The sequence below is a fragment of the Leptosomus discolor genome, chromosome 3, assembly GCF_034619465.1.
Source record: "Leptosomus discolor isolate bLepDis1 chromosome 3, bLepDis1.hap2, whole genome shotgun sequence".
NCBI classification, from domain to species: domain Eukaryota; kingdom Metazoa; phylum Chordata; class Aves; order Leptosomiformes; family Leptosomidae; genus Leptosomus; species Leptosomus discolor.
Window position 1 is genome coordinate 25,481,902 of NC_141393.1, and position 137,697 is coordinate 25,619,598.

The following is a 137,697-nucleotide window of genomic DNA, read 5'->3' on the forward strand; positions in this document are numbered from 1 at the left end:
TTATGATAGTTCATGGACTACACTACTGAGGATGTTAAGTCAGGGGAATGCTCTTGAGGTAAAGGACTCCTGCTTGTGCAGGATTGTTCTGAAGCCATTAGGCTGTTTTGCTCCACATGCCAGAGTAATGCCTGGAACCCTTTAGATGCAAGTCTCTAAGTCTGATTTTTTTCTCAAAGACTCAAGAAAGAGACTCATAGTCAGATGCTGAAGAAAGCCGTTATTTGTTAAATTATTAGCAAGCTGCTCCAGACTGTTATTGCCCATAAATGTTTCCATTGTTTTCTCTTCCCAGAGCCTTCTCCTGGTTTGACCTGACAGATGCATAAGTGTGAAAGTCTCCCTTTAGCCAGCTGCTAGAAAACAGTGAGCTTGTCCGGTGCCATCTTGCTATACTACACCAGGAATCCTTTGGAGACTGGCCTACAAAGCAACGTGGGCTGATCAGTACCAAGACATCTCTACTTCAACTGTAGTGGAGCCTCGTGTGATGTTGGATGACAAGCCTCTGTCGCTGCTTCCGACATTTTCTCAGAAATTCCAGAGGAAACTGCTGACTCTGATTCTAAATCCTCATAAACTATAACGAAGCCCATGGCAGAATGCTTTGCTGAGATCTCATCTCAGCCCCCTCACCAGACTGAGGGGTGCAAGAACCAGCGCTGTTCACTCTTGGACTCTTTAAAATATTCCAGCCAATAACTCTATGTATACATTTGCTTCAACAAGTTTCACCCTCCAGACTGCTCAGCAAACTTGCTTTTCCCTGTCTGCTTGAGTCTTGCTTTATTTTGGTCTGAAATTTCTCATTACATAGTCACCTTGATCTACAAACTGCTTCGGTTTCACTGGGTTTCTGTTGCAGTTTCAATAGAAAACTGAATTACCAAATTACAGTTATTTTGTAGTGGCTACAGCTTTGGTGTAAATAGCAAAACAGGATTGTGCCCAGGTTTTGTTTGGGTTTTTTTATTGGGTTTGCTTTTATTTTTTATTTTTTTTTAATATTTCTATGGGGGATCTCAAGGAAGCTGTTGATGCCAGCCAAAATAGTAATGATTTAGTCAGGAGCACTCCTGTTGAGCCAGGCTTTAATCAGCACTTATTCATACTTTCTTGCTGGTGATAATGTACCCCACCACCACCACCACCACTGACTACATGATGCTTCTTTCAACGAAAAAGGAGGTAACTGGATATTTTGTCCAAATCCACCCAGAACAAAGCATTTTTTATTCCCTAAATTCTCTAGTTCAGCTTACAGTATTCTCTTACACTTCCTGCCATCATCTATCATGTCCTTCAGAACTGTTTACTATGATAAACCACTGCCTGGTTTTGCCTCACAGGAAATCGTTTCTGTGGTGAGGCCAGGGATTAGTTGTGCATGGTGTAACTAGGCCCCTAGCTTAATTACAATCGCCGACAGCAGCTGGCACTGCACCTGTACACCAGTTATTGTATATGTCATTTATCGTACGTCTGGGCTTCACAATGAGCCCCGTCTACAGACACTAAAGCCTAGGAGAAATCTATTCACTTGAGCTCCAGGGAAGTTGTTATCAATCACTGGTAATTAAAATGTGTCTATGATTGGGTTTTTTGTCTTTTTAATCAACTGTGAAGCAGAAGTGAAAGGCAGACAGTGGTACAGTCTAATTTATAGCTTCTGCTTTCCTGGAAACAAATGAAGGATTGCAGAAAAGAGCAAATGTGGGTATGTGTTTGCTGTCATCAAATGGTAAAGAGCTGCAATGGCCTTTTTATGATCGGGAGAAGGTGCAACTGTGCCTCCTTGGACAAACTGCAAGGTAATAAGGGTATATTCTGCTGTCCCTGCTGGACTTCTTATAAAGGTGGAAGTGGAGTGTGAGTCTCTAATCCTGCCCCTAGGTGCCCTGCAATGCAAGGAGAGCCCCAGTCTGGGCTCGTGGCAAAGGAGGAACTGTAGGGTAGGGCTCCAGTCCTGCTTCTTGGATAAACTGTGAGAAAGTGAGGGCATCTGCTTTCTGCCCTGATCGGGACTTTCGCTCCAGGAAGAGACCCATGTTGTCTCTGTATGGGAGGGCAATGGATCTGTTGAAGAGAGGCTCCTCAATCCCCAGCAACTCTCGCACGTGTCGTGAAATCTCCTGAAATACAAGACAAAACACCAGAAATTCTCATTTCACAGGGCAACAGCTAATACCATTCCCTCTGTGTCAGAGCAGCAGCAAAAATAATAACTTTCTAAATTCTAGAACAGTTTCACACTTCATGTTGCAACTTGAGAGGGATCTGTACCCATGAACTCCGTGTGACACTGTAAAAGCAGAGCAGACCGCACGTTCTCCAGGTTTACTGTGGGGGATGGCATCACATCTGCTTTCTTAGTGGCACAAATAGCTCTGATTTCCTCTTTGCACTTGCAGGACAAACAAGTTATGGGTGAATGACCTGGGTCCATTCTGCCTAATGCAAAAGCCATTGCTGTCTGCTAAGTTACATTGTCAACAATGGAGTTTATACACAGAAGAGGTGTAAAAACTAATTAAACCAATAAGCCATGTTGCTCATTAAGAAAATGATGGGTGACTGGCAGTCTGAGCCAGCTGGGCCTGGAACTGTCAGTGAACAGAGCCTTGCCATTATTTTTTTGAAGTCACTTCTGGGAATGTAACCTCTGATTCGACTGAAGCCTCGAAATATAATTCACCAGGTTTTACTGATCTTTCACAGCATTTGCTCAAAACCTTCCCTGAACTTTGGCTTGACTCTGAAGAGCAGTACTGTACTTCGTGTGATATGAACACCAGACTGGTGGTTTTGGTAAAATACCAGCACAGTGGAATTAAAACCAGTAATAACTTCACTTGTCCATGCTGCATATCTTCCACATAATTCACTGTGTGGTTCTCCATCTAACTGCCATTTCCCCTAAATTGCAAAAAGTTTCTGTCTCACTGACCTGATGCTATCATGTTTATTTCTATGGTAACTATCTTGGGTTTGACTGTTCACTGCCTTTCCTTGATATTTCTTGTTGAGAAGCTGATGTGCCCAGAATTATGGCCTTTAACTTCGCACCTGCTCTAGTACATAGCTCCTGAAACACCCAAAAGGCCACATCCTGCTCAGAGCTCTGCACGTTTGGATTCTGTCAGAGTAAAGTTCTCTAAAACACCAGTAACTAGCAGGGTAGGGCATGATCTCCAAGAACATCTAGGTTCCACTGAAGTCTGAGAGATGTTCCCAACTCACTTGCAAGCTTTGGAAAACATTAGAGAGACATTTCCAAGCTTGCTGCAGGATGCTGCCTATGGCTTATGCTAGCCCTGAGGAGTTTCAGTTTCTACAGGAGGGAGAAAGGGTTTCAGCTGCTATCTCTAACCCATGGCTTACTGTTTCTCAGCAGTTAAACTACCACCATACATAATCCCTACATCCCAATGTGAGGGTGAGGCTTACAAAGCCTATAAAATTCTTGCCATCTTTGGTAAGTGCAGATGACTATAAAGGCTGTATCTGCTCGTACTAGAAATACTCTTGAAGGGCTGCTGTCTGAAAAACCAAGCGTTTTAATTTGATGCCTTCTCCTCCAACCAACAGGCAAAGTTGTGGCACCAGTCAGTGTTTTTCGTGGCACATTTAATTTCAACAGTTAAGATTGTGCAAACAGAACTGTGGTGAAATTGCTTTTTGGTGCTCTAGAATAAAACAAACAGTGTTCATGCTGTTGGAGCATAAAGATTTTTCTCTCTTCCTGGTTATTTGAATTTCTACCTTGCAACTTTGAATCATGATGCAAAACAAACAATTTGACTCTGTAAATGCAGCCCTGAGTCCCTCTGTGGTTTCAATTAGGGAGGGGAAGAAGGGAAATGCAAGTCAACTTGCCTATTTTCTGAACCTTCAGGAAGCTTTGGAAGGCCAGGCTTCAGCCCCAAACTTCAGCTTAAGCATCAGTGTTTGTTAGAAAAAAGATGTAGGTTTGAAAGGAAAATGACCATAAAATTACATGTTTATAAAATGAGGAAGAGACAGAGATGCTGTTTGTGCTCAGCAAAGTGAAAAACAAGGAAGTAATAATGAGTTGCCCTTCTGTTGCTTGAGATCAGTGGCCCGATTGCTGCAGGTTAAGTCTGACTAGATTTTTAGAAGTTCTTCAAATCAGCAAGTGGAAAATTACTGAAATGAAATTCTGAGAGGTATTTAAGAAAGGCACATGCATCTTGCTAAGCAATGTCATGGGGCAAGAGGAGCAACGTAGGCTTAAAGAAAGCCTAAGCACTTCTGATGTAGTTATGGTGTCCCAGAGAGGAAGCCTGCGATCTCCAGTTGGCTAAGGATTTATACCTGAAAAAAAATCAAGGAATACAACTATTTGGCTGAACAGATTTGGTTGTCCAGCTCCAGGCTCACTCTTTGAATAAGCAACCTGTCTGGGCGGACGGGCTATAGCCTAGCTTGCAAGCAGAAAGGGTCAGAGCTGGGCTCCGAGGGGCTGCGGAGGGAGCTCCGGGACCCGCAGCCGGCCGCACCTGCATGTGGCCGAAGTCCGTGACGCCCATGGTGGGCAGGCTGGAGCAGTTGGCGTGGATGAGGCGGCGGCCAGTGATGCCGTTGGCCCTGAAGCACTCCTGGGCAGGGAAGCGGAGAGAAAGGCGGTGGGCCCGGGCAGCGGGTCGCCCTCGGCCACTACCGCCCCCGCCGCTCGCACACACTCCCATACGCGCACACGCTCACACACGCAGAGAGCTCAGGGCCACCGACTGCGGCGGGGGCTTCCCGCCCGGGGCGGCAGCCCGCACCTCGTACTGGGGGAAGCCGCGCTGCACCACCCACTCAGCCACCTCCGCTGCGCTCCAGGACAGGAAAGGGCAGGCGGGCCGCGGTCCCCCCGCGCCCTCGGGCTCGGGCTCCGGCCCCTCGGCCGCCCCCGGCCCCGCGGGCCCCGGGTTCGGCTCCATGGGCGCCGTCCCCAGACCGCCGCGGTGCCGCGTCCTGCCGGGCCCCGTTCCCACGGCAACCACCGCTTCCCGGAGGTCCGCCACCCCCTCCACGCTGTCAGCCCGCAAAGCCGCCCGCGCCGGCTGGCTCTGCGGAACTCGCTTTTCATTGGCCGCGTTGTCGAGGGGGGAGGCTGAGGGATGAGCACCGAGGCACCACCCTCTCCCGCCCGCCTGGCTTGCACGCACCCGCTCGGCTCTCGCTGCCCCCCACTCGGGTGTTTCCGCCGGCGGCGGCCGCAGCGCTTCGGCCCCGCTCGGCTCTTTCCGCCGCGGCGGGCTGCCGCCTTCGGCTCCGCGCGCGCCGGCCGCCCGCTCAGCCCTGCCCATGTCGGACGTGCTGGCCGCCGCCGCCGGCTCCCGCTTCGAGCCCCCGGCCGCAGGGGCGCCGGGCGGCCGCGGCGGCTCCGCGCCCCGGGTCCCCTCAGGTACGGGCTCAGCAGGGGAGGGGGCAGCCGGGCTGGCCGCGGCGGGTAGCGGGAGCGCCTCCCGCCTGCGCGCTTCCCTCCCGAGTGCTTGCAGCCCGGCCGGGGTCCCTGGGGCGGAGCCCCCCGGGCGGCGGGGCGGGCTGCCGGGCAGTGCCGGAGGGACTACCGGGGCTGCGTATTTTAGCGTTGACCTTACGGCCAGGGAGACTGCCGTGAGTTTCCTTTCCGTGGCGGGTTTCCTCGTTTCTCCCGGAGAAGCCGTGTTTCCACGGTGGCAGTTTGCTTCGGTGAAAATACGGTATCCCTTGGGAAGACCAGCATCGGGAATTAGTCCTCGGCGAGCATTTGCTGCGCCGGGCGGGGGGGCTGTGGGGCCCAGGCGCACCCTCTGCAGCGGCACCCGCGCGTGGGGACACACACACACACACGACGGACGGACGCGACGACCCCACCACCGCCGCGCCCGGGGTGCTCGGCTCACCTGCCGCGCCAGCGCCTGGAGCTGCGGTAGCAGTTCCCGGCGTTTCTTCCGCGCAGTGGAAAGAGCGAAGGCTGATGGAGGTTTACTAGAGACAGGGCGCTTTCGCCGGTGAAAGAGGCCCCGTCTAGCCGGCAGCTGGGGTGCCCCCGCCCTGCGGTGTCTGCCGTGGGCTGGGGGCCTGGTGCTGCTGGCTGGAGGTGCCTCCCTGCTCCGAAGCGACTCCGCGAACGGCCAGCGGCTGCACGGTGTTATCATCGGAGAGCTGCAAAAGCTGGGACTTGCCCATGACCAGTTCACTGCCTTAATGCGATCAGACAGCAGGGCTGTGGAGCGCGCACCGCAGTGGTATGGGGACAGAGCTTTCCCAGAGTTCAGGAGACTCTGGGGACAGCAGGAGCCATCTTTGCAGACAGCACTTTTAGCAGCGAGCTAGGAATTTCCATCTCGTCAGTGCCCTGTGGGAACTGCTGCTTGATTGCTTTTTCCAGGGCTGTGTCAGCCTAGTTTTACATAATGAAATTCGGCCTTGTTCTGTCCTTCTGAAGCTAGGATTGGTGGTTCCTGAATGAACCCTGCTTCTGAGAGTCGTTCAGCACCAAAAACATGCATGGGTTTTTGATCTCCCTTTCCTGGGGTTGAGACAATTAAAAATCTTTGTTCTGCAAGGTGCTAGATACAGCTCATAACACGAAAAACTGGTTGGCACAGCTCTTCATTCCATGGCCATGTGATCTTGTCAGCATTTGAGTGCTGGTTGTAGTTTTTCCTCCTGTCTGTGTATTCTGAAGACTGAAATTTATTTCACCTTCTCTCCGTGTATTCTGTTTGGTTTTAGAAAATGAAGACTCAGCCCAAAAGACAGAGCCTGCAGATCAGCTGGTTGATTCTTTGGAGTCCAGTACTTTGCAGAGCGGGTAGGAAAACCTTTTTGTGTATTGTGGCCCACATGCATGACAGGCTGTTTCATCCCTGTGACATCTGCCATGTGGCAGTTGATTCTGTGCAGGTAAAGAGAAGGGACTGGAGACTGAATTGTCTGCTTTGGGACAGCATATACTGTAGTCGGTACAGGAGGGGCTGTTCTTACAGGCTTAAGATTGTTTTAAAGCTTATGAAATTAAGTTCATGGCTCAGCTGTTCAAATCACAGAATCATTGAGCTTGGAAGGAACCCTGCAAAGTTTTGTAGTCCATTGTAAGAGCTAATAAACTTTCTCTGTCCTGTCTGTAGGATGCTTTAGTAATTAAGGATTCGCACTATATATATTTCTGGTGGAAGCTGAGCAAGAAAGCACCTTTTATTGTTTTCTCAACAACATTTTAGGCTTTTTTGTTCACCCTTTGTTTTCTGTGTTACTCCTTCATTAGTGCTGGTGATTGACCTTGTTATCAGATGTTTGGCTTGTTATCGTCTGTTGGGCACGTGGTGTTTGTGGCCAAGTCATTGCATTGGTTACAAGCACCAATACCGGATGTGGTGGAGTTTCATTTGACATCATACATTTATTGCACATGATACGATTTCAGAAATGTGTGAGTTAATTACATAAGACAATAGATGAACCCGAACCTCATTGAAAAAAGAGGGGGGGGGTGGGAAATCCAGTAAAAAACCCCAACAAACCATCCTAAGTACTGAAACAGCAGTTTGGTGCTGTCTTGTCTAGATGCTAATGACATCTGTGTTGGCCTTCTTGACACCAAATATGTGTTCTTCTATCTCTTTATTATGTCCTCTTATTCTTTTCAAAGAGATTAATAAAGACTCTGAGCAAATTGGCCAAAGTAGATTCTGAATATTTGTGACTGTTACCTGATACATTTGTCTGAGTTAAATCTCCTTTGAAAGGGACAGGGGTGGTCCAAAAGGGTTATGTGAGGAGGAATCAGCTGAACCCTGTCTTTTTAAATATGCTTATAAAGCTTGTATAGCTCTCCCTAATCTTGGGCTTCAGTGTTGTCTGGAGAAAAAAATTCCCAAGCTGTTATCTCCTATGTTGATGGAGAGCCCTTTGAGTAGGTGTGTGACCAAATAGCCCTTCTAGGTGTGATCAGGCAACTACTAAGCAAAAAGCAAATGGGATGGAAAATAATGGTCCAAATTTGTCCTGGGCTGCTGGAGAAATCGTTGGGGATCCCTGTGAGAGTTCTTCCTTTAAAAATTTGTACCCTCCAAGTGTCCCTTCTTTTCTTGTATTGTCCATCTGCTGCCATTTTGTGTGTCCTGGTATTCAGCTCATTTGAGTTGTTCTTACAGACCTTCTGGTCTATCATGCCATATCTAGGAAAGGAAATCACACTATTGAGAGAATTTAAGTAAATTGTAGAATCTGTACCGCCATAGAATTAAAGATTTGGAAACAAAAGCCACATTTGCCTATTCTAGTCTTCTCTATGGATGCAGCAAGGAAAGTGTCCGAGTTGAGCTGTGTATGGGATTTTTTAGATTTTTTTTTTTTAAATATTCCACACTATATTGATAGTCTGCTACCTTGCTAATGAGAATATTTCTCATCTCTGAAAGGAGACATTTGAGGAAAAGTATGTATTTTCCATTACTGCTGTGTTCTTATGTTTCTGATCCTTTAGACCAAGGCAGTTGACATTGGTTTTATAGTGCCGTGAGAGGGCTTTGCTTTTCAAAAGGGCAAGTGTTTCCATTCTAATTAAAGACTGGGTTGCTTCTCATGGAAGTGTCACATAGTATTGGAGAGTATGACAGAGGGGACACTTCTGGCATCCATCTGAGTTCAGTTGGGATGATAACCGTTTCCAGCTATAGACAATAGGCAGTGTTTTTTAATATAATTTAGAGGAAAACCCTCAACAGAGAATGAATGCCAAAGACGTTTCCTTTCTTGCCCATTCTTTTCCTGCTACATACCTTTCTTTTTGTTCTAACATGTCCATCTCCTCTTGTCACAGTGCAGTACTTGGACTTCTTTGCTATTATTTTGCTGCCGTTGTATGTTTTATGACTTGCTTGTCTGTGCAGCATATGGCAGAGACACACCTGGGTGCTCCCTCTATCTCTTGGGATTGCGAATAGAAAGGCATAATGGGCCACTTAAATAGAGGGCGTCAAAGCATGGTGTCCAAACTGTTTTGAATCCTTTCACTGATCCTGTTGACCTCTGATGGAATATGCAGATGTCATGTAGTAGCTGGCATAAAAGAAGTTGTCCTTTCTTGAGTAGAGAAGTTGCTACTGACCTCTGCACTTAGTACAGTGTTGGTGAGTTAGCATGCTGTGGGGCGAGTGCAGGGATGGCTGCCATAGAAAGGACAGTAAATACGGAGTATCTCACTGAAGTTGCTCCCTCTGACCCTTGTGGAAGATAGTCATGTGGAGATGAGGGCAGGACTGGGGTGCAGAGGGCTCTTTGTGCAGTTGGCAGGTGCTGACCTCAGAAGCTTGTTCCCTTCAGTCCATTTAAATTCGAGTTCCAGAGCAGAGTGATTCCTCTACTGGCTGTGCTCTGGGTGCAAGTGCTGAACTGTAGTGCTCTCTTCCTCCGAAAGGTCGCAGATTGGGTTGCTTGTGAGTGCGGGCATGACAGAGGATTTGAAGCAAGAAGCTGGCACTTTGGAGGACCAGGAATTGGCTGAACTAGAAGAGAAGCTGCCTGACCAAATCCAGTCCCTCAAAGAGGTAGGTGGGTGTTTCTTATGTTTGAAAGCAAAGGACAGAGCTGCAGCAATACTTCTTCCACCCTACTGCTGTGCTTATGGCTGTGGGACTGAGGCTTTAAGGGTTGTGTTAAAACAAAAGTAGTATTAACATAGATCCAGTTATATTTTTTTCTATACATTAGCAGGAGGTAAATGTTATCAGTCTGATTTTCCCTCTTGTGTCTTCAGCTAGTCCTCACTTCCTTGCAGTTTTTGGTTTGTTGAAGCTTCAAGGTTATTCTCACCTTCTGCTTCTTGTCTGGGGCTTCTGGGAATTCCCTTGCAGATTTATGGAGGAGGGAGCTGAAAGGGACTCTGCTGCCTTTTGTTTCTTTTGGTGAGCAGCCAATTTGTTTGCATTACAGACACAGTCAGGAAAACCCAGTGGCACCCAGCTCAGGAGCTGTGAGTTTGCATGTATGAGGAGAGAGGGTTGGCCCTAGTGAACCAGATGGACTTTTAACTAGGATGTAGCAAATGAGAGTTTGATTGTGGCTGTAGTCTAGACGCACACAGAGCTGAAAGCTCTCCCTAGAGAGATTGTCTCTTGGGAATTATCTCCAAGAGTAGCCAGCTAAATCTGTAAGGCTGTTGCTTTGTTGAGAGGTGACAATTAACTATGAGGCAGATGCAAAGATGTGTTTGCCCAGGGACTCCCAGCGAGGCCAAGGGGTGTGTAATTTGTGAGACAATGCAGCATTTGACTTGGAGAGTTCATGGCTTTGGTACTGTGAGGGAAATAATGCAGTGAGGTGTCTCGGAGCCAGCCAGTTCTTTTTAACTAATAGAAGCTTCTGCAGGTCTGACTTGGCTTCAGAAAGATGTGTGAATTACTAATGAACTGTTTTAAATCCAGCTGGGGACTTTCTTACCACAGTGGTCTTTGTGACAGTGTTTCTTATGTGCTTTGTGCAGGAAGGTGCTGTTCAGATAACCAACTACCATGTACCTCAAGGAGCAGGGGATATAGTCATGATTCAGTCAGATCACACCGGTGCTGTGGATATCCTTTCAGCTGAGCTGGAGACTGCAGACCTCCTTGGGGAGCAGAGGAAAGGTGAGTCCTGAAAGGAAAACACTTGTTTGGGCCACTTTTTAAGTGTCTGCCCTGGCTAGAGAAGAGCAAAGGCTGTCATAGAGACACTGCTAATTCCTGTTGGAAATTTGAGCTCCTGGCAAGCGAGTGGGAAAACTTCACATCCAAGGCTTGTGGAAGCAGGATCCAGAATGCAAAAGCCTTATCAGAAATCGCTTCATTGTTTTCAGGTAACACTTTGTCAGTAGTGAAAAGCCAGGTGAGCCTACAATCTTTTCTGTTGTCTTAGCTCAGCCTCCCCCTCTGGCTCCACCCACCATGTGGACCACTGAGAAGATGAAGGAATTCAAAGCCAAGATGGGAAAAGAGAAGAATGGCCAGATGGTGGTGAAGCGAGGAGAGGTGGTGACGGTCCGTGTGCCAACCCATCCTGATGGGAAATGCATTTGCTGGGAGTTTGCTACAGATGACTACGACATTGGGTTTGGAGTCTATTTTGACTGGACCACGGTTACTAGCACTGCCATTACTGTTCAGGTCAGTGAATCCAGTGATGAGGAGGATGAAGAGGAGGAGGAAGAAATTGAAGGTTAGTGCAGAGCTTATAAGGGTTAATTTGTGGTGCTTGTTGCCATGCTGCTGAGAGTGTCTGTCAGATGCTGTAATTTCTGTCTACTTTGTTTACTCAGCCCACTTGTTATCTCTGCAGCCTTTTGGGTTCTTGGTTAGGCTGTGATGAGTAAGCATTTAGCCCTTCCTGCTTCCGCGTATGTCAATGGCTGTCCTTCTCCAAGAGCATTCTTAAAATTGAACACATTGAAAAATAAAATCAGAATTCACTTGTTCAACTTCTAGCTCATAAAAGATTAGGGTGTGAAATATTAACTTGACTGTTTTTCTTAGCCTCTCAGACTGAGAAATTTCTGGTGATGAGTAGGAGCAAAAAGGTTTTGTTTCTGGGGTTGGGTGGTGTTTTTTGGTGTGGTCCCCCGCCCCAGTGGCTCCTCCTGACTGCATTTGAGAGGATCGCTACCTGTGACTTTGGACTTGTGAAAGACACAGCCATGTTGCCTATTCTGTGGCTTCAGTGTATGTGTGAGCAGTGTAGCTGAGGGGCTGGTGTCTGGAATTTGTAGGCTCTCCAAAGAAGGGTGGGTTCCTGTATGAGGAGTCCTCTTCGAGAAGTGAATTGCGGACATGAACACAGTGAGGTTATAGCTAAGAGCTTTCCCACCTTTCTTTTGCTTCAGGTCTATATCAGTGCACCACTGTTGTGTGTATAAAAGCAGTGAGGTGTCTAAAAAGTAAGTCCAGGTAGAGGAGACCAGGCTGGCAGGCAAGTGGATACTGTCCCATCAGTATTCCCAGGAGAATTGGTTCTCGGCATGTCCTTTGTTACAATAAGAAGAGCTGGGCTTTGTGGGTATTATTTGCAGAAAGGTCAGAGCAGACACTATGGGTAATGCTATCATAGTTAGCCTTCCATATATCTGCACAACTCTGCTGCATTCTGGTTGTCTTCACCTTTTTTCTGGACTACCTAGTGGGTTAACTGGCTCAAATGGCTCTGGACTACTTACTTGTCTCCTCTCTCCCATCCAGGACTTGCCCCTGTTGGTGACGTGGAAAGAGGTTCCAAAAGCTATCTGCGGAACCGCTACGGAGAGATCATGCCCGTATATCGGAGGAACAGCCATCGAGAGGTGCAGGCAGGCAGCCATGAGTATCCAGGCGAGGGCATCTACCTGCTGAAATTTGATAACTCGTACTCTCTCCTCCGCAATAAGACTCTGTTCTTTCATGTCTATTACACCAGCTGAAGCAATGGGAAGGGGCAGGGACGGCAGACGGGTAACGGTGAGTGTAGCAGGCTGCCACCCAGCCCTAGTACTGCCTGATGGGCACTTCTGTGTAACAGAACCAAGGCACAATTCTGCCAGCTCCTCTTCAGACACTACCTGGTTTCTCTTCATACCCTCCTTCCCTGCTGTACCAGTGCAGAAAGGTAGTTGTGACTGCCTGGTTGTCCACAGTCAGCTGCTCCTTCTGTAAAGCTTCTGGAGGTCTGCTCTGTGCAGGCATCGGGCTGGGTCTTCATGTCACAGCTGGTAAATGCCCAGAGGCCAAGTTCAGGTGGTCATGGTTTTGATCTGTCGTGCCGGTACGAAATGAAGTGAAAATACATCTGTTACTATTTTGTGAATAACTTTTCCGACTCTCTTGCTGCGTCTGTATCACTAGAGGGCGGTTGTCAGCTGCAATGAGCCAAAAGCACAGCTGGCTTGTCACCTAGCCACTGATAATGTCATCACCTACCACCACTACATGTCACCAGCAGCCGGTGCTTCCTTCACTGTGGTGGGTGGGTGTGCGGCAGGCCGTGCTGCAGGCCGTACCACCCCAAAGGGCAATCACTGCTTCTGTTTGAACAGGGGGTGAGGGAAGATGCACACCAAGAAATCCATAAGAAGGTTTTCCTACAGATTAAGAATTGGATGTTATACCTTCTGCTTGTAGGGATGTGTAGATGATTAAAACTTCAGTAACCACCAAAAGTTTTCTGTCTGTAATCCAGATGTGAAGCAGAAGAAATTACTGCTGTGCTGAATAAATACAAAAAGGTTGGAGTACAACCAATAAATACACAGGAAATGTTTCTTAGTAGCAGCATGTTGATTCACTGGTGTTGCTGCCAGCTGCCATATGTAGCAAGGAAAAGGCTCTCCAGAGAAGTGTAGCTTGTCAGCTGCTGTTGCTGTTGCAAAGGTATTGTTAGACAAGAACATCTCTGCTCAGAACTTGTAAGGTGTGGGATTTAACCAATCCTTTCTGTAAAGCAGAATCAGCAGGGCCATGGCTAACCCTGACCACATGGTAAAGGATGGAGGTCCTTGGCATGTTTTGGTGGCTAGCGATGGCAATAGTGATCACCTTCTGCTCGAGTACTGGCAGAGTTGAACAAGGATTAAGTTAATCCTTCAGAGATTAATTTTAAATAATGTTTATCTGTAACTGTAGTTTAATACTTTTAACTTGAAATCATTCTCTTTTCTAAGAATACTCCTGTATTTACATTTTGATACCTCTTTGCAGAGACACAAAATGGCTGTTTGCATGGTAATTGTAGTAGAGTTCTGAGTTTTATTTTTAAGTCCTCCAGGTAAAGCACCTCTACTTGGTCCGTTCTTTCTGTTGAGAGGGAATGATGGACAAAATGATTTTGGGGTAGTTAAAGCCAAAGATTTCACTCTCGTAGGAGGGCCACATATTTCCTATTAAGGCTATATTGTAGTGCTGTGCAATTTGCTCCATATTCAACCTCTTCTTTTAACTATTTCTGCTTACTTATTCACTGCCCCAGACCCCTTAGTAGGTCAAAACAGTAAGAGAGAGAGCAGTCAGTCTACAGTAAAGCAGCCCAAGCTGGGAGCAGGAGGAGTGGAAATGCAAAGAACACTGGAAGAAAACTGATTGGAGCACAGTGGCTTTCTGGGTGAGCAGGCAGGTAGCAGAGTAGTTGCTGCTTTCAGCCCCAAGATGGGGAAAATCAGCCACTTTTCTCAAAAGAGAGTGTGCACCTGGGTGGGGAACCCTGTGCAGGTATCGGGCTGGGCCTGATGAGGGAGGAACTGCAAAGCTGCCTTACTCAAGCAGGGGCAACCACAGGACAACCTTTCAGGGAGTCAGAACAGAAGGGCTTGGTATCTGTCAGAGTAAGATGCTCTTTCATTTACCAGCTTGGGGAGGACTATTCCTTTACCCTCTTGTGGGGAAGATGAAGGACCACCCTGTGGCCTTTGTATAGCACTTGAATCAGGCCTCAGCAACTTGAGTAAGGCGCTCTCCTTTTTTTTCATCCTTTGTCTATCAAATTCCTAGACACTAAACAGAAAAAGATAGAAAAGACCCTTCAGTCTGACCACAATATCAGCACTGCTTTGCTGCAAGAGCCACAGAACCCTGGGTGCACTTGCTGGTTAATGTATGATGCACTGTCTGGCACCTACTCCTCTTTCTGATTAGGATTTTTTTATGATGAAGGGAACTCTGACCTGTACATACATTAGATGTTCCAGAATTATTGATCCCCAGTTGCATGGCTTATTGCAGGCTAGTGTGTTATCTCCACCAAAAAACTGTTTCCCTTATAGTGTGGCCTTCTTGTTCCTGTTGCTGACTCAAAGCTGCTTCTCCCTCCTGTGTGTCTGTTGCTCATCTTAAGGTTTGAAATTCATTTTGTCAAGTTGTATGAAGTTCATAAGGAAGGCCTGCCCCGCAGCCAATTTTGATCACTCACTGACACGTAAATAGTACGTGCCAGTTCTCAAGCCATTAGTTAGTGGGTTTAGTTAAGATAAGTTGCACTGTAGATGGAACTGGTATTACTCAGTTCTAGCTTTCTGAAGTGTGGACCAGCCTGAGCAAGGCTCAGGTCACTTGCTTGGAGCTGTGCCCATTTCCTAGTCTCATTGACTTAAGCCCAACAGCAGTGTTGAATATGGCGTGGCATCCAAATCAGCATGTGCCTGGTCTGCAAATGCGGTGTGCAGACAGGCCTGCTGCAGTAGAACTGAAAGCGTTTGGTGTGTGTTATTTCACTGCTCAAGTTCCCCAGGAGTATCTGGTATCTCTTATGAACACAAGATAGTTTCAGGCACAGAATATTTCCTCTGTGGGGAACAGAAGCTTCACAGTTGTACAGGATAATTCCTCTTTTTATTTATTTTTTTATTTCCACATTACATGAGTATGTTGTTTCTCAGGTATTCAGATAGCATTCGTTATCCAAGTGACAACTTCTCTTTGGAAGTATATATAGTCTTCATTCATTTTCTGATAAACCCATAGCTTGGCTGTGTGACTAGTGAGTAACAGCAGCCATTCCCATTCAAAATGGAACCAATAGTTGGTTTAAAGAAGTAATCTTATTTCTCATACGTCCTTTTTTTCAGTTTGGTCTGTCTTATGGATTTGTATCCAATCCTGCTATCTGGCTGAGGCGCTGATGGAAACCCTTGTTGTTTTAATTGGAGACCTTTGGAACTAGACCTTGGGTCTAGAAAGGAAAATTAATTAAAAAGGCAGTTGCACTTCAGAGAGGGTAATTAATCCTTGAGAAGGGAAAATTCCTTCTTTGTTTCTGTAGACAGAAGACTTCAGATAGGTTTTTAAAATATGTTTCTTCTCCCTGTAAATTGTGTCTAGAAATTAAAAAAGCTAAATAGAGGAAGAAGCTTCTTTGCTTTTGTGAAAGCACAAAATTGTTTTCCATTTTGTTTTTAATATAATTTATCTCTAGAGATAAGATTTACATGTTCAGCCGGAGATATAAGACAGTCCTGTAGTGCAGGACTTGTATAAAAATTAGCTTGTATAATTATTTATAATAACAGTAACAATCTGTTGGGCATTTTTTAATATCAAAGAAGGTCATAAGCTCTCCATTGTTTTCTCTTTCCTTTCCCTTTAGGTGTAATGTAGCAGCAGTTTAAAACGTATGTGGTTTACTAAGGGCAGAGAGTTAAAATAGCTTAAATCAGGGACCACTTGTACTGATTTAATTTACTCACAAACTCTTTCAAGGCCTGTAATATCAATTCTTTTGAAAGGTTAGTGGTAATGCTTGGGACCTACTTAATAGTTATGTAGATTATTATTTATATGAACAGGTAAGATGAAAATGTGTAAGAGCAAGAGCTTAGTTGTCTGACTTCAGGTGCGAAGAGGAAAGCCGAGTGACTCTGCAGCTGAGTCTGAAAGGCAGCCTTTCTTTTTGGCTCTACCCTGTGTGCTTGTCTCCTTGTAACTGTGTGTGCATGTAACCTTCATCTGCTCCAGTGGGTCAGTTATTGTGGTGCTGGACCTGGTGACGTGGGTTAGAGGTGACCCTTGTCCATGTCTAGGTGCTCAAAGACTATTCATTCTTGTGGGGAATTAGGTCAGAGAATGAATCCCTAAATGAGTTCATTTATATCCCCACTGCTTATGCCCTTCCTTCTTGTCTCACTACCCCTACTAAAGCCACTCTGCAGAGGATTTATCACAAGGTGCCTTAGGAACAAGGAGCATGTCCGAAGTAAGAGCCATAGATGTCATTAATCCAAGGGATTTCTTCTCCTTGTTTCTCTGCCCATTTGGGTAGAGGGGAGGCACTTCCTAAGGTCAGGCAAGGAGAGCCTCTGTAGGCTACTCCTGGAGACTTAAGCTGTTCATTAGACTGCCTTGTTGTTGTAAGATGAGTAGTAGAATGGTGTCTGAGTTTCTTGGCGCCATAAGATCTTTGCCTTTTAAAAATCATATGCTGCTCTCGGATATCGAGGAACACCAGAGGACTGCTGCTTTTGATGTGCTGATGCTAAACCTGAGGACCAGAGGAACACTAGGTAGACATCGAAGAGCATTCCTTGTGGCCATTCATCATTTTCTCTAAGAGCGTCTGAATCCAGCGTTGTGAGTGGTGTGTGCTGATGTGTATTGAGGCTGGATAAGAGACCAAAGCAACAAAATTTGGTTGTTTTTTTTAGTCTACGAGTGTGAAAGAAGAGTGTTTCTCGTTTTCTCATATCCAGGAAAATACTGGATGTGGCAATGTCATGTAGATGTAGCAGAACATCTCAATTGGTAGAATGAAAAACTGGGAACTGATTGTGTTAAATACATTAGCTAATTAGATTGTGAAAGAAGCCAGGAGTTTAGCAGGAGTCAAAGTGCTAAGTCATTTATGTAAATAAGTTGATTTGCAGTAAATACCAACTAAATAAAGTTTTAGAAGGTACATAAAACTGCAGAGTTCAAATATATCTTGCTAGGAGGAGGATTTTCTATGGGGTTATTCCACGTTTGCCTCCAAAGAGTCTCTGGCAACTTACTCTGAAACACTGGTGCTGTTGCAGCTGAAGACACATCGGGCCGGGTGGATGGTGGGTCTGACACTTGGCTTTTCTGCATTCTGTTCTGGATTTCACATGATGCTTTCTCAGAAGCTTCATCACAAAAATGTACCCTTTATCAGCCAGGGAGAGAGGAAAAATTTTGTGATCCATCAGTAAGGGTTGTCTAGTTTAAGCCTATTTGGACTGGTGAGTCAGGTCCCTTGGGCAAGAAGCTGGATGCCAACCATTAAGCTCAGAGCTAACGAGGCTTTGCCTAAACCTTGAAGTTTAGGAGTTTATACTTTGGGAATAGCTGGAGGTGGTCTCCCTGCCAACCTCCAGGATGCTCTGGTGACTGCTTTCCTCAGAGGGAAGCAGTCTGCTCTCGACTCACTGCTCCAAGCTGCTAGCAGAGTCTTTCAATGGGGAGCATCTTGTAGCTGTTCATACTTTTTACAGATATATATTCTTGTGAACTGTGATGATTCTCTGTCAGTCCTTATCTATATGATGTGAATATTTTTTTATGTCTTGTGATTTCAAGATTGAGCTTTCGGCTCCAACCATTTGCTTTTCATGTCCTCCCAAGATACAAGTTTTAAACAGAGGAGAGGATATTTTAACACAATGTGACACCGAACCTCTTGCTGAAGGGCACGTATGAAGACTATATTTATAGTGTGCTTGCATTCCTTCTACACTTTGTTTGTATTGTTTATATTTGATGTGTTGTGGCTGATTTGTAATAGTATATTGGAACTTATTCTCTTTAAATAAACTTTTCACTATGCAACCAAGAACTTTGTCTTCTGTTTGAAGTGTCTTGATATGAAAGACTGAACTACAGGCTTTACAACAAAACAAGAATACAATTAAACTTAGTTTTATGAGCAAAAAAGAGGCAAATACTCAAAATGTACTTTGTGGTGTACTGCACATCCTGGTTGCAAATGGATAGGAAAATGCTCTGTTGTCAGCTGGTGATGATGGTTCCAGCCAGGAAATTTTCTATTAAAATTACTTGCTGAGATTTTTTTTTTTAATTCTTCAAATTCTCTGCAATGCTTGAGATTATACTGAATGCCTGAAGAATTGGAGAGGAACAAGTAAGTAGCCCAGCTATATCATGGACACAGGTAGAGTTTGAATGCTTCACCCTCCAGTGCTTCATACTGCTACTTTTCACCTTCATTTGCAGAGATCCCTGTAGTTAACTGTTCTGAAACTACAGCTGTCAATCTAAAGGATTAAAAACTTCTCTTCAGTTACTAGGTACTGATTAAATTATCTAGAGAACAGTGTTTGCCCTTCACAGCTACTCATAGCTGCTTGCCCATCAACTTTATCTTGCTATGAAGGTTATGTTTACATGGCCTGAAGGAAGCACCTGCTGGTCAAAATGAGGAATGATGCCTGCAGCCCAAGCCATCCTTCACTTGTCTCCTTATGGAGCTCATCAGGACAAGTGCTGCAGAAGTTCAGTTGTCTCTGTTCTAGTCCTGTGTTTCCTTGGAGCACTTTTATAAAATAATCGATAGGCAGGAGCAATCATAAAGCAAGTTGATCAAAGGGATAGATGACCCTGCCAAGTTAAAAGATGTTTCATCTTGTTTTAAGATCACTGAAGAGAAATGGTACCACAGCTGTTTGATTACTGTGTGCTCACTATGAAATCGTGCCCTTGTACTTGGCTCAGGCACACGGCCAAGAGGAAAACTAAGTGACTTGGTGGGGATGCAGGGAAGTGATGTGAAATTTCACAATGTTAGTTCTTTCCCAGCATTTCTGTAATTTTTGTGGTTGGGCTGCATCAGAAATGCTCTGATCACAAGCTGCGCAGGGAAGGTCTCGCAGCAGGCTTCCTTGGCCCTGTCTGCAAAGTGACCCTGCCCTCTTTCAGCTGCACAGGGAGAGTATCGTTCTTTGGCTGCTGAAGCCCTGTCATTGCTTTTAGTAGTGTTTGATTAATCAACAGCAGTTTTTGGCTTAGCAGAGCCATTCATTGTTACACAGGTGGTATTGATACACAGTGGCATCTCTGTAGTAATGCATACACAGATTTAATTACTGTTTAAGGAGGATCTGCCGCCATCCTACCTTCTCTTGGTGGTAGCCCCTGCCTGCAGAGTAAGAGAAGCAAGTTTCACACCTGCTCCTTTTTATGGTAGCTACAAGACATGTGTACAGATACCATCATTTAGGAATCGGCAAACAAGCTATTCCCCACCACCACCCCGCCCCGCGTGGCTTGGGCTTCAGCAGTGAGTGCAATTTATTACGGAGGTGAGGGTGGGCCTGGCTTTGGGCGACCAGACCTGCCGGCTGCTCTCTCCCCTCCTCCTCCCTGCTGCCGAGGCGCCCTGAGCGGGAGCACCGCGCTCTCGGCCGCTCCTAACGCCCACCAAGGCGGCGCGGCTGGGGCGGGCCCCGGCGGATGCCTGCGCGGGGAGGCCGGGGGCGGCAGATGGCGGGCGGCTGCGCCGCGGGGCCTTAATGGCGGCACGCCGCGGCCCCTGCACCCGCCCGCCGCCATGCTGCCCGCCTGCCGCCGGCCGCAGCCGGGGGCGCACGCCCGGGAGGCCGGCCTCGCCTTCTACGTGCTGTGGGCGCTGCGGGAGCCGCCGCGGCGGCTCGGCAGGTGCGGCCCGGCCCTGCCACGGACAGCCCCGCCGCGGTAGCGGCTGCTTTGGGGGCTGAGAGGGAGCGGTGGGGCCGGCCCGGCCCAGCCCCGGCCCTATGCTGTCCAGGGCTGGGATTCCCCGCGACCTGCGCGCCTCGCCTCGCCTCGCCTCGCCTTGCCTCTCCTTTCTGGAGCTGCCCCAGCCCACACGACTTTGCTGGCCCAGCTCATGGCTGTGCTCCCTTCCCAGGCTACTGCTTATTTTCTTCATCACATCCCAGTGCAGTATCCTCTTTAAATGATACAAACCCTCTCCTTTCACCCTCCCCTGGCGTAAACGTTTTCAGATCTTTTCATCTATTTTTTGGACCTTCCGTTTTACTCCTTGATGATTACCTCTGTTTTCTGTCGGTTTTCTTCCCTCCCCTTGCAGCCAGTCCAGCAAGATGGGTTTCCAGGCTTGGCTGCCCCTGCCGTTGCCAAAGCAGCTGGTGGTGTTCGGGCTGGGAGACTGGAGCTGTTACTCCCCGGACACAAGCATCGTGGCAGACGTGGTGGTATCTCCGGGCATTGTGCCACAGCGTGTTGGGACGCTGGAGCCTACCCGCAGGTCGTGGTGGGAGCTGGCGCTGCTGGGATGTCAGGAGGGGTGTCCTGGAAAAGCTTTCTGCTCTGTGGTGCTGCCTGGTTCTGCAGGGGTCATCGAAAGCTGCTCGAGCCTGCTGGTCCTCCACCATGATGTTTCTCTGTAGTGGTGCTTTTGGCTTTCTTTTGCCTTCTTTCAGGGCTGGATCTTTTGGCTTTGGGGTGTTAGGAGCTAGTGTGGGAGCAGAAACTTTTCTTTGGTCAGTGTGACTTGTGGGCTGAAAACCTGTGGTCCCCTGTGCAGGTCTCTGGTGTGGGAAGGTGACTGGAGGACAGATATTTTCATGGCTTCGTTGAAAGAGATGGACAAAGGCAATGCTGTGAAGCTTGTCCTGACTGTCAATGGACAGGTAAAAGAACCGACATCCTCCTCCCTTCCTGCCCTGGGTCTCAAATGTTGTCATTTCTGAGCTACAGAACTTCCTCTCCCATTGTCTCCTTTTCCTTTCCTTTGCTACTCCAAGTCAGAGCTGCCTCACATGGATCCGTTAATGCATGTCTGTGCTGAGCCTAAACCCTCTGTGATGCTCCAGGCCTATTCACTAAACACAGCTTTGCCAAAATATCATGTGTCGCAGGAGACAGCAGAGAGGGGTTCACTTCCTGTTCCACTCTCTCCTGGGTCTGTGGTACTTACACAGTTGTTTTACCTTGTGTTGAAGCCCTTGGATTTAGCATCTCCCAGTGCCTGGTTTTGCTTTTCTTTGTGCTGTTGGTGCTGGAGATGAAAGCTGGGCTATTCCCTTGTGAGACATCTTTTTGCTCCCCCTTTGTGGATGGAGGCCAGTGCACTTGGTGTGTCCTTCTGTTCTCACTGTCACTGTTTCTGTTGCAGCTGCTCCGAGGTGTCTCCAGCAGTACACCTGCTCGCCCCTTCCTTGTCCCAAAGACCACTCAGTCACCAGTGCTCCCAGCAGATGATACGCCCCTTGGCCAGGACCTGGAGGATCCTACTGCGGTATGTGTATCCCGGAGCCTTCCTCTCGTTATTTCACTCTCTCCTTAGTATCTTCTCCCTCACTCATAGCTGCTCAGTTGATGTCTGGCAGAAACATTTGCTGCTGCTCTCTTAGTAAGAGACCTGGCTAAGCAAATTTTGGAGCTGAAGATTCACTTGTGCTAAAGAAAGTGGTACTTTCTGTTGAAATGCCTTTGGAAGGGTTAAATTTAACAGCCCTTGGTGGGATGATCAATCACCCTGGTCACTCCTAGCACAGCTGTGCCGGTCACAGCCAGCAGTCTGAAAGCGTACCACTGGGCACGCAGCAGCAGGTAGCTGTATTGCTCAGCATATATTTGGTGGCTGATAGTGTTGGCATGCTGGCCCTTAAGTCTCAATGGGAAGACGAGCCTGAAAACAGTCACCATGTGAAACTAATCTCTGGCCTGATAATAGACAGTCACTCACAGTAGCCTCAGGTCTTTTTCTTCAGGGCTGATTTGGCTGGGACTCTTGTCACAGGTTAAGAGTCAGAGCTCAGAGGTGACTGCCAGAGCATCCAGGCCTGGGAGGAAGGACATCCACCCACCACTGAGGACCCTGGCAGTACCCTGTGCCCTGAAGCCACCATCTGGCAAAGTGGAATGCAGTGAGGCCTGGAGGAAGAGTCCTGTCCACCCCAAGAAGCCCAGGAAAGTTTTGTTTGAACCCACAGCATCTGAGAGAGATCTCGATGAAGAAGGTAACTCTGGCAGCTTCTAGGTTTATTTTACAGGTCTTTGAGTGATCTGTCAGTGCTGCTGGGCCATATCTTCCCAGTCCATTTCTCTGTATACCTCCAAGGCAAGACAGGCTTGGCTGTCTTGGCTTGCGAAATACCAAGAACTGCTCCCTAGTCCTGGATAAACTGCTTGATGATTTTTTGCCTGTTAGGAAAAGGCCTGAAATAGAACATGGGATTCTCTGTGTCAAAACTCTTCATACAAGTAAAAGTGCTTTGTAAATGAAGGCAAGTATTATTAGCCTTGTTTTACAAAAGAGTAAATTGAAGCACAGAAAAGTCACCTACTGTGACGTTCTGTAACCTCTCCATTGTTCATTTGTTCCCCTGCTAACAGCATACCACTTGGTCCATAGAAGACATTGGTTATTATTAAAGTACAGAGAATATGAAAAGGCATATATGTATAATTAGTGCAATTGTGCTGACTTTTCAGCAGTGAGAAGGTAGCTACCAAGGGGTTTGGAAACAAAACCTTTAGCTTCTGGAGTGTGAATTCCAAGTCAGTTCCAGGATGTGACCAAGTTTATGTGTAAATATTTGACAATAACTCAGTGGTCCCTATGTGAAGTGACTTCTTGGGACTTTGCTTGCTTCTCACAAACGGAAATACAGCTCCATCATAAAGTTGCTTTTGCTGTAGGCAGTGTGAGAGAGGGGAAGTGCAATGGTGACAACACAATGGCAGTCAAAGGAAGTGTGCCCTGCTGTTACCAGTCTTCTATAGTTCTCCTGACGAGACTTTCTTCAGGATTCTTGGTCTTGCACCATGTTGGTTGCAGTGAGGTAGCTTTGTGCTGCGGGTTGGAGGAAGGAAGGCCAAAGGGCTCTTAAACCGTGGAGCTGAGCACTTTCCAGGGTATGCCTGCTGGCTGCTTTCTTTATGGAGCCATCTCTGTGTTTCCTCTGCAGATCTGGCAGTGGAGGAGTTGCAAGGTGAGGATCTGGTTCCTAGACCCTGGTTTGTCTTCTCAGCCGCTTGGTGATGCCATTCCCTTTAATGTGACAGGTCTCTCATGCTTCGTCCTTTATCTCCCCAGTGATCAAGAATAACAAGTAGGTTGTGTGTATATACTGTTCCTCTCCATGCAATTGCCCTCAGTATAGGTGCTGCCAGTACTGTTAGGCTCTCCAGTACACTTCTGTAGCCCTTCTGAATCTCAGGCACAACTCTGGGTGCATAGCCCTTTGAGACAAAGGGTAAGATGTGGAATAGAATTTGATTAAAAAGTATTTTTTAGCTTGCTCAGCCAACCACGGGAGCCTGAGAGAAGAAAGGAGCAGGAACAGAGCAGTACGAGGAATATCTCTAGAAGCAGCTCCAGGCTTCTGGTTGCTGTATCTTAGGCACTGACAAGCTGTCCCTGGGTAGCCCTCCCTCACAAGGAGTTACACAACTGGGATATCCCTTCTGGGGATAGGTAATTGATGGGGAGCATCCAAGCCTGTCTGAAGTGGCAGCCTATATGCGTCCTACATCCAGCCAGACTCTTTGCTGGCTCCCTCTGCTAGCGGTGTCTGTCCTAGTACAGCAATTGTACCCCAAATCTTCCTCAGGGAGCTATGTCTCTTGTCACCCCAGAGGGAAGGGACTTAGGGCCCTTGCCTTCCCATTTGTCCCCTCTGACCCTTCAGCTGCTTTGCTCTCCCCAGCAGGGAAGGGAGCTGTGGGTGTCTTGTCTGACTCTGCTCACAGCCCTGTGCTCTCCTTTCCCCAGGCAGTCCCAGCCCACGGTGGTGCCATGCCATGTGCCTCAGTGACCTGGGGACGGCTGTTCTGATCGGTGGACAAGGTGTTGATCAGCAGTCCTGCGAGGATGCACTCTGGAAGCTGGAAATTGGTGGGGACTTTAGGGCTATCAAAGGCAGTCGAGGCAGTGGGGCTCAAGGACAACTTACGCAGATGGGAGGGGGTACTCAGGGGTCTGTGCATAGGGAGGGGAGAGCAAAGGTGTCATGCCTCCTAGCATGGTCACCAGGCTGAGCTGACAGTGTAGGGTGCCATGAGAAGCAGTGGGATTGTATATGAGAGCCCTCCAGGAGCTAAGGTGTAAGTTCTGGAAAGAGTTGTGTGAGTTTTAAGGGGTAAAAGCAATGGTGCAGTTTGCGGTCTGTGTGCGATGACTTGTGGAGAAGTGTGAGATAAAATTCCAGTGCCTTGCAGCTTTCTGCACCTCACTGATCTCTCTTTCACTTTACTATTTCCCACCTAGTTGGTGTTCCTCTTCATTCCTTGCACAGAAACATTTCTGCATGGGTCCCCTCTAACCCTGAATCAAAGGAGAGGAGGAGATGAGGGGAGCAAGGTCTTGAGTAAAGCTTTTGTGACATGTTCTTTAAATCTGGAGAAATCAAGGGCATCTTTGAACTCCCACACCATCTGTCTGGTGTTGCTCCCACAGAAAGTGATTGCTGGCTTCCAGTGGGTTTCCAGCTACAAAACACCATGTCATTGTGCTTGCATGGTCACACAGCTACCTATGACCCAGACACCAAGCGTATCTACATCTTTGGGGGCATAAGGGAGGACAAAGACTACAGCAGCATCTACATTCTGGACACAGTCACCTGGAAATGGCTCCTTGTGGCTGTAAGTACTGCAGCTCTTCCAAGACAAAAGCATAGGGGGGGTGGCAGGTCTTGCCTGAATGTGGCAATTGATGTGACCATATCCTTACTCCAGTAGTCTTGGGTCACTGTTGCTGCAGGTCCACTGAGCTGCTTAGTTGGGAGTGACAGATGTGAGATGGCTATGTTGAAAGGCCACAAGCTTGGCAGAAACCAGAGGCTGTGCCTACAATGAATGAAGCAAGGTGAAAAAATGGTTGCTGCAGAGTGCTGTGTCTGACCAAGGTCATGGGTGGGAGGTACTGTACAAGCGGCAGAGGGAAATGGCCCTATGTTTTGTATGGTGCTGTTGAGAGCTGCACTGAATGCTGGGGTGAAGAGCTGGTCTTCTCAAATCAGGGACTGCTGTGAGCACAGCAGATCTCTGAGCTCTTAAAGAGAGAGTTGCCTGTCATGCCCTTGCAGAGGGCCCTGTCAGCAAGGGACTGTCTGTCTCTTTCCTGGCTAAGTCACAAGATGGCTCTTACAGGATAAGCCTGGATGATATCTTTCTGTTCTCTGTCATCTTCTGATGAAACTGGGGTAGGAGGTTGACTTCTTTCTCTCATCAGAGCATTCTGGTGGTGCAGAGTGCACAAAGGATGCACTGTCAGCCTGTGTAGCAAAGATCTGGACAGGGAGCCAGTAATGTGAAAATTGAGACTTGTTGAATTTGCTGTATGATGGGGGACCCTTTCCTATGGGTCATGCACCAAATAATGCACTTCTCGTAACAAATGTACGTTGAACCTTTTCCAGGCTAAAGGGAGGATGCCAGCGCTCACCTACCACAGTGCAACTATCTACCGCAAGGAGCTCTTTGTTTTTGGAGGAACTTTGCCCAAAAAGGCATCACTGGCAGTTGGACCCTGCAGCAATGTGCTGTATGTCTTTAATCCAGAGCATGAAATTTGGTACCAGCCCATCTCAGAAGGGGAGAAGCCTCTGCCTAGGCTTGGGTGGGTGTGCACTTATTCCAGCCCTCCAAAATGGAGAAGGAAATGTCTGCTCACCTTTGCTCCCACCCCAGTGTAATTTGCTAAATATTGGGTGATTGTTCTCCACCATTTGCTCCTTAAGATAGGGCTGTGTTTGAGCAATGTGACTCTCAGTACCTCCTGTCATGAATCCTGATGGGATTCTGTTCTTGGGCTGCAGTGGCTGGGGGCAGAGGTGGGTGTAGACTGAAGCTATGGCAGCCCAATAGCAGAAGCCAAGGCTGAAACGTCAGGTTTGGGAAGTTGCTGAAGATACTTTGTTCACTTGCTTCTTTGTCCAGGCATTCAGCTACTCTACTGAAGAACAAGCTGCTGATTTTTGGCGGTCGGAGGACATCTTTCTACCTCAGTGACATGCATATCCTGGATCTGGGTAAGAAAGGCTGTACCAGGTGGATGCCTTGGGAAGGTCCATTCTAAGGCAGGGACTGGGGGATGAGGCATGCTCAATGGGAAGGTAGCATTTATGTTATAAAAACTCCCGACTAGGCAACGGAGATGGAAAACTATGGGGTAAAAAAAAACCTTTCTGGGGTAAGAGGGGAGGGAATGGGGAAAAACAAGAGCCTGCTTTTTTGGAAAAAGCTGGATGGCAGAGAATACAGGTTACTGATGTGGCAGAGTGTGGCAGTTTTTGTCTAGTTATGAGGCTGAGCTTTTTGGACATTTCATCTGCCTTTCCCCTGGCTGTCAGGTTTCATGGAGTACACACCAGTGCCCCTCCTCGCAGGACAGCCTTCTGCACGTTGGTAAGATCCTATTGCAGACCCAGGAGCTATCTTCTTCCTCTGCCCTTTTTCTTTGAAGCCAGGTTTAAACTTCTTGTGATCAGACCCAGTTGCATCTCTGTCCCACTGGCCAAAATGCAGTGGATGGCCCCTCTGCTGTGGGACCAGAAATTCCTGTGCTGTCCTAGCTGGTGCCTGTAGGGTGGGCAGTGGGGGGCTACAGACCCTGTAGCCTCCCCAGGAATCTGCCTTTCAGGCTGAAGGAAGTTTTCTGCCTTGTGCTAGTGAACTGTAACGCATGCTTTTTGGTCTCTGCAGTACCTGGAGTATAACAGAGACACAGAGAGGAAGAAACTCTTGTACCAGGTCTATGCTGTTCCTAAAGGGATGCTATTGCCCATTAGAGCAATGACCTAAATCAGACCAAAGACCAGCTAGCCTGCTGTCTCACTCCACAGAGTATAGCTCCTGAGATAATGAGGTGCTTTTCAGGCTTGCTTATGGCCTGACTTGTGGAGGGAAACAAACAGCTCTTTCAGGGTAATTCAGCAAGTCAGGGCAGAAGAGAAGCAGAAGTTAACTTCCATTCTGCAGCCTAAGCCCCCAGCCTCCTGCTGAAGTCTGCCCACCTCTGCCCATTGCTGACTGAGCAACCCCAGCAGGTTTTGCTGCAGTCACCTTTTGGCTTTGCTTTGGTCACAGTTTTCACGCAGCTCTAGCTGTGTCGGACCAGAAGGTTCTGATCAGTGGAGGCTGCAATGCCAAGGGAGCCCTGCAGGATGCCTTTGTCTTCCACCTAGGTGAGTGACTCTCCCTCCCTGTTTCCATAGCTGAAGGTGACTATGGGGCTGCAGCGGTGTTTCTGAACACCTAGTCTGGTCCGTTTGTTTCAACTCTTGCACTAGGAATGGACGTGTCAGTATTGATAGCTCCTTTCTACTTCAGATACTCTTTCATGGAGCACAGTGATCCACCACGACCTCTGCTCTGTGCCCCGAGCTGGCCACACATTGCTTGACCTGACTCTTGCCCACCAGGATGCGGACCAGGAGAACAAAGAGGAGCATAACCTGCACACGGTGTTGGTCTTTGGGGGCTCCAACTGTGCCGGGACCTTTTACAACAGCACAGTCAAGATCCAGCTGGACCTAGGGTAATGTACAATACTCAGAATGAAACTGGAACAGCAAGGGCTCTTAACCAGCCTGAATACGGATATGGATGGCAATAAATGAGTCCAAGCAATGCAGCAGTCCAAGTATCTGTATGTAGGTGAATGCTACCTTGTCACAAGAGATCACGGGTTTGTAAAGTCCTTCTGAAGGCCGTGGGTATTGCCGTCTTAGGGCAGCTGATGTACAGCATCAGACTGGCAGAAATTCCCTCCATATTCCTGGCTTGGTACCTGGGCTTGGGTGCCAAAATGTTCAGTGGGATCTGAGCTAAGCCTGCACAGGAACACAGTCATAGGCTTCTGGGTTTCCCTTCTTGCCCTGCAGGTTTGTGGGCTGGAATTCCCAGGGTGCTTTCAGCTCTGAAGGTGACTCAGGTGTTTGGTTTTATTTGGGATGAGTGGAATGGGATTTACTCCTGCCATTTAGAAGGTCCTCACAGTGAAAGTACAGGTATGATTCTGGTTTGGAGGGAGTCTGGGATGGGATTCCCTTGGGCGACAGTCTGCAGCTGAGGACTAGGAAAACACTGAGAGCGGTGTGTGAGGATGGGAAGAGAATGCCATCATTTTCAGCGTATGGGAATGTGCTGGTTGTGTCTTGCTCGCTATGGCACAATCACCTACCTTTGCTCTAGACAGCTCTTTATTACAAATTCCCCAAGACTGCTGCTAGCTGTAAGGAAGAGGTACAAATCAGCTCTCCCAGGTGGTAATTCTGTCATTACAAGGGATGGCAGAATTGCTGACTGTTGGCTCTTCCAAGAGCCGTGGGACCCAACAAGGGTTGGGATTAAGCTGTTTTCTGCCAGAGACTAGCTCTTTTTATATCCATGGCACTGATGATTATGCCATAGTTCTGAGGCAGCTGCAAGGACAAGCAGGCCTGCTAGGTTAGTAGCACACTGTGTACACTGGTTCCCTGATGCTCTTTCTGTAGATGTCAGGAAGAACCAGCCCCTGGGGGCGTCTGGAATTGGCTCAATGCCTCACAGTTGTTTGTGGCCACATTCCCCAACCCAAAGCCATACAAAGAGGACTTCTGGTAATTATGGATGCTTCTGCTTTAATCTGCTTCATGGAGATACATCAGATGATAGAAAAAAACAAGAGTCAGAAGTATCTGCAAGCTTTCCAGCACAGGCAGAACTCCTGTAAGTCATCCAGGTGACTTCCAGGTCCTCTGTCCTCCTTCCCACACAGATGAAAGTGAGGCAGTAGTAATAGGGCTTCCTGCTGGCACTAATGTTCTAAGCCAGCTGTAGCTGTTGTCTTCTTTGACATTCCAGCTTACTTGATTTAATGAGTAGAGCTTCAAGCTCGCAGCTCTGCAGGAGTATCTGGCTGCCGGGATGGGTGGCTTACTTTGAACGCCTCTAACTCCAGGAGAGCTTTGTTTATTCTGGTTATTGTGGGATATGGACCCACGTCCACTTTGAATCTGCAAAAGGAAAAGAATTTGTGAGGTGCTCTGGGTCAGACAGCCAGTGCAGCAGTGAGCAGAAAGTGTGCTGTGCCTGCCCAGTATGGGAGAATCTCACAGGCTGGGGTACATTTGCAGTAAGAGAAAAGGTTCATCCTTGTAGGTTCATAAACATGCTACAGGACAGGTTAGTTAGTTCTTCCATCTTCACTAGGCTTTTACATAGTGTGCAGCACAAGGTAAGAAGGCACTATGCTTTTCCTGGGAATCATAAAGCCACTGGTTTAAGGCTTTCAGCAAATATAGTCAGATTAATCTTTTTCCCCCTGTGTGCAGTGTAACTATAGGGCAAGCAGATGTGGAGTGCAGGCAACCTTAGCTTTCCTAAGGACATAGATCAGGTTTCCCCCAGGGGCCTCTGAGAAGACAGCACAACTCCTTATTTCCAAGAGCTTCCAAAAGAGACAGTATTTATGACATTGGAAAATTCATGCAGAAAGGAATCCGTAACTTGATAGGGCAGCAGGAGAGATGCTTTCCTAACGGGCAGAAGGTAAGCTCTGACAGCCCAGCACAAGGAGCAGGTGCCCTGGAAGAGCACCTCAAGCTTAGCCTTAATTACCTTTCAGCATTGAAGACTTGAGGCACCAAGCACAGATCAGCCATGGAAACCTGCAAATGTAGCAGATAAAAGGGATCAGAGTAACTCGGAGTCTGTCCCATCACACTTAACTGTGGTGGCAGGCTTTGAGAGCAGGATAGAAATTATTTTATCAGCCAGTACAAAGGGGTTGTCACAACAATCTCATTCTTTAATCCAGTATTAATAGTATGACAATGGTACAAGGAGAGGAACTTCGTAGCAGCCACTAGTAGAAGAAGCCATCAAGCCTTTAGGGAGATTTATATTTACCAGCTGATCATGACAACCTCAAGGACACAGTGCTTCTATGGCAACTGCCTCTGAGCAAACAAGTCTGCTGGCAAGCTGCAGAGCGAGGTGATGGAGGAAGGGGGGCGCTTGCATGGCTGGGAAAAGATGAGTAAATTCTGCTTGTTTGCATTGCAGGAGTATCAAGCAGCTCCTGCCAATGTCAAGACCTGATACATGATAGGGCCTTTGCACAGAAGCTCAGGGACTCGCAATCTGAAAAGAAGACTCAAAGACAATGCAGCTAGCTGCCTATCTGCACGGAGGCAGCTGCCCCCACCCCACTCCCCAGGTCACAAAACCTTGGGCACCTTTCAGAGCACACATCATTCTCCAGCATAAGATCAAATAACTAGCCTTTGCCCACCAAGGGCTCCAGTTCCACAAAGCTCCTACTAGCCAAGCCTCTGCACCACAGGATATTGCAGGAGTCTTCCTTTTTTTCTCAGGCTTTTATAGGAAAGTTCCAAGTGCCTGCCAAACACGACTACTAAATGGAAGAGGCCTGGGTGGCCTCTAGCTTGGTACAGGTCACAACAGCTTATATGTGAGCTCTCTGAAATCTGTCCTTGTTAAAACTGGACAAACAGAGCAGAAAAATACAATACAACTTGGATAAAAGTTCCACAGAGCAGAGCTAAGAACTGAACCTGTGTTTCTTGAGCCAAGCTTTGACAGGACACTTGAACTCTAGATCTCTTAAAGATGAAATATATATAACCTCCTCTAGTAGCAGCCAGGTCCTAGGCACAGCTGCAGAATCTAGCCATCAGCAGGTTACAGGCAGAGACAAGTAAACGTCTCTGCAACTACTTGCAAGTCACTAATGGCCTAAGTAGGATCCATGCAGCTGTTTTTCTTACAGTGAAGGCTCCACATGTAACTCCAGACACAGGATTGTGCTGTGTCTCCACAACGAATTTCCTTTCCTATTTTATAGGAATTGGGGTTTTCAGTTCACCAATGTTACACAATGCTCTCTCCAATACTTACTTCATCTCCCACACAGTAGCGCCCGGCAGTGTGCTGCAGAATCTGCTCCAGCGCTGCCAAGAGAGGTGGTACAGAGTGAGGCATTGGAAACTCATTTGAAAGGGACACCAAAGACCTTATAGACTGGGAATTATGAACAAGGGCGTTTTGACCCTGAGCTGACTATGAAAAAGGACAATTTGGGACAGAACCTTGAAGGAACAGAAATCTTACAACAGTGTAGTTATGCGAGTCTTTAGAGTCCTTCACCTTTTTGGGACATAGGGTGATTTCAGCTGCTTCAGGCAATGCACCTGAAATACTAAGAGGACAATGTAGAGATATGTGAGTGGGGAGGGGAAAAATGCAAAGGTTCAGGCAGTTTGCATCTGTCCAGAAGTGAAGATGGGCCTGCCATTCCGGCACATGGGGGAAAGGGTTTTGAGGAAAAAAAAGCACCCTGTTTCTCCTAGAGAGGTAGAGAAATACTCTGCTACTTGCTAGATTCTGTGGGAGTTTCCCAGCTGATATCTTTTGTCTGATTACAAAAGCATATAAATATAGATTGATAGAACTTTAAAGCAAAAGGCACTAGTTTGGGAGCAGATGGGTGAAAAGGAGAAGTGCTGTCAGCCCTCATGCTTCAGGGTGAATCAACTTCTGTGGGATGGTCCCAGGCTTCGCCTCGTCCATGCACAGCAGTGAAAGCGTCCTGTGGACAGGATCCTTCCTCGGAGACCCTGGAGAACTACTAGTCCTGGACAAGGGACTCTGGGCAGGAAGAGCACTGTCTCTGCCAGCAGGGCAGGACCCAGCATACCAGCCTAGGGAGATCTGTTCTGTTTGAAGAGGAAAGTAGGACCCAGCAGTGCAGCATTTTGAAGGGTCAGTTGAAGTGCTGATCATTTTGGATGTGGGACGCACCTTGAAAGCCAGATGCGATGCAGTTCTGAGCCCATTCTGTTTTTTTCTCCCCTATTTGTTTCAGGACATTCAGGTTCTGTGAACACAAGCAATCTCCAGGTTAGATTGACCGCTGCTGGCTGGATCTTGCCCACTGCCTTATCCAGTGGAGAAGAGGGGAGATGAGGAGTTGCCAAGTCTGAACCCCCAGCGTGGGTTCAGCCTGCTGGGTCAGCCCTGACCTCACCCTCGCCGAATCATGCACTCTGCTGTATCTCTCTCTTGGGACTGTCCTTCTGTAACAGCTGCCAGGGTATCCCTTTGCCTTTGTCCTTTGGGTTGCTCAGTTGTCGTCTTCCTAAAACATCCTAGACCCAACAGTGATACTGTATGGGTTCAACTGTTTCTGGAAAGAACCCTGGAGTGCTATAGGATTTTCTTTGTAGGAAATACTGTATTATTGCCATTGGCAGATCAGGCAGAGAGGCTAAGCGGGGATTTCATCTGCTAACACACAGTCTTAAGGTCTGCCACTCTATTGGCTTCTGAAAACTTAGAGACTGAGCTTTTCAGAGATACTGACTGCTGGAAACCCATCCTGGTTTTCTCATTTGCATGGATATGACAAGCCAATACCTGGAGTGGCTGAATGCCGGACACAATGTGATCGGCGATCATTCTGACTTGGGCTCTCTTCTTCGGATCTTGGGGCAGGAGCCTGGGGGTAGGATGGGTGTCTTCTAGGTAATGAATTATAGCTAGCTGAAATGAACAAAGAGATAAGGGGAGATGATTGGAGAGCCAAGGAAAGGTTCATGTTCTGAACACCTGGGAGAGGGGAGCTGATCCAAGGGAATACAACAGCTTTTGAATGAAGTTTGTTACCAATCCGTGCAACAGAATATCCCCTTTGATGTCTGCTTGGGACCTTGTCATTTAGCCCAGCTGTGATTTCAGGCAAAACCTGGCACAGCCATCTAAGTCAGACTACAAACTGCTCAGTGAAAGGTGGAGTTACAAACCAATGCTGAATTGAGCTTAAATCCTTGACAGCAGTTTCTCAGCAAAGGCTATGTGCTATTTCTGCCCCCAAGCGGGCTTGTTTATCACAAATGCCATCTCTTTTCAAACGCACAGATGAGAGCTCTGGGGGAAAAGATGAGACAAAGCCATTCCTGCCAGACTGGGCAGCAGGCTGGAGTGAACGGTTAACAGGGATGTGGCTGGTAACTCACCGATTGAGAAAGAGTGATGCCATCAATTTTCAAGGCTGGGACTTGCTGCATGGGATTCACTGCCTTGAATTCAGCAGAAAACTGTGAAAACAAACCTGAAATTACTCTACTGCAACAAGAAATTCTTCTTCCTTGTTTTCCTCCCCTATTACCCAGTTACCAAATTATTTTATTTTTTTTTACCTGGCTTTTCCCTCTACCTCAGTACTAGTATTTGCAGTCTGCTATGCTGTACTATTAGCCTACAGCAGGCTCTCACTGGGGCTCAGGGATCACTGCCTTACTTCTTGATAAACCATCAACACAAAGCCCAGGATGGGTTGGTGCTGCAGCAGTGTCACTATTACCGTTCTAGTTCTCCAACTCTGTCTTAGCCCATACTGGCACATTGAGCCAGTGGTACTACTAGGTGCAGAACTCCCTGCTATGCCCCCCCCCAGTAAGTTCTCAGTGAAGATGTCTTCTAGAAACCCACCTCCTCCTTTGGCAGGTCCTTTGCAGCCCCTTGCTATTTCACTTAGCATCTTTTGGACACAGACTCCCTGCCCCACACACACTTTCTGGTGCTAACTGAATGAGGTCGAGTCTGTGTTTAAATTGCAGTGCAGCTTCTCTGAAGTCTGTGCGCCAGATATGTTCAGTGATATCATGCTAAGCAGGAGCAAAAAGGTCTTCAGCCTTACAAAATTCAGTCACAGATGTTTAAGAGAGGAAAAAAACGTTAGTCTCCTGCAGTCGTGTTCTCCCTCTGTCTTGCATGCCAGGGAATGCAAGTAACTATTAATTGCAAGTAGCTTGAAAGTAACTATTAATTACAGAGAAGCGGTGAGGAATTCAGTGACTTTGCCTGTGAACTTTCTAGTGCTAATCCAAATTCTCCTAATGATGCCCAAGTTCAATACACCTGGAGAGAGCAATGGTATCTATATCCTTACCTGCTGCCCCCCATCCTTCAGGAGGTTCACTGGCACCAGGTCATAGGAAATCCCTTTCAGAGCCAGCGCTAGGGAAAGCAGAGAGTACAGCTTCAGACAGGCACACTGAGACCAGTTGAATTGGTAATGGGCCCAGGGAAATCAGGGACACAGACCAGTTCCATTGGTAATGGGCTCAGGCAGTTACCATCTCCATTTGAAACAACGAATGGCTTTAAAAGCAAAAAAGACCCCATCCCTCAAAAAAGGTGGCCCGAGTCCATCAAGAAGATAGCGCTTTGGCAAATGACTGACCAAAGCCCTGGCAAAACCACTGCATTTTTCAAAATAAGCTTTGCCACTCCCTGCAGCACAGTCTCTCCTGATTTGGCTTATAGAGGGCAGGGGGGCCTGTGCTCATGTACAAAACTTTGCTTAAGAGTGTCTCAGTACAAGTAGGGACTATTCCCAGCCCTGCTTAGCTCTCAAGATGTGGGCAGACCAGAGTCAGAGGCAATATCCATGTAAAAACAGAGTGTAGGGCCCCTCTGGATAATGTGGAAGAAACAGCCATCTGCATCATGTTAGTTTTACAAAAGGAGTAATTCCCTCTAATTAGCTGCAGGCTGAGTGAAGCCCTCCTGTTTGTTCCTCTCCCTTCCCCCTGCTCCAGGTAAGCTGTGGTATTCCCTCCCACTGGGGAAATGCCTCACTGTTCCAGGTTCATGTTTGCTGATCTCTCTCTTAATAAGTGACTGATTAATCAGGTTAGTGAAGAGAAGGATACTGCAGTAACACCCAGACAATAAAACAGAGATCAACAGTGGATCTTACCAATTCTTACTCTCCAAGAGCAGGAACTTCGGAAATAGCCATAAAGTATCGGCTGAGAACAGAGAGAGAGATAAAGTGGTTATATGGTGGGAACACCAGAGTGCTGTAAGGAGAACAATGCATGGACAGAAGGCATTTCAGGAATTGTAAGACAGGGAAGAGCAACGTTTGGGGGACAGGGGGCTCCTTCCTGAAAGTGACTGTTCCTGTTTCGGGTGTACAGGTAGTATCATGCTTTCCTGCTGGCCCTCTGAATAGTTGCACCTGATGTTCCAGCAATGCACAAGTGACCTTAAAATTATCCCCTGCAAAGCTTCCCTCTTTGTCCCTATCGGATGTTGCTAACTTCTATCCCATCTTAGATTTTTTGAAACACATTCCCCACTGATTGTGCTAAGCACCTGCACTGGATATTTGGGTGGCATTAAACAGCTTTTCCACCCTGCCAGGCCTCTTTCCAAACAAGAGCTTCTGCTGTTTGAGATGAAGACCAAGAGGGCAGACAATTCATCTCTACCTGAACTCTAGCACCAAGGCAGCTTTCCCAGACACTTCCACCCTGTCAAGCTCTCACCTTTTCAGATGCCATGGTCAGTGTGTGCAGTCTACTCCAGGAAATAAAAAATAACCTCTTCGCTTTCCCTTTTAACTCATCTGGGATGGGGGAAGGCTTGTCTCCTAAAGCCAATGAGGAAAGGACTATGCCCCCAAATCAGTGCCCAGGACACAAAAACCAGCCAGTCAGACTTGATCCTGAGCCGCTGCAGTCAGCTACATCTGCATCTGGGCTGTGCTGCAGCCCCAGCCCTGATATCAGAACCATTAACCAGCTTTGAGGTCGGAAGCATATTTAGGAACCAACCTTAGTTCCCTGGCTTTTTGTCCAGAAACAAATAAGATGCCTAGAGAGCTCTGGGCATTTGCCAATGCAGAAATATAGCCCTGGGGAACAAAACAAGGAAACTGAAGCCACATGCAGAATTTGTTTCACTAGGGAACGACTGCCAGCTCCCTGAACAGGGGCTGCCTTTGCAAGGAGGTACTGTAGGGTGCTCCTGTAGCCCTCCTCCCATTAGTACCAGCCAGTGCAGAAGGCTTTCTGCGTTGCAGGCCTGGGAGAGGCTGCTACTCTGCTCCCAGGCCAACTTTGTGCAAAATATGAAGCTCACTTTTTTGTGTTAGTCTTTTTCTTTCCACACAGGAAATTGGTACCCATGCATGTCTCTAAATAAACCCGTAATCATGTCTCTCCTTCCTTCCATAGATCCCATGGCATGCCACGGATCTCTGTGTCTCCACCTTCCTAAATGCATAGAAATTACACCAGAGACTGACAGCAAGGCAGAAAAAGGCAGGGATTTTGCTTGCTGACACACAATGTGTCAACAGAAGACCAGGGAGACCCCACTGTGCTCCATTCCTCTGTAAGCTTCATGCTTTTCTTACAGTTTAGAAAGGTTCAAATAATTTTAAATGAGGTATGCATTTGATTACTGTAGTCAAAGTTTACTGGAGAAATGGTTTTTAAGTGAGGATGGCAGTATTTGCAACACTTTTGTGGACAAAGTATTTACTAATTTTCTTAAATTCTTTGCTTCTGGAATCAGGGCAAACTCAGCTACACTTTTTCTGAAACATCTAGCCTGCTGGGTTGCAGGGAAACAGAAACTATGACTCCAAAAGGGAAACAGCATTCATGACATACTGTTTTTACTTGTTTTTCCCGGGGACATTGCTGATGATTTTTTGGCTCATTCTGTCCTTCACTACATCTGTTTTGGACTCTGGCCTCTCAGCTGGCAGAGATATTTCTCCTGATCCTCTCTACAGTTCTTCATTGTTTTTGCAGCTGGCTCTATCATCTGTAACAAATTGTGCTAAGCTAATTGCTTTGCTCTATAATTTCAAAGCCCCAGGGGATTTCACCAAAAAGAACATGGGAAACAACCCATCCCCCAGATGGGAACTGTATCTCCAGAGGCTGGGGCCTGGAGCGATCTCCTAAGTTCGTGCTGTGTTGCTCCCAGCAGCAGGGCAGATGACAGGCAACATAATCAGTTACGTAAAGACTAGAGACAGCAGGAATGTTCAGTCCTCAGTGGACCAGTCCCATAGTGACGTTATATCTAGTCTTCCTCAGAGGAAGAGCTGAGCATGGGCCAGGGAAGTATCAAGGAAAGAACTGCCTCCATTTACAACCCCATGGGGTACTATCCCCATAAGCTGCAGGTTAGACCAGTTGGAGCTGGGAGGATAGCAGGAGGGCAACGTTTGCTTGATGTCAACTGAGATTTCTGGTTTGGTTCTGTTTTCATTTCCAGCATCAGTGGTGCAGTGAGGGAAGTTTTAGCTTAAATCCCAATCCAGAGTAAAAATCTGGGAAATGCATTTCACATCTTAGGAAGATGGAAGAGACACCCCAAATTCTGTGTGTTGAGTCTTCAGGTTTCCAAGCCTGCCCGCTTCAGTATGGTCTCCACTGGATACCACCTCTTTCCAGGCTATATTCGGGATGCACTTGGAAAAGCAAAGCCTTTCACCTGTTGAGACCCATTACTCCAAGCAGCATGCACACATGCCCTGACACAGGGCAGCTGCCCATGAGGGACATGAAAGAGAAAACTGCTCTTTGGAGGCTTGTCTAGGGGAAACCTCAGTGTCCGAAAGGCACCACTTGTATTCTGCTGGGTTAAAATGTAAAGGTATAAGCAGAAGGAACAGGTTTGCTCCTAAACTCTCAGTATCTCTGCAGCGAGTGTTGGTATTAAGGGCTCACATGGATAAACTGTCTTAAGTAAACACCACCACTGCTTTGAAGGCGTTAGTTTTATTTAGCATGGGGGCAAGTTCCTTGCTCTCCACGGACACAGGGACCTGGGCACAGGCCGCGGCAGCTGGCACTTGTTTTAAGAGACGCTGTGCACGGGCCTGCCCAACTCTCGGTAACCACCATCCCGGCCTTCCCGGGGAGTCCGGGCGCCAGAGGCTGATTTAGGCAGTGGTCCCAGTCAGCTGCCGAGGCTAAACCGAGCGAGGCCCGCGCCGGCCGAGGGCGGACACCCGCCGCCGCAAGGCCCGCTCCCTCCGGCTCTGGCACCGCCATCGCCCCCCGCTCCCCTCCCGCCCCGCGGGGAAGACATGGAGCTAGCACGGCGTACCTTGGCCGCGGCAGAGCTCATCCCGCGCCGCGACCCTCCGCAGGGGCTGCAATGGCAGCCCCGCCCCGGCCTCGGGCCGCGCCAGGCCGTCCCCTCCCCTCGGGGCTCGGCTGCAGCTACGCCGGCCGCTGCCCCGGCCGGCCTACAGCTCCCAGCATGCCCCGCGCCCCGTCCCGGCCCCGCCTCCCAGGATGCGCCGCGCCCGGCCCGGCGCTGCGCGCGGCGGAGCCCCGCGGATGCCGGCGGCGGGGGGCGGCCAGGCCGAGGCGGGCCCGCGCGGCGGCGCCCTGCGGCAGCGGGAGCCCCGCCGGCCGCCGGGGGGTCCGGCGCGCCCCGCCGCCCCTCCCGCCCTTCCCGCCGCGGCTCGCCCGGCGGTGCTGGCCCTCGTCACCCTCCTCAGCTTCGCCTCCCGCTTCCACCGCCTGCCGGAGCCGCCGCACGTCTGGTACGGGGCGGGGCGGGGCGGTGCCTGTGCCCGTGCCCCTCCAGCAGGGCACTGCCCCGGGGGCGGCGGGCCGGGCCCAGGCCCCTGGTTGTGGGTGTGTGTCCGCCTCCTCCCGGGAGGCGCCCCGGAACCAGCCGGGTTTCCTCCCCGCGCCCGGCCCCTGGCAGGAGTGCGCCCAATCTTCCAGCCTTCGCCCCGGCTCCAGCACCTGCCCGCCCCTGCCTTCCGCAGCCCGGCGGGGATGGCTCCGTGCCGGTTCCGGGCAGGTGGTGGGACAGGGTCCCGGCGGTGAGGGCCGCAGGGCAGCGCGGTGCTCTTTGGCCAGCCCGCTCCCGGCCACGGTCCCTGTCCCGCTCTTTCCACCGCTCTCGGGTCATGTTGCAGAGAGGGGACCGGGTCTCGGGGAGGCGGTTTTGGGGATCTGTGAGTTGCAGGCTGACTCTTAACGTCTCTAATCTCAGCCTGGAATCGGAAGGGCAGGCTAGAGGTTTCGGAGGGCTGTTTTCAAGCTCTTTTAAAAGGACCCTGCCTAGAACGGTTCGAGTGCTCTCCATGGTTTCCCAGTGAATTTAGTGCAGTGTCTTGTATCGAATGTACGGCACTAACACTCTATGTGATGAGAAGCATGAGTGAAAAGACCTTTCTGGATTTTTTTACTGTCTTCAGCATTGTAGCAGGTTGGTTGTTGGTTTGTTTGGTTGTGTTTTTTTTTTTTTTTCTAGTTGGGATGAAACTCATTTTGGGAAGATGGGAAGTTATTACATTAATCGGACCTTCTTCTTTGATGTCCACCCCCCTTTGGGGAAGGTAAATACCCTTTTGTTACGTGTTTCAGAAGCCACAGGAGTGGGTCAACAAAAGTGTTCCCCTTCCTTCTGGCTGAAGAATGTGATGACCACCAATACTTTTCCTAACTGTTGTTGGCATCGTGGTAATTTGCATTCTGTATGCAGAGCCTCAACTTGCATCTTTTCTTCTTTGTGAAAATATTTTGACTATGGGAAAACAAAACGCTATTGCATATTGGGTGTTTGAAATTTAAAAAATGAACATGGCACTTCAGTGGTTTGGAGGGGATATGCAGTAGAAGCCTACAGTTCAAAGGAACCAAACAGTTCCTGATAGCTTGTGTGCAAGCAAGATGCCTACCACAAAGGACCCTGAAAGTCTTGACTTGCTGTTTTGTAATTGAAGAACTTGTTCTAGCAGCAGCAGCATGCAGTGTTAATGAAGGTGCACTCCTCCTGCCTCGGAAAGGTTATCTTCCTTTCAGGCTGAGTGTACTTAAACTATAGGAATAGGGACTTATGGGAGAATCTAGAGAGACAGAATTCTCTCTGCTAAATCCCACACCTGGTATTTCTCTTGAGCTTGCAGTTGTCTTTGTAGTCATCAGGCAAAGTCCTTTTAATCCTTCCTGATTTTACCTTTAGATAAGGGACAGTATGTATGCATATGAATTCTGTACATAAACTCCTGTTTAGATGATGTGTCTGAATTAGGTAGTTATCCTCGGGATCAGACTTGCCTTCTGTAAAAGTCTTACCTGCTGCTGACTTGGATATTCCTTCCTGCAATGTGATTTCTCTGACCAGTTTTTTCATGTTCCCTCTTCAGATGCTGATTGGACTTGCTGGCTACCTTAGTGGATATGATGGTACATTTCCTTTCCAAAAGCCCGGGGACAGATACGAGCAGCACAACTACATGGGAATGAGAGGGGTAAGCCTTTACAGGCTAGTGCCAAGCTGGCTAGCTCTCCTGTGCTCTTCAGTACAGAGTGTTATGTCATAAGAACAGCTTTCCTGGATCAGATCAGAGGTCTGTTTAGCCTTATGCCTTGTCTGTAAGCTCCTTAAAAAAGTGTTAGTGGTTGTATTGTGATGTAAGTCCTAATGTCTGGCTGTGCGAGGCCAGGTAAGAAAGTAAGGTGATTATTGAGGCCAACTCTTGCTGCCTCACTGATGGGACTACACTCCTGAGTGAGACTGATATCTTGCCTGTTCTGCAAAAAATTGTTGAGCTTGGGCTTCTGCTCACACCACTGTGCCTGGCTGCTCAGCTGGGAAGCCAAGAGTGTCAAAAAGCCAGGATCATTCACTGCCACCTGCAGTTTGCTACCACTCAGTTTACTGAGCTGAGTAAGCTGATGGAACCAGGGGGAAATTACTATTCAGAGTGGTATTCTGTCTGAAACCCTGGCTGTACTACTGTCTCGGAAGACCAAGAGCCATAAAACCAACAGGAGATAACATGAGCCAAAAGAAGAAACAGTGGCCAGTTGCTAGTACCTAGAAAGGTATAAAAACTGGGAAGGCGTATTTTCTTGGTTTAGTTTGCAGGTCTCCAGCAATTCATTCTAGATTTCCCTAAGCGAAAGGTGACAGAAGTGCCAGAGCCAGACATTGAAGAGAACAAATTTTGCTATGATGCTGCTTTCTTTTGTTTTGTTTTCTGTTCTTCCTCCAATGATCCTCAGTCTCATTTGTGTAGGGGAGGCGATACTGGTCTGCTAAAAATGTAAGGTACAGGTGTATTTTGTTCTTAGATTTCATATTCTAGTCACAGAATCACAGAATGTTGGGGGTTGGAAGGGACCTCAAAAGATCATCTAGTCTGATCCACCTGCCAAAGCAGGACCACCTAGAGTAGATCACACAGGAACGTGTCCAGGTGGGTTTTGAATGTCTCCAGAGAAGGAGACTCCACAACCTCTCTAGGCAGCCTGGTCCAGTGCTCTGTCACCCTCACAGTGAAAAGTTTTTCCTTATGTTAATGTGGAACCTCCTGTGCTCCAGCTTGCACCCACTGCCCCTTGTCCTGTCATTGGCCATCACCAAGAAGAGTCCGGCTCCATCCTCCTGACGCTCACCCTTTACGTATTTATAAACATTGATGAGGTCACCCCTCAGTCTCCTCTCCTCCAAGCTAAAGAGACCCAGCTCCCTCAGCCTTTCATCCTAAGGGAGATGTTCCACCCCCTTAGTCATCTCCGTGGCTCTGCACTGGACTCTTCCAAGCAGTTCCCTGTCCTTGAACTGAAGGGCCCAGAACTGGACACACCGTTTCAGATGTGGTCTCACCAGGGCAGAGCAGAGGGGGAGGAGAGCCTCTCTCTTCCTACTGACCACACCCCTTCTCATACGCCCCAGGATGCCATTGCAGCTATGAGGGCACGTTGCTGGCTCGTGGTCACCCTGCTGTCCACCAAGACCCCCGGGTCCCTTTCTCCTACTCTACTTTCTTGTTAATAACTTGTTAAAATAAGTTGAGTACAGTGGATGTGCAGTACACCGACTTGACGTGTCTGTTTATGGATATCTGATGTAGTCTAGCACGAGAATGACCAACTGGTGTTACTGACACCTCTACAGAGCAGAAGAACCCGCTGTCCTTCTCAGGACAGTATCTTTGTTCATTTGGCTTTTGTTTGATGTTCTTAGTGAGTCAGTTCAGCTACCACACACATCCTGTTGTTGATAGGTATGGAAGATGAAGGAAGGGAAAGGGTGTGGGTGCATGTTCACCTTGGGGAGGGTTATAATTTCTACTGTGATCTTCTTTTTCTGTAGTTCTGTGCATTCCTTGGCTCCTGCTTGGTTCCCTTCGCCTACCTCACAGTGTTGGAACTGTCAAAGTCACTGCCAGCAGCCTTACTCACAGCTTTCATCCTTATTTTTGGTAGGTGTTCCTGCTGCAGCAAAATTGAACAGGTTAATTGTTCAGAGAATTTAATTTCTGGGTTATTTTGTGTTACCTTGCCAGGGGTTATTGCGGTTAATGAGAGAAGTTCCCAAAAGCAAAGCAATTCTGCTGTATATATACATATGAGGCTTTTTAATTGGTGATTTCCTTGAGAATTTTACAGTCTTGTTTAGTTTATAGGTACTTCTGTTATCTGCATAACCACAGCATTGGACTACATTTCACCTCAGTTTTAAGAATTTTTCTAAGATGGATGGTCAGGAATGATTTTGCCCACTAGCAAAATATTGGTGTCTCCCATATGAATTATAGAGGTGTGTAACAGCCTACTGCATTACTGTGGAAGAGTTCACAGTAAGAAATGAATAAAGTTCCTTGTTGAGTTGAGCCAAGTGGAGAAATTAACATTGCAAATGGAGTTACCCAGATTGGGGTTTTGTGAGAACTCACAGGTACTGAGGCACGGAGACTTCAAATACCCAAGTCACACTCAGTTTTTATAGGTCGCATCTGAAAGATGACTTCTCCTGTAGGATCCTCTGGCACCGTGCTGGTGCCTTAGTAGGTAGATCGTTGCTCTCTGTAACACTCTCCATCTGAGTATGTTAGCAGGACTTTCCAAATGGTGTTTCACCACATATAGTTTACTATTGTGTTGTACTGCCTGGTTTTTGTGAGGTTGTTTTTTTTTTTTTCATTTGTTACTAAGGTAGAAGGTGAAATGTTCTGATCTGCTTCTGTTTCTAAAATTTCCCTTTTTCACCTTGTCTTGTCTACACTAAGGAAACTGGCTTCCTGCAATCTGAGATTCACTTTGGAACCACGAGTCTTTTTGACATTGTTGTGTGTCTGTTTGCAGATACGGGCTGTATTACTTTGTCCCAATATATTCTGCTGGATCCCATTCTGATGTTCTTCCTTATGGGAGCTGTTCTGAGTATGGTGAAATGTAACAGCTGTGCAGATAGGTAAGATAAAGATGATAACTTTGTTAAACTATGGGTACTCATCTTTCACACAGATAAAGTACTAGAACATGTCTGTCACTTGGTAGTCTGGGTGAATGACTGAGATGAGATTGTTTCAGGAAATTTGGAGGTGAAAATGGCTCATGGTAGGGGAGAGAAATTTTTAGTATGAGACTTGTTGACATTAGGGAGAAAGTAGCTGGGGTAAAACAGGAGAGAGACTTAAATAGGTTATTTTAGCATGAAGGAAACTTCAGTAGAAATAGTGTGTATGGAACTGCAAGTCTTGAAAATGAAGGTTGAAGCTTTTTAAAATTTGCAGGAGAGAAAGCTAGTATTGGGCATTGTAGGTCAGAGAAAGAGGAACGAAGGATCGTTGTAACCTGTTCAAGGCTTTGGTCCTTAATGGCAAAAATACTAATTTGTTATCTTGAACCAGTCACTTTGTCTCCAGGCTGGAGAAACACAGCTTATCTGTGACTGTAATCCTATAAGCACTTATAAAATCCTGCTAGCCGAGGTAAATAGTGTAATTTGTTGGTCTTAGATAAATTGGTACCAGAAATTTGAGGGAAATATAGCCAGGATGTTTCTGAATAAAGTAGTCGGGTTCCTGAGGATGTTTGCTGTAGGCCCATCCAGAGGCGGATGGTGATTTATAGGTATTTGGCTATGTCAGAAGGCTTCTTTGTGGGTGGTCTGTACAGAGTAGTTTCCCCACAATGCATCCAGAATTTGAAGATGTCAAAGTGTAGAATACTGTGTTATATATGAGCAGTTTTTGTTTCATGAAATGTTGGAGAACTGGTCATATCAATCGTAGTGTGACTGCAGCAAACGTGGCTAAAATGCAGCCTGCAGCATCGTGTAGGGCCATCCAAGGCCGTCCTTATCTACAACACATACCCCAGGAGTGCAAGCACTAAGTTACAGGGACGTGTTTGATCAGCTCTGTGTGCCCTGACCTGAACTTATTTCTCATGTCTTAGAGCTAATCCTGTTTTCAAACTAGTTGATTTTATGCAAATTAAAAGCTAGCTCTAGCTATTGTGTTGCTTAGTAGGTCATGGGGATTTTTGTCTAGTCAAAATACAAGTGTCAAAGCATCAGGAGTCAGTAGGAACATGATTTTAAATTCTACTGTCATCTTTTCTCATCTTTTCTCTGTGGTTCAATTTTAGTTTAGTTTGTAATTTGTTTTGCTTTTTGCTGCAGCTTTTGTTTGTGCTTGGGGTAGAAGTTTTCCACTATGACCTTTCTGCTTTAGGAGAAGTGGCTGCTCTTTTTCTCTTGTTCTCCCCCATGTCCTTAGCTTTCTGAGAGAAGTAAGTTTGCATTTTATGGAGTAAAAGTCCTGTTTCTATTTTCAGACCTTCCATGAGTCAGACTTTCATCACACTAGAATTTTAGCTTATACCTGTTCTTCCTTAAAGGGGAAATGTAGGGCTGTCCAGGCTTAAGTGTTTGGCCCTTCTGAAGCTGCATCAAGCCTTCACAAACCTGTATCTGAAGCCAGTATCCTTGCATCATTCTAAAATTAATGAAAAACTTGTCTTTCTATTCCTCGTGGGCTCCTGAGGAGATGGAATGTTATTTTGCAGGGTAACCAATTTGCTGTTTATTTTCATGATTGCAGATGCCCATTCATGTAGCCATAATTTATTTACTGACCTGCGGTATCTGTCCTGCAGGCCGTTTTCCGCCTCCTGGTGGTTCTGGCTGAGTCTGACTGGTGTGAATCTTGCTGGAGCAACAGGGGTAAAGTTTGTTGGACTTTTTGTAGTCCTCTTGGTTGGCCTGAACACGATCCATGACCTATGGGGCTTGCTGGGGAACCTCAGCCTGTCGCTGGTGAGTGTTAAAACCTTTTCTCTATGTTATGGGTTTCTTTCTTTTGTTTGCTTTGTAATTCTCCTGGTCTTTGACAACTGTGTAACTAGCAAACAGTGATTCTATCTGCAGCAAACAGGGGCGTCTGAGGAGGGTGGTGATAATTAAAGATGAAGGTTATAATGGAAAAACTATTGCGATACACTGGAGCAAAACCAAACACACACATGTTAATGGGCTATAATGTCATAAGGGCACAGCAAAAAGGTTGTTGATTTTTCATCACAGAAACTATTACCTTTCTAGTTGGATGAATTTTATTTCAGTCTAAGCTAAAAATGCTGCTTGGAAATGGCCTAAAGCAAGATGTTGTCCAACACTGTTACGTGACCTCCTGAGGAGTATGTGCTACCTAGCAGACAGGCATGTCTTGCAGTACCTAATTTGCGTAAGTGTTGTGAGCTCAGGCTCTGCTTCATGAGACTACGGGGGCACAGGCCGTGCTGTAGTCTGTCGTGAGTCACAGGAATGCCCTGCCACTTGCAGTCTCCAAGGCCAGTCCTGAGGATGAAGGCAGCCATAGCCTGCTTGATTTCACACACATTTAGTTCTTATAAACTCTAAGAATTTTGCTAGTGTGTTTGAGTGCCCTGTTCTAATATATTGCATTTTATGTTTGCGGACTGTGAAATCTGATATTTGAAAAAATACTTTGATGTACCATTTGCTGTCTTGCAACCAGCAGAAAATGGATTCTTTAAGCACATCTTCTTTTAAGAGGTGTGCAGTTCTCCTCTTGTCTCAGCCTCTTCTGAAGATTGAAAATTCTATTTCTTTCACTTACTGTTTTTGTCCTGTTTGTCTCATAAACAGTGGGGGTTTGGGGGGACTTTTTCTATTCCTGCTGTGTGATTTGTTTTCTCTGATTAATGTGAATCAATATGGGCTGCAAAGATGTAATGTTCCAGCTCTGGAGAAGCGCTTGTTGAGCAAAGTCAGTTAATTGCATTTGAAATGGAACAAATCCATCATGTCTAAGCTTTCTGCCAGCAGACGGCTGCACAGTGATTTCATTTGTGCTGCTGGCAGCAAAGGCACCAAGCCCCTGAGTGTTAGAATATGTAAAGAAATTTACTCCAGAAGGTAGATGCTTTCTGAATAACTATTTGGCAACCCTGGTGCTTGAGGTGGAGGGGGAATGAAACAGTGAGGATGAAAACCTTGAAAGCCTGAATAACTTATCTCTGCATTTGTTCGAAAACTCATGATTATTTACATGCAATGTTTGGGGGACTAATTTGATTCCTAGAATTCTCAGCTTATCTTGGTCCACTGTTCTGGTTTGCTTGATGCTGTCTTTCACGTACATTTTCCTTTTTGACTTTTCATTGAAGTCTGTAGTTAAAGAAAACCTTTTCACAAAGATTGGAGCATATTGTGGTCATTTTGAGCAGGGAACTGGAAATTAGTTCATGTGCCTCTCCACTGCATAAGTTTGGTTATGTACCATTAATCAGCATTTTTCCAAGTACCCAGTGGTTATTAAGTGTTCTGCTGAAGACATGAGCTGAGCAACTGTTTCCTTTGTTGACTTCAGTAAGTTCTTAGTTTTGTAATGTGTTCAGCTCTTTTTCCATTACTTGAAAACTGAAATCTTTGCATCTGGTGTAATGGGATGGAGAATGATTAGCTTAATGATTATGTGGTAGGTACCACATACAAAAAATACAGCAGATATCAAGTACATCTGACTTCATCTGCTTTGAAGTTAGATGTGGACATTTAGCAAGAAAATTTTGCTATTTATGTGTTTTCTTCTCCCACAGCTGTTTATTACCCACTCTGTACTTGACATTATTTACTACCAGCAGCGTCAGTAGGATGTGAATATGTAATTGCTTCTTGGGCATCTGCGTACAAACCACTTTTCCAAGTGGTTTAAATAAAATACTTTGCTTCCGTGTTGGGGCAGCTGAAGCACTCACAGGTTTTGCTGATGACTTTTCTGTAACTTCTGGCTGAGCAGCAAAAGAAGTTGCAGTGTGAGAGCATTCTTGCTAATTGAGCTGGTTTCTATGAATGAAGTATATCTAGGTCCCCCAAAAGTCCTGGTTACATTCACATTTGCATAGGGAGACGTGCTGGGAAAACAGGTATTTGTTTTCCCTTTTGCTTAGCTTTGACAGTTGCTATTCTGGAAGCCATCGCCTTGCTGTGATTTTGTGTCAAGTTGTGTCCCGTTCTGATAAACAAGTAAAGGTCCTTGTTTTCAAAGTATTGTCAATGGGAGCTGCCCACCTCCTTTGCCCAAGTTAGGGATGCTCAGCACTTTGGAAAGTTAAACTCTCCTATTGCCTGTTTTTGTCTTCCTCCCAAGACCCTGAAATTTCAAGGTACCACAGCTCCAGCTTTTAGAGATGCACAGCAAGGTCTGCCTAAGCTTTGACCTTTCTCTAGGCCCTTTTGAGGTAATTCTGCAGCCTGCTGAGCTTGCTTGCATGGCAAGCTCCAGCTATAGGACCGCTGCTCAGAGTCCTGTGAAGTAAGGAGTGGAGTTGTTCCTGCAACTGCACTGTTTGATCCAGGTTGTGTTTGTTACAGGTCATGTTTGGGAAGCATTTACTGGCTCGTGTACTCTGCCTCATCCTGCTCCCGCTTGCCCTCTACACGGCTATGTTTGCTGTTCATTTTACAGTATTAAATAAAAGGTATTTCACAATGTTTTCTCCAGAAGAAGAATCGCTTGTCTTTGCTTTGAATTAGACTATTGATTATGGATTTCTCCACATTCAGTGTCAGAAGCACAGCCACAAGCTGTGTCTTTGTTTAATTCCCTTCCCAGACTCCTGCATTGTTCTTACAGAAAGGCTCTGTCCAAGCTGGCAGTGAAACTGAATTTGAGCTTGAGACTTTCTGAGATGCCAAGCAAGTATCCTAACCAAACTCTCTGTCTGCCCTTTTTCCTCCTCTCTTTCCTGGACCTGTAAATGTCTCAACTCCATTCTTTTTCTCTTTGTTTTTGTAATTAAAAAAAAAAAAGGCATTGCATTCCTGAAAAATGCTTTGGCTGTGATTAAAAAAACTAAGTCTGAGTGTGCTCAAAGGGAGGACTCTTCTCTGAATGCCTGCAACCAAGGGATGCTTTTTATGTGGAGAGAGCACAACAGCTAGTAAAATGGCCAAGTAATGTTTTCCTATATGCCAGTATTAAGAGGTGAGGTGAATAAGCATTTCACTGTAAAAAAAGAATATAAAATTAATTCTGTTATTTTTCAGTTTGTCAGCTGGTCTTGTGACTAACCTCATAGCACAAATGAGACTCAAGGAGCTGCAGAAAGGGGCTTTGTTATATGTAACCTGGCAGTGGGTCAGTTTATTTGTCACAAGAACACCTCCAAAGATAGTTGATCGTGCTTTGTGCAGTGCCAGTGTGTACATTTTTGTGACCTCAAGTCCTTGCAGCTCTGGGCAATTTCCTGCAAGACTGTCTCTATCTGCTGTGATTCACAACGTTAGAGGTGTGTGCATCTACGGGCACTGCAGTCATTCTTCTCCTGATGCCATGTCTGGTTTTATCATTTTCCTTCTGTAAAAACAATTTGGTAATGCGTGACAGAGCTTTATATGCCTGTTTTGCCAGACTGAATTGTCACATGCTTTGCTGTCTCTTGTAGTGGTCCTGGGGATGGTTTCTTCAGTTCAGCGTTTCAGTCCCAGCTGATTGGGAACAATCTTCATAATGTCTCCGTTCCAGAGTGTGAGTGTCCAAAGAAATAAATGACTCTGAGTGTTGTCAGTGTACGTGGGGGGTTAAATAAGAACAGTGTCTACTGTGACTTGGTGCAGGACAGTGCAGATTATGCCTTCATGGTCATGATCAGATCCATGCTGTTCCTCTGTGCAGTTTTATGCATCGACAGAAAAGAAAAAAGGCTGAAAACAACACCATGTTTAGTGCATGGTCACTACTTGTTTCATCATATTACTTAATAGAGGGAAAGATGCCATTTTGAGGGATTTGAGTTTTGTGTGCATGCATTTTGTTATTTTTTGGCATTTTTATTGCTTGAGACATCAAAAAGAGATTTGTCCTGTTCACCTTAGGTTTGTAGGTGTTCAGATGTGTGATTTGTTTCCAAAATAAGTGTAAATGAAAACTATCACCTCGATTGTGACACAGTGTGCCCCGGGTTCAGTTGTGTTGGATTCAGCATGCACCTGAATTTAGGGGAAAGATGGCTCTCTGGTTGTTTCCTAATCCTCAGGTTGGCTAGGGACTACTGAGCCTTTAATATGGTGTAACTTTCTGATTACTTCAGCTTTTCTCTGGCTATTCCCTGCTTCAGAGCTGGTACTGGGAGAGCATCAGGTCCGTTCTCCAAGGCTGTGTTCTCTTACTTGTGTTGGGAGGCTATGAAGGAAGGTGTCTTAAGCCAGGGTATCAGTTCCACTATCTGATAGCTGAGCTTGCCTCCCTTCCCTGTTGAATTGCTGTAGGGGTCAGAGATGGAGTGCTTCAAGGCAGTCACATGCTTTTCAAACTTGATCGTGTTTTAATTTGACCATGTACTCTTATGGAAAGGTATCTCAAACCTCTCATTATTGAAATTACACACAAAAGAACTAGCACGTCTGTTTAGGTTAAATCTAGGTGGGAGAATTTTAAGTGGTTTAGCCAAATGTTATGTAACATTTTTACTGAATTGTGGTTGGGGATGGAAGATAAGCTTGCAATGAGCTGTGTGGACTAATGTGTCAAACAGGAGTTGAGCTGTCATCAAAACAAAGTGGGAGAATGCACGCCTAATCAGAGCACTGCAGGCTGGCTGGGGAGATATTTGTAGGAAAGGTGCCTTATGCCTTCTTTCCTCCTTCCTTCCCATGTAGATTTGGCATATGGGTCTGTGGTCACCATGAAGAACCTTCGGATGGCAGGGGGATACCTTCACTCCCACTGGCACCTCTACCCGGAGGGCGTTGGGGCTCGCCAGCAGCAGGTCAGTGTGCTGCCGTAGTACCGCCTCTGCCTATGACCGTCAGCCATCGACTCGCTCCCGGTGCACTTAGCATTAGGGGCCGTGGTGACAGGAGCGGTGTATATACTCAGCATCTCAGTGCCACAGCTGTGCACTTGGAAGTGTGAGTAAAAGGATCTTTGAAGAGAGCCTACCACATTGCACCAGGGAGGCGACTTACAGTAACAAGGCTTCATTGTAGTAGCAAGGCCACCCTCCATAGATGGAGGCCAAGAGGACTTAAAAATAATCTTCCATAGTGAAAGTGCTGTTACTAGCTCAAGGAAGGCTGTAAAACTTATGTTTAAAACAAAGACATGACTTTATCTTACAGGTTTCATTGCTGTGTTTTAAAAGCAACAGAATAGGACTGCTGTATGTTGTTTTCACTCCTGCCACTCTCCTCTGTGACCTTACATGAATTACTCTTCTTTTGAGCCTTTCCTCATCTGTTGCCAAAGAATTTGTATGGCTTTTCTTGTTAAATTAGATATCTGTGCATTCATAAGTTAGCCATAACGAAACTATCTGAACTTTCTAAAGGCTTCTGATTAAATGATTAAGCAGTAAATCAAAGTAAAAATCAGAAATCACGTAACTATCGCTAATTAAGTAGTACAAAAATTGAGTATCTTATTTTTGTCCATCATCATCAAGCTTCACAAATCTTTGCAGCTTCTGCAGCTTTCCCAAGATGTATGTTGCAGTTTGCATGTTCCTGTCCAAAAATTGTTCTGAGCTCCTTGAAAGTTTCCAGAGAAAAACAAGTGTTTGTTTTTTAACTCCCTTTAGTCTCTGTGGTGAGGAAGAAGTTTTCAGAAATGAAAAATTTGTCTTAATCTCCTTTTCCTGCTATTCTTCCCAACCAAAAATTCTAATACTCTCATGTGACCTTGATGTTTATTACTGTAGATGCACATGTCATACCAAAATTGGCTCAAGGATAGGCAAAATTCAAGGGCAGAACATGCTTTATGACACTAAAAACAGGGAAGGGGGATATTTAGAGGATGCTGATGGGAGTTTCCTTGAGGGTAAGTGGGAGAAAGTGGAGATTTCCCCTCCATGCTCCCTGCCCTGAAGGGCAGGGAGACTTTGGGGGCTGTGGAGAAGGGAAGGAAATTTAGAATTTGGAGGAAATTTAGGGAGGAAAAGGTGGAGGCAGTGATCTCTCTGCCTTCTCCTTTCCCTCCTCTCCTGATGATACAGCCTCAAGGTATGAGATTTCACTTCCAGCTCTCCCTTTTTCCCCACCCTCAGACACTCCTGTATGGTCTGCCTCTCACCCAGCCACTGGGCCGTCTGCTCCCACCTGAGTGGCAGGCACAGATCTGGGCTGAGCTGGGGTCCCACAGAGCAGGGCTTGCTCCTGCTGGAAGAGGAGAGTGAGCAAAGCGGGAACAGTTGCTCATGCTGCTCGGGAAGGTTGCCCTCAGGAGCAGCACCCTGGGGCCAGATGGTCTCCCCCGCCTGTGGCAGCAGTAGGAGCAGTTACTCTGTGTGAGGCTGAGCAGGCCGGTAAGGATTAGCTGGGTAGCATGTGCAGCTTTAACAGCTGATCCTTGAATCCTTCTTACCTTGCCTGGATCTTTTGGCAGAAGTATTATGGTTGTCACAAGCTCCCTGTTGTCATAAATCTCTACCAGTGATGCCTGTCTGTAAAGCCAGTGCTGTTTCCATCTCCTGGTTCTGGTACCGGTCAGTGATTATTCAAAAAGTTCGGGTTTGGATATCTGGTTGTTGTACAAGGAGCCTCTGAAGTAGGGTGCGAGGAGGTCAAGCTGTATGGTTGGAGGCTGTTAACTCATGACTCAAGTAAACTGACATGAAGTGTAGTTCTCCTGAGCATATGGGCTATACACTAAATAAAAGGTGTCATCCGGGTTAAGGAGTGGCTGGTAACTGACTTTCTAGGTGACACTATCATAAAAGTCATCCCAGGATTTCTGTGTTACTGGTGCATTCATTTGGGCCTCCAATTTGCTGGTGAATATGTGTTTGCTATCAGCAGCTTTTTTTCATGTTTGGTAAAATAATTTATCCTGTGCTTTCAGGTCACTGCCTACTTACATAAAGATTTGAATAACCTGTGGGTTATAAAGAAACATGATTCGGATACAGGTAACAATACCAGTAAAGTGCTTTTTATAACTGCTGCTTCATTTTTTCACTTAAATATTCTGAGTTCCCTCCAGGGCAAAGTATCAGTAATGGATATGAGGGGGAGAGGAGGAAGAACAAGGGGAATCTGGTTCCATCTTGATTAGTGCTGTTTGTGTCTGCTGTGGTTTTGATTTTTCTGCAGATTGTACAGCTGAAGTAAATAAGCTTTTCTCAGCTGAAGATTGCATTGACAACTTTTCAGTGAGGTAGGGGTGCAAATAACAAAGAGAAAATTAGTCTGAAGTCAGTTAATGTATTGTGGAATCTGTTATTGTGATGATGGGTCCTGGAGAAGTTGGGTCCTGGTTCATTCTGATAAATTGTGTTCAGCTGGTTTTCATGCATGTTTGCTTGGGCCGAGATAGGAGTACTGAATGTGAAGATCTATGGTTTGTACCTACATCTGTTGTTTTTAGAATATAATATAGTGTAGCTGAGGCATGTTTGGTCTGGCAGAGTTTTCTTTCTTCACCTGCAGTGTATGTATCTAAAAATTTACAAGAACTGTCTGAACAACAAAAAATGCAAATAACCTAGGTATAACAAAATTATAATCAGTGTTGCAACAGTCATTTTATAATTCATGAAATAAAAAATATATATAGTTTTGGCGTTCAGTTAGCCTGGCCAGGCATCCCCTTTATTTAAAGGCAGTGTGTGATGCTTGGGGCCATGTTCTTTGGAGTAGCCCTCGGGGCTGGTCTTCGAACTAGAGCAGTGGTTTACACCAGGCTTAGTCGACACAAGTTAGTTTGCCTTGTACTGTCTGCTTGAGGCGTGAGCATTCCCAAGAAACTTTCCAAGACCCTGATAACGTTTGTCAGTGCATTGATATGATTAGTTTGCCTTCCTTCAGCAGATCTGTCAGACCCCTCGAGCCCTGTGGAGTTTGTGAGACATGGAGATATTATTCGGCTGGAACATAAAGAGTAAGGATGATTTCTGTGATTCAAAGACATTTCATGATTGAATAGAATTGGTGGGAGATTTGTCCTGCTGGAGACTACATGGTTAGGCCAGCACAAGTAGTCTGTGTGACAGAGGTGTCTGTATGACTGCACTTCCAGTGTGGTGTTGGTGGAGTTTTTCTTCTACAGTTTGTTTTGAAGGGTGTCTGTTAAATGGGCAAGTTTTAACAGAACCACACAACTTTGTTAGAAATACGTGCCTAAGCAGCAGGGGGATTTGTTCAGTTGTGTGAGGTGCAATATTAAGGGTGACTCTTCTGCAAAGAAGCAATTTCAAAACCCTCATTCTGTTGCTTGTCCCCACTCTCTGAGTTTTCTAGGCAAATAGAATGTGGGGTTTTTTTGTCAGTGTACTGCAAGTGTCCTGTTCCTATGTGTATAGGCAGTATCCACCCACTGAAGTTCTCAAAGCGCTAAGATCACAGCAGTGAGAGACTGAACAAAAATGTTGGCTGGAGCCTTCCGTCTCTGTAGGGAGTACGTGAGAGGTTGCAGGGGAACCCTAGTGACTTGATATTTAATGTTCATCTAGGCTAATGTCACTGTGCCACGATGCTCTGTGCTGTCACAGTTTTGATTTCTTAACAGAGGCTCTAAACTTGTGAGCCTGGAGGTCATGTCATAGTGTATTCAGTATTGTGTGTTCACAAATCACTGCTTAGGTTTCTGAAATGGTTTTAAGATGTTAAAAAAAACCCAAAACCCCACTCCCTTGAATTCAGGGTTTTATTGCCAAATAGGTGATAAAATCTTGATTAGGCAATACTGGTTAGGTCTTGATGAGGTCTCCACAATGGGAGGTGAAACTGTCGTGCTGCAGAAAAGATCCGGCAGATGGCTCTGGTCTCCTTGCAAATGAGCCTCATCCAGCGTGGGCAGAGGGTTTCTGTGCAGATGAGGCCGGACTGGATGCAGCTGTATTGTTGGCCGGGTTGGTTCATTGCCTGGGTGGTTTTATTAAGGACTGATCAGGATATGGCCAGGTCTTTCTGTCTGCCCCAGTTAGCAGTCCCTGCTAGGGCAGGAGGCTGTTCGTCTGCACCATGTATAGCTGGTGCTAACAGGGTCCACTGATTCCCCCCCTCAGTACATCTATGCCTGACTAAATGGTACGATCTTTCCCCTCAAAAGCAAGACGGGTAATCAAGAGAGGTCAGGATCTTGCTTTGCTTCTTGCAAGAGCAGGACTGTTAGTTCCATCTTTGCTCTTCATTTAAAAACAAAACCAAACCAAACAATGTCTTTTCCACGTGGAGGTGGTGGTCAGAGTCCCATGGTGGGAAGTGGTGGTCTGACTCTGTGGCCCCCATCGCTGTCGAGGCTGCATCCTGCCCTGCCCTTGGCTGGAATTCAGTGGTCAAAGTGCTGGCAGCTTTCTGAATGGCTCAAAACAAGTTCTTATCACAAATTGACTGATACATAAAAACAAAACAAGGTTTGACTTTTAATTTCATTTCAGAACTTCTAGAAATCTTCACAGTCACCAGCATGAGGCTCCCCTGACAAGGAAGCATTTTCAGGTCACTGGCTATGGAATAGTAAGTGAATGAGAAGATAAAACAAAACCCCCTTCTTTTGGGGAGAGTTCATATCATGCCAAGGGTATTTATTCTTGTTTTTTTAGTTTGTTAGCCAAGGTGATAGATGTGCATCTACCATACTGGAGGAAAAACTGATTTAGTATGAAATAGCTTATCTCATATTTAAGGTCTAGTTAATGTGAACAGAGACGAGAAAATAATTTAAGCTTTTACTGCCAGTCTAGCTTTGGCAGCATTCAACTTCAGAAATGCCAAACTGAGCAACCTTGAAGTTGCTCTGACAAGTATTATTTTATGTATTTGGCCTTGTCACATAGACAAGTGCCTTTTTTTGACAGAATGATGACAGAATTTTGAATCACGAAAATGAAATCTGCTTTGAGGGCTGAATTTCCAAACGCAAGGGGCTGTTGCCTAAACCCCTTTTGTGAAGCAGCCAAGTTACCCCTGTTTAAAATGTAACTCTAAGCCACAGCCAAGTATGAGTTGGAAGCAGAAAAAAGTTCAGGTTGGCAATATAAAAATGTATTTGTGAGTAGTTGCTCATTACTAGAATCATCTCTTCCTGATGGGGAATCTCTTCTGTGAAGTCTGAGTGAGGGTAGCCTGGGCTTCTTTGTTTAGCTTTGCCACCATTGAGAGTTTCAGAAGTTCCTCTTTGCAGTGCTTCAATCCTGTAGGTCTTCTAGTTTGTTTTGTTTGTTATGGGTTGGTTGGTTTGTTTGTTTATGGTGGGCTTTTCCTACTGTGGTATGTTTGCATGATAGAATGGAACAGGAGACTCCAATGATTTCTGGCGGATTGAAGTGGTGGGCAGGAAGTCTGGGAAGCTCATCAAAGTCCTACGAAGTCAGATCCGGCTAACCCATGTGGCCACAGGGTGTATATTGGGCTCTTCTGGAAAGACTCTGCCAAAATGGTAAATAGTTTGTAGTCCCCCTCCACCCCTGCAAGGTCTTGAGCTGACATGTTTGTTTGCTCAATAGTAGTTTTAAATTGAGCAATAAACACATTTCCTTCATTTCTTTATCTTTAAAAGAATAAAAAAGTAACTAGCTGGTACTAAAATCATAACTGGAGGGGAGGATCTGGGTTAGGGTTATGCAGTCCGTTACAGTGAAGGTATACAGCTCTGAAAAATAATATCCCTTACTAAGAGATCCAAGAGTGGCATGGGTGTAGATCTTGTTATCTGGTAAGTCCAGGAGGGGATGACAGATGTGTTCTTCAAGGCCCATTTTATCCTTGGGGTTCACAAAAATTGCTAGAAACGGGGTCAGTTCTTACTGCTCCATACCATAATCCTCCAAATTTGTTTTTATTGATATTAACTTATTTTGTGGTTGGAAGACCTTCCACCATTTTTGCATGCAGCATCTGAAGCAAGGGCAACGGTAACAAGCTGGTAGTAGTAGAGGTCAGGATTTAGTATGTCCTTGAATGATACATCTTCATCATTAAAGTGAGGTACCTGCAGAGACATCCAGACTAATGCTAAGCAAGCTGCTGTATCTGCAGAGCTGTACTGTGTAGGATGCTAACATGGATCCTGAAGCAGCAGGCTGTGCAGTCATGTTGCTTCTGTTCCCAGAGCAGCCCCTGTTACTGCTAGCTTAGGTTTCCCTTCACTGTGTTGTGGTAAAAAGAGCTTCTAAGGAATCCTGTGGGTGCTGAATCATAGTGAGCGCAGGCAGATGCCTCTGGTGACTGCCTGGTCAGGAATGCAAGTGCCATTTACACTTTACTGGTAAAATTTGCCTCATGGGTAAATAATGTGATTTAAAAAAAAAAAAAAAAAAAATCACCACCTCTACCAACAGCATTCAAAAAGGAGGTATTTTTTTTCCCCCTAACACAAACTTACCCTGAATGGAAGTTATTGCCACAAAATACTGATGATTTTAAGAGCTGAGGGGAAAAAATACTTGTTAACTGCAAATAAGGATGGTTAGAGTATATTGGCTTTTTATATTTTTTTAGGAATTTAAAGGGGAGTAATCACTGTCCTTCAGAGAATTAAATGGTGATTAATGAATGGATTTAATCAATTAGTGGAGTTAAGTCTGCTAAGTGGCGATTGGTAGAAAATTGCTTATTAATCTGTCACGTTATTGAGAGAAAGTTCATCAAACCCTGCAAAGTGTTTGATGTGACCAGCTCAAAAGAGGGTGACAGACCAAATGAACAGTTGGTGGGATCCTATAAAGTTGTTCTTTTGTTTCTGTAACACAGTTGCTGTAGGCATGGATTGGCTTAGATTGATGGTGGTGATTTTATTCTGGAGAGACTGTAAAGGTTGACTTGAAGTAGTTTCTAGTTGTCAATGTGCATCATCTTCAAAAATCCCACTGCCTACGTATGGACCTAGGTTTTTTAGTTTAGACACTCAAAGTTAGAAATGTGGCTCAAATATGCAGTAGAATTTTGATGTTGGCTGCCTTACAAAACTGTTTTGATTTGTACTTAGAGCACGTGAGAGTGTGTAAGAATGCAGCTGCTGGGTCAAGTCATATGGTAGGTGTTATGGGGAAGTATAAAGCTAAATGTGGAAAAAATCAGACATGAACTGGAAATATCGAGTGACTTCTTGTGGTATGGTGGCTAACTGTTCTGGTGTTCCTCAGGGGTTGGGAACAAGTGGAAGTCACCTGCACACCATACCAGAAGGAGACTCCCAATTCCCTCTGGAACTTTGAAGATCATATTAACCCTAAGTGTAAGTAATGTATTTCTTTTTCCTTTGAGAGTGCATCTAGGCTTGCTGTTAAAGGTAGGGATGAGCTATCAGATGGCAAGAACTGGCATTCAGTGTTTGGAATTTGTGTGTTCTTTCCCAGCTCAAGTTGGGCCAGTTGTTCAGAGATGCATAGCCTTTTTCTCCTTCACTGTTTGTACTGTAAGCTGGTGATAATGCTTCCAAGTGTAGTGGAAGTATAAAGCCTTTTTTAAGGATTTTGAGATCTTCATGGGTAAGAAAAGTGTGAAGTTTTATAGGCACTGCAATACAGGCCATTATTTTTAACATCACTGGTTTAATTGGGAATTATTGTCATCAATATGTTATATAGACTTTAATTTTTTATTTTTTTTAAGAAGCTACGATCCACTCTGTTCTGGTGTTATTTTTTTTTCCTTCTCTTAACGAGGCCATGCTAAATAATGACTTTGCAGTACCATCAAGAAATGAATAGAAGTGTGACAGAGAACTAAGTTTGCCAATAATGACAGATGGGCCTTGCAGCCTCATCCAGGAGTTGGATATGTATCACAGCCTCATTTGGCCTGAATTATTTGATACCATTTTCATCCCATGAATTGCACATGACTTGGGCTGAGTTCTGAGTTATTAAAAAACTTAGTGTTCTTCATTCTTTCGGAGTGACTGCAAACCAAAGGAGAGAAATCCTGGGCTGTTGACTCGATAAAATTTCCTCTTCTGTTGTAATGCATTTTACGTTCCCATGCTGATGGCTCATTTACAGATAAACAGCAGCCTATGAACAGTATGTCTCTAATTTCAGTGAGAAATACAAATCTGTTTATTTCATGGACTTTTGCCTATTTCTTTTGCTGCTGGAAAGAGGAAATCTAGGAGTATGTGAGTTGTGAAATTCAGTGGGGGATACTTTTGACTGCAAGCCTCTGTGTTTAGAATATGAATGAATTGCGTAGGGAATTAAAAGAGGTGGTAGAAGCAGATTTGTCACAGGAGGAGAGAGTTTAGGTTATTATGAAAACCATACAGACTTCTAATCTATTTTTCTCTCTTTTTCTAAAGTGCCAAATATCAGCCTGGATGTTTTGAAGCCTTCTTTTGCAGAAATTCTGCTAGAATCCCACATGGTTATGATCCGGGTAGGATATCATTAATTCTAGGTTATCATTTTCTTCCTCCTTTCTCTTGCATCAAAAAGAAATACCATCTTCTGAGATATCTGGGTGATGGCTGGAAGCTAGGGCAGAATTTGCATTGCCCCAGCAACCTACTTGAATTTATACTTAGAAAAAAGGGTGCTCTTGCAGCTAAATCTTCCAAGAGTTTGGAAGCCTTGGGCTTGATGCCTGGCTCTGCTGTTGGTGTGATCTAGCTACAGCCTAGTTATGTAATCCCTCCACTGCTGAAATTTGGTTCTGTAAAGGAGAGTTGGAAATTTTCCCTACCTAAGGTTTAAAGTTAAATTAATATTTGTGAGGCAGGAGGATGTTACTGTGGTCAGAGTCAGGAAAATTAGCTAAAGAGGTGCTTAGGAGAACAATAAATGTTTGGATTGAAAGTGGAAAACTTTCTTGAAGTTCATCAAAGTGCTGTGTTTTCTGCTTTCCTCTCCCTGTTTATCCCTGAATATAAAAAAAGAGCTGTATTCAATATTTTCAAGGTGAGCTGCTATTGTGGTCTTTCCCCATGATTGTTCTTTGTGCTCTTGGCCACAGCCCTTCTGCTTCCATCTCCTCAATCCTTTGTCTGAAGAATGAGAAGTTAATATTTTAAGAAAGGAGTCTAAGGTTTTGTTTGCTACTGTTTGTAAAGCATTTCTGAGATTCTTAAGAGAAAGAAGGTAGTCAGGTGTATTATTATGAGTGCTAAGCATTTCCATGGCAACCAGTGATAATGCTGTCTCAGGTAAGCAAGCACCTGCATGAGTTCCCATGGAAATAATCTCTCTGAGGCCTTTTTTTCCAGAGTGGAGGGAAGCCTGTCAAAGTAGTCTCTTAATGAACAAAGATCTTGCTTATGCAGCATGTGTCCTCAGTGACAGAAAAGCTGGAGAAGAGAAATGAGAGAATACATTTTCACTTGCACAGTAATATTAAAACAGTCATTGTGGCCCTCTCTGGAAGGTGATGTGTTTATGCAGTCAGAAAACAGCCTTTACTCAGGAAGACTATTCATGTATGTTTGTGTACCCAGACATTTCTGGGCAGGCTTTGCAGCATAACTGCCTGCGTGTTTAAATTTTATCTTGACTTACCTGTAGGGAAACAGTGGCCTCAAACCGAAGGACAATGAAGTTACCTCCAAACCTTGGCACTGGCCCATCAACTACCAGGTATGTTGATCAATCTACCTTCCTCTCTGTTTTCAAGTGCTTTTGCTGTGCTTCTTAAAGCATAGCATCACTTAATTGCATTGAAGATTTTGTCAGCTTTATTTTGTAGCACTTGAGCTGCATGGATGGGGATTTGTCTCACCTTTGACACTGTGCAAAATACAAACTGGACTGATGGAAACCCTTTTTACTCCCTTCTGTTTTGTTTCCTCAGGGCCTGCGTTTTTCTGGTGTCAATGAGACAGATTATCGGGTTTATTTGCTGGGAAACCCGGTAAGTTGGGTGGGAGGTTCCAAGCCAATATCTTTAGCAAATTTTAGCATAGTCTTCTTTCTGCCAGTGACAATGATTCTCTTCCTTCTCCTCCTTTTGAACTGTCTCTCTTATCGTACTCTTATGCTTGCATGTAGCTTTTCATTTCCTCTTACATGCACTTGTATGTCCAGCCTAAAGTCCCAAATCTTTCTTTTCTTCTTATGTAGGTGATTTGGTGGCTAAATCTGGTCACTATTGGGTTATATCTTCTGATAGCAGTTTCCACTGCAGTTACCCTGAAGAGAGGTGTCCAGCTGACATCTGAACTCAAAGGTGAGGTCATTCTTCCTATCTCTTGTGCACTGTAGAGTCCCTATTAAAACATCCTGGTTTCCTGATACAGGAAAGCTCATGTTTGGACTCCTACATTAAAAAAAAAAAAATTCATATTGTATTAAAATCATGGGGGTTGAAGAAAATACACTCAAGGGAGCTGTATGTACAAAACTCTAAGTTTTATAGTGCTTTGGAAGTGTAGCACAGAGTGATCTGGCTGTTAGCAAAGGGTTCCATACTAGAAATAATCACTCTGATGAATGAATCTCACTTTTTGCATGGCAGACCATTCCTAAGGAGTTGCTAAATTTCCTAAACCTGTAAGACTTGATCGGAAATCGTCAAATCAGCAAGGACCCTGAGACAGCTACTTAGCCTAAAACAAGAGTTCTGAAAGTGACTCACAGGCAGGAGATGTGATCAGTGGCTCCTCAAAAGTCTTACCACTACTTTGCTGGAGAGTACAGAGCTGGACTGGGTATAAGCTGGCATCTTAAGGTGATCCAAAGAAACGAGTCTTGGCAGGCTTTTGCTGCCTTGTTTTCTTGCACGAGACAAGGGCTTGGATTAGTCGGTAGCTCACATGCCAGCTCTGCTCTGCGGGTGACTACCCAGCCTAGCGTGGGAGTTGCTTATGAACTGCTCGAGAGTCAAGATGTTGGACACAATTGCTGCCAGTTACATTACTGCAGCTCAGAAATGACCAGATGTGTATCAGTTGGAAAGGCTGTGTTTGATCTGGGCATATCGCGTATCTGGGCAAAGGTGATAAAATGTATTTCAGGGAAACCTTCCTGATGCAGAGATCTACTGGTCCCATGGTTTTTAGCTTGTTCTGCTTTGCAGGCTTCCAAGATATTTTTTCTAGTAGAGATACTTACCCACATTGGTTACTGATGAGGGTGGGAAACCACTGAGCCAGGGTTATCCAGCAATGTCCACAAGGAAAAGAGTAGGAGCTTCATATCTCAAATAGCTTAATAGTGAACAGGACAGATCTTCAACAAAAATACTGCAGGGAGCTACCTGTATTGGCTGCAAGGGAGACAGACGAGTTGGATCAATGCCCTGCTCTCAAGCCCTGCGTGTGCTCTGTGCTACTGTAGTATGCATGGTGTTTTGAAATGAGGAATGTTTCCTGATATTTATGCAAAGCAAATGACAAGTGCAGCGATCCTTTACTATGTCCAATGCCAAGGTTATAGAGCTTTTCACAAACCCTAATAAGTCATACTTTGACCATTCCAGTTTACATCAATGGTTGCTTCGTTTTGTAGGTCTCTTTGTGGGAATTGAATTCTAAAATGTGGTGTGAAAGTATTCAGTTACACAATAATGTTGTGTATTGTTGGCTGAGCTGCATGCAGGCACCAGAGCTTAGTTCCTTCCCCAGGCTCTGAAAGCTGGGCAACATCTTTCCAGGAAAGGCTGGCAAAGTGATCATCTGGATGGCTTGGAGTCTCATTACAGAGAGAATAAAAAACATCAGAAACTGGAATGACTTAGTTAGTCTGATACATGTCTTGAGGGAACTGCAAGTTTGGTCTTATCATAGAGCATGGTCAGCCTCCTGCCAGTCCCTTGAGACTTATGTCTTTCTATATCCTTTCTGGTAACTGTTCTCCTGAAGAGTGTTTGTATGTTTACAAAGAATGCTGCTAGGATGTTGCAGAGGCTTGGAGCAATTTCAGACCAGTACGTGACTTCCTGCAAAGATCATTGCTGTTGAGTTTAATTAATGTGGTAAGGTTTGCAAAAAGGAACTGTAGTTGAGTTTTTCTCTGCTGAAGTCTGTTTGTTTGTGTTCCAGAACTGTCCAGAGTCGTGCTACGCGGTGGAGGGCAGATCACACTGGGCTGGCTCCTTCATTACCTCCCTTTTTTTATGATGGGACGAGTTCTCTACTTTCACCACTACTTTCCTGCCATGCTTTTTTCCAGCATGTTGACAGGTAAGTACTAGAGTCTGAGAGAAGACAAGGCAGGGAAGCAGGTGAAATTCTGTTAAATTTAATGTTTTCAGACTAAATAGTGGGGGTTTTTATGGTAGGTTTTCTGCTTGTTTGTGCAAAGTGCTTGAAAACGTTAACTAATTAAAAATGTTTTTCACAAAGCAGCTTGCAGTACCAAATTGTCTTTTTTTCATTACCACCCTTAAGACGCAGTCATGTCTAGTGCTTAGGGCATTTAAATTTAGAGATTTGATTCCTATTCTCTGCTGTTACACTGTTCTTATATATGCTTTTATACAAGTTAATTCCCTTTGTTTGCCGCCCCCACTTTTCTGTCAGGTCTGTTTATAATTCAGTCTTGGTAGTTTTTCCTGTGATTTTATACCAGCTTAGCTTCTGGGGCCCAGATCTCTTTTGCCACTCTGTTCTTTGGCCTCTGCTTTGCTCCTGACTTTTGCCTCTCCCTTCTCCTAGGAATCACCTGGGACACACTACTGAAGTTCTGTGCTGGGTTCTTGTCACCCAGCACTAAAGCCAGAAAAGTATATGGAGGGGGGTTCCTGGCGCTGGTTCTGCTCATCATGTACAGGTGAGTGCTGAAAGCTGAACTTTTCCTGAATGTGTGACAGTCACTGTCTCAATGGAAATCTTACTGCCTTGTCTCTGCCTCTCTTCTCTGCCGAACTTGTCAGACATCATCAAGCCCAATCCTAAACCCTCGTATTTGATTAGATTCAGCATCTGTGTCCCAGTGATGCATTATAAAACATCTTTCCACTGCAGGGAATGTTTCTTTTATCCTAGCATTCAGTGTGAACATTCTATTCTCCTCCAAACCCATAGTTCAGTGGTTTCTGATTCTAGTCTGCATACTGGATGGTACCAGATCACTTAAATTCAGGCAAATTCTTTATTGTTGCAGGTTTTCTCAGCTGGCTTTTCTCCAAGGCTGTTGCTTTCTGAGAGAAAATACCACCTGGGATAAAACTATGTACGATGTATATATTATGTTTGGAAGAGATTAGAAGGTCCCCAGTAGAGCTTAGAGCAGCTCCAAAACAAAGGTCCCATAGGACATCTGTACGGACTCGTCTACTGCAATGTTCTTGAGACAGAGAACTGTGTAGTCCCTGATGGGTGTCCTGGTTTGAGCTAGAACTGAACCAGTTCTGTTCCATGATTTTACTTTTCAGCTAAGTCTCTTCTAAGAAACTGCACGTTCTGATATAAACAGCACATTTTTCCAGACAGCATCTCCTTCTAGTAGTGACAGCGCTTGATGTTTATAGTTACCACCAGGGAATTCTGTGCAGAAGGGCTCTTGCTTATACTTGCTCCTATAGAAACCACAGTCACTACTAAATTTTGTGCCCCAAGTTAGAGTGTGAAGTAAAGTGAAGTAAAAAGGTCACAGCTGTGGGGAGGAGCAGACAGGACAGGTGACCCAAAACGGAGCAACTAAGTATTCCATTCCATGTACATCATACTCAGTAAAAAGCTGAGGAATCACAAGGGTTAAGCCCTCTTCTTCAATGCCCAATGACTGAGGAGGAAGGACTCTGTCCATTTTTCTGCCTCCAATCCCAATCTGTGCATTTCTGAATCCAGTTCCCGAACCTGGATCCTGAATCTGGTTCCCATCTGCTGCTGAGTCCAACATGGGACTTCCCCAGTGCCAGCCCTGCAGCATCACGGGTGACATATCATCATCAGGGGGGTTGGTTTTGATATTGGTTTTGTATGTATTTGTATGCATTTCATTATTCTCTTCTTAGTATTATTTTTTCTTTCATTATTACTGTTTCATTAAAGCTGGTTCAGTTTTCTTTTCCAAGAAAAGTCTCTTTCCCTTATTCTCTCTCTTCCCTTATTCTCTTTCTCTTCCCCTTCTGGGAGGGGAGAGGGGTTAATAGAGAGCCTCTGTCATTCATTAGTCACCAGCCCAGTGCCAACCCATGACAACAGGCATTTGATTTCTTTCTACAGCTTCTACCTCTTCCATCCTCTGTCCTATGGGATGATAGGACCCATGGCCTCCGACCCTAGCAGCCCCATGGCAGGGCTCCGGTGGATGGACTCCTGGGAGTTCTAGAGCCAGCAAAGGGAGCCTGGGAACAGCGGATGAGAAGCATGAGATCTGCTGCATGTCAAGCTGATTCTGGTGCTTTGGAGACATGTGACTGTAAAATGCCCTCTCTGGAGAACTCTGGGTATAGTAGCCCTGTTGCTTTGACATTTGTTTGCACTTGCCTGCATTGGAAGATGCAGAGGATGACCATGAGAGAAGGTCCTCCTAAGAAGGCTTATGTCCGGAATCCTTTGGTTATATTCCTGGACAGCTGGCTGCTTAAATCTCAATTTTTTTGAGCAATATATATATATCAGTCAAACAGCAGTGGCATTCCAGCAGTCAGACCAGTGCAAGTTGGAGGCTGTGTGTAGTTGTGTGTTGATATGTGTGTGTCTTCCTTCTGGTAATCTAAGCATCATTGCAGTTTGAGAGCCAGACAGTGTCTGAGACATTAGGACTTTTATCCTGATTAACAACCTTTCTTATGGCGAGGTTTATTGAAAACTTCATGTCAGTATCTGAGGACCTCCATTCTACCCTGCCCTAGCTTTCTGTCATTTTTTGTTCTGACCCTGAATTTTTAGAATTTGACTGAAAAGGGTCTGCTTGAAATCTCCTGAGCCACTGTGCCTTGCCTGTCTCCCAGGACCTCTACAGACAGAGGAGGTGGAGATTGTTTATCCCTGTATACTGCCTTGCTTTCTGGTCACCTTTAATCAGATATAAGTCACCTAGCAGGCCTGTGCTCAGATTCAGACTGTTCCAGCTCAGCACTTTGTAGCTTCTTGGCAGTTCTGTCTGAAACTGCTAAGAAAGTTACAGTAGAAATAGGGGGTGACTTATTTTGTGCCCCAAAAGTATAGCATGAAGACCAGCTTCCTGGAAATGTACTAGAGACTGAAATGATAGCTTGGGAATTTTACAGACAGCTGTCACTCATGTTTTGATCCCAGCTATTACAGTGACAGTACTGTGCTTTTAGGGGGAAAGCTTCATCGTCATGAATGTGGCATCTGCGAAACTGGCTGACAGTGCCACTGTGTCTGCGCGCTGTATTCCAGCAAGTTCCCTCTCGTAGATGGCTGACAGTCAAATTACTATATTGAAGAAAATCTGAGGCCAGGCAAAAATTCTTTGTCTGAAAAGTGTCAAGAGCCATTGGATGTTGAATCCAAGAAAGCGGGATACTATTTATCAGGTGCCTTTCTCCTGTGTTAGGTCTGGTTTTGTAGATAGTCCTTTTATTCCATCTCCTGGTCTTCACCAGTTTCGATTTCTTGTCACAGTTCAAGGTTGCTACCTTGTAGCATCCAACATGAATGACACTTGGACCCCAGCTGTGTTCCTGTCTCAAGAAGTAATATTTGCAAAAATCTTGTGTGTGTGTTTCAAGGAACTCAAGCCTTTCATTTCAGAGTTCTTGCTCTGCTTCTCAGCTGTGCATCAAAATTACAGGTACAGGGAGAGCAGCAGGTGACTGTGTCTGTCTTTAAACATTGTGCATTTATTTCTCTTACCAAACCTTGAATGCTAATGTATTTCCTACAACACAGAAGGGCTGTGTTAGCATAGTTGTTCTGTGAGGGGGACTGAGACTCCAGTCAGACTTGCTTTCATTCTTCTTTTAATAGAGATCCGTAGCATTGTTCTGTAAGGCAGCTGCCTGTCACTGTAAGGCTCTGGCTTGGTGTGTCACATTTCTCTCCAGAAGCCGACTTCTGTAGACACTAACTCAGATGGTAGGGACCTATGCTTTTGATTCTAAAGGTTTTGAGTTAATCACCTGCTGCTAATACATAGTGGGAAGTCATTGTGCTAATTAGCTACTGGGTTTGATGATGCTTTTCCACTTGCGATTGCTGGAAGTGCTCCCACCTGCATGAGCCAGGGGTTCACAGTGGTGATGTATTGGCAAGGATGAGGGAGAAGGATGCAAACTTCTTCAGATCCTGCTTGATCTGACAGTGGCAGTGAATGTTAACTGTTGGCAACATGGCAGGCAGACAGTGCAGTGCTGCCTTTGCAGCAACGTGGTTCAGTATCCTTTACTCTTGGTGAGATTATCAGCTTAATACCTTGCCTTGAATATGAGCTTTTCCTAAGGTAGTCCCATTGCCATGGGGAGGATTTGCCAGAAAAGCTGATAAAAGCCGTGATTTAAAGTGTAGGGTTTTTCCCAGCACACACAATCAGACACTTGACCTTAACACTAACAACAAAGAAAAGTAAGAAACTCATGTTTCAGAATGACAGTTTCTAATGCTCTTTGTTCATCAAATTAAATCTGTGAGAAAGCAAAGATCGAATCAGTAACCTTGATTACGAAGGGGTCAGCTTTGTAGGAGCTGCCTGAGGAAGATGAGCCTTGTGTTCATCTGTGGCCAGTGTGTTCCTTGGCCAGGGTCCCTCTCTCCTTTATTGCTAATAATCTTTTGGGTGGGGATGGGCAACTGAGTTTGGGGATTGACCAGCTGAAGTTGGCAGATACAATGCTCCCACCCCACCTTCCTATGCACAAGCCCAGCTTCTGTTTCAATACAGAGAAAGGTTTGGTTTTCTTTAGGACTACCATTTCAGAAATCCTCTGAGAGCGCTTGATTGGCATTAAGACTAATCTATTTCTTAGGCCTTGTGTGCTGGTAAGGGGATGGAGGCATACAGTGTAAAAATACAGCTATTCCACAAGAGGGAGCAACCTCCAGCAGAATTTTATTATTTTTTTTTAATCTGGAGTTAAAAGTGTTAAAAGGCCTGTTTATCGAATGTACACACATTCCTTTCAGAGTTAAGTGAAGGTGACCTGTCCACCTATAGTCATAGCTGGTAGGATGTCACATCAGCATGTGACACATCATGATACTCATTACGAGCCCACACTGCCTGCCTTTAGATGTTCCAGCACAGCAACAGTCCTCGTCCAGGTCCCACAGCACAGACATCTAGGACCTCCATGGAAGGCCCAAGCGGCTGGAGGATCTTTTCGGGTCTCCGGAACAGACGTTGATTCAGCACACCCACAGTCCTTATCCAGCTCCGTACCAGGACAGGCATGTCTTGGTACTTTAAACAGTCCTCATCCAGCTCCCGTAGGATAGTCTTCCGTCTCAGTCACCAGGACAGAATTTGTTGGGCTTGGCATGGCTCGTGATGCAGGGCCACCCCCTTATATCACCGAGCCATTGGCGTCACAGTCCGATAGGTGAGGGTAGTCGTAAGTTGGGCAGCCCACCCTCAAGAGTGGGTCTAACTGTGCCCAACTTTCCACCTGTGGGCCAAGGCTCAAGGCAGAGATACGCATCTCACCAGATTTTGTTTCGCCTTTGGAATACCGTTGGTGAGGGCTATTGATAGGGATGAAGTAGCCATAATTCCCGCTGGGACAGGGGTCAGCTTGGTTACCGTCAAGGAGCGTCATTTGAAGACTAGAGAGCAGACATTTCCTCTGCACCCTCTGGACTCCAAGGGTTGCATTGTCAAGTAAGCGTAAATTGATATTGCTCTGTTTTCTTTCAGGAGAAAAATACTGGAAAATTATTTTAGTTAGAATTTGACCTTCAATATTTGCTTCTCAAAACAAAACCTGTCAGGCTATAGCTGGAACGTAATAGTAACCAGTATTTTGTGAGGTGAATAACAGGCAATAACTAGGATTCCCTTACTGATTCTGACTTAAAATGTCTGAGTGGCGCAGATGTGAAGCTATGGGTGCAGGGCACTCTTTGCTTTCTGAATGGAATTTGGGCTGCTTCAGTTCAGTTCTTCCGTTTGGGCTTGTGGAATGAGTTCAGGTTCATTTTGAGGACTGATTAATAGTCCCCTTCCCCAGTCATGTGGAAAAGAGCTAACAGTGCTTTCTGAGGCCAGAAGATGCTGTTCTCTGGAGCAGCTGCTTTCTTTGAACTGTGCTTGACAGGGCTCCTTTTATCACTGGCAAAGTATTTCATCAACCTGTATCCGTGGATTCAAATCACAAAAAGCTACAGGCTGCCATGTTCCCTGCTTCAAATTCTTTTTTATGTGTAAACTCTATTTTCACCTCTTCAGTCTTTGGAGGATAGATAGAAGGCCTCTGGCCTCATCTAGCTTCATCCTAGACAATCCATCCTTAAAAGGTTTCTGTTAACAGTCACTTCAGGACACAGGTGCACACGCACGTATTCCAGCAGCAGGGACTGGCCTGTTTCCAGGAACTGGCCTATTCTTGCTAGGAGGCAGAGGTGTGACTGTGAGGAGGATTTGAATGGAGGTTCCTGTGCCAAGGTTGCCCTTGGTCCAGGTGGAGAACTTTGTGTCATATACTGCTTACTAGTATTGTTCACAGCCCTGTGGGTGGGAGAGCCACCACCACGCTCTCGCCTGCAGAGAATTTTCTTTTTGCATCTTGATTGGAAGGGCTTATTGATGCACAAAGGGCATTGACAGGATCTACCTTTTTATGTCTCCCTCCTTCCTTCCACGTCTTCAAGTATGCTCAAGGTACAGGACATGTCTTTGCTTCTCTTCCAGTTTTTAGGCTGTGCATCTGTTTCTTGCACGTGCCTGAACAAGGGGTAGGACAGGACACCTCTTAGCATTTACCTGAAGTTCTCCATTGCCACACCTAGCAGTTTCTCTTCCAAAGGCTGTGCCTGTGTGACTTACCCTCTGGGCTGCCACTCCGCGCACAGGTACCGTTATAACACTGTTTCCTCCTCTCAGGATCCTGCTGGCAATGTGAAAATCTCCTTAGCAGTGCCCTGTGCCTCCACCAGCTGGGGAATATAGGAGTTATATATATATGAATATAGGTAAATATAGGAGTATTTACCCCTTTACAGCAAGTGACCCCACACATTGGCAAGGGTGTGTCATGAAATAAAAAAATGTATGGACTGTTAGAACACCATAAGGCTCTTTCCTGCTGGGAAAGGAATGCTGAGGATAGGAACACCGCCTCCATAGCACACTTGCTGTCTTCAGCGGCGCTGTGGGCTGCAAGCAGTCAGGACTGAAAATTGTCTCTGTCTTCTCTAAAGTACTAAGACCTTGGTTGCATCGTTAGTTGTGAGTTGCTTTACTTTTGAAACTCCCATATGCTCTTTACTTGAATGTCAAGGGCTAAGATTGTCACAAATAATATCTGAGGTTGGGGACATACTAGCACAGAAACCACTCCTGACAAATTTGTAATTGATACTAAAACTTTGCCAAGTGAGTTTACTGTGTTTTACAAGAGGCAGTGTTCAGAACCATCCTTGAAGAACTTGCCCCTGACTGGGGGAGTTTGGAGCATCAGTGAGAGGGGTTCTCTTGTAATTGTCCTGTATTCTGAACCTTTCTTACGAATACTGCGTGTGTATGTGTGCGCGCGTGTGCATCTGTCCATGAATGGGAAAATGTTCCCTTGAGCTATAAATGTGTTTTGTACAGGAGATCACGGAAAATGAGGTAGAATTTGGAATTTAATTTTGTAATAAATACCTCTTCTTTCAAGAATTCTCTTTGTGTCTAGATTTTGAGGTGATTTTTTTCCCCTTTCCCCTCCCCAAGCAACATGAACTTTAAACAGACCCATTGGTGAGTTCAATCTAGGACAATGGTGATCTATGTCAGCTTTTAGCACACAAATATTGCTGGACTGCAGTTCTAGGAGTTCATGTTTTACTGCAGTCCAAGTCATATGCCGATAAGCACAGCAGGGAGTGAAACTGGTACGTTTGGATGAGAATAAAGTACCGTCTGTTGAAGTGGGTTTATTTCGCCATGTTAAAGACTTGTTAAATTGTAAATATGTATAATATGTCGGGTTTAATGGGTATATTCATCAAGCTTCTGGTAGGTTGCCTATGAACACTTTATTCGACAGATCAAGCACTTTATTCAGGAAAGCAACATTTTTCTTTAAGTCATTCTTAGGTTGAGTGCGTAGTGTCCATACCATCAGACCAATGCATAATTTTATACAAATGTGGCCCTTGCTGTGAGCTAAATGGAAGAGTCTGTAATAAAACTGGGACGTTGTAAATCAGAATCCAGCTCTATGCCAGGCTGCAGTGACAGGGCAGCATATACTTTTTAGTACAGTGTAACAAGGGGTTGCCATTCTTGGGGTGCAACTAGATGGGGAAAACCAAAATACAGCCTTCTTATGTGGGGCTACACATTGATGCCCAGATCAGTGCCGGAAGAGAGCTAACCGGTCTGTTTAGACATGTTCCAAGGGCTGCTAAAGTAAAGCCGGGACAGCTAGAAACTGGTCTATGGCCTGCACAAGGTGATATAATAGGGTAATAGATGGTTACTGAAGAGCCTATCGACAGCTGGTGTTGGTTCAGAACGTGCAAGTTGGTCTTTGGATATTGTCTGATGAGGGCTATCGATCTGGAAGGAAGGACTGCTGATACAGACGTTGTGCTAGAATGTATGGAAACAACTGTAAGGAAAAGGCATGAAGTAGTGTTCAGAAAACACTGATGGTATCTGAAGTAACACTTTACTTCTCACTGCCCTCTAAAGGAAGAATGGCTTCTTTCTGCAGGTAAGTGATCGCGCGTGGGTGGACACTGGTGACTGATTCCATTTGCATTTGATTTGAACCGACAGATTTCTAGGCTCCTAAATTCCATCCGCCATCCTGTTACATGTTCCTCAACAAGAATGAGGCTTTTTTATAACCTGGTGTTTTAATATGGATTTTGTGCTCTGTCTTCAAGCTGCTGCTTAATTTTCTTTTCTGCTAACCAAATAGAAACTTTCAGTGCAAGTTGCTTTCTCTAGCCCTCAATCTCCCCAGCTTCTTTTCTCATTTCCTTCGGTTTACCCATATAGTTTCCCAAATTGTGCACTGTCTTCCAACATCAGTCTCCCCAGTTCCATATGCTGAAATAAATCTTCATTGCTCCTACCGCTGCTTCCTGGTTTACATCCAAGGATTGTGGCTCTACACTTTGGAGTTGTGTTCCAATACACCATCTCTAACTGGCACTGGCCCACATAGCGCATGCTCTGGAAATAGAAAGTTTGTGCTTTATCTGAATGGGCATAGTCTACCAAGTGTTATGATTGCTGTAAATTGCTTTGTCCCTATTTACCATTCTTGCAGTTGTTTTATCTCCAAAGCTCGTCATCCTGCTGTCTTGCAGCTGACAAAAGGTACTTTTCAGGCTTCATTCGTCTGACTTTTTTTTTTCACAGTGTATTTTAGGATGAGGTAGTTCTGAAGTACCTGGGTTTCTCTGTTGACCAGAAAGGGAATTTAGGTTACTTGCCCATAGGAAGGCAGCTGTGCTGGGTCAGCTGAGTCCCACCCTGGCAGTGTGCTGGTCTGTTGGAATGCTTTAGGGAGAGTAACTATTTGGTTAGAAGGTGGAGAAGGAAACTAGTTGAGAAGTGGGGAGGATTGGTTGAGATGAGAATGTGAACATGTGTAAGATGGTATGTCTTTATTTAAGATTTGTGAACAGTGTGAGAACAGCCAAATAAAGCCAGTGCAGCTGAAGAAAGTGGCTTTAAACAATTTGATAACTTCCAGGCAAAATCCCATTGGAAGCAATCTGAGGAGCGATATTTAAAGGTTAACAAGGGCACAAGCACCAGCTATCCCAGTGCAAAGCAAAGCCAGGAAGAGCCAAAGATGAGAAGCTGAATAAGAAGTTGTTATTGACTTCACATATAACAAGAGAAGCATCCAGGAAGTGAGAACTCAAATTACTAAGGGCTGCTGTGAAAGACTCATGCGGAGGGGGAAAGCAAAAAGGCTGCTTCACAGAATGAAGACATAATGAGGAATATCAAAGTTAATGAAAAACTGTCAGGATAGAGGTAGTAAGAGATGGATCAAGCATTAGACCGCTCCTTGGCAGAGTAGGAAAGGCATGAACTGATGGATCACTGAAAAATTGTACGCCCATCTTCAAATGCTTCTATAATAAACTCCCTACTGTTTTTTTTCATTATTTTCTCTATGCTGGGTTTTATCAGCTTAGTTAGTTTCTTCCTTACTTAATCATTCTGTTTGGCCTTTTTGAGTATTGTCACATTTTGCACTCTGTAAGTCTGCTGAAATTTCTTTATTTCAAGCATTATTAAAAAAAAAAAAGTTAACAATAAGTAGGTTGGAGGTACTCTCAGGCAGCTCTTGTAGGACTCCTGGGTGCAAGCTGTCTATGCCTGCTGATTTTAAGGCTTGCTAACAGTTGCTGTTTAACATCCTATTTAGTTACTAATGGATTGGGAAGTGTTTTAAGATGTAGCATAACTGCATCATTCTCCTCAAGACAGAGCCACAATATTTATTCAACACTTGGGCATCTTTGACTCTGGAGTTTGCAGGTGCAAAATTTCTCACTGAACTGGAGAATTATTTTTGACAGAGCCCCAAACCTGGAATGGCTTAGGTGAGAAGGAGGAGACCTCAAAGGGAAGGATCCCACATGTAGAAACAATAACACATGGGGTTTGTTTTGAGAGCAGATGGCTGGGTGTACAAAGCTGAAAGTGAAAAGCACAGCCTTGCCACGTAGGAATGGGTGCAATTGAATGCAAAATTTTTGTTTTAATAAATCACATCAAAGTGATTCGGAGACAACCACTGTAGGTCAAATGATTATAGGAGATGCCCTAGTCAATAGTGTGAATTCAAATTGCAAGAGGGAGGGGGAAAGGACTGGGTTGAGATCGTAGAGGACTATCAATGAGCACTTCAGAGACCGGCACCACTTCTGAAACAAGGCAAACCCAGTGGGGAAACTACAGAGGAGGCTCCATAGGGAGTAAAGCGTCCTTTCACCAAGCTTTTGCCATGATGTTTCAGCAGCTGAAGGATGATCCAGTCCAGAAGTTTAAGGACAACCAGAGGAAGATCCAAGCCTGTGTGCACTATCTCTTGGTAGGACAGAAGCCAGGTAACTGTGCTGACACTGTGCTTGCCAAGTTGCCAGGCGTTAGCTAGAGCACCGCATTGAGCTGATGAGGCTGCAGAGCTTTGGGACCATGGCTGCTTCCATCTCACCAGCTTGGAGTGCACACACCTCTGTAGTTGTGTCTTAGGATCAAATTCAGCTTGTGTGCCAAGACTGACATGTGGACAGACTTTTTGAACTGGCTTTTGTAGTGACTTACAAGAGGCAGAGGTTGCTTCTTGGAAGATCACAGCCTGGTGGTGGGAGTAACAACTGGTGGATTGTCACTGAGCTAGAGTGCAAGGGGAGTAACAACTGAGGTGAGGTCTGAGCATCTAGAAGTGCCAGACCTGGTCCAACAGCCTCATAAGTCAAAAATACTCAGGCTAGCAGCTCTCTGTGTGCTCCCCTTTGGCTTCTCCCCCTTGCTTTGTGCCCTGTCAGCCTTGACTTGTTTTCACCTCCCTGTACAAAACTTTCCCCGGATGTTCCTGGAAGATCCAAGATGAACCTGAGGATGCCTAGTAGCAAATCGAAATCGAAAGACATGTTTTCATTTTATTCTGCTGTTGAATCCTCTCCCACACATTGTTCCTCCTCCCTCTGCCTCTCCCTCTCCCCTTAGCCCAAATCCTCAAGGTCAGTAGTGCTGCCCTGCTCTCCCTGCAGGCACGGTGGCAGTCAGCGAGCTCTGCAGCTGTTGCCTTCATCATTTTATGAGCATGATTATTCCCTCCCACATCTCTTTTTGCTTCTAGTTATGCCACTGTATTTTGTGACTTGCTTTTCTACTGAGCTGCTCTGCGCCATGGCCCAAGGGGGTAGCTTGAGAAGACTGCTGGGAATGTGGCATGACCTCTGCTTCCAACTGAGGACGGGGATGGGAGTCTGGGAAAAGAGGAGCCATCATGGTCTGTGGTTTTGAGACTGGGGGCAAGGGAAAAGAAAAGGGATTTATTCAAGCCCAGGATTTCACATCCGAGGTGAGCAGGGAGCCTGAAGCAGCTAGATCAGAGTGGCATTATTCATGAAGACTCACAGATGTAGAATTGGAATTTAGCAGGAGTCCAAAGGGGATTTGGGTCTGTTGGTACAGCAGCTGTGATGAAAACTGACGGTGCCACAGCAGCACGTGCAAAACAGTCATCCCCAGGCCAGGCTGGTGGGGTGTCCCTGGGGAGGGAGGGTTGTTCTCCAAGCACCCCGAGCACAGGGTTGGGGACTGACATTTGTGATCTTGTTCCCAGTTCTGTCACACTGTTTTACAAGTTTGGAGAAGTTTCTTTCCTGTGGGTAAACTGAGGCACTGAACAAGTAAAGCCGACACTTGGCAAGGGGAGTTATGAGTGTTGGTACTGTAACTTAAAGGGGCTGTAGATTACATGAGGCCCCCTACAAATGAAAAACATTATAAATTTGTGTTCTTCCAAAGCATAAAAGAGCTTTATCATTCTCTTTGCAGGTCAGTGAGCTTCTCCAGAAATCTGCCTCCCCTTTCTCCAAGGGGTCTGCAAATGACTTGGAGCAGTCTGTGCTGCTGACCTGGTGGCTCTTCACTCACGAGAGCTCCAGGGGCAGTCTTGTAGAAATCCAAGAACGTCTCAGAAGAGAGCTGAGATGCCAGGCTAGGCACATGGAGCCAAGGGAGCTGGAGGCTGTAGCAGGAAACCCTCAGACCATGGAAATGGTTGCAGTGTTCAGCCTCTTGATGCATCCTGAGGCTTCCTCATGCTTGAAGGCTCGTAAAACACTTAAACAAGAAAGCAGGTTTGCTTGTTTGTTTTTCCTTGTACTTTAAATCCTCTCTGGACTCCACTTGTGCTGTCAGCACCTCAGTGCCGTGGCAGCAGGAGGAACTCCTCCGACAGCCACATAGCTGTGAGGGGGAAGCTGCTCTGCACATGGGGAAGAGCACCATGTCTCCCGAGCCCTCACTCTTTTAAATCATGTGAATAGTGGTTCAGATGGTTCTCACCCCTGAGCTCTCCCTCTCTCCCACCTCAAGTCCCTCCTTACAGCTGTAAGATCTATGCTGTCACAAGGGAAATACTGCTGGTTTTATTAAGGGAGAGGGCATGTATAATACGTGCCAGAAGGCAGCAAGGGATGGATTCACTGTTCAGAGGGGCAGGGAAGGTGGGGAAACTGCTCCTGAATGAGCCCTTACCCTGCTCGGAAGGAGCTGTTGCTGGCGGGCAGGTAAGGAATTAATTTTCTTTGGTTTTTAGACTCTGCTGAGTGTCATACCAGCATGGGTGCCAACAGGTAGGCAGGGGTATGGCCAGCCCATTGACCCTTTCATCAGCTGGGGCACCTGTGTGTTCCACAGAAGGAGAAGACACGTCACGCTCAGCACGCTTGTTGCTGCTGTTATGCCTGGTCTGTTCTGACACTTGTGACTGTGAGCACTCAGCGTGCAGCCACCATCTGCAGCACGGAGGGAGGGTGCAGGGGGGAAGATTTTGGACAAAAGCCACCATTTTCCATTGCCGTCACTGCTATTGTCTGAGGTACCCTCGCCATCATGAGCAGTGGCTGAACCTGCATTTTATTGTTGCCCTGGGATATGATAGTTGGTATCACAGACCAGAGGAAAGGTGTTCCATGTCCCAGCTAAGCTTTAGCAGCTGGTCACTCTTAACTTGCTGTTGTGGTGCTTCTCTTCCTCCTCTATCAGCCAGCTCTGAATATATTAAAAATGTTGCTAGGCAAATATTCAGCCTTGGTTGCTGCTCTGACTGCACATGTGTGCTTCAACTCTGCTTCTCGGTATCCTGTGGTCAAGGGAGGACTCTCTACTCTCCTGTCCGGCACCCTGGCAGCACAGCGCTGCCACCCTGTTCTGTTCCCCCTTCTTGTTAGCAGGGGCAGGCTGAACTGTCCAGCCAGCCTCTGGTGAAACTCCACGTCTATGTGGTTGTGACAACCGGCTGAAATATCCGAGTAGCTTGTGCAGATGCATATGGGATGACACTTCATGCTATTTGCTGGTGCGCTCGACCAGCTGCAAGATAGCTAAAGGTTAACCTTTGTGTCGGCGCTACCGGGCTTGCGTTCGCTGCCCTGCTCAGATTAACCTGCTATTTCCCACTGCTCTTTCAGGCTCCTTTCAGCTTCAGCAGTGACATCGCACTGATTTATCATCAGTCCCCTGTGTGAATGTTTCCTTTGCAACCGCACAGCTAAGATGCTGTTTTCAGTGGGAGCTTCCTGTGGACCAGAAGGTGGTGGCCAACAGCAGGAAGCACTGCGGGCTGGCAGGTTGCATATTCCAACCCTTCAGCCATGAGATGGCCCTGCAGCTCATGACTTTATTATTGACTGCTTTGTATTTATTCCCTGTTAGGTAAGAATATAGATGTGTAGAGATCACATGCTTGTTGGGATTATTATGAAAGCTAAAATGCTGTATTTTTAACAGGAGCCATTATTTAACAGAAGCCGTTTGCATCTTTCCAGGACCTGGGACCTTTGACATTAATTAAGTCTTTTCTGGCAATGGCATTCAAAACACTGTATACCTGGAACATCATTTGCTTTCTGGCTCAGGAGCCAGAGATCTGTAAGTATTTGTGGGACTCCCTGGTCCCATCTGGCAGTTCAATTTCTTTGTGAGTTTGTTGGACTCTTCAAGAGCACAGCTTTAGGACAGGGTTCTCCAGCTTCCTCTAATGTCTGTGGAGCTTTTCCTATACATCATCTTGTTGGGTTTGCGCTGAGAATGTGAGGTCTCAAAAGCCGGAGAAAACAGGTGATTTATTCTGGCACTTGCAGAGACGTCTCCGGTGGCTTCCAGCTGTCACTGCAGTCAGTGCTGTCTGGCTCTTGAGGAGAAAGGCCCCTGGGAGACAATCTGGGGCTGGGGCTGAGGATGTAGCACGGTGCCTTTGAACTTGTCTTCTCCCGAAGATTATTTTCAGTACACTAATGAGAAGAGCCTCCTTTCTGCCTACACTGAGTCAATGTGCTCCTGGGTTGGGTCAGAGGCTGCTGTCTTCTCTCCTAATTACAAGAAATGATCTGATATATAGAACCAGAACTTGTAATAAGATCAGCACAATTGTTATTTCAGAGCAGACTGTGATGGTTGTATTTGTGCTTTTGTGCTGCTCCCGTGCTTCTGAGAACTGTAACTTGCATGACTGCTTTGGCTTCCCTGGCTTCTGTTGTGCTGCTTGAGACCTTGCTTGCCCCTTCTCGCCTTGTTTCCTCCATGCTGCCTAAATCCCGGGGCCAAATTAAAAGCAGTGTTTTCCTTTGTCTGAACAATACAGAGAAGCTGCGTGTCCTGAACATGTTTGACAAAGATGACATGTCTTCTGATCGGTTATTAACAACTTTGCCTGGTTCAGCTGGCTTAATTAGCCTTGAATTAAACATTTGTCTCGCAGTGTCTAGACTGCATCTGCTTGTGGAGGTAGCGGGTGGCTGTGGGGTGTCCTGAGCCTCAGTGGAAGCGGCCGAGAGCGAGAGGATGCTGTAGTGCTGGAGGATCGCTGAGGGCCTCCACGGCACAGTTGGGCTGGCGGGGAGCTGGCCCAGGGCTGGTCCCGCTGCTCCCCTCGCCAGCGCTGTGCTGCCTCGCTGCTTCACTTGCCGAATCGGGCCGATTGGAAAATGTCAACCATGAACGAGCTGAACTTTCTACTCTGCCCTGCGGCTGCGAGTCCTGGGGGGGGGAGTGGTGGGGGGGGGATTTAAATTTCTTTTTTCTGTTTTTTGTTGTTGTTGTTGTTGTTGTTTTTCTCCCTTCCTTCCTTTCCCTGAGTGGGAAATACAAAGTGAGCCCTTCCTTACCCGTGTGGCGGTCGGGGAAGCCCCGGGTGGAGCAGAGGGGCCCCGGGGCGCTGCGGTGCCGGCAGCCCGCCGCGGGGCGGGCAGGGGCGGCGGGCGGGGCGCGGGCGCCCGGCGGGGCCGGAGCCCCAGGTGAGCGGGGCAGCGCGGCGCCGCCCGCCCGGGGCTGCGAGGGGGCGGCGGCGGCGGGGCCCTCCCGGCGGAGCGAGAGGCGGGCGGCTGCCGCTCGGCGGCCCCTCCGCCCGCGGAGGGAGCGGTGCCAGCGGCCGGCCCCGGGCGGCGAGGGGCAGGTCCCCACGCCCCCGCCATGGAGAGCGGGATGCTGCTGTCGGGCGGGCAGCGCGCCCTGATCCGGGAGAGCTGGCAGCGGGTGAGCGGCAGCCCCGTCCAGCACGGCCTCGTCCTCTTCACCAGGTGAGCGGGGCGGCAGCGGCGGGGGGCGGACACCGGCGCCCCAGTCTTGGCCGCCCGCCCGGAGCGACCGGGGGAGCGGGGTGTGTGTGCGGGTGTGTGTGATGTGTGATGGAGGGGCTCCGCTTCTTGGAGAGAAACGCTTCCCTTCGCCTGGCGACGGCCCCCGGCCGGCTGCCCTACCCCGCCCTGTCCCCTCCCCGGGGCCGAAGCCCCTCCGCCGCCCGGGGCAGCGGCGTGGGGCAGGCCGTCCGCTCCGCGCCGCTTCCCGGCCTCTCCCCCCCTCTGCGAGTGAGAACTTTGTTAGGGGGAGGCAGCGGGCAGGTTTCGGGCGGTCCTGCCCGCCGGTCCCCCGCCTTGTCACCGTTACTTCTGCCGCTGGGAGAGCTGCGTGCCTGCCCAGCGCCGGGGCGTGTGGCGAAGGGACCTCCCGACTGTCCCTGGCACGGCGCTGCGGCCCCGGCCGGAGACCTGGCCGCTGGGGAGAGGCTCGGTCTCGGGGCAGAGGAAATGGTGTGCTGGGGCGAATGGCTGGAACCCGACTCCTTGCGTCTCCGAAGCCGATTAATGGCTCGGTTATGGGAAGAAGAAAAGGAAAAAGCTATGAGGAGTCATTTTAAAAGGACGGTTGGAGAGTTGATGTCCAGCTTCTGGAGCGGGGCGTAGCAGGCGGGAGCCAAACCTTGCAGAGCAGAGCTGCGAGCAGCCACAGCGATGTTTGGGAGGTTTAGTGGAGGGGAGAGGGATGCATTAGTTTCATGTGTAGGATGTCTTGCCTGAATTCCCTGTGGCCTCCATGGACAGTGTCAGCCTGTTAGATGGCTGCTGCTGAGACCCATATGTGCCTGGCATACACTAGCAGGCAGGATGAGAAGGGAAACAATGGGAGCTGGTGATGGCGTGAGAAAGTGGGGCGTTAGCTGAGTTTGTACATGACCCCCTTGCTCAAGTAGGAAGGCTGGCGGCTGGAGCTTGCAGGTCTTCCCTGGATTTGGGAGCTTTGGGGCTCAAGGGGCTCATGAAGTGAGAAAGGGAAGAGTTGAGACAACAACCAAGACTTTGGGGAGAAGGGCCGGCTTGCGAGGAGCTCCAGCAAGCTGGGACTGTTCCTCAGGTGCCATCTGAGAGCTGTGGCTGTGGAAATAGAGACTTTTTTTGACCATAGGTAACCTGGATTGCCCCAAACTAAGACCTTTCAGAACTTCTGGGTTCTTGACAGGTGGGGAGGGATCAACAGGTAGGAGGGGAGGCAGAGCAGGGGGCTGTGGGTATGCTGCTGATGGGGTTGTTCCTGAGGCGAGTGGGACTCTGAATAAAGCTGAGGAAGTGAGAAGATGGGGGTTTCTCTTGCTGTTGCAGGTTGTTTGACTTGGACCCTGACCTATTGCCCCTTTTCCAGTACAACTGCAAGCAGTTTGCCAGCCCTCAGGAGTGCCTCTCTGCCCCCGAGTTCCTGGATCACATCAGGAAGGTGAGAGAGGGGCTGTGGCATGGCCAGATCACAGCCTCTGTGGAAAAGGAAGCCCTTAGGCAATGACTTGAGACTGTGGAGTGTCTGACTGGGGAACCAGGCATGGGAAGTCTCCTCCTGAGCTGGTAACTGCAGGGGGTTACTCATGCTAGCAGAAGGTGCTGTTGTGAGGACAAAGTGCCCTGCAACAGTGGGGAGGGGATGAGGATGCAGGTTGTGGTGGGTAAGAAGCACCATGCCGATTTCCGTGCCCCAAAGTGGATTATGTCTTGTGAAAGTTGAAAGCCCGCTTCTTCTGGAAGTGGAAGGGCCTCAGTGAGCTCGCTTCTGTCCAGACAGGGACTGAAGCCCTCTGCTCGGCCACATGCTGACCAGGAGGTGGCACAGAGCTGAGCAGTGGGCCAGGCTCCCATGGACTCACTACTGCAGAGATGCTGTTGGTGTGGCTGTAGAGCCAGAAGGCCCACAGTGTCTCTTGGATAGCCTCTGGGAGAGTGCTGCGATACCCATTCGCCTCCCCTCGAAACAGGGAGAGGAGCAATGCTGATGTCATCTGGAGGAGCTCATGCACGGACAGAATTACACCCAGTGCAGCAGAGGCCCTTTGCTGAGCCCTGAGGAGAGGCCCTGCCAGGGCAGAGCACAGCCCTGGCTTGCAGATGCCTTCATAAATTGTCTGGCTCCATCTTTTCTGGCTCCATCTTTAAACCAGTTTGGTGCCTCACTTGCCTGTCTTTATTCCTCATAAGAGGCTGTTTCAGGACTGCGCTCCTCTGATAGCTGCAAGCTTTTTGTTATTTTCCAGCCTCTGTTTATTGGCAAAATTAAGTCCATTTTTACTTCTGCTATTATTACCTTGAGCTGAAATAGCTCTCTGCTCTTGTTGGAGATAATTTCCCTGTTGAAATTATAGAGCACAATTCTATCACCTCTTGGCTTTGTCAAGCTAACCAAGCCCTGGCTTTAATCTCTTCTTCTAATTTGTCTGTCTGTTCCCTTCATCCCTCATTAACCCTTCTCTGTCCTGTTTCCATTTGACTCTTCATGCTCCTTTCTGGGAGACCACAGTGGTATGTGCTTTACCAGACCAGGTCTCTTGGCTGTACTATCCACCCCATCTGCTCAAAATACCTTGGCTGATCTTGGAACTGGAGTTGCCTTATTCACAGTTGCACCATCTTGACAACTTCTAGTTGGAAATTCTAGTCCTGGCAACTTCCAGGGCTCCCCTGCAGTTGTCCTGAGGTTCTAAGAGCTGTAATGACTGCATCAGTGTTAGACCTTAGCCCATAACTGCTCTGCTATAGGGTTGTTTACCCTCTCCAGGACAGGGAGGTCAGCAGCGCTGCTTGCTGTGGCACCTCTGGCAGTGTCCCATGGAAGGATGTGATGTGTGCTGCTGCGAGCATGTCTTACTGATGTGACACATGGATCACAGTAGAGCAAAGGAAAGCTCAGAGGGCATCTGCTGGGCTAGGAGGTCATCAGGCTGAGAAGAGTGAAGTAGGGGGGTAGAGGGGTCAGACTCTTTGTCCTCTGGGAGGGCAGCAGAACCTTGCTGTTAATGCCATTCTGCCTCTGTGCTCCTGCAGGTGATGCTGGTGATCGATGCTGCTGTGAGCCACCTGGAGAACTTGTCCTACCTGGAAGAGTATCTCTGCAACCTTGGCAAGAAGCACCAGGCGGTTGGTGTGAAGGTCGAGTCTTTCTCGGTGAGGCATCCTGTCTTGTCCCACTGCAGATGTGTTTGTGCAGCCCTGCCTGCAGTCTTTGGCTGTCCCCATCCCTCTGAGCCCACCTGCTAGTTTCAGCTGGCTGGAGAGAAAGCTGGTGGCGCAGGGCAGCCCCTGAGATGCTGGTACCTGCATAGTGATGTTGGCTCAGTCAGGTAAACCCTTGAGCTCCCCTCATTTTCTGCCCTCCACCAGTAAGTCCAGCGAGAAAGGACAGAGGGGAGCAAGGCATTTCCCCTGTTTGAAGAGGACCACGGTTTGGGGCAGTGCACTCTGTCCTGCAACACAGGGCTGCAGGCTCAGCCTTTGCCCTGGGCCCTAGATCTCTGGGCAAACCTCACTGCACCTGGGAAAGGGAGCATCCACCTCTCTCTGTGTCTGCACTGGGATGGGGTGGCTGCATCTCAGCCCCTGCTTCTTCTGTGGCAGTAAGACAGGAGCATCCTCCATATTAAGCCCTTGCTTACTCCTCTCCCGCCATCAACCAACTAACAGAAATGCTGGACAACGCAGCAGGGCCGGGCAGGTTGAAGGAAAGGTTTCTAACCAATGCATGGCTCCCTCCTGATGCTGCTAGCTTTGGTCTTCTTCAGAGGGAGCAGGGTCCCTGCTGCTTGGGATGGTGATCCCCACCAGCCCTGCGCCCAGTGTGTAGGTGCTCCCGGATGGGGTTGCTCCCAGCTCCGTGAGGAGCACTGCCTCATGGAGAGGCCTGGGAGGCAGTGGGGCAGGCCCTCAGCATCCAGCCTAACCCACTCTCCGGGCATGAGCTGATCTGCTGATCCACTGATGTGCCAGGGGATGGGGCTGGCTACTGGCATCTGGGAGCCACAGAGGATGGACGTGTACCTCTCCCCTGGTGTGACATGTGCAGCGCCAGCCCTTGCTCCCTGCCTGCACTCCCCACTCACCCAGGGTATGGGGTGTGAGGTGAGAGCCAGCACAGGGCAGGGGAAGGGGACGGTGTGGGCTGGCTCTGGGCCCCCTCTGAGCAGCCAGGGATGGGATGGGATGGTCCCGCTGGTGGAGGAGAAGCAGCTGCCGTGCAATGGGAGAAGTCCAAAAAGGTGGAGAAGTCAGCGAAGAGGCTGCGTGTTGTCCCCCAGTTCTGAGCTTGATGCCTCCTTGTTTGGTTTGCAGACTGTCGGTGAGTCCTTGCTGTACATGCTGGAGAAATGCCTTGGCACTGCCTTCAGCCCAGACATGCGGGAGGCTTGGAGCAAACTCTACGGTGCTGTGGTGAAGGCCATGCGACGTGGCTGGGAGACCCTCCCAGAAGGGGACTAGATCCTGCCAGCCATCCCCATTCCCGACCACGCCGTGCTCTCTGCCTCTCTGCACCTCTGTCTTTGTGCACCAGCCCATTGCTGTCTCCTCCAGTCACGCGTGCTTTGGGGCTGTCCCAGTGATTCTGCCTTGCTTCGACATGACCATATCTCTGCCTTTGCTAAGGGCTGGCAGGGTGCATCTCTGCAGCAGAGCCTAGGAGTGCCACAGCACAGGTATGCCTCCCTGCCCCAAGTTCCTTCAGGCTAGCTCGAGCACCAACACCCATGTACCGACTCTGTTTTTTAGCTGGCTCGTCTTCCCTCCTCTTGCTACCCACCCTAGTTAGATGACAGCTAGTGTAGGCCTCTCAGGCTTATTTGCCTGAGTGCCTATTTGCCATGCTTGAGACTTGACAGGTCTGGCACTGCTCACTCCTCCCGTGCTGCTGTGCCTGGTTCAGCCATGGCAGTGGCAGATTTGGCTCCCTCCAGGGGCAGGGGCAGCAGAAGTGGGAGCTGGCCATACCATGTGGCCATCTTCCCCAGACCTTGTGGGGAGCTTTTCCCCCTCTCCTTCACCAACACAAAACTACCGAATAGTTAATCCTGGTGCTGCCTTCTGCATTACCTCTCCCCTGGATAGGATCCATGGCTTTTCCTTGTGTCAGGTTGGACACAACTCAGTGTGTTTCCTAGGGATGCTTCAAGGAACGGGGGTCACATTAATCCCGAGGTGAGGCTGCTTTTAGCCAGTCTGGGCTGCCAGCTGAAAGGCTTTGTGTTGGTTTGGCTGGTTGGTTTAACCACAGAGCCAGCTGAAATGCAACAGCAGTGGTGGCTCTTTACTGCTTTGTGTTAAGGAGAATAAAGTAAATACAAAGAAAAGATGTCTTAAAATGAAAATTAAGGTTGCAATCATGCCATGGCAACAGCTTCCAAAAATCATTCCGGCTCATGGCCAGAGGAAGCATAGCTGGAATTTCTCTGCTGATGCTGTCAGGACCTGGAGCGTTTCCCAGCTGCACGCAATGCCCATCTGCAGAGCTCCTCACCCTTTCGTAATCCCTCCCATCCGTATTTTAGAAACAGCCACTTCAGAGCAGACCGAGGCACACAGTTAGGTGCATGCAGCAGTGCTGTGTCAGGACAGGAGTGAGAGGACAGCATCTGCTGGAAGAAATCCCAGAAAATGGCTGAGAGCATCTAAGGGCTCTGGGGGCAGCTGAACTTGAGCACTTTGAAGAAGAGTCCATCTTTATGAAGAAGTTGCTGTGGGACAGGCAGAACCATGTTCCCAGCCATCACTAGTTCCAAGGACATGGAGTAAGCATTCAGCTACTGGCAGCGCTCTTTTTTGCTGCTCCTCCAGGACAGGAGGAGCTCAGCCTTGAGGGCTGAGATGGTCCTGTTCTAGAGACGTGTTCTTCCTATACTCAGATGTCCTTCACTCTGGGGCAGGAGAGGGCTGCCTGCTCCTTGCAGATGCAGCTGAGGTCTCCCAGCCCCATGCCACAGAGAGGATCATGGGGTGCCCTGTGAGATGGGGCTCTGCTTCCTTGCCACCAGGCCTGGTGGTAGCCATGGGCTTCCAGCAAGCAAGGAGCCCTCCGGCTGTGTTTGGGAGGAGAGATGAGGGGTGTTGTGGAACATGTTACCAGGCTCTGCTCCTGCAGTCCTACAGCGTGGTGTTGTGCATCATGGCCCATGGCTCGCTTTGTCAGCTGGGTCAGGTGAGGTCCTCCCTATTCTCAAACCAGGCAGTGAGGGATGGAGGAGCTGGGGCTGGGTGGAAGCGCTAGCTGTGATGGCATGGTACGGGGCAGGAGGGTTTGAGAATGGGAACATCACGTCTCTTTGCAACTGTGTGGCATCAGCCTTCAGCATTACTGGGGGGGACGCCTTCTGGCTCGGTGTGACAAGTAGGCAGCTGTGTGATGGGTGGGGTGTGGGTGTTACTGCCCTAAACCATCCCCGCTCCCTCTAGCTTTCCCAGCTCCTTGACTTCTCCTCTTCTGTACCATGTTTTGTGTAACTCCCAAGAGACCTGAACTAGTCTGTGTGCCTCTTACACCCAGCTGTACTATTTAATAAAGAACAACAGTGAGTCTTGGCCTTTTTTGCTGTCTTATGTTCATTTTAATATAAAAGGCCCAAGCAAGCCAAAAAAAAAAAAAAGGATGACAAAGATGAGTTTACTGGTTTCTTGTTGGCTCTAGCTTTGGCGATATTGGTCACTGGGAGTGCTTGTGTAGTCCAGCCTGACTAATATGAGAAAGCATCCAGCACCAAATGTCTGTAGGGAGCTTTTGTGCACTGTAATTGAATGGGTGAGCAGTAGAGGGGCTAGCAAAGGCATCCTGCTGCTGATTGCTCATTACCTTTCAAATTTAACGCTCTCTAATGGAACTAGAGTTTTAAGCAATCAGCCTAAAAATATCTTTTCTATTGTTCAGCTGCTGCTTTTGTTCTTTGAGATAGCATCATCTCACCTACTGCTGGTCACCCACTGCTGATTGCCCATAGCAGCAGGGCACAGCCTCACAGTGAAGTCCTTCCTGGCTCCATGCAGCATCCACCCTGCCAGGTGGAGTGAGGAGCCACCCCAGCAGCCCTGTCCCAGGGAGCAGCTGGTGGGGATGCAGGAGGTCCTGTCTGCTATACATTCCTGGGTCGTATTCTAGTTTTGACATGGTGGTTTTCCAGCCCTGGAAGAGGTGGGTGCTTGGCACTGAAGAAGGATGGTCCCCAGAGCAGGGAAGCCAGCTCCGGGTCTGTAATAGCATCTCCTGAGGGCTGGGAATCCAGGAGAGCATGGTGAGCATCCTGGGAAAGCTGCACTGCTCTGCCTTGGGCTACGTTTAGGACGGGGCTTGTTCTGCAGGGCAACGTGCAACAGGCTGTGAAGAGCAAGGAGAGCAGCAGAGACCTGAATGCAAAGAAATCCTCCCTGGGGTTCATCTCTAAAACAAATTTTCCAGCTCTTCCTGGCCTGGAGCACAGCTGCCTGGCAGTGGGAGCCCAGCCCCAGCGCTGCAGGGAAGGGCCAGCATGGCACCCCCCCAGCAGCATCCCCATCTTTGACTCCCTGTGCCAGCGTGGAGGTTTGCCACGGCGCTCACAAACCACTCCTGCTGCTGCCTGGTGGGGATGCTCCTGGCACTGCCCACCGCCAGCCGGCACGGTGGGAGACACCACGCGATGGCTCGGCCCTGGCTGTGAGGGACTTTTGTGTGCGCAGGCTGTAATCAGGCGAGCGGGTTTCTGAGGTCTGGAGTGGTGGTGGCGGCACAGCGTGATGGAGCTGGCACAACCCTGTTCGGCTGTGACGAGCTTCCCTGGTGCGAGGGATGGGAGAGCCATGGGCCGGGGTGGCAATTACAGCCCTCGCTCGCAGCCAGGGCTCCCGCCTCAGAGCGAGGCCCTGCATACAAACCGTGAGGGACCTCTGTGGGAGTGTGTGGTGAGGGGAGTGCGCATTTAAATTTTCCACTGCTTCACCCAAAGGGAAACCCTCCCCGTGTACCCTGGCTCGTGTGCGGTAAGCCACGGTGGCCTGGCAGGGCCCACCCCAGGGAAGCCACGGAGGGCTTGCAGGAGGGACTTGCTGAAACCAGAGGCAAATCATTTAAGTAGGAATTTGGGTATAAAGAGTGGGTTTTGGGAGGGAGCAGGGGAGAAAAAGAGTGCTGACTGTTCAAAACCTAGAGAAAGGTTCCCAAGATGGTGTTCGCTCCCTTCGCCAGGACGTGCTGGTGGGCAGTTCAGCTTTGGGAACAACTGCTCCATCCCCAGATGGGATTCCCTGCTCCAACCCCCCCCACCCCCCCACTGTTAATCCCGCTCCTTGCTGTGGTCCCAGAGGAGCTCCAGGCTACCCTCCCGCTCCTTCCAGGCGGTGTGTGGTGTTTGCCCCTTTGGTGGTGTCCTGACCCAGCCCTGGCCATGGGGGCGAGCACTGGCAGAGGACAGGCAGGGGAGGCACATGCCTGTCCCAGGACTGCACCCTGTCCCCAATGTCTGGTGATGGTGCAAAGGGCTGTGACAGCCTTTCTGCAGGGACACAGCAGGGTGCTCCCCTGCTCCCACACCTTTGTTGCTTCTGCCAAGTCACTGGGGTTTGCTTTTGTGGGGACTGTGGTGGGCAGCGAGGTGCCTGGAGGTGGGGAGGTGTCTGAGTGGTCTCCTTGCCATGAAAGCTTCTGCAGGACATCCCCAGAAAAGGTCAAAAGCAGCCCACAGGTGGGGAAAGAGCCTGGGGTACTTTCGCAGGCTCCAGCCGTGAGGGTCTCCCCCTCTCCTGGCACCGGGCAGGATGGATGTGGGTGACGATGCCACGCAGCGGCTGGGTGAAGTCATTTTATTCAAGGCACGGTCATAGCAATAAATCACAAGAAGGTACAGACCTCTGGCACATTCCTACAGCAGGGCAGCCAAGGGTAATCGGACCAGCAGCCCGAGCTCCCGAGGACACGGTGCCGCTCCCAGGCACTTTCTTCCACCCAGATAGGCCATCAGCATCCCCCCTGCTCTGGCTGGGGTTGCCCCCAGAGCAGGCAGTGAGGGCAGCAGCCGAGCACACTGAGCCCCAGGACTGGCACATTGCCCCCCTGACTCCACTCCCAGTGACACCAGTAATGCTGAGCAGTGCCACGGCTAAGCATCTGCCTTTGCACAGGAGCACTCCCCATGCTGGCAGCCCTGGTGCTGGCAGAGCTGCGTCGTCATCCCTTACTTCCCTGCACGGACCTGGGATGGCAGCTAGAATTGCTCTGAAGCCAGCAGGAAAATCAGGAGCAGGAAAATCAGCCCTGAGGCCAAAGCAGGGCCAAGGAGGGAGCCAGCATGCCCAAACAGGCTAGCCTGTGGGAGAAGGGCCGAGCAGGGAGAGGATCTGCCCCCATCCCTAGGGGCCTCCATGGATGCTGTGGATGAGCTGGAAAACCCTAGAGATGCTGCCCAGGCAGGAGCCTGTGCATTTACACTGACCACAGCAGGATTCACACTCCAGAGGCGGTGTGGCTGCTGGGGGAGCATCCCGTGGCTGCAGCTTGTGGGCGAGGGCAGGATGGGGTGGACCAGGACCTGGAGGCTAGGGTCCTGCCAGACCACACCCAGGCCCCCCCCCCATTTCTGTTGCAACAGGATAGAGCCATGCAGGGTCCCATGGCCAGCCCCAGGGAGAGCATGAGCATGGGGGAGATGCTGCCAGGGGGCGTGGAATGATGAAGAGCTGCCCTCACAGCCATTGAACACACTCATCCCTTGAGTTCTCACTTCTCCCCGAGAACCCAGGGGCACAGGCATGGTGCAGCAGCAGTGGAAGGATGGGGAGGGAGGGTGGGGCATAGCTGGGCTTGTATTTTAATGCCTGACTTGGGGCAGGGCCGCTGGTGCTCAGGCAGGGGGAGCAACCCCGGGCACTCACCTCCTCTACCAAAGCACGCATGTCCCAGCAGTCCCTGCTTTAATTGGCAAAGCCTGGAGGGGGTGGCAGGGCCTTGAGCGCTGGGCGGGCGGGTGGGAAGCAAGGGTTAGGGATAGCCATCCCCTGCCACTTAGGACCTGCAGGACGGTGTGGCAGCAGGCACATTCGTCTGAGCTGTCTGGGCTGCTTCCCCTTCATGGAGGGGCCAGGGCCTCCCTCCTGCCCCCAAAAGCATGGCCTCTCAGAGAGACCCTCTCCCCACACTGCTGCACCCCTTCTTCTCCACAAAGGGCTGGCAGAGGCAGGTGGGGACGGTGGAGGGGGTTGAGCCGGTCCAGGCAGCAGGAGGGACTGGCAAAGCCTCCCCCCACCTCCCATGCAATGGGGTCTCCCCCTCCCATCAGTCCTGTCGTCCCTCTGCCCTGTCAGTGAGGTGGCCCCCACCAGTGCTGAGAAGGCTCCTTCCTGCCCCCCAGCACATCCTCCACTCTCAGCATAGCTGGTCCTCGCCCTGGCGGCAGGGATGCTCACTGGTAGCGGGCCTGGTTCTCCATCACAGGGCCGCTCCTGTACTCGCCCTCCACTGTCTCCAGCTCTGTCTCGAAGCTCTGCAGCCCGCCATCCTCCCCATCCTCTGCTGGCTCCAGGTGGTTGCCCATGGTGCCATAGGACTGGTGCGCCGGGGAGGCTGCCGGCGTCAGGCTCAGCTCAGGCTCCTGCAGGACAGTGGCCACAAAGAGCTGCCCCGGGGGGCAGTGTGGGGTCAGGGCCTGGGGGAACAAAGGGGGTGGCCATGGCAGGGCTGAGGAGGGGTACTCACGTTGGAGTTGGGGGTGGAGGAAACACTGCTCCGTTCCACATCGTTGAAGGCGCCCTCAGACTGGTCAGACATCTGGGGAGATGGAAGCCAGGAGGAAACGATGGTTTGGGGGTCCCCAGCTGAAGCCAGCGGGCAGCCAGGCACTGCCTCAGACTCTCCACGGCAAATGCACCCCAGAGAGGCGAGGAGCAGATACAGCAGAGCAAAAGAACAGGGCAGGTGGCTGCCTGCACTCACCTGGTAGCTGGAGGGTTTCCGTGGCTGCAGCTTCTTCAGGCAGAGGCCAAAGAAGGAGAAGACGATGCAGGAGAGGAGGACCACAAAGGTGAAGAGGGTGACAGGGCGGGTGGGACCTAGAGCACAGAGACACTGAGGCAGCACGTGAGCCTCTAAGGACCTGCTGCACACCCAGCCAAGTCCCAGGCTGGCCTTTGCTTTGAGTTTTACAAGCTCTCAAAACCCTCCCCAAAACATTAGCTGACACCTCCCCTCATCTGTGAGGTTTCCATCACAACTTCCCCATTCCCATGCCCCTTCCCACGCTCCATGCTATGCCTATCTCAGGGGTGAGTTAGGCAGCTCATCCCCTCAAGCGTCAGATGTGACCCTCAGCAGTGGTGGGGGGCAGCCCCAAGCTCTCCCTACCGAGGCGCAGGACAGAGAAGAAGAGCAGCCAGAACATGCAGAGGATGGGGGCCACCACGACCTGGCTGATGGCAGCAACGTGGAGGCGCTGGTTCAGCTTGGTGGGAATGTACACGTAGTAAATGTTGTACCGGTCAACCATGTGCTTGAGTAGCATGTAGAGCAACCCTGGTGGAAGGAGAGGGGGCATTTGGGGGGAGGACAATGTGGAAACCAAGTCACAGGGGCAGCAGGGCAGGCCCAGCAGACAATGCCCAAGAGTGTCCTCCTGTACCATGTGGGAAGCTTGCGCTCCCATGCCACTGCTGGTGGCTGGGACAAGCTGTTCTTGGTGCAGGGGGCAGCTGGACCATGGGCATGGTATCATACTCACCAAAGGGGACAATGATGGGGCAGGTGATGCTGTAGGTCATGACGACAGAGAAGATGCAGCAGGTCCAGGCATACTCCAGTCCAAACTGGAACTGGTAGGCTTGGCTCTGAGGAACAACCACAGCATCATCACTGCCTCTGCCGCCGCAAAGCCTGCACTTGCCTTTGCATCGTGGCCCACACAATTGCCTCCCTCCATTAGCCCCCACAAGGCCTGAAGAAGTCCCCACAAGCCTCCCCATAGGACCAGGACAGCCTGTTTCCAGCGAGCACGTCCCTGCTGTGCCGGGGGTCACATAGGCTCAGAGGGGACCAGAGCCACATACTCGCTTGACGTGCAGCCGCTCTGGCTCGGACTTGGCAAAGCAGAGGCGGGCGCTGTAGACGAGGAGGCCCGGGATGCGCAGCAGCTCCATGGCTGTCCCAATCAGGCTGGAGGTGACCACGTAGTTGACGAAGAAAGCGCCATTGTCCGGGAGAAAAACGCACCTGCCACAGGGATGCAGAGGGTGAGAGGATACTCGGGAAGGTGGCCGGGAGAGCCACTGGGGACCAGTGTTGGGTGCTGCTGCTCGCCTGGCAGGTTGAGGAGCTCCCTGCTACTCACTGGAACTTGATATCAGCCTCGTCCAGAAAATGGGTGTCGAAGAGCCAGCGGAAAAAAAGGTCCAGGCTGGAACGGGGAGAAGAGGAGCAGCTCAGAAAGAAGGGGAGATGCAGAGCAACATGGGGGGCACCCATGAGGTGTATGCTTTCCCCTGTCCTGTGTGGATGAGACCCTCTAGACCCTGCCAGAGCAGCCCCTTCTCCCACACAGGACCACTGTGGTGTGAGTGATCACCTCCTGGACAGTCAGGATTGCTATAGCTGAGGCTATGCAGATACCTGACTTGGTCCTTTTGGGGTCTGCTGAAGGGCTGACCCCAAGCAGGGCACCACCAGCACCCTTGGGTCAGCTGTGGCAGCCTGGCAAGCTGCTCCACTGCCCTGCTCCTCCACAGGGAAGCTTTCTGTCTGCGACCATCTGGGAGCACCTTGGCACGACTAAAGAGTGAGCGTTTTCCTCCCCAGGCAGCTGTGTTTCTGCAGCAGTGGGCCCTTAGCCCTTTGGGGCTGGCATGCAGGAGGCAAGAGGCCCAGGTGTGATCCTGGCTGCTGGGGAGCAAGGAGAGCAGCACAGCAGGACAGTCCATACCTGCTCAGCCCCAGCGAGGGCAGGATGATGACCATGAACACCAGGAAGAAGAAGCACTTGTGCATGGTGAGCTGATTTTCACTTGACCTGTGGACAGGGGACACAAGAAAAGAATGTTGCACTTTTTCTGAGGCAGAGCAGCTGGCAGGGGGAGAGGCTGGGGCTGGGCTAGGTCTCACTCTTCACCAAGGAGCTACTCCCAGCCCTAGGAAGCCATGTGCATTTGATCTGTGGATCTGCTGCAGCCTTGGCAAAGCCTCTCCCGGGCTGGGGGGAAGTCACCATGAGGAATCTGCTGTAATGAAAGCTCTTGTCCTCTCAGCCTCTCACCTCCTTAATCCCTGCCCTCTTCTACCACCCCTGCTGATGTAGATACCCAACAAGTGGCAGCTGGGTGTCTACAACTGGGTCAGGAGCCCCTGTTTCCCCTTGGAGAAGGAAGGGAGGTGGTGACAAAGCTCCTGCACATACACAGCAGGCCAGGCACAGGAGTTGGGGCTCAAGACAGAGAGAACACTTTGTAGGAGCTTGGCAGATCTTCCTCTGCTAGGAAACTTCAAGCATCCTGAACCCGTACCTCTGTCTTGGACGGCTGGGAGCACAGCTGGGATGTGCTGCTCAAGTCAGGGCCATGGCCCTGCTGCTGCCAGTCCACAATCACACCATCCCTTTCACAAACGTCTTCAGACCCATCTTAAGACCAGCTCCACCTGCCTTTGTTAGCAGCCTGGAAGTGTTCAGGGCTAGCGTTCAAAGAAATGGCTCCTTTGGGCATGGACTTGGGGCTCTTTCCATGGAAGGCAACACCCATGGGGTTTTGTGAGGTTCTGCCGCTCCACTATCTGCCTCCCTGCAGGTCAGGTCCCATGAGTCCTACTAAGATTCCTCCCACCTACTGCAGCCCTGGGGGAGCACAGGGGCCAGATCCATTACCTTGTCCAGTGTGACTCAAAGAACGCCGAGTAGTAGACGAGGAAGGGCAGGAAGACGGAGAAGGCCCAGAGCAGCAGCGTAGGGAAGAACTGGGTGATGATGGGGTTCTGCAGGAGGAGAGATGGCAGACACCCCCTCAGGAGCCTGCCAGAGCTCAGCCATGCTGGAGGCAGCTCCCTGGGCCTCCTGGCACAGGATGGTGTGTGCTGGGGTATCCCCTTCCTGAGCAGGGGTGTTTGTTTCATGATATAAGAGCTTGAGGCAAGCCAAAGGCACCATGGGCATCTCTGAGCCCCAGTGCCACCCAACAGCTCACAGGTCAATAAGCAAGAAGGAGATGTGCTGCTGGCAGCTCCTAACATCTCCTGGAGTTCTTCCCACCCCTCTCCTCTTGCATGGACACCAACCTACCCTCCCCCATGGACTCCAGCAACAAAGCTCAGGTTTGCACAGGTGCCCTAGGGCTCTGCCACTGGAAACGCAACAAGAAGGGGATGGATGGCAAGCAGGGGCATGACCACTCCTTGCCTCTCATCAATGCCCATCCCAGTGGTGGCTCATCTTCTGGGGCCAGTGTAGAGCTGGTGCTCTTCCCCTTTCACGGACAAGCCTGGAGATGGAGACCCTTTGGGAAAGCCGGTACAGGGCCCCAGGGTCTACCTTGAGGCTCTCCACAGGGTGTGTGACGTTGAACATGTCCATAGTGTTGACAATGATGGCTGGCGTGGTGAGGAAGAACAGAAGGACGAAGAGGGAGATATTAAGGAGGATGAATCGCACCCACCAGGATGTGCCACGGACCGATAAATTCTCCCTGTGAGAGGAAAACACAAGTCAGACAGGGTGTGGGGGAAAAGACATGTGTCCTGGGCCTCCCAGCCTAGCTCTCCAATGCTCTGCCTCCTACTACCTGCACCAACCATCCCAGCAGCCATTGCCCTGAGCTCACCCTCTCCTCCTCCCCGCACTGCTGTGCTGACACTTGCAGAGTCCCCTGGGCCAGAGAATGCATGTGGCGGGGGTGTCTGTACCACCAGGAGGCTTTGAAATCAGGCTGGAGAAATTCGAGCCTGGCAATCACCCCAAACCTCACCTGGCTGTGCCCTGACACCCGTGAAGTCAGCACCCCTGTCACCCCTGCTGACTTCTGCTATGGCCACAGGAGGGATTGTCGGCCCCTGCCACCCTGGGAAAGTGCCCTATAGATATGGCCACAGGTTCCCTACAGGTACATGGGCTCCCTATAACTATGAGCATGGGCTCCCTATAGGTATATGCACAGGTTCCCCCCCACTGCTCACCCCCCTTCCTCCCTCCCTCCCACCACGGGGGTTCACCAGATGATATCGCTGGGTGCAGGGGCATAGCGAACGCCCCAGTGGTGTGACTTGACCACAGTGGTGACAGAGGACTGCTGGGGGTGCTTGCGGCAGCGGATGTGGCTGTAGTCCTTCAAAATCCTGCAGGAGGAGGGAGCCGGGGTCAGGTCCAGACCAAGGGCTCAGGACCCCAAACACACTTCTTATGAGCCCCTTCCTGCAGCCCCAATAGCGTGGCCATCTCCACAGATGGCAGAGGCACAGAGGAGACAGACCCATCGCCTGGCTTTGTCTGGAGATGCTGGTGAGGCACTCCAGTGCCCCAGCAGTGGTGGCCACCAGGCTGGGGGACGGTCCCATGCCTGTTGCATGAGGGGCACTCACACAGCCGTCATCCGCTCATCCTGGAAGGTGACGAAGGCCATGTCAAGCCGCTTGAGCATGATGCGGTTGCGCTCAGCATTGAACTCATCTGTGAGCTTCTCCTCCAGCTCCCCGTAGTACTGTTCAGCATCCACCTGTGGGAGCAGCCGGGGCTCTGCTACGCTCGCCGGGCTGGGGCACAGGCAAGCTGCCATGCTTTGCCTTGCCCATGGTGGGGACGAGCTGCCTGCAGCCCTGCCCGCACCCTCCTACCTGCTCAAAGCCACAGAAGCGGCAGCAGAAGATGCGGGCACAGGGGTGTGTTTTGATCATAATCTTCCCCTCTTTCTGCGCCTTGGTGGTGAAGTAAAGCCGCCCCTTCATTGCCTTGCGCCTGCCGGGAAGCCGATAGGGGTGAGGGTCATTCGGGGAGTTGCAGACAGACAGACTGGGTCCCTCGACACGGAGGGCAGGAGCGGTACACCCACCTGCAGAGGCAATGGGGACCTGCACACACTCACCTCTTTGCATCCAGCTTCATCAGCTTGCGCACGTCGTAGCAGAACTGGACATTGGTGACGGTGCAGCTGGGGTAAGCCTCGCTGTGGGCACAGTGACATGGTGGCACCAGGAGCTGGGGGACAGGGACAGCCCCTGCCACCTGCCTGCCAGCCACTCAGCAAGGCTGTGGCACACCACTACTCACTGGAAGTGCTTGATGATAAGGGAAGGGTCTGTGATCTCCTTGGGGATGTGAGTAACCATCAGTGTCCGGGCAACCTGGCGGGAGGAGAAGGGGCAGAGGGGGTAGGTGGGCAGGGGTCTATGGGATGTGTCACTGCCACCCTGCTCGCCCAGCCACCGGGAAGGCAGAAGCGAGCTGAGGGACCGACTGTCACCCTGGAGGCTGGTCAGCACAGACCTCCTCAATGCCTGCTCCCAAACCCTGGGGGCATAGCCGGACGCTGCCACCTCCCAGACAGATGGACACAGCAGAGTTTCAATCTCAAGAGCCAAGGCAGCAAGAGAGAGAGATTTACCTCTGGGCTGCCAGGCTTTCTCCAGAAGCTGGAGAAATCCAGCCGTATCTTTCCCTGCCTGCCCATTCCCGGGCTGTTTCTAAAGCTCTCCCTCCCTACCTACTGGGTCCATCCTTTCTGCAAAGCACAAGTTGTCCACTAGCACTGAACAAGACGGGGCTGGAGGAGTGGTGGTTGCTCACCTTCTCATTCTCTCTGTATTCAAGGTGGACGGAGTGGTGAGCCATGCAGAGGATGGTGAGGATGAAATAGATGAGGGCGAAGATGCTGTGCAGCCACAGGAGACGGTCCCTGAAGGAGGGGAAGAGGGAATCAGCGAGTGCTGCAGCAGGCCTGTGGTATGCAGACCAGCCTGGCATTCAGTGTCACACGCATGGCCACCCCTGCCACCCAGTGGGGCCTTCCTGAGCCAGCTGCGGGACCCCCACCCCAGGGACGAGAGGGGCAACGTCCAGGTTGTTGGCTGAGACACCACAGAAATGTGGCCACCCAGCACCCTAGAGAGCACTTCTGCTGGCAGCAGGGTGCAGGGAGCAGTGCCAGCGTGCTGGCTACCATGACTGTACTCACGTGTGGGGCAGATAGATGGGGGCTACTGCGAGCTGTGTGCTGCTCACACGGACCTGTCCCTGTCCCCAGCATGAGGCTGTGGTGAACACCATGCCTGGGTGCTCCCAGCAGTGCCCACCACAGCAACAGCACCCACAGACCCCCTCCTGGACACAGGAGCCACGTACTGCGTTGGGATGTTGGCAATGGTCGTCCGGCCGAAGTGGGTCGGATTGTGTCCTGCATGAGAAGAGGAGAAGAAGGAGGTCAGGGGAACCCAGTGCAGTGTGCATGTCTATGCTCGCAGGGTTAGTGGCTCTGGTCTTTCCTCCCTCCTTTTCCAAGGCCCCACTGCCCCGAAGCTCCCTGCCTCTTGCATTCCTCTGTCCCACAGCTGATGGTGGGTTCCCGCTCACACAGGGCCTCCTGACAGAACGGTGGTTCTGCCCCCTGTCCCATTGGCACAGTGCTTGCCCCAAGGTTGGGCAAGCTTGCACCACACTCTTGAGCCATCCCATGACTGGGGAAGCACCTACCCAGGAGGTCCCCCGAGAAGTTGACGGGCAGGATGACAGCCACGGAGAGCACGCAGACCAGCATCAGCAGGACCAGGAGGTGCCGCTGGAAGGAGAGGTAGGTGGTGGCGTCGATCCCACACTTGCTCTGAATCTCCTCGTCCCTGGGGGAGAGGTGGGTGGAGGTGAGCGATGCTGGTGCCTCCCCACCACTTCCCGCCCTGGGGGCACAGGCTGCTCTGGCCTCACACAAGGCACACCAACTCATGGCATCCTGCCTGTGGCATGTGGGATTTGGGCACAGAGGGAATGTGGGACACAAGCAGCCCTCAAGCTGCCATCCCATTACAGGACTGGCTCCTACAAGAGGTTGAAGCCCTTTTCTTTGGGTCAGGATCCAGGGGCCAGGAGGAAATGCAGAGGTGAGTCCTCTGCTCTCTCTCTCCCAGGAGGATGTTTTAAGAGGGTACTCCTCTGCCACTGGTCCCAGCAGCTCCCGGTGAGGTGATGGGCCCACCACCTGTGGACACCAGCTCCCCAGGGGTGGGCAGCGGTGGGGCACAGCCACGATGCAGAGGACACGCACTTACTTCATCTGGTAGATAGAAATGAGCCAGGAGCAGAATCCCTGGAAGGGAAAAGAGTCGAGGTGAGCCAGGGGTGACCATATCCCCAGCAAGGAGCCAGAGCACAACACACAAGGGACACACGCAGAGGCAGTGTGGCGCCTGGGACTAGGGGGCTGAGCAAATGGAAGCAGCGCCCAAGGCAGCCTGGCGATGCCCGGCCCAGTGGCTTGTCTGCAGTAGTGGCAAAGGCAGCTGCCTCGGGAGCAGTGAGAAATACGGGGCATCTCTGCAACATGGGCTCCTGGCTTCCAGCAACTCCCTCCTCTGCCCTTTCCCTGGCAGTCCCTAACATGCAATGCGCCTTTCTGAGCACTACTGAGTGCTGAGCCAGCGCTGCCGTAGAATGATATAGGACAAGGTAAGATCTTGTGTAATAGCTCATTCCCTGTCACTGCGTATGCAATGTTAGGGTTGTCCTCCCCTATGCATTAGTTTACATCTTACCGACACTGGAGTTCATGCAAGTTCAAGGTGCCTCTGCAGTTCTGCCAGTCATGGCTGTACTTAACAACATTCAGCCTTCTGGCCCCTCCTCTTCACCCCTTTCCAGAGGGTTTTATGCTGACCTTGGATGGGAGGGACCCCAGGCAGCCTCCTGTGGGACTCCCTTACCCTGCCCCATGAGAGCTCGCAGCTTCTTCCTCTTCTCCATCCCCTGGCTTTACCCATGCCAGGACCTTCCCTCCTACCCCGCAGCTCAGCTTTGATCAACTGCAGCTGGAGGTTTTGGAGGTGCAGGCATCCCCATGCCCCCGACAGCTCTGCAGGGGTTGAATACGCCCTTAGCACAGCTAGGCTGACTCCCCTCCTACGCCTCACTCTGGGGCTCTGCTCTGGAGAACCATGTCTAGGAGGTTGTCTGTGCAGATCCCATGCTCCCTCGGCTGTAATTTCTTGGGTTTTCCAGAAACCCTCCTGAAAAAACAGCATTTATCACCTGATTCTCAACTTCTAGGATCCCCACATGCAGGAGAGAGGATGCACTCCGCAGTCATTACCTTGGCTATTCGTCTCAGGGTGAGGGAAAAGTCCTATGCCTCCTCCTGGGAATTTGTGATGGTAACAGGAATTTGTTAGGCTGCTTTTACTGCAACCTCATCCTCCAGCCCCACTGCTGGAGGGATGCTCCAGTGCTTCCTCACAGAGAAGGGCTCCTGGGCAGGAATTTGGTCAAGTTCCTCCTCACTGGGTAGGGGCACCAAAACTTTCTTTAGCTCTCCTGCAATATTCTTGCCTTCTCCAGCAAGCATTTTCTATCTTCAACATCTATGAGCCCTACAAACCCTCTGGCAGGTTCCCTGTTCCTGATGCATGAAGCAAAATTCAGTACTTGCTTTTATGCTCTATTCAAATTTGTTCTCAAAACCGCTCTTCTCCCCCACTTACTGCATTTTACACCTAACCTGGCAGAGTTCAGATTTTCCTCATTGAGGGACAGCTTGACTTTTAAAAGGATGTCTTCTTACTTGTAATCATCTCCCTTAATCTGCTCTTTAGCCATGCTCGCTTTCCCCGTGGTCCTTCTCACTTATTTTTTGATGAGCTCTATACATTTTCCCAGAGCATCTGGTACCAAACCTTTAAACAGGCCTCCTGTCACCTGCAAGGATTTTGCTTCTTTACCTTTCCTGCCTATCTTTTTCAGTCAGTCATGTCATTTTTTCATAGTCACACCAGTGACTGATTCTTGAGCTTTTGCTGCCAAAAAAGAGAAAGAAACAGGCAGCAAAGCATGTCTGTCTGTGCTTTTTTCCGGCAAAGCCTGGTTTGTGCCTGGTGCGGTAGAGGAAAACAAAAGATGACTCTAAAGCCCCCACAGCCCACCATGCCAGCAGAGGGGAAGGTATGACCCAGAGAACTCTGTCCTGCTGGGACCAGAAATGTCCCTGCGGACATGCAGCAAGGCTCTGTCCATGCACCCAACTAGGTCCTCGCAGCCAACAGGGATGGCCAAGCAGCTGGGAGACGCTTGCCCTGGCCAGCACATCCCCTCCGAGCTGCTGTTCAAGGTAGATGCCTCAAAACAAGCCAGGACAAAGAAACCCTCCAGCTTTCTCAAGAATACCCCACTGCTAAAGGGTGTTAAGCAGGAAACCCTGCTTAATTTCTCCCATTTAACTTCTGACCTAGGTTTCTGGTGAACAGCCGGGCAGGCTGGGCCAGGATGAGCCCAGCCTGGGCTCCCCCTGCCATGGCCACTGGCACTCACCACGTCCTTGTTGTCAACATCCAGAGGGCTGCTCTCCGATGGGGACTTCTCCTTCTCGCTCTGCTCTCCGTAGAAAAGCGATGTCAAACTTTGCAGTGAGGGGAGGAGCGGAGGGGTGAGGCAGGAGAGAAGCAGCACAGGATGAGCATCCTCAGAGAAGCTTCTCTAGGACAGCAGCCCAGGGAATGCCTCCCTCCTCCCCATATCCTGCACTGGGGCTGGACCAGCGACTATAGCTGGGCTCGGGTCAGGGGCTGCATCTTGCTGCCTCTGCGCCAACAAGTTCCTGCAGCTTCTCTGTGGCCCTGACCCACGGTAGGGTGGCTCACGGAGAATTGGCCTTAGCTCCAGGACAAGGGACGGCTGAACCAGATTTTATCTATTCCACTGGTTTCAGCCCTCTCAAATAGTATTATAGTAAAAAGGAACATAATCAGAGCTTGCATTTTAAGTCTTGATTGCCCCTTTGATCTCCCTGGTGAAGGGAAACGTCACCTGTCCATTGCCATACTCAGCCCCAGAGCTTGAGGGCCAAGAGGAGCTGGAGAGCAGAGAAAGCAGGTGAGGGCCTTTTACACAGTTTGCTCCTGCGGGCTGACCAGCCTTGCAGAGGCCCACCCTGTGCGCACCCGCCTGCACAAAGGAAGATGCTTTGCTGCCTCGGGCGAGCTGTGCCCTGGCAGGAGGGCAGCTGTGGGCAGCACTGCCTGCCTGGAAATCCGGTCTCTGTTCTACTTTCACCAGGACAACGATACTTTTTGTGGGATTCTGCACCTAGCCTGAAGGATGGGCCAGGCAAGCAGCCTTGGTGACATGAGGAACAGTGGTACTGCTGCATGTCTCCCCCTGTCTCCTTCACCAGCCAGCCCTGCCCATCCAGAGAGAGCAGCAGGGGAAAAGGCAGCAGCTCAGTCCCCACTCAAAAGCAGCTCTTGTGCCTCTGTTCTTCCCGGGACAGTGGCCTCCCTGGCAATGAGACTGCAAGAAGGAATCAAAGCTGGCCCGTGCTGGCCCTCTTCCTGCAGCAGATGGTGCCTGTGCTTCCAAGCGTAAGGGCAGCCAAGCCATTCCCAGCGGGAAGGAGGGACAGAAACACCTGCTGAGCTTCTCCATGGGCCACCTCGCAGTGCCAACCCTCCTGCCAGCCCTCTTGGAGAGCTGGAGCCATCACCTGCAGTGGCCTCGCATCCTCCTCACCTATCATTGTCCATCAGCAGCGCCAGGCGCCCGTAGTCCCAAGCCGCTTTTCGAAGGCAGGAGAAGACCAGGAGGAGAAGCTGGAAGAAGAGAGAAGAGTAAAGGTGAAGGGTTTTGCTGCAGGGTCTCACCCCATGGGGTCTCCTCGCATCCCTCCTTTCTATTTTCTCACTCATGAGCCCAAGTTCATACAAAACTCTTGCCTCAAGTTTGGACTGCTCCTGCTCCATGACCTCACCACTGCTGCCCAAGTGCCACCTGCTGCCCACCATGATGTGGGCAAAGCTCTTGGTCCCCTACACACACCCCCATTCCCCCAGGTGCACCAGCACACAGGCCGCACTCGCATGTGGCTGTCAGCACACCCGTAACACACCCCCCCCCACCATGCTCACAGCCAGGGGCTGTGGTGCCCATAGACATGGCACTCTCCTGGCCTGCTCACCAGCCAGAGGATGAAGTTGATGGCGAGCACGGTGGGCACACCGCCGAATGGCAGCCCTTCCAGGACAGTGCTGTGGGAGCGGGCGCTGAAGCACTGCTCCTCCGTGCTGTTCACCAGGGCGTCCAGGAAGCTGAGCACATCCAGCGAGGTGGGGCCGGCACCATCAGGTGCTGGTTCCACCAAGTACACGTTCTCCATCGGTGCTGTTATGGGGCTTCACCCTGCAATACAGGGGCAGGGGTCTGGATGGAGAAGCCGTTGCTTGACAAGGGGCTGCAACTCTTCCAGGTCCTCCAGTGAGGTCTGAGTAGCTCACTAAGGGTAAGGAGGTGAGAGGACTGGATGGTGACCTTGGACCTACCCCAGTCCCAGTCTCTCCCAGGGAGGGGTTGTGGGACACAGGGCAGGGGGTGTTGCTGAAGAAATCTCACAGCTACCTCATATCCTTTCCCTACCCCATTAAACCCCATGCTATTTGGTTGACTCTGTCATACCCGAGACAGGTCTTTCACCACCTCTGCCTCTCAGTCCTGGAAGCTGGGTTGAGTCATGGCCACCCTGGTGCAGTCAGCAAGCACGAACAAGGAGCTGAAGCATTTGCTTGAGTTTCTGAGAATAAGAGCAATGATGATGTTAACAACTTGGCTGTGGGGGCTGCGCTTGCTTTGCTCCCCACAGCCAGGTATCTACTGCGTGTAGAACATCCCTAAGCCCTCCCTTCTCCTCCAGCATCATGATCTGTGTGACTCAGGAGTCATGGGACCTCCCTTCTGTCTTTCCACCAGAGCAGAATTGCTCCTTCCAAGATATCTTGATGTCTTCAGAAGAATCAGCTTCTCAAAACCCTACATGCCAGGCTTCCCTCCACTTCCCCAGGAGCTAATACCGCAGGCTACAGTTCTCACTGGTAGGAAACACTTAAAGGCTATTAATGGCCAAGACTGTGGCTTGTGTCTAAAACCTTTCCTACTGCCACGCTTTAGGTAGGAGAGGATCCTCTCCAAACCTCCAGTGCCTGGGACCCCTGGGAACAAGCATCCTCCAGCAGCCAGCATGGCTGTTGCTCATGGAGATGCCACAGATCTGCGTGCTGAGACAGTGCTGAATGGCCACTGCACTCACCAGAAGGACAGAAGGAGAGCAACCCTGCACAGCAAATGCTAAGAAACACAGAGTGGGAATAAGCCAGAGTCTCTTTTCCTCATGTGCCTGCCTCTGTGTCTTGGACCACCCCCAGTACCTTTAGCCACCTGCTTCTGGTGCCTGGAGAGCTGCATGGCCTTCAGAGGAGGACAGCTATGACTGTAGTGAGGGAAACCACATCGCTAGGGTGAGAGGCACCCTGGGACAGCAATGGGTCTTCAGGGTGCTCTCACAATAGTCTGTTAACAGGTTGTCGAGGTGGTTTCAAAACGGCAATCAATCAGGTTGGGTCCCTCATGTCTCTTCCGAAAAGGCCCCAAGTACGTTTTAGGTAGATAAACTCAGAGAGCTGAAGACCTCGCTTAGGGGAAGATTGAGGTTACCAGTGTGCGCGTGACCGGATAGAAAAAGCAGCATTGTCTTTGGAGGCCTTGAGCAATGAAATATAATTTTGAAGTTGGCCTGGTCCTGAGCAAAGGCTTTTATCAGATGATGTCCAAGGGGACTTTTCCAACCTCAGTTATTCTACAACCCTATTCTCAGGGACTTGTGCTCCTGACAAGAACATCTTCTGGCCTGCCTGAAGTTTATAAGGAGTTATATGAGTGCCTTGCCCTGCAGACATGCTAAGCACAGAATATTGTGACCAGTATATTGTGGCCAGTGCAAAGGCCATGTGAAACCTCAGCATGCTGGGCACCAAGCATTCATTCCTCTCCCTCCTTTTTATCTATATTCCAGCCACAACTGGGACCTGCTGCAGCCCCTGCAGTCATCCAGCGACAGCTGACCCCTGCTGCAGGATGCTCACAGCCCATAGGGATAGGATGCAGGAAAAGGAGCAGGAGCCACAGTCTGATCAAGCAATGGAGAAGGATGCAAACAAAGACAGCCAGTACCTCCAGGGACCTGGAGATACAAAGTGTTTGCAGAGATTTTTCCCATCAAGACCAAACAGGATCAACTCTTCTTCAGCACCAAAGGAAACCTGATTGAGAGATCCTTGGGGAGCATGGAGAGCCATGCACAAAATGCCTTGGCTTAGAAAGGGGATATTCCCGAGCTCTACACAGATTGGCTTTTGTTGGGAAACATTTACTTCTGCTGTGTCAGTGTGACAGATGGGAGACTACAGTAGCACGTGTTATGTGCACTGCTGTAGCCTCAGCCTCTCTCTCTCAGACCGTGCAGCTTCCTGCTTGAGATTAGTCCTGTCCTAAAGCTCCTGAGGAGCCTAGGCACCCCCACCCCAAGCAAGACGTGGGTGCTGGGGCAGGAGCCGACACAGGTTACATGCATGAGACACTTACTCTCTTTGACCTTCTTGTCCAGGGAAAGGAAAGGCTGAGGAAGAGGAAGGTTTTCAAATACAGGGTTGACAAAAAAAAAAAAAAAAGTCTGTGACAGCCTGACAAATGCAATCAGATGGACACCAGGGATTCACAAGGGATTCTCAACCCAAGCTCTCAAGGCGGTTGAAGAACTTAAGAACTACTCTTGGTGCCTGCAGTTTCCAAATCAAACACAGAGATGGTGACTTGCTATTCTCTTAATTTGTAAAGCATAAATTCCATCCCAAAGAAAAATCTCGACTACAAGCTGAAGGGTGGCTGGGATGCTTGGACCAAGGCTATGAGCCTAGCAGAGCCTGAGGCTCACCCCACTCCAGGGTTAGGCTGGCATCTGGCTGCCTGCATAGATGCCTTCGGGGGATGTCAGAAGCCACTGAACTACAGGCATCAACATCCCCAGGACAGGCGGAGCTACGGCAGTTCCTCTTACTGTGCATATGGTGCAGTGTCACCTGGGGCACAGGCTTCAGTGCCTGCTACAGATCTGCCCATGCTGCCTACAGCATTTTCCATTCTCCTTGGAGGTCCCTAGCCATATACTTATTGATCTGGCCAGTCCATGGTGTCTGGAGACATCATAGCCCAAGCTGGGACAGCTGACCATTAGTGTGGCTCCCAAAAGAACCGCCAGATCACCTGAGATGTGCTGATACTGCTCCAAAGGGCATCCCAGTAGACTTGGGTCTGAAGTACCATTCCTGCAGCCAGATGTGTAGTGGGAGATGGGCTGGCAAAGCCTCCCCGTAGTGCTCTTAGTCATGGCCTCCTCCCAGATGGAGTTGCGAGTCCCATACTTTGAGGCCCAGCATGGTCCTGTCAGGCTAACAACCCTTGAAAAGAGGGGGACTCCAACAAGGGGAGACCTGTGGGAAATGAGTGGGCCACTCTGGCAAGCGGCAGCTGTTTGCCTTGGCCCGCCTGCCTCCTGCTTGCTGTCAGAGGCTGTGAAACCACCTGGGCCACCGGGACCTCTGGCCAGGGTCAGCACTTTCCTATGGAGATGCTCTCAATCTGTTCTCCCCATGTGCATATCTCCCTCGCTCCACTCCTCCTGTAAGCAGCAGAGCCATCGCCATCTGGCATTTTCAGCTGCTAAATAACTCATTGCCTTTTTGTTAACAGGGAGAGTGTGTCTGACCAAGGGAGCTGCTGGACCTTCAGTAAATAAACAAGGAGACTCTTAGCAACCTCCAAGTCCCTTCTCCGCCACCACTGCTCCACTACCCAGCAGTAAGATCCCGCAGCTTGTTTCTAGGCAGCGTATTCACGCTCGTAGGAGGAACATCCTGCCGGGGGATGGTGGGGTGAGGGGAATTTTCACAGGGATCGGTACAGGTTGTCTTTCTGTATCAAGTCCTTGTTGCTGCCTCCTTCCCTCAGTAGCAGATATTTTGCTCCTGGTGGCCAAAAGCAATGGGTTCCTCCTGGAGATGGTGCTAGTATCTCCTGCTCCAAGCTCTCCTGCCCACAAGCCTCCCAAATGCAAGCCTTCACCCACCCAGCCCAACTGGCTCCTGTCTCTCCACCCAGCATTGCTGTCTCAATGCCACAGTCATACTGCACAGAGAAATTTCAGAAGCAGAAGACACCTGAAGCCAACAGTCCAGCTCTGTCCCCTCTCTCCTAGGCACCTCCAACTGCATTGCCCAAATGAGCCATCATGTCATGCTCAGGCCTGTAACACAGCCCTTGCGGCATATCACAGCTCCTCTGAAGCTGATCTCAAGCTCATTCTCCTGCCTTTTCCCTGGTCCCTTCACCCCCAGATACCCATGGAAACCCAACCCCAAATACCCAAACCAGTATTTTTCTAGTCTGTTTGTTCCAGCTAATCTCACCTTTTATGGTGCTGCTCTTAGAAAAGCTTATGCAAATTATATAGCTGCAGCGTTACCATTAAAATAACCATTGGGAACAACCAGCTAAAAGTAAATCATGTAAATGTTCTAGGAACAGCACAGGCAGCAGAAATGGCAAGAGGAGTTTTCTGCTCACGCACGCCAGGAACAGCTTGAACTGAGACCTGTAGGACATGTTCAACCTCCCTCCAATTGGAGGAGATACCTTACTTGGTATAAAGAGTGAGAGATCACATGGACACTGTAGGTCAGACTTAAAGTCACTGATAAACCACCTAAGCTAAATTTTCACAACAGGTGTATGATATAATTCAGCATTTCATAATACTCTGGTGACAGCATTCTGCGATCATATCTTAAAGGTACCAACAAACCCCACAGCATCACCAGACCAGTTCCTGCTCCGTTACAGCACTGCCATTGTGCTTTTCCCCATTTTTAAGGGCCAGACAAGGAAATACTGTTGTGAACAGAGCTGAGTGGGTACCTTCACCTCCAGAAGGTGTTGGGAGAGCTTCCCATTATCTGTGTATGAAGCAGTGCCTCCAGATGCCAACCACAGACTGGTGTCCCTTGAAGCAGCCACTATCCTGGAGGAGCGACAGCAACAGGCAAGTCAAGAAACACACGAGTGGACAGGGCTGCAGCTGGGAAAATGAAACAATAACATAGAGGCAGAAATCACAATATATGGTCTACTCAATCCAGGTCTCACTTAGAGGAAAGATGCTAATAGGGTCAGAAAACATGTAGAGCAATAGAGAAAGGCAATCTTTCTTTCTTCTCTTTGCGATGGCTGTGAATGGACAGTGAATGTACGAGATTTGCCACTGAAAGTGATTTGCTGGATAATGTCTATGAAGCATTTCCAGTGTGTAAGGTTTGCCTTGAATATTCAGTGCCCTGTTTGTTTTGTTGATACACCAGCATATGCTTCTCCTCTCTGGTTGGGTGGGCACTAATCCAGAGAATCAGATTTCCAATTAAAAATAAGGCATGTCTTTTATGCGAAAGCGATTTTTCAAAATTTATCTTTCCCTTGAAGCACCCTGCCAGCAAACTCATTTGCTAGGGGATTCACAGACAGCTGGAGCAGCAAAACACCAAAACAAAGTCTTGGGAGCTCTCAGATGACTAAGCTGGGCTTCTTGGCATGCCTGTGCTCACCCAGCCTCAGCGTCCCACTCTGGCAGGGAGGGGATTACTCATTTTGGCCGGTGGGTGGGCACCCAGGGCACAAGGCTGCTGCTGGAGCTGTCCGTGGCCACGTGAAGCCAGCAGTAAAGCCAGGCTGAGGAGCCAGGCTGTGTCTCCTAGAAAGCAGGCTGCTACCTGACTGCCTTCACATCCTCCTTCCTTCGCAAAGAAATGTGGCCAGGCTGCAGGAGGGGAAAATGAGGACCACCATAACGGGAAGATCAGGTTCATGCCCAGGACCAGGCAGGGAGGCGAACCTCTGGCGTCCCACCTTGTGGGACTGCAGTGACCGACCTTGCGGGACTGCAGTGATGCGGAGGCCAGGAAACCCAAGCCACTGCCACTGACTCAGCACAGCTAATGAACGACCTGAGGCTGGGAAGAGGCTCATCAACACCCTGCGCTGAGCTCAGCACACACCCCAGCAGAGGCAATTTTGGCACCAAAGGGCATGGTGACCTCTCCATCCCTGTAGCTCAGTGCACAGGAGAACAGGCACACAACGGGCCACACCCATCCCGAGGGCGACCAGCACAGAGGGCATGGGACCACAGACACAGCCCTCCAAAACCCCGCGGGGGTCCAAGGCATTCCTCCCTAGGTCTCCCTTCACCCTTCCCTCTTAGAGTCATGGCCTCCAGGTCCAAAAAGCAAAGAGAAGGTCAGGCTGCTGGTGGCCTGTGGGACAAGAGGGCATGGGGTAGCAGCATCTCTGGGCAGGCCTCTTTGCATTACCTTCAGCATCTTCAGGGCAGGCACCTGAACAGAATACAAACCCCACTGCAACAGTGCCTCCCTCCCCTGGGCTGTGACCCACAGACCCATGGAGAGTGGAGCCAGACCCCACCAGGGAGCCAAGGTATTGGACGTGGAGAGATTGGCAGAACACTGACACTGCTGTGAACGTCCCACACCCTGCTAAGGCTACGGCACAGACAACCCACCAGCAGAAGACCCCATCCCACCACGGCAGGGTGCCTCACACAGGACATACACCAGCCCATCCTGTTAGCCTGATGGAAACCAGACACATCTTCCAAACAAGGAGAACCACACCACAACTGTAGCTGGTGGGCTATAGAGGCTGGGGTCAGTGAGGTTTGGAGGTAAAGGACCACTCTGCAGCAACTGATGACTCCAGGTATGAAACAGCTGCTCAAAGACTAGCATTGTCATTGCCAGTGAAGACACGATTACCCAGAGAGGTCAGGAGTACTCGTCAGCCAGTGTCCCTTGTCCTCCTATCACCCAGAAGTGACCACACGTCCCAGGGTGTTCATGAGGATGGTGGGCATGAGTGTGGAAGAGAGTGGGATGAAAGGAAAAATGAGTGTCAACGCATGGCTGAGTAAAATAAACCTGCTTAAAGATGGTGTAAATAAATATCACCTTCTACACTTGTAACTTTGCCTCCGCTCTCCCACCAAGGGGCACTAATGCCCACCAGGCTTACTGCCAGCCAAGGCAGGATCATAGGAGGGAGTGGCTGACTCCAGGCCCTAGGGGTGCAAACTGTATGATGAGCCCCTTCCCCTTGGTGGTGAGCCCTCCTCTGGCACCACTGCTCCTGTGTCCAATGCTTCATGTGTCCCCCTGGCCCTCTGGGAGCTTCCTGCAGAAAGAGATGGCACAGAGGCACAGGAACCCACCTCAAGGGACCACATGGGCAGCAGGATGACGGAAGAAGCATCTGTTCCTGAGACAGAAAACGTGTATCCTCCCCGCTCTCCTCTCCTCACCTACCACTCCCAACCTGCCCCACCAACACTGACCGTCCAACATAACTCACCAGGAGGGTGAGACTGTGACCCCATTTTGGGGAGCCAAGCAAGATTTTCTGCTCTCAGGAGTGCAAGGTTGCCACCACCTGCGGGAAACCCTGTGCAGGGTCATTCTGCCCCTGAAATTCTTACCTGAAACCAATACAGCATTTGAGAGCAAAACCCTCCCCTGCCGCGTCCCCCTGCAGTGGCTGCTGAATTGCTCCAAGCTCCCTGCCCTCCCCTTCTTCCCTGGCACTGTCATGCAGGCCCAGGGTGGCCACGTTTTGGCACTGGGACAGGCTAAGCTCCATGTATGAGGTTTCTGAATGTGAAAGCATCCCAGCCCTGAGCCTCCAGCAGGTCTCTGCAGGACGTTTGTGGCCTTCTTCTGTGGTGTGGCAGCCACCTGCAGAAGCCCCTTCTGGAGGGATGCTCTGGACCAAGCAGGGCAGCACTGACTTGCAGCGCTCCTGGGTGCAAGAATAAAACCAAACCTCAGGCAACCAAGGCCAAACAGTGCTTATGGTGATACCTATAGCCAGGGAGGTTTGTCTGGGCAGGTGCACGGGAGATGCTGTGCACAGAGCAGCTCTTCTCCAGCACCTCCTCCACACGTGTGAGCTAGCGGCTGCTAGAGCCAACACACAAGCGACTGGGAAGGAAGAACCAAAGCGGAGTTTGTTCCACCTCCAGCCCTTTTCACCACATTTGACTAAGCTGCCATTGCAGGCTGGCTCTAACCCCTGTTTGGTTTACGTCTCAATATCCTGCTGTGCACACATACCCCTCACACCACACTGTGTGTGCAAAGCACCGAGCAAACATGAGCTAATTGGGCTGCAAGGTCCCCAGGGCAGGGACCCATTGCTCATTCTGCATCATGCACCCTTGTCCTCTGATAATGTTTAAATCAACACTCTTCAGCACAAAGGATTACCCGGGCCAGGCCCAGCCCAAGCACAGGGCAGGGAGCTGGCAGGCTGCTGGTAGGCGATGGCTAGAAGCAGAAAGCCAGGAAAGGGGGCTTAAAATAAAGATGGGGACAGACTTTTTAATAGGGCCTGTAGTGACAGGACAAGGGGGTAATGGTTTTAAACTAAAAGAGGGTAGATTCAGACTAGATACAAGAAAGATTTTTTTTTTTATGATGAGGGTGATGAAACACCGCAACAGGCTGCCTAGAGAGATGGTAGATGTCCCATCCTTGGAAACTTTCAAGGTCAGGTTGGACAGGGCTCTGAGCAACTTGATCTGGCTAAAGATGTCCCTGCTCACTGCAGGGGGGTTGGACTAGAGGACTTTAAAGGTCCCTTCCAACCCAAACTATTCTACGATTCTATGAAAAAGCTGGGGCTGACTGTAGAGCACAGAGGCCCAGGCTGCTGGCAAGTGGGAAAGGGGCAGGGAGTCATCCTGGGTCTCTTGGTTAACATACGCACATGCACACACATGTGCATTCAGGAAAACAGTATTTCAGGAAAACAGTAAAGAGATCCCCTGGTACCACCACGTCGCTGCTCCAAGCTGGGATGCTGAACTCCCGCACTTACGATTCATTAACGATGATACGCACAGATAAGGACAACCCCCAGCCCCTCCAGCCTGCACGACTGAGAGCCACTGCAGCAGCCGGTCCTTGGGAACGGCTTGAGCTGCCCCATGAAGGGTACCCCTGGACTGCTTAGCGCCTGCCAGCTCCAAGACCACAGCATGCTGTGCCCATGCACAGCCAGCCCGACAGCAGCAGCTCCCATTTGGCATTGAAGGCCAAAAGCACCTCTCAGCCAGGCTGTGACAGTGGTGGGGCATCAGGCATTAACAGGCAGATTGCTTCTTCCTCCACCCAGGCAACCATGCTCAAACAGAGGAGGATTTTAAGGTCTCTGTGAAGGAAAGTGCCACCTCCACTGGTGTCTTTGTTTAGTCAGCTGTTCTATCACCCAATGACCACTCCTCGCCCCCAAAAAAAGGGGAATTGGGAAAAGGAAAGCAGACCCATGGGTTGAAATGGAAACAGATTTAATAAAATAATAATTAAAGCCCCTAATATTAATACTAATATAAAGTACACAAAGTTATACTCATCCCACGTAGTGGTCGTGAGCTGCGCACTCCCAGCAGTGAATGCCAGATGTCAAGCACTGTGAGCACCACAGCTCCAGTAAAAGCGCGACGGTCACACCAAACAGGAAACTGGGCCTCCGGAGCAGAACGAGGGGCAACACCCTCCAGGGATGGTGACCATTGAGGAAAAGAGGCTGTCCCCAGAAAACTTTCCAATTTATAGTGAGCTCACACTCACTATGCCATGGTATGGAATACTTCTTTGTGCGGCTTGGGTCAGCTGCCCTGGCTTTTGCTCCTCCCAGCTTCGGCACCTGGCTAACTTGAAGCTGCTAAAGACCTTGATCACTATGGAGACTTGCATACCATGGCTGGCCACAAACTAAAACAAAATGTCTTATCAACTTTGTTCTCACTGAATCTGCTGCAGTCTTCTCAAAAATGCGTCTCTCCTGAATAGAAAATTGTTTCTATGATTCTATCCTGGCAAAACCAGGACAGCTGGGAAAAACCTTCCCTTGTGGAAACCTGTACGGAAACCAGGAGCTGCTGTGCTGCAGTCAGGAGCCAGCCCGATGCTGTCACTGTGGGTCATGGGCATCTTTCACAGTGCCACAAGGCACCAGGAGCCCTGTGGTCCCTGGAGACGGGGGAAAAGGCAAGATGGAGATAGGGGAAAAGGCAGCTCTTTCCTCCCCAAGTCCCTTCCGCTGTTTGGGGGAGCAGGGAGCTGTGGGAGGTGGAGAGTGGGAGGTTTATCTGCTGCCTTTTATAAAGCCACCTGCTGCAGAGAGACTGCCAGACACAGGAGCAGCCAGCACAGCTACAGCCATCACCAGTGAGTGGAGGGAACCTCACCCCAGGGCAGAGGGAAGGAGAAGACTGGCAAGGAGAGGACTTGGGCTGTGCATGAGGGTGATGCAGACTGGGAAGTCCAGCACCGCACTGTTTGGACCAGGCAACTCTGGTGGCTTTGCACCCTGGAGTACTGCCCGACTAGCACAGGATGCTTGGGGATGGCAGAGACCTTACTGCTGAGCTGGTGGAGAAAGCAATGCATTTCAAGTCCCCTGCATGGCTGCTCTCAGCTGCTGAGCTCCAGCCAGCCCTCCTCATGGCTGATGCCCACAAGCCTGCTGTGCAATGGGGGACGATCACGGGCGCATGGTGGGATAGCAGGTGTCTGGCACCCATGCTGCTGGGACCAATGCTGCTCCCCTCCAGCCCGCTGCTGCCTGGTAGGGACCTGGGGACGCCCTGCCATGGAGCACCCTCATCCCACAGCCTCCCAGAGGCCAGTATAAGGCGGGCAGCATCAGGCTTGTCCCACTGATCCCCCTCTTCTCTGGCCACTCGTGCACTCCCTTCATACTGCTCCGGGGGAGGCCTTAGTGCCCAGCTGCTGCCAGGCTCCCTCTCTTCACTCCTCTCCAGCTTTGAGCTGCCACAACGTCCGCCGCAGCTGATTCTGCTGCAGGAGCAAAGAAACACTCCTGCCCGCCCAGCTCCCCCCTCTGCAAGCACAAAAGCTTCTTCCTGAGAGTAGTGGGTTACGACACTATATATACATATAAATACACACACACACACATAAAATATGATTTCAGAGCATCTGCAGAGCTAGAACATTTCTATTGCCTGTGCTCAGTGCCATGAGCAGAGCGAGGTTTGGGCTGCAGCCGGAGCCCACGAGCACACTGCTCACCAGTCCTGGCCCCGACAAGGCCTTCCTCCCACCTCTGCCCAGCTTCCGAGCAGATTTGGATAACACCAGATGACCAGGATGAATCACGCTGCCCTGGGAGCGTGGGAGCTGTCAGCTCAGTGAAGGCCCAGCACTGGCGGATTGCACAAGCAGAGATGGCCCCGGCAGCTGCTGCGCTAGCCACATCCAGCCATGCCAGGGGGATTAGCTCTCAGCATACTGGTTTGAGTCAATAGCACATCAAAGGAAGGCAAAGCCTTTGATGGAGAACACAGGGGCCTGCAATGGGAGGACAAGGACAGAAGGTGCTCCTCAAGGCCTGGCTTGGCCTCTTCCACCCCCGGGTGATGCATCCACAGGGGACCCACCAAATTGCCACCTATCCCCCCCTATGCAATAAATTTGTTTTTTTAAGAGGAGGAGGGAAGAGACTGAACCCATATTACAGTCTCAACACCAGATTGCGCTGCCTTTGCCTGGGCCATGGGCCAGCCACCTGCCCTCCCACCAAACCCTGCCCCTGCTCCAGGCCAGCCCGGTGCTGCTTTTCACTGGGGCAGCGGAGGGAGCACACAGCCAGCCTCCCCCTGGTCACTGGGGCACACATCCAGCTGCCTCTGCAGTCCACGCAGACTTTGGGGCAGATCAGAGGAAAGCTGCTGCTGCTGCAGCTGGGAGGGGAACTGGCTCTCCCAGGCGCACATGGAGCTGCAGACATGCAGCTCTGCAAAGCACCGACTGCTCCAGCCTTCTCTCAACGTGAACACGTGCCTGCACACTCAGCCCCATCGCTCCCATCGCCCCCGGGGAATCCCCCTTGCCCAGGACACCCAAGCACAGCCCCAGCCATGTACCTGCCGCAGGGCAGAGTGGAGCAGGCAGCCCATCACACCCACCAGCCTGCTCTTGTCTCCTCCATGGAGACGACCTGGGGAGTCAAATGGCCCTGGAGCATCAGAGATAAGAGGTAAATCATCAGGCTGTTGGGATGGGCATGTCAGTGCATCCCAAAGCCAGCAGGAGCAGGGACAAGATGCATAGCAAGAACCGGGGTTCAGGATCTCTCCCAATACACACCTACTGCAGGCAGATGGCCCAGCACACGGCGGTGAGCAGGGCACAGTCAGCACGCAGCCTCTGGCACTGCCTGCACCCACTACGCTGCCTTCCTGCCCCATTCTGGCCGTGCCCACTGGCCAGCAGCTGCTCACAGCCAGCGCAAGGAGTGTCGGGAGTGATAGATGCGACAGAGGAAAACACAAGAAATGGATTCTTTCCCTTCAGGCAGAGAAGGAAGTGTCACATCTGGATATGTGCAGCAGCTGGGCTGGGAAAGGGACAAGGCATCAGGAGGAGAGAAGCCATGGGCAAGAAGGCACAGCATCACCCAGAGGATGTGGTGAGACAGATGGCAGATTTGGCAGCAGGGTGGTCATGGGGCAACCTGCAAGCTCTTCCCGCTGCAACAGCAGGCAACACAACACTGTGTAGGGGCTGTCAGCTCAGCCTGGCAGGTTTAAGGGGGGGGCTGCATCCCTTCAAACACACCACATCCAACAGTCAGCATCAGAGATGGAGATGCTCCGTGGGCAAGTCAGCCTTGGAAAAAGGCTTTTGGGATCAGGGGAAAAATGGAAAAAAAGATCAGGATGGCAAGTTTTAGGGGCAGGGAGGCAGAGAGATTACCCCTGGTTTCTCTGCACAAGCCTGCTTTCCATTCCCAGAGGGCCACGCAGCCAGGCTGGTACCTGGGGAAGGGCTGGCAGCCCCTGTGCCACTCTGCCCACCCTGCTGGCAGCCCAGGGTCTCCAGGCAGCCAGCCCCTGCCCTCCACAGCATCACCACTCACGTGGAAGAGAAAAAGAAAGGAAATTAAACACAAGGCGCTGCAGCAGTTGGGTGCAAAAGGAGCCTCCCCATGCCTGTGCCTCCTTATCCTTCCAGGGTGCTTTGGGAACAGCAGCACCAGCACCAGGAATACAGCCAGCCAAAGAGATTTGGGGGCCTGAGCAGGGAGCAGTGTGCCAGCAATAGCCACTGCACAGCTCTCCGCAGCCCAGCAGCTATTGAGGCCCTGCCACAATTAGCACAAATCACAAAGGCTCTGTATCTATTTGGGAAGAGATGCTCAAGGATGCAGCATTGATACAGAGGGGTTTTCACAGTGGCTGGATGTCCTGGCCCAGCCCCAGCCCAGGCTCCCGCTTTCTGCCTGGTTTCGGATATGCTGTTCTCCCTGCCTGCATCCCCACCCAGCACATCCCAAACCTGTCACCGTGAACACTGCTCTTGCCTGCTGGGCTGGCCTTGCACTGAGCCTCCCGAGATCCTGTACTCAGCCTCTGTGGTACCAGCAAGGCATTTACTAAATGGGTGAGGGTCTCCACCTCCTCATTCACTACGTGGCTGACATAAAAGGCAGTTTGGTGCACACTGTGCTGCACAGCTGCCGTCCCTGCTCTGGGAAGCGTCTCTCCACCTGGAAACACAAAGAGCCTCCAACCAGTTTGAGAAAACCCAAGGTGAGAGCGCACAAGACAGCACAGCCGCCGCCTCTCAGCCTAGCTCCCTGGGGCAACTCGTGCTTCCAGTAAAGCATGGGCATGTCCCACCCTGAAACACCCCTCTGCTTCACCATTGCCAGCACCACACTGCACTTACTAGAGACAAAAGGCTGTGCAACCGCAGATGCTGCGGAGGCTCCAGCTCATCCCAGCATCCCTGTGCCAACCACAGCCCCAGGAGGGTGAGAAGAGCTCTGCACAGGCAGCCAAACCCTCCTCCAGAGCAGCAGGGATCAATATTTAAGTGATGATGAATCCCATACTGTTGCCTTTTCCCTAGGGATAGGACCACCTGCAGGACATAACAGTCTCCAAATCCTGCCTGGCTGCTTTCCATGCTGCTCCTGGCAGCACAGCTCTGTTGTGGGGCACATGGGTGTTATGCTGGAGGAAGGGGATCAAAAAAGGACCAAAAGCCAGCTGTGAGGAGCCACAGGAGGGTACCAGGAAATCTCCTCCTAATTGTCATCATGGCATGGAGAGACGCTGTGCTAATTGAGCTGCGGGACCAGTCTAGACCCAAGAGCGGGCTCCAGTGATGCCACTGGTGCTGCGCAGAGCATCAGGCTGGCCACGCACATGGGCATGGCCACAAAACCCAGCTAACCAGATTAGCTCTGTTCAATGAAGGAGTAAGATACCATCCTGCTGACAAAAACACTCTCCTTGCTTCCCACCTCTCAACCAAGGCGAGCTCCAGGGAACAGAGAGTTTTCCCCAGCATGTTCAGGGAGCGGCCAGCCAGTCTGCAGCACTCAGAGCAGGATCAGACCCAACGCTCGGCAGGTCCCATCACATGCCTGCGCACCCCTTCTCCTATCCCAGGGGATGGGGAGGAATCAGTAGGCTCCCACAGGCAGCCAGGGAGGTGGAGGGACATCCCCGAGGGAGCCAGGGAGGTGGAGGGACACCCCCGAGCATCACTCCCAGCTGGGACATTAAAGGCTATAGATGTACAGAAACTTATTCTGCCCCCAGGATATTTTCCACATAAAAATCCCAAGCCCAAAGAAATGTAGAGTGAAATCCCTTCTCTGGTGAAACCAACTGCAACATGCCTTTCATGAGGGCCAGAAATTCAGCTTATTATGGAAGGAAAGAAACCCCCGAAGTCTGACTCTGTGCAGGGGCTGTCCAAACAAACAGCTGGCCCCTCAGACGTAGCTGCCAGGATGAAGGAATCCTGAAACCTAAAGATTAGCCTGGAACACATGTAAAGCTGTAGTCACGACAGTGTGTGTATGTGCCCGAGACAAGGCTTAGTGCATGGTCATAGTTTCTGTAAGTCCAATTACTAAAGTTTTGCATAGCTACGCTTATCCAGCCCAGTGTGTAGGATATCAGAGGACTGCATTTGCAGAAACATTCGTCCCCTGACTTTCCTGCAATGACTGAATTAACCTGAAAGTCTTTAAAATGCACCATTCTCAGGAGATGGCCCAGCCACTGCAGCTGTTATTAGCTGTATTCACTTTGTTGGGTTTTTTTGTTTGTTTGTTTCTGAACAAGGAAGAATTTTATGAAATTCCATGGAAGAAAAGACAAGAAATTAAAAACTTGGATAAAAGAAAATTAAACTTGATGAAAACCTCCCAACAGAAAAATCCAGTGAAACTGTCTGATGAGAAGATTAGCAGCAGTGTAATATAAAAGGAAAAAGCAATAAAGAGGATTTGGAACCAGAACAAATAAAAGAATTATGACTTTTGGAAACATATACCTGACTTGAAAGTAATCAGATTTTGTCTGAACTAAAAACTTTTTAAATTAAAAGACAACCAATTTAAAACTGAAAGTTCTAACAACCTACATGCTAAGACCTCAGGTCGTTCTCATCAGTGAAAAATAAGTCGGCAGAAATTCATGCAGAATGTCCTTGCTGCCAGGTCCGCTCAGTGCCTGAGCACCTGGAGCTAAAGCCTGATGAACTGCAAAACTGGCTCTGACAGCAGCAACCTTTTTGAAAGCAGAGGGAAAAAAATGCTTCAATTAATTTAGTATACTGATTAGTTTAGCCAAAGTTCAGAAAATTACAGCAGGTTAATGCAGGAAAGCCAGGTTCCCTTTCCAAGCCCAATGAAGACGAAGTGTGAGAGGATGATCTCCATGAGTTCTGAATTCTTAAAAGCCAGAAATAATCAGGTTATATCACTGGTTATATTTTATACCTCCTGTAATAAAATCCTGTTCCTATAATATAGTATTATAGTAATACAATACAGTACAGTAATACAGTATTGCTAAATTTGTTACATATACAAATAATGCTTTCATAAAACTTACTCTTTTTTCTTTTGTGGACCCATACATTTTAAGCAGTTTTATTTAATCAGCTAGAAACCATTTCTTAAATGCTTGCTTTCTGCATTGTGAATTGGATTTAATTTTCCACTGAAATTCAGCTGGACCAAATTTATAATAAATAATGAAGTGGTATCTAATAAAGAAATGTGTCACTCACCATGTTCTAATGCAAGAAATACAGACGTCAAGAATCTAAATAACCATATGTTACACTGCAAACCTACTCACTTAAGCACAGTACAGCCTCCTGCACAGCCCTAAGCACCACAACATACTCATCACTGAGAATCAAATTGTCCTTAGGAAAAGAGCAGACACGTACAATCACAGCAAGAGTAAAACTAGGTACTTAAGTCGTGGCTTTCTGATCATTAATTTAAACTGTGACTTTAATCCTTCCATCCTACCCAGCAGCAGGTCAAGAGCCAAACAAGGTGCAGATCAAACTTATTCTGAAGTCCATGAAGTTTGGTTCATTTTTCTGCCATTCTTGCCATTATATTTCTCTTCCACATACTTCTGCCATCTGTCATCTGTCCCTGAGAAAAGCAGCCCAGAAACACAAGGAATGGTGCGTGTCCCCAGCCTGGAGCCTGCAAGACTTGGGAGTCTCTTACTGGTGTAGAGACCTCCAGATCACTGCTTGCAGGCTCAGGGGAGCTAGGCAAACCTCCAAACTTCTGGACCTCTCTCTAATGCTGCCTTTATCCCATGGTGACCAAATTTGTCAGAAGACAGGACAAATAATCACAGAAGTGTTGAGGCTGAAGGGAAATAATCTAGTCCAGCCTTCCTTCTCAAAGCAGGGTCAGCTTGAGGAGGTTGCTCAGGACCATAACCAGGCAGGTTTTGAATATCTTCAAGGATGGAGACTCTGCTCCAAGCCAGAGCCACACTGAGAAGACCATCCCAATCTGCTCTTGCAACCAAGTCCTCCAGCCAGGTGGGTTCCAAGCCCCAGGCTACTGGGGGCTGTCCCAGCATCAGCTGGGATCCTAGCTGCACTGGTGCCCTATGGCCTGTGGTCAGCCACTTCCAAGCCTCGCAAGTCACCCCTCAGCTTGCCAGTCCTCCTGTGACGTCTCAGCACCTCAGCCTGTGCCACTTCTCTGGCGTGTCATCCTAGTATGGGTCATCTTGCTGCATGGTAGCGCAGCAAGGGGACTCCTCCAGCAGGGTCACCTTGACTTGGTCAACACAGGGTCCCCACGCCTCATCTCAGGGTACCACAGGCTCACTTTGGGCCACAGCTGGATGCTGCTCCCCAGCTACCCTTCCAAACCTAAAGTTTGCCCTAACTCCCCCACCGCTGTCTTCTCTGAATTTCGGTCTCCCCTAGCCCATCCAATGCAGCATACCAAGGGGCTCATTGTCTCAATCTCCATCACCTCCTGCCCCAGCTGCCTCCTACCACCAAATCCCAGCTAACAATAAAGTGCTCCCTGGTGAAGCAGGGCTAGAGCCTCTTCCTATCTCTGCTAGGAGGAACTCAAAATTGCATGATGATGTATTTTCCTACCTCTTACAACCTGCCTTTTAGCACTTGGGGGTGCAGTGGAGCTTGGCTCATTCAGACCTTGCCTTCCTCTCAGCTCACCCACAACGTGTAGATGCCAAGACAGAAGACATTGGTGCTTGGGGTAGGGGAATCAGGTCACCCAAAGCTTTCACATGCTCCCACTGAACAGGAGCACTTAGCCTCTCTGCTCTGCTACTGCATTTTAAATGGATCTTTATTTAAGATCAAACTATGACAGCATAGAAGCCCCTCCTTGGTCAAAATGGTACCCACAGCTTCTCATGGGGACTCTGCTGGGAACTGCATAACTGATCCCCATGTTGAAATACTTCCATACTGTGACGTTCATGCTCCCCAGAGGCTGGGCAACATTACAGTAATTTCAATTAGGAAGGTAATTTCTCAGCCAAAGAGGTTTTCTCTGCAGCCCTTAGCACGGCTGCAGCTCCTATGTTAACACAGCTGTCCACTAAGAGAGGGCCATACTGGGACAAGTAAGGCAGGACAGTGCTGGGGTCTTAGGTAAACACCAAAATGACTCAATCTGGTGAGGAGGTGTGAGATTGAGTGGTGGCTGAACTGTGAGGTGAGGGTGACACAGGGACCAGGGCAGTGGGCTGGGAAAGGGAAGCCGAGCTACTCCACCCTGCCTCCCCCTGCCTCTGCAGAGAGGTCCTGGGGGATCTGCTGTGCCCAGTCTCACCCATTAACCAGCAACAACAGCCGCCTGGGCAATGGGGAAGGGCTGTGCATGGCTACCTGGCTGGGGCTGTCCCATTGTTGCTGTAATGGTGTGAGCAAACTGCTGCCATTGTCCCCACCTAATAACAAGGTGTGATTACAGCCTAATTACCAGTCCCAGCTACATCTGAAGCAATAACTTCAAGCCAGCTTTTAAAAGATGTTTAGGCATCTTAAAGTGCAGGTAGATGCCAAGTGGGATCCCCAAAAGCTTTAAGACCTCTCATCATCAAGGGAGCCGATAGCTGGTTAGGGACTGAATGTAATCCAGCCATAGCTGAAGGCAATTGGGACTGGAGCTGCTTCTCCTGAAATAATCTCAAAGCAAACCAGAGATTTTGCTCTGTGCAGTGCATCAGCAATGCAATGTTTTCTTTAAACTACGGCAAAGTACACAAAATATATTTACAGCAATTTAAGTAGGTAAGAACTGTTCCACCAAATGCAGAGGTGACAATGATAGAAGGCTTTGGTGTTTATAGGACTCATGGAGGAGTCAGCATTTGCACAGCAGACTGATGTTTGCCTAAGAGTTTAGGTGACTGATCAGTTTAATATCAATTGAATTAACTTGTGGGTGTTAGAAACATTTCTCCCTCTCCTTGCTGCTTTGCGAAAGCTCTCCCAGTCTGTTAAGACAGGAGTATTTCCTGCAAGGAATATTTTAAAGCAGTGACAGTCCTCCTTTTACAACTCTGCAGATGTAGGCTCTGAAGCTGTGCTGAAATCTGCCTTACCTTCCCTTAGGCCACAAGTCTCTGTGTGGAAGAACAGTATTTACCTGCAAGGGCCTAAGCACACCCCTGACTAACATCCCCAGCAAGCACCGCTATTTCTGTCCCCGTTTCCAGGACCACCCTATGCTTACCACTCTCAGCAGCCACCAAAACAGGGATGAACTAGTTAACCTCCAGGAAAGCTTTGAGAAAAGGAGACCAGCTACAGAGCAATTCAAGTGTTATCAGCCAAAAAAAAAAAAAAAAAAAAAAGAGCTGAACGGCACTCAGTCACAGTTGCAGGAGACAGAAGCCAGGATGCTGCCAGGGGAAGAAGGCAGGGGTTTAAGCTTACAGGGAAGACAGAAAAGCCCATATGTGCTATGGAGTCAGAGGCTGCAGGGGCGCCAGTGGCCTCCCTGCTCTTATTTATTACTTATTTGTTTGGCAATGGCTGTTTGCCAGGCTACTTCAGACAAATCCTTCCTGAAAGAGCTGCTTCTGCTTCCCTCTCCATCTGCTGCTCAGCCCTGACCACCACATTGCAGGGAAGGCAGCAAGGCCAAGGTTCAGGTCTGATCTCAGGGCCAGTCTTTGCCTTCTGCTTTTTCCACACTTTCTGCCCTGTCCACTCCGAACAAATACTGCAAACCACTTCAACAGCACCTTTTATCCCAAACAGCAAATTTTGTCATCTCTCTGCTGCCCAGACAGGCAACGTGACCAGCAGTCACACAGCATCGTAAAATCCCAACATGGGGCAAAGTGCTTTCTCATACCTCCTTTGCCCACCCAGCTTTCCCTTCACCTCCTGCTCCCCATGAACTCTCTGAAAGGGGAGAAGGTAGGGCATGTACATCAGTCCTGCAGATGGTAGCTAAACAGTTAAATACAAAAAGACGTTCATGCAGAAATAACATCCAGCAGCCAGACAAAGGTCTCTCTCTCTCTCTCTCCTGGATAACATGTTCTTTTCAGGAGGTTTCTGAACTGCAAACCCACTGTGCAGCACTGCTGCTGCTAGAGAGGACGGGGAAGCAAGACAGGGAGAAGGCAGGGCCTTTATCCATGGACAAATCTGGATGAAGTCATAAACTGGGTGAAAGCAGCTCGGCCAGGGCATTAGATCATCCTGATCCAACAGCCCTTTCAGAATCATCAGTCTCTCAAAGCTGGAGAGAAAATGGGGAGAGGGTCCCCCTCCTCTCCCCTGCTAGCACGAAGCATTTCTAACACCATCAGGTGTGGCTCCTGGAAGGAGGAATCTGTGGCCAGGATGACGTGGGGACCCAGCACAAGCCATGGCATGACACAGCGGTGGGATGACATTTTATCTCGCATCAGAGGACAGCGGCGCAGGCCAGGGCGCGTGCCCTGGGAAAGGACACCGAGGGGCTTGGGGATCGCTCCCCGCTCCTGCCGCTGACCTACTCCAGCGCCCAGGGAAGCTCCTGCACCTTGCTGGGCCTCAGCTGCCCATCAGGCGCGGGGAGACCCGCATTAGGTAAAGCCACGTCGGTACGTGGTCCAGAATGAGGGCAGGAAAACAGCGTCTAAACAGAGCGAAGTACCCAGAAATCCCCCCGCGACAATAACCCAACACCGCCCCCCCCCCCCCCCCCCGCAGCCCCGACCCGCAGAGTCGCCCTCGAGAGCTCCACCCGGGGGCTCCCCAACGCGGTGCTGGCACCCCCGCCCCGGGGGTCCCGCAAGTTGCCGGGAGCATCCCCAAAGCCAGGCCCACCCGGGAGGCGCCGCTCAGCACGGTGGGGGCCGGCATTGGCCCCACGCGCGGCGCGGCTTCCTCCCCACCACAATCACCCCACCGGCAGGACGTGTGCGTGTGCGTCCCCCGAGCCGCCCTGCACCCCAGGAGCCCCCCCAGTCACCCCTTGCCTGAGCCTCACTGCCCACCGGGCCCCCCCGCCCGCTGCCGCGGCAGGCGCCGGCGCAGGCCCCCAGCCCAGACCGCGGCTCCCGCCCCGCCCCGGACTGACCTGCTGGGGGGGGGGTCCCGGCTCCACTCCGCTCCGGGGCCCGCGCCCGCCGCCGCACCGCGCCCGCCGACTCCCTCCTCCCCTCCCCGCGGCCCCCCCGCGCCGCCCGGCCGCGGGCTGCCCGGCACCGGCAGGGGAAGGGGAAGGGGAAGGGGCCGAGGCCGCCGCCGCTCCGCCCCCCCGCCCGCCCCGCTGCGGCGGAGAGGCCGCGGTCCCCGGGCTGCTCCCCCCGCCTCACCGATGCTGGGGAGCCGGGGCCTGCGCTGCCTGGCGGCAGGGCCAAAAAAGCGGCCGCAGCTGCGGGTCTCCCGGGGGGAGCCGCCTCCCGGCCCGAACCGGGGGCGGGCAGCCCCCCGCCGCGCTGCCTGCCGTTGTCCCCGCAGCCGCCGTGCGGGGAGGAGGGGGCGAGGCCGCGGCCGGCGGCTCCGCGGCGGCTCCGGCGGCTCCGGCGCCGGGTGCGGGGAGCGGCTGGCAGAGCGCCTGGCTGCGGGGTCTGCGCCTCTCGGGCTATTTCTGGGTCTGAGGCTGTGCCCGCCGCGTCGGCCTGCCTGAGCGGCGTCTGCGGAAGAGCTCGGGCTCCTCGGGGTGGCCGCCCGGGCGTGTGAGAGGGGAAGGGGCCTCCAGGGCAGCCAGCCAGCGCAGTGGGGGCACGGGGTGGGGACGGGGGATGACAGCCCCTCAACACAGCGGCAGGGGCAGGTGGGTGGGAGCGTCCGAGACCTCAACAGCTTTTGCAAAACCTCTCCCGCTGCTGCAGCATCGCTCTGTTGCTCGGCAGGGCTGGTACCTAAGAAACTTCCTAGGGGTCTTAGTCGTGCAGAGGAGCCATGCCTTCCTGCCGCCAGGAGTGACCGGCAGGTGGGATAGGGACCTGAGCCACCAAGAGGCAAAGGGGCTTTGAGAGCCTCGTTTTCCTTAAGCATCCCACCCTGCTGCCCATCTCCCCAACCCATGAGGAGGCAGGCAGCCCACCCTGTGCTGGAGAAACAGCCAGCAGCACACCCAGGAGTGCGGCACTGGGTGTCTCACCTGGCCACCGGTGTTCCCAACCGATGATCAGGGACACACCTGCAACTGGGCTACCAGGGAACAGCTGCCAGAGTGTGACTGCAGGGAAGTCCCACTGACATCCCAAGCACTTCATTGCTACCACCTCGTATCGGGGGGCCTGGGGTCCTACGTCTGTGGCTTCTCCAGATGCTGGGTGAACACTGTTGCTCCACAACATCCTCTGAAGGCTTGGTTGTACTCATTTCATCTCTTTTGGGCTGAAGAGGCACAATCCAGTGGCTAAACCTCAGCCATTTAAAGGGCCTTCCAGTCTGGCAAGCACAGCTATGAAAGTCACCAGGAGAAGCATCAGGGAAACAAAATATGTAATAAGCTGCCAGCCAAGAACCTGCCTTCATGCTGCAAGTGGAAATAGGCTGGCACAGCTCATGGACCATGAGGAACCAAGGGGTGAAAACCAAGTGTCTCCCGTAGTGTCTTTCCTTTTTTTCAGGCTCCCCGAGGCTGAGGTAGCAGTCAGCAGATTTCTGCTCTGCTGGAGCATGGTACAGAGCACAGGTGGGCTACAACATGGTGCCTTTTGATAAAACTTTACTATAAATGAGACCTTTATCCCCAGTTGGTGACTTCTAGGAGCTACTGTAGCCCAAACAACACATGCCTAAAACTTTAGGGAACAGCTGAACAAAAAAATATTTCCAAATCTCTTTCACTGCCATGTCCTTCAGCCCCAGCAATATGTATGATGTGGAGAAGTCACAGAGCTTGCCCCCTCGCTCCAGACAAGCTAGTGCCAGTGCTCAGCATCACGGAGGCTTGGAGACCTTGACTGCTGCCTTGCAGTAGGCGACACTGTCTGCCTCAGGAGAGAGCAGAGAGGAGTGTGCTGGCTTAGTACAACATGTGCTCTGCAAACGCTGAGCAATGGGGTCTTGTAGGAGAATCAAATCTGTGGGGTTTTTCTAAAATGCCTCATGATTGTGATCTGCCACTGGGTCCCCAATATTCAATACCCTGCTTCTCAGCAAGTGCCGACCGTGTTTTTCATAAGCCATGGCTTCTCTGACCTCCTGAACTGGGAAACAGTACGCTCCATTACTTAAACGGGCAAATGCTGCTGGGAAATATTGACTTCTGAGCAGAGCTGGCAACCTTGCTGCTAGTGAGCTGCCCCAGTCTCAAAGAAGTGAACACCCACTCCCCCTCCCTTGGTCTGCCAAGATATCAGGGATCACACAAAACTGGGCAAACATACTCTGTGCATCAGCCATTCCCTGGAGATACTTGTTTCTTCCTGACTCTGTCCCAGCTTGTGCGTAACTGGAATGGAATAGAACAGAATAGAGAAAAACTCAGAGTCGTCCAAACAAGGAGAAAAATTCCTTCATTTTCTGTTATGTATTTGCCTCAGTGGCCATGTCTTTGGCCCAAGAAGAGTCTTACAGGTATGGTCTCACAAGGGCTCAGGCATCCCCTGGTTTTTAAGTCTCTCCACATGCCTGGGAAGCACAAGCAGTGTGTGGCTCAGCCTCCAGCTCTGCATGTGGAGGAGCCCATCACCCCATTTCTGCGCTGCTTATAACCGTGCAGCAATGCGGGAGAGATGTGGAGCTGCAGCTGGAGGCAGCGGGAGGATCAGGCACAGGGAGCTGCTTTGCAGTCGGAGCTGTAGCACTGCTTTCTGCTGTCTGCGTGATGCTCCCAATTGTAATGCCTCTTTTCTGTCGCTTATGGCTTTAAAATTTAAGATGAGTTTCTCCAGGCAGGGTCAGGGACTCGGGCTGAGTTTGTCTGGACACATTTTAGGCAAGACAGTGTAACTGTTCCTGAGAATGACATCTGGAGAAAAAGACTATTTTGCTCGTGTTAAAAAAAAGGCTGGTGATTTCTCCTTGGGCAGCTCCAGTGTCTCCGACCTTTGGAGCCAAATCCTGGCAACGCTGTGGCCTTTAGCCAAGGATGTGCCTCTGAACACCCACCATGGAGCTGGGTATGTATGGATGTCCCTGGAAAACTGCAGCTTGGCTAGGCCGGGGGCAGACTTGAAGGGTGAGGGAATGAAAATAGCCTTTAGAATCCGCTCCCTGCTCCTGGAGCAGATAAGACTGTGTCTGTGCCCTGGCTGGCAGCCCAGCCTGGCATGGCACAGCGCTGCCGGGATGTCCCCATGCTGGCTTCTCCCTGCCAGGATGGGCCAGCTGAGGTGTGGCGACAGCCTGTGAGGCCTCGACCGGGGCTTGCCTGTAGGCAAGAGAGCCCTTGCCTCCCGGACGCAGGGGCAGGAGCCAGCATGGGGCTTCAGGGGCTGTGCGGTGCAGGCGGGCTTGGACACAGCACCTGGGAAGCAGGGCTGGGAATGGGCAAAGGCACAAAATGGCCGGTGCTGGCGTAGCACAGCCTTGGATGCAGCCTCAGGCTTTCTTACCTGCAAACTGCTTCCAGGACAGAATTGCTTGTTTTCTTGGAGGATTTTTTTTCCTCGTCATTGCATTATGCTCATGCTTCAAAAGCAGGAATGAATTTCTTCTCATCCCTAGGACAAGTGGGGGATTATCCCCCAGGTGGAGATGGAAACTCACACCTGAGGAGATTAAAGCTGCAGTTACCAGCGATGCTGGGCGGTGTCCCGGGCGGGCGGCACGGCACGGCACGGCACGGCACGGCACGGCACGGCACGGCAGCCCTCCTGTGCTCGCTTCAGGCCCGGCCGTGGGTATTTCTTCCAGCTGGGCTCCAGGGCGCCGAGCGGACGCTGAGAAAACGAAATCCGGGCAGCTCAGTCCCGGCGTAAGGGAGGTGCTGGTGACACCCTGCCTCGCACAGCCCCGGCGACGGCGGCAGGAGAGCGGCCGCTCCCCAGGGCAGCAGCAGCCGCCCTCTGCCGAGCCCTGCCTGCCGTTCCTAGCGCTGCCCGCCTCCTTCCCGAAACACCTCCTGCCTGCCTTCCTGTAGCTAAGGAAACGGGGCTCCTGGAGGCAGCAGCTTCTTTCAGTGTGCGCCATTGCTGGGTCCCCAGAGCGCAGGGGAGCTGCGGGCACCATCCAGGGCTGCCAAGGGCCTCCGGGCAGCGCCACAGCCCACCCCCAGAGCCCAAATGCAGGGCAGCACCTCTCACATACACCCCCTGAAATCCGGGGCAGAGCCGGCTACGACAGATCTGCAGCCCCCTCCGCAGGGGAGGGCTCTGCGCCCTTCGCTGGGGTCTGCCTGGCGGGGACCCCCGGCCCCAAGCAAGATGCTTCTCCCTTCCCGCAGGAGACCACAGGACCTGCGCTTTTCAAAAGGAGAGGCTGGAAGAGATGCAGCAGAGGCCGAGCCGCCATCACACCAGCCACCTCAATTCTGTTAATTAAAAAAGTTAATTTCTTAATTTTCAAGTGCTCACCCCGGACCCTTGCAGGGCTCTTTGAAGGCAGCTTGCCATTGGGAATAGCAGAGAAGCCAGGGCCACAGCTGCTAAGCTGGGAAATCATCTCTCCCCCATGCCGGCTCCCTCGTGGTTTGGTGTCTGCATGCTTGTAATTTCAAATCTGCTTCAAACATCCCCCACCACCCAGGCTGTGTGACCAGGCACTAATCAGCTACATTAAAATATGCTAATTGGCTCTTCCCAATTGCCAGTCAGGCAGGACAGTGTGGCTCAGCTCTCACAGGCACAGGATTTCTCCACGGTTCCAGATCTCAGTTTTCTGACTGGCCTGGGGAAGAAAGGTGCTCCTGCAGTGCTGCCCAGTCACTGCCAGCCCCACTCCAAAAGTCACCGTGGCTGGGCCCTCAGCATGGGCAGCCGAAGTTGTCCAAGCCACAAATGCAGCTTAAACCCAACGCTCATCTCAAGGAATCCAACCCCAGCTCTCCCAGCTGTCAGCCACTGCTGCCTCCAGCGGTGCCTCTGTGGGTGCTCCCACCTGCTCCTTTATCACTGCAAGCAACCAGTGTAGCTTATTGCTCAGGGCTTTCCTCTCTTCACCCCAGCATCCTGCCACTAACCAAGTGTTCCTCCACTTCTCCCTCCCTAGATCCTGCTTTTTGCAATGTGGAGCACTTTGCTCACCCGCTTGAAGAAGGACCCACTGGAGATCTTCTTCTAGAGCTGTAGGCTTGCACTTGGTAATGCCAAGCCAGCTTTTGTGCATCAAACATCCTTGCCTACTTTGCTGATAGCTAGTCTGTGCTTCCCCAGAGGTCAGTCCCACTGCCCACCTACTCTTTCAGTGACAGATGCTTTGCCCTGGCCCCGTCTCTGCTCTGAAAGCCCAGGGTGCGCTGTGTTGCTTGCTTGCAGCTTTGGAGATGCACACAGATAGGAACACAAGTCTGTACAGTCTGTGGAAAATACATCTCCCTTTCTTATGCATGCGTGCATGAAAGAGAAACGAAATAAAAGCATGATTATATGGAGCTTGAAGTGGAGGTCATGGATCAAAGTCAAATCTTGCCTGCACATCTCGGGGCAATGACCCCTCTGCATCAGGAGGTGCAACCAGTAATTCCTGACAAACGAGAAGATCCAGGCTGAGCACTTGACCTTCTGAAGCAGAAAATGGCATTTGTGATGATGCTTCGAGCAACGAAAGATTGATTGCAGGGATAGTGGGGAAAAGTGATGGTACTTTTAATGAGAATGTCAGTGGATTATGGGGGAAGGATGTAAGCTGACAGGGATGTGAGCTGGGAGAGCCAGTGAGGAATATGCACATCATGTAATGAACCATATCACCATTCTAGCCAAATGCAGGGCTCTGCGTGCAGGCTGTGTCTCTGCCCACATGCCCTGCCTTCCTAGGAGCAAACACTCAATGCACTGATGTTCTCCCCGGCTAAAACAGTTGCCAGCAGCACAGCTAGCTAATGCATGGTGGCACAGTCCTTCATGAAAGTCATTAATGCTAAATAGGCTGTCTCATATAAAAAATATTCAACAAAAACCTCTCTGCTAACTAGCTTGTTGGCCATGAACAGAATAGCATCAGAATGAAAAAAAAAAAAAGACTGAAAGGAAATAAAAAGGAAGGGCTATCCTAGGTCAGGGATTTGTGTGGACTAGAATTCTGTTTCTGGAAGCAGCTGGTAGTGAACATCTTGAGAAGAGTACAAGAGCAGAGCGGGAAGAAGATGCTCCTGCAGTGTCCTCTCCCACCCTCCAGTACAAGGCTTCCTGCACCAGCAAAAACATTGCTCTTGAAAGAGATTCAGAAGCCATATAAAATGTGGGCATCCATAACACCTTGCAGCAAGGTGTTCCCCAGGTAAGTGACACGTTGCGTGAAGAGCACAATGTCTCCTTGCAGCTCTTTTGACCCACTCACCGGCTACTTTCACCCATTTCTCAGCCTGGAACAAGCCTAGTCATCAACATATTTATTTATTCCCTGGTTGTGCTGCTGGCTTTACCTATGGTATTACTACACGTATAATTTATCATCTTCAACTTCATTCATCATGAACTTTGCATCTCTTTTCTCCCTCCCCTCCTTTCCACATGCACTGAAATGAAGCCACCACTCAGGTAGAGGCAATATGGGGTTTGTTAGGTTGGAGTTACACCACAGAGGAGCTGGGAACACGCAACTGAACTGAAACCAGAAGGGAAATGTCAAGTGAATTACATGCTATAAATGGCTAATAATGCTACTCCATGACAAAAGCAAAGTTCTGAAACGCTGGTGGTCACTGATGGTCACAGCCCTGCTTCTGCTCCCTCATTCACCTTCCCAGGTAGTTCAGCAGCTGGCAGCTCCGCCACTGCTTCAACAGACCTCCAAGAGCCCCAGGGAGAGCTCTAGCACACTAAGACAAGGCAGATGCAGCAGCTCTCTTGCTCTCTGTTGGTAATCAACGTAATAGGTGATGTAACAGACAAGGAGAAAGCACTGGATCTCCCAAGCAAAAGCTTGGGGAACTCCTGGAGCACTTTTAGCCGTGTTGTGATAGAGCATGAATCACTGCAGCGGGTAAGATTCATATCTGATGCAGCTGTTATCCTCCTGCAGTGAGGGCTGCAGTCCTCATCAGTGGCAATTTGGGGAGCTGTGGGTGGGGGATGCTGCTCTGCAGGTGGATCCTGCTGGGTGAGAAAGCACTGAATCCCAAGGGAGACCACAGCCACAGGGCTGGGGTCTCCCCAGAAAAGCTGGAGAGGGAGGCAGGGCAGAGACTTCTCTTGGGTTGTGATGGTCAGCTCCCATCCCACATCCACGTATGTCCTCGACCTGCTTGACTCCCAAACCATGGCAGTGGAAGCCCCATGCTGTGGGTGACCCAGGGAAGTGATGTGTAAGCTGGCCACTTGTGCCCCCCAGCCCACCCCCTGCAGCACCACTGCATCCTGCACCCATCTTGCTTGCGGGGCTCCCACTCTCCTACATCTTCTGTACCTTCAGTCTCCACCGAAACCTCTCTCCACCCCACACCATCTTCTCCCCTGTTGCCTTTTGTGTGCCATGAGGTGTCGAGGATAGCCTGACTGAGGAAGATGAAATTGGCCTCAACAGCTTTCCAGTATACCCATGAGAAGATGAAAGAAGTGGATGAAGAATGTTGTAAACAGGCTTGAGAAGGTGATAAGAGACTGAGCAAGGAGAGACTAAACAAGTGAATACCACAGAGCAGAAATTAGGCAAGAGAATGAAGTGGGAAATACAGTAGGAGCTCCAGCCAATCAGTATGTGAATAGAAGTGAATGGACAGAGGTATTGAGCGAATCATTTTAGCAGCCTTAGTGCATGAACCGGTGGACAGATAAGTAAGGTTATAAAAGGGTATGTTTTTTCTGCTGCGCCGTCTCGGCCATCTTGGCTTTTGTAACTTAATAAAGGCTGCCTTCTTTTTTACATATATTTTTGTTGGCGTCGGTCCCTACTGTGACAATGAGGGATGGAGAACTGGGCTCAGAAGAGCTGACTGCTGCAGGACGCAGCAGTGCTCATCTCTGGCCGGTGCCTCCCAACTGTCCCAGACAGGGCAACATCTCGGCGGTCTGCTGAGGAGAGCACGGGACTGTGGGCCAAGCAGGCTGCCTGAGCTCTGCAGCCCACTGGGGTGCGAATACAACACCACAGTGTCACAGAGACCATGTGGTGCAGACCTGCCTTATATCCACTGATCTACACCTCTTGCTCAGCTGATTAATTCCCCACCGTGCGGTTCCTAACACTTTGCACAGTTCATATTAGCCTCTGACAAGACAACATTTTGATAAGAGATGGGTGTGCAGCTCCCCGGGGGCATATTTAATGGGCAGGTTGGAGCTAGGTGAACTTCCAGGTTGTCTGTCTTGGACGTGCAAGCAGGTACCGTAAGAAAAGTCAGTTGTGCTAGAGTGAGTTTGGTGGTCCGTGCTGATTTCCTCCCTGCGCAGCCCCTTCACTTGCTCCTCCTTCCCCACGAGATGATAAAGGCTTTGGGGGGGTGACCCCATCCCACCCCGACAGGAGGGTGGGATCGCTGCTTCCCTTTATCTTGGTCATTGCTCCACTACCTCCGGGTGCCTCTCTGGAGCATAGGAAGGGGTCGTGCTTCTCTGAAGAAGATCCCATTCACCTGTGTCTGCGTCTTCCAGTCTTCCAGTGGGAGTTGCCCAGTGAAGGCTGAAAGCCCGACCCCCCTCCCCGACCCGCAGGGACCTTCAGCCGCCCGGGGAGGACCTGCCGGGGGGGCACCACGGCTACCCGAGTAGGAGCTGCCTTCGGGGGCGGCTCGGCGGGGCTTTTCGGGGTGCAACTGAGGGCAGGGCTGCGCTCCCGTCCCCTCTCCTCCTCTCCCTCCCCCCTCGTCCCCTCCCCGCCCAGTCCCCCCGCCCCCCGCCCCGCCGCTCCCGGCGGGCTCCCAGCGCCACCTGCCGGCTCGGCCGGGCACATCCCCGCGGCGCCCGCCCCCGTGTGCCAGCCCGCACCCCGGCCCCCCGGGCCGTTTCTGGGCGGGGGACGGGCTCAGCCGCCCCACGTGGACCTGCGGCTCCTCCTCGGCTGCAAAGGCGCCGGAGGGGCCAGCGGCAGCGCTGGAAAACCGGACCAGGGGCGGTAGCCGTGTGCCCGGGGAGGTCCGACGAGACGTGCCGGGGTCGGGAGGGTGCTTGGGAAGCCGGTGCCCCCTGCACAAAGTCCCTCTCATCCCGACTATCACCTCAGCCACTCCGCTGGCTCTTTCTGACCCGCACCACCCTTGTTCTTTCCAGCTTTCACATCACACCGGGGTCCCCTCCATCCCCGCATCTTCATCTCTGCCGTTCCTGTTTCCCAGCTCCTTTCAGTCCACGCCTCCTGCCTGAGCCCTCCCCAGGGCTCCCCCTGGCCCCCGGTCCCCTCAGAGCCCCCAAAGTGGTTGGTGCCCCCGCTCCCCACCGCCCGGCCGCTGCTCCCTCGGCTCCCCGGGCACAGCCTGCCCGCTCCGGCTCCGTGGGGCAGCCCCTTTCCCCAGCTGTGAGTGAAGCAGGTCCTGGTTGCTGCTTCTGGCAGGCATTTTGGAGCCCTGGGTACTGGCTGTGCTTGCCCCAAATCCATCCAACAGGAACCTGAGAGAATCAAGTGAAGACAAGTCTGGAGAAAGTCCAAGTCTCACTGCCGTGGGATTTCTCCCTTACATTTATTCCTCATTTTTCTGTTTCCTCCCATAACTCCTCACTGGGTCTTCAGGATTGAAGAATTCACCTCCCTCCTTGCTGTTCACACTGCCATCCTCTGCAGTCCTCTGTTGGGTTTTCCTCACTCACTCAGTGCCCCTGCAAGGAGAAGGGACAATAAGGCCAAAGGTGCCATCCCCACAGCAGACACCACACTGTCTCTGTAGGCCCTGGACCACCATTGGCCTTTGGGGATGCCCAGAAGCTTGGGGGTAAGGGAAATTATCCTCTGACGGGAGCAAGCCCTTTCTTCAGGCAGCCTGATGCGTGGTTGCCCTTGACACGGTGCTATCAGCCTAACCTTGGGCTTACTCAAAGCAGTGCTAAGAGCTTAATTTGTTTGATACTAAACACATCAGGTAGTTCCTGGAACCTGGCAAACAGCTATCCATGATCAAATTGTGGCTTTCTTTTCCATTAACCAAGAAAAGAAGGTAGCATCTCAGTTATTTTTCCTTGGCTCATTCAGGGAGATGGTACTACTGGACCAAGGTTTACCCTTCAGCCCTGCCCAGCACAGAACGGGTATTGGCCTTAGTGGCCTGGGGTTTGCTCCCAACATCTGTAGGTATATCTCCACCCCCACCCCCCCAGCACAAAGAAAGAGCTGCCTCCCCTGGGAGTCCAGACCACATGCGGGCTGGAAACGGGTGAACGTAGGGCTGCCCCCAGCCTGCTCATAGGAGGACTTGGTTCTGCCTCTCATCCTCTTCCTGAACAGGGCTTTGAATTTTTTCTGTTAAAGCAAGCCAGATTTGCACCAGGAAAATATGCTGCTCGTCATCAATAGAGACAGAGAGCTGCCCAGAGGATGCCCTAGCTGGTGATGGGGCTGAAGAGATGTCTGTCTCAGACCTACATAGAAAGCACCTTGACCCGCTCAGGCATCAGTGTGGGAATCCCCTCCACGTGTGCACACAGCTGGCAGAGGTAATGGCCCTTCTTCTGCACCACATCCAGGGCTTAGACCTGTGCTCAGGAAGAGAAGTGCCTGGGCTCTAGCTCCTCCTAAGTCTGTTAGAGTTTGAGCCCAGAGTCTTTCGTACCACGTTACTCGATGGCATGGGATGAGGTGGCACCGGCTCCTTCAGTAGAGCTGGGCAACTGTGCATATGGCATGTGGGGACAGAGAAGGGTAAGAAGCAAGATGGTGTTTGACTTGACTGGAGGTTTGGTCTCTGCTCCCAGTGCTGTTACTGCATGTTACATAATGAAACACAAATGAAAACCTCACCCACTAGGGCGGGTGGAAATTAAGCAGGCAGAATCCGGCCCACTGTGTAGCAAATAAAGAGTCAGTTAAAATCATTGCCACCTGCAGTGTGGCTGGGGTAGTGGTTGTGTGCTGTGTGTCTAGTGCACTAGTTGATAGCTAGCATTTTTGCAGAGCCAAACTAATTTAGGAACTGCTCTTACAGACCCACTGGAGGAGCATCTTGATGGCAGGGGCAGAAGCTATGTGATGGTGGGGAGAGAGATCGCATCTCCCAGAGCGCTGCTGTGGCAGGCAGAAGGATAATCCAAGTCTATTTTCTGGAACTGATTTAACACTGTGTTCATTATCTTCAGCTCCTGCTGAAATATTTCATATTTCAGATCTGATTTCACTGTTTCCAAGGCTGAAAGGCTTCCTTCTCTAGGGAGCAGCAGTTCTACAAGAGAACAACAAGTAGGAGCCCTAGGGAAGCAGCAAAAGGGAAGGAATATTTTATCTTTAGTAACTGGTCATTTCCATTTTGGAGGCAGTGAAAGAACCATCTGGTGGGTGTTGAATATTCACTATGTAAACAGTGACTTGGTTATGAATATGTGCATGTGTTATTGTTATTTATTATTTATAGGATTCCCTAGGTGTGCATGATGCTTCACAAGCAGAAAGGAAGACTCTTGTACCTTGATGTGCCAAATATAAATTTGACACAATGCTCGACAGCAACAGAGCACAGTAGATGAGGGTTGGGCAACTGGTGGAGGTGTGGAGAGGAAGATGCCACCCCTGTGAAAAAGGGCAATGCACAACTTGTGGAGCAGTAGCTGCTCCTGCTGACAGCAGATTGCTTCAGATGACCAGCCTCACATATTCATGCCTGCTACTTTGGGTTTTAATCCTCCCCTGCAATAAACACCATTTACATTTATTTTTTTAATTCTCTGCTCCTTAAGAGCTCTGCTCCTGCAGTGTCCTGCCTGGAAATGATGTGGAACAAAAGGAACCTCGGTCCAGTACATTTCCTTGCTGTGGTGCTTGCCTGGGGTTGATGGGATTGCTCACTTGGCTTGAGCTTTGTGGCTCACGAGCTTCAAATCAGTCAGCTGAAACAAAAAGAGACGTTTTATTGCTCACATTTCCTGCTAGTCAAAGCATCTTGAAAGCAAGGAGAAGAGTTCCATCAAGTTCCAGGACGACACCTTGTTGTCAGGGTATAATGTCTGACACTGAAGCCTGCTGGAGATGGTGGGAATTCAAGAGCACCCAGGCACCTTCAGAGGATGCTCAGAGCTTTGCAGGAGGAAATACCTTTGGTACATTCCCCTTCTCTTGTCCTTCCTTTTCTTCTCACTGCCTGAGCTTTTTTCCTACAGTTTTGCTTTTTTTTGCTATGGCATTCAGCCATTCCTCTGGTGCCAAGCCAGTATTCTGGGCAGGGTTTGATGAAGGTGGCAGTCATAGGCACTTGAAGGGAAGGGTCTCAGGTCTGTTAGGGGGAGAATCCCCAGACTGTTATGGGGACAGAGTTGGTGGGCACCTGCAAGGCCAGTGGGATGGAGGAGTGGGTGCACCACAGCCAGGAATAAAAGTCCTGGCCTGAGGTCAGGCCCATAAGTATCTTCCCTGCTGCAATGCTCCCCACCTATCATCAACATTTTATCTTCCTTTTAGCATGCTCTGACATACTGCACTTCACTTGACTGCAAAAGTTTGTTTCCCAACACCACCAGCAAGCAGCAAATGAGTCAAATGTTGATTTTCCTGACAGCTTTCCTAACACAGCAGGGTGTGCCATAAATTGTCACTTGTTTCAAATGATCCTGGTGCTTCGTTGCATGGGCCAGTTAGAACAGCCCAGAGCATCATAAACAACACAATATTCCCCCCCCTCCTTGGAACCATGCTGGCTGCTTGATCTTTCTCCTCTGCTCCCCAAAAGATGTTTAGATGTTTATATGACTCAAAAAATGAGGGACATAGGCTAGGAAGGACAGAGAGACACCTAAGGACTTTCACACAGGATGAGACAATATTAGTGACGGCCCTGATCTTAGTGGTGAGAGGTCTGTATTCCTTGCTGAGTGCCTGTAAATAACCAGTATCCCACAGTTGCAGGACTCCGTTTTAGTCACTGCCAATGTCAGCGAAATGGCAGCTCCTTGGTTGCAGGAGGAGAAGCAGTCCCAGGTAGCCAACGCCAGCTCTCAGGCAGAGCATAGAAAAGCAAATCAGCTCATGTTTTGAAGGATGGCCTTCCTTGTACTGTAGGCAACAAGTCCTGTTTAAAATAAAATACTGTGAGTTGGAAGACCCCTAAGACACATCTTGGAAAGCAACCAGCTTCTTCCTTGTCTAAATATACCCTTGGTGCTCACACTACTGGAGCTGCCTGAGTCTTGGGCTTTCTGGCAGAAACAACAGCCTGGTCTGTGTGGTGGGTTGCTATTCAGGCATTCAGAAGGTGAGTTTTGTTCTATAGACATAAAACATCTTTTACAACCTACTCAACAACTTATTCATTTGGAGACAATTGACAATTTATTTGTCAATAAACATTTCTCTCCGTCTTCTGAAGTGCTGGAAATACATTTGGAAAAGGACATTGTCACAGGGGAAGGTAGAGAACTAGCACTTTTGAAAGAGTGGGGTTCTAGGTGTATTTTTTTTCCTTATTTCCATTTCTTCTCTTTCTTCCCATGGCTTATTGACCTGAAAAATGTCTCTCTGGAATACAGAGATACACAAGCCATAGATATGTTGTTAGTTGGCAAATTATTTACCTATTTACTTTAGAACTGTCTGGGTTAGTTTTTTTGTGTATAACATGTCCCTGCATAAATACCTTGTACACCAGGCATTTCCTCCTAGCTTAATTTTACACTGAATGATAATCGGGGAGGTTTGTAATAGGAAAAAAAGCAGCTGTGTCGGCCTGGGGAAGGCTCAGCACACTGAGGCACAAGTATGGCTGTACAAAGACCCTCTCTTTCTCAACACTGTCCTTGAAGGAAGGAGAAGGGGAGGGCAGGTGAAGATTGGCCAGATGGGAGCTGAAAAAGAGGTTCAGTAGCTTAAGTCATAAATTCAGATACAGCATGCGCTTGACAGTGTGCTAAAGTCATGGCCATCTGTCAACCGTTTATTTACCATCTCTTCCCTTGTTAATAAGTGTCCTCCTCACTGAAACCCCCAGCACAACTGACGCAGCGCAACTGGCAATCTAGGACAAAATGATTAAAACCCTGCTACCTAAAACTATGCTGTCAATCTGCCTGACCTCAGTGCTGGGTGTCCCTCAGCTCTCAGGTCGTTGCACAACAGATACAATACCCCAGGTCCTTCAGTCTTTCTTTCTGAGGTTTCCAAAACACAACCCAAGAGGAAAGATTGAGGGAATAGGCTGGCTTAATCTAGAGAAGACATGGTAGCTGCTTTCAAGTATGTAAAAGACTGCAGAGAGGAAAGGATTTGTCTGTTCTCTGTATCCACTGGGCATTTGATAAGGACTAAGGCCTTAAATTGCTGCAAGGGTGTGTCAAGTTAGGCATGAGGAAATACTCGAAAAGAATAACAACTAACTGAATGGATTGCTTGGGGGCAGTGGACAATCTCCATCACCAGAGATCTTTGGGACCTGATTAGACTCTTGTCTGTAAGGGATAGGTATACTTGGGGCAAGGATATGGAGGAACCAGGAAAGATGGTTGAGCTGGCCTCTGAAGGTCATTTTTCACTATGAGTAGAAGCTTAGCATCAGATTTCTGTTTCAGGAAGATCAGGTCCATCCTGACAACCTCAGTAGTATAAACCAGAGCTGAATGAAGAAAGGACTGAGCCGACTTTTCCTCTGAATGTTCATGTCTCCATCTAGGCAGATTTGAAGTTGGTCAGCATAAAGTCACACAGCTCTCCTGACAATCATGTTATATTTTTTTCATTGCTAAATTGAAGATATCGGGCATTGCCTGCTACTTTTGTGGCCATTTGACATTACCTAACCAAACAGCAAACCTCTCCAGACATTGTGGGTGTTCAAATTTTGAAAGCTATCTAACTGGAAAAAGCAAAAAAACAAAACCAAAAAAACCCACAGAAACTTCATAAGGCTTGTATTGAAGTGATAATTTAAGGCAAGCAGCACCAGGTTTACCACAGAGAACATTCATTTCTTCCGAAATATCACAGCAAATAGCAGAGATTAACTCACTCATTTCAGAGAAAAATCACCATCAGATTGTATCTTGAATGCTAAATTAATGGGGCTGTCTAAGGCAATGCACATTTTGAGTTGGAAGAAATGATACATAATTTGGGATGCAATTTAAAGCGAGACCTTGAAAGATGTTGAGCAGACTGTATCAGAGCACAGAATCGACTGAAACTGTATTTTATTTTGCTTAAAATGTCTGAGCACAAGGAACTAGGAAATCCAGGAATTAAGCTACCAAAACTGTCATCTGCCAGTCATCATCAAGTGTAGCCCAGGTTATTGAACTAGAAGATGAAAACACCAGCTGGCTGACAACTGTATAGATTATGCCAGTGGCTTGCCACCCTGCTTGCTAAAGGGACATATTGGGAAAGGGTCCATACCAGAGAAAGCCCCTCCACACAATGGGCCAGCAGGGGAGAGTGAAGTGATGACAGTTAGTGACATAAAGGCTGGGGTAAGAGAGATGTACTGGCTGCAGTATGCTGTGCTAATTTCTGGAGCACATCTGCACAGTAGGCAATAACAACAATAAATTGCTTTTACAGCTGTTCCTCATGCCCAGCTGTCAAGGTCTTCCAGAGAAAGGCGTATAGCATAATCTCTACGCTGTTCAAAAGACAGGAAAATCTTGACACATGAGTGAAGTGATTTACCTATGGTTGAAAAGCAGGATGGGGAAATACTCCATCTCCTGGGTCACAGACAGACTCTGTCCAGGGAAACTCTATCTCCCCAGGGAAGGAAAAAGGAGATAACATTTCTGAGCATCACACATCCAAGATCTCTTGTGATGCTAATTTTACAGCAGGAGAAAATCAAATTTTTGCAGTAAATACTGTTACTTTTTAGTGCTTGCTCCAAATTTACTGCTGTT

The 137,697-nt window shown here is 49.6% G+C and overlaps 7 protein-coding genes across 11 annotated transcripts; 4 read left to right on the forward strand and 3 right to left on the reverse strand.

The window, feature by feature from the left end:
* Window positions 1-1,889: 1,889 nt before the first annotated feature.
* Window positions 1,890-5,318, reverse strand: SAMD15 (sterile alpha motif domain containing 15). The gene is made up of 3 exons (XM_086462974.1): window positions 4,791-5,318; window positions 4,521-4,619; window positions 1,890-2,132 (listed from the first exon to the last, which is right to left on the reverse strand). Exons 1-3 carry the CDS (start codon window positions 5,316-5,318, stop codon window positions 1,890-1,892), a joined length of 870 nt encoding a protein of 289 aa, XP_086319100.1.
* On the forward strand, window positions 5,317-12,463 carry TMED8 (transmembrane p24 trafficking protein family member 8). Its single transcript, XM_086463202.1, has 6 exons — window positions 5,317-5,416; window positions 6,733-6,811; window positions 9,419-9,548; window positions 10,484-10,625; window positions 10,894-11,193; window positions 12,207-12,463. Exons 1-6 carry the CDS (start codon window positions 5,317-5,319, stop codon window positions 12,422-12,424), a joined length of 969 nt encoding a protein of 322 aa, XP_086319328.1. The 3' UTR covers window positions 12,425-12,463.
* A 7,544-nt stretch (window positions 12,464-20,007) lies between these two features.
* LOC104345520 (uncharacterized) lies at window positions 20,008-27,952 on the forward strand. Of its 2 annotated transcripts, XM_086463419.1 has the most exons (13): window positions 20,008-20,114; window positions 20,530-20,706; window positions 20,986-21,091; window positions 21,577-21,699; window positions 22,204-22,423; window positions 23,375-23,398; window positions 24,181-24,303; window positions 24,865-25,052; window positions 25,829-26,028; window positions 26,349-26,440; window positions 26,762-26,816; window positions 27,498-27,595; window positions 27,741-27,952. In XM_086463419.1, exons 1-13 carry the CDS (start codon window positions 20,008-20,010, stop codon window positions 27,950-27,952), a joined length of 1,725 nt encoding a protein of 574 aa, XP_086319545.1. The 2 variants fall into 2 exon arrangements, with proteins under 2 accessions (XP_086319545.1, XP_086319546.1); XM_086463420.1 differs by lacking the exon at window positions 21,577-21,699.
* A 1,063-nt stretch (window positions 27,953-29,015) lies between these two features.
* Window positions 29,016-38,377, reverse strand: GSTZ1 (glutathione S-transferase zeta 1). 2 transcript variants are annotated; one of them, XM_086462929.1, is made up of 9 exons: window positions 38,337-38,377; window positions 35,179-35,230; window positions 34,366-34,433; window positions 33,431-33,511; window positions 32,832-32,957; window positions 32,217-32,292; window positions 31,314-31,366; window positions 30,012-30,061; window positions 29,016-29,407 (listed from the first exon to the last, which is right to left on the reverse strand). In XM_086462929.1, exons 1-9 carry the CDS (start codon window positions 38,355-38,357, stop codon window positions 29,281-29,283), a joined length of 654 nt encoding a protein of 217 aa, XP_086319055.1. In that variant the 5' UTR covers window positions 38,358-38,377; the 3' UTR covers window positions 29,016-29,280. The 2 variants fall into 2 exon arrangements, with proteins under 2 accessions (XP_086319055.1, XP_009948292.2); XM_009949990.2 differs by lacking the exon at window positions 38,337-38,377 and adding an exon at window positions 35,753-35,767.
* Window positions 38,378-38,527: 150 nt separating this feature from the next.
* Window positions 38,528-64,693, forward strand: POMT2 (protein O-mannosyltransferase 2). 2 transcript variants are annotated; one of them, XM_086462323.1, is made up of 21 exons: window positions 38,528-38,781; window positions 39,504-39,588; window positions 40,399-40,503; window positions 42,354-42,462; window positions 43,346-43,454; window positions 45,146-45,305; window positions 47,886-47,992; window positions 48,959-49,041; window positions 50,172-50,281; window positions 52,354-52,420; window positions 53,319-53,391; window positions 54,890-54,968; window positions 55,739-55,890; window positions 57,596-57,687; window positions 58,750-58,826; window positions 59,948-60,019; window positions 60,234-60,293; window positions 60,503-60,608; window positions 62,422-62,562; window positions 63,037-63,151; window positions 64,549-64,693. In XM_086462323.1, the coding sequence occupies exons 1-21, from the start codon at window positions 38,528-38,530 to the stop codon at window positions 64,652-64,654; spliced, it is 2,262 nt and encodes a 753-aa protein (XP_086318449.1). In that variant the 3' UTR covers window positions 64,655-64,693. The 2 variants fall into 2 exon arrangements, with proteins under 2 accessions (XP_086318449.1, XP_086318450.1); XM_086462324.1 differs by having other exon boundaries at window positions 38,573-38,781; window positions 53,322-53,391.
* Window positions 64,694-73,434: 8,741 nt separating this feature from the next.
* On the forward strand, window positions 73,435-83,208 carry NGB (neuroglobin). 2 transcript variants are annotated; one of them, XM_086463374.1, is made up of 4 exons: window positions 73,435-73,499; window positions 80,077-80,188; window positions 81,781-81,900; window positions 83,062-83,208. In XM_086463374.1, exons 1-4 carry the CDS (start codon window positions 73,435-73,437, stop codon window positions 83,206-83,208), a joined length of 444 nt encoding a protein of 147 aa, XP_086319500.1. The 2 variants fall into 2 exon arrangements, with proteins under 2 accessions (XP_086319500.1, XP_086319499.1); XM_086463373.1 differs by lacking the exon at window positions 73,435-73,499 and adding an exon at window positions 78,614-78,720.
* A 5,933-nt stretch (window positions 83,209-89,141) lies between these two features.
* TMEM63C (transmembrane protein 63C) lies at window positions 89,142-101,043 on the reverse strand. Its single transcript, XM_086462353.1, has 22 exons — window positions 100,846-101,043; window positions 100,401-100,480; window positions 99,204-99,291; window positions 96,956-96,993; window positions 96,387-96,529; window positions 96,039-96,090; window positions 95,484-95,592; window positions 94,968-95,041; window positions 94,783-94,863; window positions 94,535-94,655; window positions 94,283-94,416; window positions 93,917-94,039; window positions 93,240-93,393; window positions 92,580-92,686; window positions 91,647-91,733; window positions 91,059-91,124; window positions 90,778-90,940; window positions 90,453-90,558; window positions 90,080-90,247; window positions 89,672-89,787; window positions 89,435-89,506; window positions 89,142-89,354 (listed from the first exon to the last, which is right to left on the reverse strand). The coding sequence occupies exons 1-22, from the start codon at window positions 101,041-101,043 to the stop codon at window positions 89,142-89,144; spliced, it is 2,493 nt and encodes an 830-aa protein (XP_086318479.1).
* Between the last annotated feature and the right edge of the window lie 36,654 nt (window positions 101,044-137,697).

Excerpts from the sequence above, each read along its gene's own strand:
- TMED8 (XM_086463202.1), top strand. The coding sequence starts at position 5,317 with ATGTCGGACGTGCTGGCCGCCGCCGCCGGCTCCCGCTTCGAGCCCCCG. Across the intron at positions 5,417-6,732 it reads CGCGCCCCGGGTCCCCTCAG|AAAATGAAGACTCAGCCCAA; the intron begins GTACGGGCTCAG and ends GTTTGGTTTTAG. Across the intron at positions 6,812-9,418 it reads TCCAGTACTTTGCAGAGCGG|GTCGCAGATTGGGTTGCTTG; the intron begins GTAGGAAAACCT and ends TTCCTCCGAAAG.
- SAMD15 (XM_086462974.1), bottom strand. The coding sequence starts at position 5,318 with ATGGGCAGGGCTGAGCGGGCGGCCGGCGCGCGCGGAGCCGAAGGCGGC. Across the intron at positions 4,620-4,790 it reads GCGGCTTCCCCCAGTACGAG|GAGTGCTTCAGGGCCAACGG; the intron begins GTGCGGGCTGCC and ends TTCCCTGCCCAG. Across the intron at positions 2,133-4,520 it reads CGGACTTCGGCCACATGCAG|GAGATTTCACGACACGTGCG; the intron begins GTGCGGCCGGCT and ends CTTGTATTTCAG.
- LOC104345520 (XM_086463419.1), top strand. The coding sequence starts at position 20,008 with ATGCTGCCCGCCTGCCGCCGGCCGCAGCCGGGGGCGCACGCCCGGGAG. Across the intron at positions 24,304-24,864 it reads ACTCTGGAAGCTGGAAATTG|AAAGTGATTGCTGGCTTCCA; the intron begins GTGGGGACTTTA and ends TTGCTCCCACAG. Across the intron at positions 26,817-27,497 it reads GGACAGCCTTCTGCACGTTG|TTTTCACGCAGCTCTAGCTG; the intron begins GTAAGATCCTAT and ends CTTTGGTCACAG.
- GSTZ1 (XM_086462929.1), bottom strand. The coding sequence starts at position 38,357 with ATGAGCTCTGCCGCGGCCAAG. Across the intron at positions 35,231-38,336 it reads TGAGCTCTGCCGCGGCCAAG|CCGATACTTTATGGCTATTT; the intron begins GTACGCCGTGCT and ends CTCTGTTCTCAG. Across the intron at positions 32,293-32,831 it reads CCGGCATTCAGCCACTCCAG|AACCTGAATGTCCTGAAACA; the intron begins GTATTGGCTTGT and ends TTGTGTTCACAG.
- POMT2 (XM_086462323.1), top strand. The coding sequence starts at position 38,528 with ATGCGCCGCGCCCGGCCCGGCGCTGCGCGCGGCGGAGCCCCGCGGATG. Across the intron at positions 43,455-45,145 it reads TGTAACAGCTGTGCAGATAG|GCCGTTTTCCGCCTCCTGGT; the intron begins GTAAGATAAAGA and ends TCTGTCCTGCAG. Across the intron at positions 52,421-53,318 it reads GAAACATGATTCGGATACAG|CAGATCTGTCAGACCCCTCG; the intron begins GTAACAATACCA and ends GCCTTCCTTCAG.
- NGB (XM_086463373.1), top strand. The coding sequence starts at position 78,614 with ATGGAGAGCGGGATGCTGCTGTCGGGCGGGCAGCGCGCCCTGATCCGG. Across the intron at positions 80,189-81,780 it reads TCCTGGATCACATCAGGAAG|GTGATGCTGGTGATCGATGC; the intron begins GTGAGAGAGGGG and ends GTGCTCCTGCAG. Across the intron at positions 81,901-83,061 it reads TGAAGGTCGAGTCTTTCTCG|ACTGTCGGTGAGTCCTTGCT; the intron begins GTGAGGCATCCT and ends TTTGGTTTGCAG.
- TMEM63C (XM_086462353.1), bottom strand. The coding sequence starts at position 101,043 with ATGGAGAACGTGTACTTGGTGGAACCAGCACCTGATGGTGCCGGCCCC. Across the intron at positions 94,864-94,967 it reads CTTATCATCAAGCACTTCCA|CGAGGCTTACCCCAGCTGCA; the intron begins GTGAGTAGTGGT and ends CTGTGCCCACAG. Across the intron at positions 92,687-93,239 it reads ACCCTGTGGAGAGCCTCAAG|AACCCCATCATCACCCAGTT; the intron begins GTAGACCCTGGG and ends CTCCTCCTGCAG.